The sequence below is a fragment of the Myzus persicae genome, unplaced genomic scaffold (assembly GCF_001856785.1).
Source record: "Myzus persicae strain clone G006 unplaced genomic scaffold, MPER_G0061.0, whole genome shotgun sequence".
Classification (NCBI taxonomy): Eukaryota; Metazoa; Arthropoda; class Insecta; order Hemiptera; family Aphididae; genus Myzus; species Myzus persicae.
In genome coordinates, this window is record NW_019102621.1 from 188,523 (window position 1) to 317,590 (window position 129,068).

The 129,068-nt window shown below is 30.0% G+C and overlaps 7 protein-coding genes across 7 annotated transcripts in view; 5 read left to right on the forward strand and 2 right to left on the reverse strand.

Annotated features, from left to right (window-relative positions):
- Nucleotides 1-277, forward strand: part of LOC111032809 (tRNA (guanine-N(7)-)-methyltransferase non-catalytic subunit WDR4) — a 1,854-nt gene extending 1,577 nt beyond the window's left edge. The window contains exon 1 of the mRNA XM_022313267.1: nt 1-277. This exon is cut by the window's left edge and continues 1,577 nt beyond it. The gene's annotated coding sequence lies outside the window, so the exon portion shown is untranslated.
- A 46,195-nt stretch (nt 278-46,472) lies between these two features.
- On the reverse strand, nt 46,473-78,682 carry LOC111032803 (protein vestigial). The gene is made up of 6 exons (XM_022313261.1): nt 78,035-78,682; nt 69,252-69,486; nt 67,290-67,508; nt 58,786-58,978; nt 57,116-57,348; nt 46,473-47,101 (listed from the first exon to the last, which is right to left on the reverse strand). Exons 1-6 carry the CDS (start codon nt 78,161-78,163, stop codon nt 47,052-47,054), a joined length of 1,059 nt encoding a protein of 352 aa, XP_022168953.1. The 5' UTR covers nt 78,164-78,682; the 3' UTR covers nt 46,473-47,051.
- A 4,559-nt stretch (nt 78,683-83,241) lies between these two features.
- Nucleotides 83,242-84,333, forward strand: LOC111032806 (ATP synthase subunit delta, mitochondrial). The gene is made up of 4 exons (XM_022313264.1): nt 83,242-83,373; nt 83,440-83,561; nt 83,714-83,881; nt 83,958-84,333. The coding sequence occupies exons 2-4, from the start codon at nt 83,445-83,447 to the stop codon at nt 84,156-84,158; spliced, it is 486 nt and encodes a 161-aa protein (XP_022168956.1). The 5' UTR covers nt 83,242-83,373; nt 83,440-83,444; the 3' UTR covers nt 84,159-84,333.
- Nucleotides 84,334-96,724: 12,391 nt separating this feature from the next.
- Nucleotides 96,725-100,861, forward strand: LOC111032807 (general odorant-binding protein 70). Its single transcript, XM_022313265.1, has 7 exons — nt 96,725-97,027; nt 97,111-97,207; nt 97,268-97,383; nt 98,851-98,886; nt 99,020-99,176; nt 100,037-100,101; nt 100,168-100,861. Exons 1-7 carry the CDS (start codon nt 96,950-96,952, stop codon nt 100,216-100,218), a joined length of 600 nt encoding a protein of 199 aa, XP_022168957.1. The 5' UTR covers nt 96,725-96,949; the 3' UTR covers nt 100,219-100,861.
- A 1,901-nt stretch (nt 100,862-102,762) lies between these two features.
- LOC111032804 lies at nt 102,763-113,750 on the forward strand. Its single transcript, XM_022313262.1, has 4 exons — nt 102,763-102,916; nt 107,486-107,722; nt 108,076-108,380; nt 112,166-113,750. Exons 2-4 carry the CDS (start codon nt 107,496-107,498, stop codon nt 113,311-113,313), a joined length of 1,680 nt encoding a protein of 559 aa, XP_022168954.1. The 5' UTR covers nt 102,763-102,916; nt 107,486-107,495; the 3' UTR covers nt 113,314-113,750.
- LOC111032805 (homeobox protein H2.0-like) lies at nt 113,435-115,109 on the reverse strand. Its single transcript, XM_022313263.1, has 3 exons — nt 115,019-115,109; nt 114,044-114,198; nt 113,435-113,958 (listed from the first exon to the last, which is right to left on the reverse strand). The coding sequence occupies exons 1-3, from the start codon at nt 115,107-115,109 to the stop codon at nt 113,887-113,889; spliced, it is 318 nt and encodes a 105-aa protein (XP_022168955.1). The 3' UTR covers nt 113,435-113,886.
- Nucleotides 115,110-116,799: 1,690 nt separating this feature from the next.
- On the forward strand, nt 116,800-118,680 carry LOC111032808. The gene is made up of 2 exons (XM_022313266.1): nt 116,800-117,222; nt 118,283-118,680. The coding sequence occupies exons 1-2, from the start codon at nt 117,066-117,068 to the stop codon at nt 118,678-118,680; spliced, it is 555 nt and encodes a 184-aa protein (XP_022168958.1). The 5' UTR covers nt 116,800-117,065.
- Nucleotides 118,681-129,068: the final 10,388 nt, after the last annotated feature.

Below are 129,068 nucleotides of genomic sequence, written 5' to 3' on the forward strand. Positions count from 1 at the left end.
ATTCTTAAAATAATACTTAATGATTACTTTATGCTATACACATTAATTAAACCATTTAACTTCAACATTCTAGGAAGCATGCTGTTATGACTTGTGTGTTTTGCTAATTGACTGCCGAGTACTAATTTATTTTATTCCGGAAATTCATATAGTTTGTAATTATGTGCTAGAGATACATATTTACTTCATAACTTACACATTTAATTAGTATTATCAGTTGAAGAACAATAATAATAATAATAAAAATGTAATATGTATTTACCTAAATTAATATTAGTCTATATACATAATGCATTAAAAAATAATACAATACATTTACAAAAAAGTTGTTTTTAATTATTTTGCCTTAGGTTCTTGTTTATGCTTGTCATGAGGACGTCTCATCTCAGGTGGCGGTGTAGTGGTGGTCCTATGTTGAGATGGCACAGTCCTTTGACTTTGAATAGACGTGAAGATACGTTCAGTCAATTTTCTAATCTGGTCATGAAGTTTTGAAATTTCTATATCTTGGTGTATGTTTAGGTTCCTTTATGGAACATTTGTTATTAATCTATTATTCTTTAAGTTTTATTTGTAGTATATTTTTTTTTAAATATACTATGAGTGTACTTTCGTTTTACATTACTGAATACTAGCTATTTTCTGGTATTCTTTAATCTTTATATTTAGTTTTGAAGCAGAGCTGTAGCCAGACTACATTGTCAGTGGGGACAATAATTGTCATGTAGTTGTATACGGTAACCCATACCATTCCCTCTCACCAGAGCAATGATTGTGTCTAGGGGGTAGATACCAAATTTCCCCTCTCCCTTGACTAAGGTCATGACTATGGTTATTCGGTGTTTGGTAATAACTAATAACTAATAATAATAAATTGCATTAATACAATGTTCGTAAGTGCTATATGAAATTTTTATCGATACACCACCAAATTATATATTATTCTTAACAAAAGTTATTATAGTTCATTCCCTGAAATCAACAAAAATCTTAATGCCATTAGATTTGGTTATAGCGCATTGTTATAAATACCTATTAAACATTTCTAGACAAAATTGAATAACTCCTACAAATACAAAAATTTTGCATAATATTTTTTAAGGTTGATTTCACTTTTTGCCTCCTCCAGTTAACACATTATATGAATTAATTAGTGGTTATTACTAACTATCGGTAAATTATTAATTTATAATCGTTTCCTAAAATCTAAGTTGTAAAAAGAAATATCTTTGTAGTGGTAAACCTCGTTGGTTAGCTGCTGCCTGCTAGGCTCGGAAATTTGAAAATAAAAAAACTGTATTCGGGCAGTGCTATCAAGCGATAGAAAACGAGTGGCCGTCGAGTGTGGTTCTTTTTGATAATAATTCAGAAAATCTGGAATGGATAAAACTCGGTGTTATTTGTGGTGTTATTGTAAAAAACTATCCCTTCATTCATGAACTTAATTTCATGATACAATGAAGGTGGATTCACTCCTCGTCGTGTAGTGATCCGTATAGTTAATACATAGGTATCAAAATATTGGTCACACCTCACACATTACCTACAAGGTTGAATGTATTCAACTTTACACGACACGACGAGGTATGAATCTTACCTTGAATATTGTCATTTTATAAGCTCAAAATTAATAACTAATCAGTTTCAACTTTCAACCCTTCAAAAAGCCGCTCTCTTAGTCCGTGATGTGTGATGAAAACTAAGACTCTCGGGTTATACATTTTACAGATTCCCAGACATTAAAAAAAAATACGTTATTGGTTACCTAGTTTTGTTTCTACATTTATATTTTTCACATTTAACATTTTTATGACATTTAAATTGGACTTAAAATTTAACTCTTGGAATTTTTTATTAGGTATTCCTTGGTGGAAACTCGGACATGGTATTTAAAATAATCTGCAATAATCAAGGTCACGAATGTGATTAGGAAATAGATATTATCTTTTTAATCTATTTTGCTTCGGCAGCCACCACAGATATATAATATAATAACTGTATATATATATCTGTGGGCTGTGGCCGCCACACAAACATGTTTAGTGGGGCGCATCAACTCCTTGAAAAAAAAAAGAACACTTAAAATACTTTATAGTTTATAATAACAAATGTTAATTATTTGTTAATTGTTACACAACAGTTCTAACTTATAAGTTAGGTATAGATAATTGATAAATGTTATATACAAATAAATAATAACAGAGAATACTGATTGCTTAATTTTTTTAAAATTTTAAAGGTATAGGTCCTAGCGTATTTGTGCTATTTCTACAGCACACATGGTATACGCTAATTCTCCTAATGGTAAATTGGTGTAAAGTATACACCGTATGCCGCTAGTCTCAAAAATACTACTGCTTTTAACCAATTTTTATGACAATTTTATTATAATCCATCCATAGATCATTATAACATAAACCATAAACTTAATGAATGTGTAGATAGTAAAAAATAGGAAGGCAATGCATACTTGAAATATTTGAATTTAGAATTGAAGAAAGTATAAAACTCAAAAATAGTGAGTTGATATGGGCAAGAATAACAAAAAGTAATATCATAAATTATTAACACTCAACGAAAACCTAGAATAACATTCATATGTCATAAAATTCAATGCAAAAACAGAAAAACATAATAATATTTTATAGTAATAGGTAATTAATAAAACCTTAATAGGGACCTGCATTAATTGCAAAAGCTGGTGTGTTAGGCTTTGTTAAACGTCATTCGTCTGGTTTTAAGAATTTGGTGTCACTTAAGTTGCTTTATTGCACTTTAGTTAGATCCATCCTAGAGTATTTGGAGTCCTTATACTAATTCCAACGTTGAGATTATTGAAGGGGTTCAGAACCGATTTTTAAGGTTCGCAGCAAATAAATTCATCAAAAGATCTATCTCTACAAATCAGGAAAGAGTTTTGACATTCCACTCGAGACATTAATATTGTGTACAATAACCCAAGCAGTAACTAGATATGTCCTATAGATTCCATCGACATATCTACCTAATCCGAGGCTCCGCCTCTAATCACTATACTAGCAGTATAACTGGAAAATTAGTAAAAAAGCAACTAACATCAGACGACTTAGCTAATTTGATGAATGCTCTCACTTCCAGCCAACCAAAAGGCTTTGGGACCATTATCAGTCGTTATGATGATATCATAAGTTTATAGCGCACCTTGCGAAATTAGACTACGATTTGGACAAGTACCAAAAACAAATTTACGGCCTAGAAGAAAGAATTTTGCTTTAGAAACTCATATTATAGATACCATTGTCGAGTCCAAAGATCTATCTCTGCAAATCATGAACGAGGTCATTGAAATCCAAAAGCATTCATTAAATATAATTACTCATGGTGTTGAGGTATCTCCGAGTATGGATATAAGCGAGTGAACAAGATTTGATACTGAGGGTGTAACCAAGCTCTTCTCGTTATGCTCCGCATGTCCCGATAACATTGTTAATGTTACTCGTCTAGGACGTCTAATTGCTAATAAGTCTAGACCGATTAAACTGACGTTGAGCAATCATTGCGACGTCGACAGTTTTATTTCGTCTTTTTTGACTACTAAGCGAAATTCCCCTTCATATGAAATAAACATTCCGTTGTCAAAGACCGCACCCAAACAAAACGCCGCCACATTAAGGATGTCTACACGGATAACCATATTCGAGTAAACGCTGGAGAATATAATATTTAAGTCCACTACTTCAACGGTCCGCCAAAAATTATAACAACTGGATCAAAAAACTAATTTAGATGACAGAGGCCAATATTAATTTTAAATATATAGATAAATTAAATACTTTCTCTATTAGTTCAAACAAAAAATTACAATAAAACTAGTTTTAATTTCACCGGTTATTATCAAAAAGTTTGTGGTTTACGTACCAAAATTAATCAAAAAAAATGTTCAATTCTATCTTTCACTTGATTTTCTAGTATTCACGGAGACATGTTTCAATGATAGTTTTCTTGATAACGAATTAGGTTTCACTCGATACAGTGTTTTTCGTTGTAATAGATATGAGATAACTAGGTAGCAAACTAAGTCGTGGCAGGAGAGTTCTCATTGCTATCAAAAAAGCCTTTAATTCTAATCTACCAAGCATCGATTCTTTGAATGTCAGTTAATGAGTCCACTTATCCCAACAATACATTTATTATCTATGGTGATTATAATACATCTTATTTAACTTAGGTTGGTTGTAAGAATGGTTTCAAGTGTTTCAATTTTATTTCAACCTCCTCAGGACAGGCTGTTATTGATGGTTTCTCACTTTTAAACTTAATTTAGTTCAATAACATTGTTAATTTGTCTGAATATGTCTTAGACTCAATATTTTCAAATTTCCAAGATTAGTTATTAAATTACTATTGGCCTCTGTCATCTAAATTAGTTTTTTGATCCAGTTGTTATAATTTTTGGCGGACCGTTGAAGTAGTGGACTTAAATATTATATTCTCCAGCGTTTACTCGAATATGGTTATCCGTGTAGACATCCTTAATGTGGCGGCGTTTTGTTTGGGTGCGGTCTTTGACAACGGAATGTTTATTTCATATGAAGGGGAATTTCGCTTAGTAGTCAAAAAAGACGAAATAAAACTGTCGACGTCGCAATGATTGCTCAACGTCAGTTTAATCGGTCTAGACTTATTAGCAATTAGACGTCCTAGACGAGTAACATTAACAATGTTATCGGGACATGCGGAGCATAACGAGAAGAGCTTGGTTACACCCTCAGTATCAAATCTTGTTCACTCGCTTATATCCATACTCGGAGATACCTCAACACCATGAGTAATTATATTTAATGAATGCTTTTGGATTTCAATGACCTCGTTCATGATTTGCAGAGATAGATCTTTGGACTCGACAATGGTATCTATAATATGAGTTTCTAAAGCAAAATTCTTTCTTCTAGGCCGTAAATTTGTTTTTGGTACTTGTCCAAATCGTAGTCTAATTTCGCAAGGTGCGCTATAAACTTATGATATCATCATAACGACTGATAATGGTCCCAAAGCCTTTTGGTTGGCTGGAAGTGAGAGCATTCATCAAATTAGCTAAGTCGTCTGATGTTAGTTGCTTTTTTACTAATTTTCCAGTTATACTGCTAGTATAGTGATTAGAGGCGGAGCCTCGGATTAGGTAGATATGTCGATGGAATCTATAGGACATATCTAGTTACTGCTTGGGTTATTGTACACAATAAATGTCTCGAGTGGAATATCAAAACAAGTTTGATGATAGCACGAAAAGAAGATCGAAGAGCTGAAAAATGTAGATAAACGTAAAATGCCTGCAAGATTACAGATCTTACGGCAAGTCGATGACATGAGGTTATTGTAAATGTAAATTAATATAATTAAAAATATAATATACGTTAGTTTAGTTTACGTTTTAACCATGTACGAAATACCTCAATCCATAAAAATATATAATTATTAAATAAAGACCATCAATTCTCAACCAAATAATTACTGCTCTATACAAGAATCCTGCAGGCTATAGGGAGGTACACGGTACGCAATTATGACGACTACCTACTTATGTGCGATTAAAATTTATAATTTTGAATAGTAGTTATATTTATTCTCAATAGACAATAATTTATGTTTTTAAATAACAATTAAATTATATTTTGACAAGCTGTTATGTAGTGTCATAATAATATTAATTACACTAATATAATTAGGGCCGTTCTTACAATGTCCGGTTTAAGTTAACGGGCACTTAACCGGACTTTGTAAAAGATAAGAACCAGACTTAATAATATTGTTTAATTGTATAATATTATCTTATAAGTTATTTTGACTTATTTATACATAAGTTATAAAAATCAATTACACAGTTGTGCGAAATAATAATAAAAACCTGTTGAAAATAGATCCAGAGACCACCGTTCTAGTGGTAAAATGTAGAGAGGAGTTGACGATAGAATGTTTTCAATTGATGTGTCGGCCTCAATTCGTGCTTATAGCGCATATTTATATATTTGAAGTGGGTGCTATTATTCCGTGTGTATAATAATAATTTATCATACAATAATAATTAATAATGCGTATTATTATTTATTAATAATAATTAATGTTATTATTATTATGCTGTGTCCGGCGACGGCGGCTGTGAGTGTGCGCGCGTGTTGTGGAAAAAAGCAGGTGAAGGGTCCCTATTTTAGTGCCTGAACGAGAAGGGGAAAAAGAGTTTTCCGCGGTACTGGGCACACGAGTGCACGCCAATATTGGACGCTGGCGTGTATGCAATATATATACGTGTAAAACGTCCTCTTCGAGTGGGGAGGACTAACTTTTTTTATTACAAAAATGGAGAGGGTGCCCTTTGATGTGATGTGATGCTGCACAGTATAAAAGGCTACGGCTCTCTCCGTTATATATTGAAGTTAATAGATTACACGCCACCGACCCAGCGACGGTGTTTAAAAGTCGTAATAAAAATTCTTCGAGTAGGGCGGCCGCCGTTCGTGCCGCCGCCACCCTATCTTCAATATCGTCGTCGTGTGACCCTCTTGTATTCTCGTCATTCGCGACTATATAATAATATGTATTATACGTGTTGTTTTTGCACGACCCTTTGAGGGCAGACACCGCGTATAGCCGTATTTATTTGAAATATTTATCGTTTTGTCATATAATACGTAGCTAAACCACGCGTAACTCATAATAATAATATTATAAAATAAGAAAAGAATTTAATATTTATGCCAATATATTCCAATATATTCCAACTAAAAAACTCGTCTCCTCCGGGATTCCAATACTTAATGTAGGTGCCTATTACGATTTACGATATCCTCGCAGACATAAATTAAGGGATGTGATAGGAGGGCTTGGCACATCCTCAAGGGCGCCCGCAGAAATATAAACTAGGGAGTTTGGCAAAGTAAAAAATCTCTTATAATACAACACATATTATTTTTTTAGTTTTACAAGTGATAAAATCAATTAATATTAACTAAAATATCGGGGGAGGCATACCCCCAGCACCCCACTGCGGAAGCCCATATGCACTTTCTGGCCCATTTTAAATTATATAGTCTTTAATATTTATTCAGGTAAGTATCATCAAACTGAGTGACATTAATCAGATGGTGCAGCCTATAATACACACTACAGGGAGGAGCAAATAATATTTTAACTTTATTGTTTTACATTTTACTGGTCTTATATTTGTTGGACCTACATATGTGTACGTATGTTTAAAAATAATATAATATAGATTATTCGTGGTTTATAAACGCACTACAAACATCATATAATAAAATTGTGTCTATTTATATATAAATATAATTTTATATTACAAAAAGGTGAAGAAAATAATACCTAAATAACAAGATAACTAATTATAATTTATGAGTGCCATTTTGACTTTACTGTTGTGTGCTAATTTTGTAACTATAAAAACCCTTAGTTTTCTTTTAATGATAAAAACTTTAATTAGTTTCCACCCAGTTATCCTCCGCCAATTGAATTATTGCTTTTAAAAGTTGTAAAAAAATGCTCTGAAATTAAAATACACATTAATCAACACCATATCGTGATGGTGTATAGGGTTTAGAACTTATAAATAAATTGTTAAATCTATCGAACATGATTTATAAGTATTAGTAAGTATAGTGTAATTATGAAAATATATCCTAAACCTATATATCCTCTTTTTTAATAAATAAATACTTGTGTACTTAATATGGTATAGAAACAACAATATCTCAAAATGAAATATATTTAGTTTATATTTTAGTATGCAATGAAAATAAAAATATCATTCCTACGGCGTAGACACCTATTACTTATAATGATAGTCTCTAAAATTATTTGATTAATTAAAAAAAAAGTTACTGCCAAAGTTTGAAAGTACAGCGCATGAACACATAATTGTAGTTATTTGTTTAGATTTGCACTTAACTATCTATATTTAACCATTTAACTCTATAAGATATATATTTTTGGTTTGTATGAATTTAAGCGTTGACCTACCATAGTCCCGTGTACCTATATGATATCGAAAATTTGTTCTTATATGTTTATTACATATGTTAAGTACAATAAATTTAATATGTCTATATAATTGGTAAATGGTAGGTCGTGTAAATTTGTATGCGAAAGAAGGCATAGATTATATAATAACATAATAAGTACCATCTATATTATCCAGCATTCTCATGAATTAATTAATTTTTTAAATAATCCTTGTAGTGAAACTCATTAATTAGGTACACCTGCTAGTTCTGTTTATTATTTTTACCGTGATTTAAGAATACAGTTAAATTGTACGTGTACAAACAATTTAGTAAAGAATCTAATGTATTTAACTATGTTCAGAACTTTTTTTATTATGTTGAAATATCTTTAGAATTTTAGAAAGCTTCCTTACAATATACAATATACTGACACATAAGTATAGTATCAAATGCAATATTTAGATAAAAACGTCTTATGTATTTTTATCACGTTTTGCAATGATCATAATGTACCACCATGTTTCAACTTTCAACACATATACAAAATATATACATTTATAACAACAAAATAAAATAATGTATAATTTATTAAGATAAACAAAAATTTTATATTTATAACATGAGTAATCATTAATCAATAATATAACATAATAATTAATAATATTATATTATAATCAGACGACATCAGTTATAAATGAATCAAATTTTAACAAGTTGCATTAAAATGGGAAATTTAAAATTGTATGAATAAAACAAGCACACAATATCACTACACTCCTCAAATATAATATTAATTATTATAATGATACTATGATAGTGAAAACTAATTCTGTTCACAAACAGTTTATAATTCTAATTTTTTACAAAAATTGACTTATCTGTGTATGAACTACATGGTTTCACTAAATTTAATCACCGAAGCATAAAAAATATGCGTGTAATGACTTCGTATTTATGCAAATTGTTTTTTGCGCAATATGTTATTATTATACGGTGTAGGAACAAGTCGAACGATGAAACACCCCACACATTCGATCTTGACACGTGTTTCTTTCTACTCTTATTTGCTTATTGAATTAACAAATCGTTATTATTTTACATGAACTTAAAAAAAAAATTAAACAATGTCGCTAACAACGTGTTAAATTGGCATCAATAATTGTCATATTATGCGTGTCCGTTACGCGAGTATAACATGTTACTACGCACATATTATTATTATGTCGATCATTTTTTTTTCATCTTTTTTCGTCTGCTGTAGACGAACCGGCGCGGCGGCTGTGGCTAGTCGTTGTTTATAATATTATAAGGGTCCGGGATTTTAGTCGAACCGATTGCAATGTGATGAGAGTATCAGAAAATGATAATATACAAGAATTTGGTCGGTAGCATATTTTTTACTCGTACTTGCATTGATAATCGTTACCGACATGTAATATTATTATATTAATACCAACCAGACCTGGAGTGTTTTAATGTATAATAAATAATATAATTGTTTACTTTTTTTAGAGAAATTTTTTACATATTTTATAAGGGGATTTTAGAGGTGTTTTAGAGTTTTAAAACACAATCCTACGTATTTTGAAGAAAAAAAAAACATTATGACCGAAATATTTCTTGTATATGACAACTATTTTTCTGAAACTTTGAAATATCGTACTTATAGGTATTACAATTTTATTTATTCAGGTACTGTAAATAGATGTCTTATGGTTTTTCTGTAAATTTTTTTCTCCCTCCGCGATCGTCTATGTCGCTGTTTTCCTTATCTATACAGTGTTGCACATACAACAATTTACAACTTATAGATAAATAAAACTAGATTAAATTTGAATATTTTGAAAACATTTTTAGAAATATTAATACCTTCGGCCTTCGTTGTATTTGTTATCAAATATCTACGGGCTACGAAGTACCTATTATGTCTTTATTGGTTTATATAGTATAATATTGTCTAGACATTTGGTAAACTTCCTATTGATGTTCGGCATGAAATGGTCAGAATAAAATAATAAAATCGATGCAACTATAATTTGGAGCGATGATATTCAATTGAGAGGATTGCAAAATAGTAGTGAAAACTGAAAACCAGCATTAAGTCTCTTTTGCAGGTCGAAAAAAATATGTAAAACAACCAAAATACCAGACAAAAGTGATTGATAGATTTTAAGATAGAAAACAGATTTAAATGATTTTTGATATATTGATATTTGAAAAATTGAACACATACTTAATTCTTCAACTAAATCAAATTCATCGGTTTTTAGTTATTATTATTTTATTATATTGTATGTATCATACTAATTTTTATTAATTTTTTTATGACTCGACATTTCTACATTTTAATTTTTATAACAAACGTAATGACCAGGCTGCAATTTTTCGGGCTATAAGTATTATAGGCGATAGCGTATTTTGTTTCCCCTTTAATCTGATCAACGAAAATATAGCGACGTCGTACGATTTGTTATATTAAAAAACAAATAACCCATCGAAATCGCGTCTATTGAAATACTATAATAATGAATGCAACGTTTTAACAATACATGTAATACCGAGTACCGTGTCGTGCTTTTTTCTTTCCTCTTTTTTTTTTTTATTAATAATAATTCAAATTATAAAAAGGGGACGGGCGAATTGTTGCGGCGCGTTTGACAAACGATGCGCGTGCGACAAATGGCCCGGGTCAAGTGGAAACACATCATATCGCATGCACATATATATAGTTGTCCACGAGCAGCTGTTTTTCCGCACCCTATTTTCATCTTGCACCACTCGCCACCTTCACATAAACGTCCGTGAAGACGACTGCAGCGACGACTGAAACGTCGAGTTTTTGCGGTTTTTATTATTATTTTGATTTTTTTACCCCCCCCCCCCTCCCCCCCAAGGCAGTTTGCCCTTTGGACCACCAATATTTTCATACTATGGCATTATTTAATATAATTTATATAGAAACGTAACGTTTTCTAATTAAATCTTACCGAACTACCGTATTATTCCGGCTTATAAGCGTTAGGTACACCCCGTCTCGTTTTTTTTTTTGTTTGAATTTATTTATGAGTAGGTACGCTAAGGTATAGGTATCTAATTAATGAGTTCTAGACGTTTTTTATGCCATCATAGTCTTACCGGGAAATCGGCTTAATTTTAGAATTTGTCGACTTAATCATCTCGAATATTTATAGCACTTATACGTGACTAAAGAATGAATTTGTGCAATTATAATTTTGCACAATATGAAAAATCATATTCTGTATTTAATTCAAAGATTGTATATTGCATTATTTATTCCGCCTCCCTTCGACATTATTCGTTCCACCTCACTCGTTCGGTGTTTTCTGCGCAGTCCATATAATATATATTATGTATATAAAACAAAGAAGAATTTTAATTAAGACGGGTGCCCCAAGACTTACGTGGAATCTTGCTCTGTCGGCTGCGAGAGAAAGCTCACAAAGAACGGTTGATGTGCACAATCAACGACCGCAAAGGCGCCTTTCAAGATTCCTCTTAATTACACAACTTGAAAATGTATGTATACATTTTCATCGTGACCGCAAACTATAAGCTCCCACCGAGAACGTGTATATTATTATAATATTATATTGTACAAAACACATTATAAATATTAATACAATGTATATTGAGCTGCTGCAAATGGCAAACAAGTATAATTTACTCCTATTATTATTTTATATCAGGATTTATTTCACGAGTAAGGAGTTGCCCTTTTCAGCTACTAAAGTAAGGATACCTGTAGTAGGGTGCAGTATATAATATTATATTAATAATGTTAAAAGTAATTTATTCGCATTGTTTTGGTTATATTTTTTTCGGTGAATTTTTTTTCTAGGCTTTTTTTTCCGCGATTAATTTATATTATTATGTCTGACTTAGGTATTCGTCTTAAAATATATACTATTAACAAATATTGAATTTTGAAAAATAGATTATTGTATTCACTATATTATGATTGTAAATTATTTTGTCCAAAATTGATAGTCGGGACTCGAAGGGCTGTACGTTGTTACGTATCTTATATACAATATAAACTATGTTTGGTGAAATTATTTGGTAATGCATTTAATTAATTTCATATAAATGGTCATATTATACTTTAGTAACCATCAATAGTTAAACAGTCAGTAGCCTTAACACTCTGGATATCTTTTGTTATTTAGATATGTTTAAACAGTTTTATTTAAGATTTATGGATGGGTTTAGAATATGCATATGGGTTATTTCTCATACATCGATTTGTAATGAATATTGATAATATTATAATATATAGTATAGTAGGTAGGTATAATAAAGTATAGTTTTATAATAAATGTACATTAAAATATTATCATAATTCATTACACAATGATTTAATTTAAAATATTTAATTCGCAAATAAAGTAACACGTCAAATAATATTAAAATGAATTGATTATCACTGTCCGTTTTTGAACATTATTCCTCCTACCAAATTTAATAAATAGTTTCAAATCGTATAAATTTCATAAATCATGACGTACACAGTTGTTGGGACAAACATTCAGACACTTGTTGAACCATAATTAATTATTAACATCGATTTAATATGTACACAAATTTATGAGCATCCGGTGACACATCACCACAGCCGCACAAGTTACCCAGCAGGCAGCAACACGAAGTCAAATTAACTATAAAAAACTCAGCTAGACTACCAAAAACTATATATAATTATATCGATAGACTGCTTGACTCGTATATATACAGTGTGATTCACGAAGCATTCTGACCCCCATTTTTTCCTCTAATAATGAATTTATTCAAATTCTGATTTTGGGAATTTTTAAATATACTCAAAGACCATATTTTTAAATTATTAATTTTGTCGTGCTATTTAAGGAGTGTCCTATGATGATACAATCTTCTGTTTTTCAAATGAGAATCACCCCCCCCCCCCTTCTTTCATTGTAAATTAATTAATGGATAATGTTTTTGAAAATGTTGATGTGCCACATTCAAAATTTGAAAGAGTATTTTCTGACTCATTAAAATGCTTGTATTAAGGATACTATAGTTCTTATTATAACTAGTTTTACATAAATATAAAATATAGACATAAAATTGAATCTAGTATTTATAATACTTGGTCTATTTTCCAAAATTATTAATATTAAATATTATTATATTAATGAAGATACAATCTTTAAATCGCGTTGCCCTACACTTGAAAGGCTAATTACTGTGGACCTTTTATCCTTAAAACACAATGTTAAATAGGAAATTACCGATTTGCTCTAAAAACTTGATTTGTTGTGGGTCAACAAACAATTCTATAAAAACGAGCCACATATCGCTTCCGGTCTTCGTTGCCCTTTTCTTGGGTTACAGCAACTGTATTTTAAGTCTACAGCAGTAATGCGCATTATTCTATCAAGAATATACTGACATAAGTTCAAATAATATGAAATTATGGCCACTGCAGTCAGGGGCGGCCTGGGAAAAAATTTAAGAGACTATAGTCTGAGGGCGGCGCTTCAAGGTAAGACTCACATCGGTCACCCATAAGGGCGTCGTTCAAAACCGCTCATTTACCTTTCATATAACCTCACATTTTACACTGTTCATTACCTCACACATTTTGTCTATTGTTAAAAATGGAAATTTCAAAGGTCGACAGTTCAAAACCCCACACATTTTACTGACATTTAAAAACTAAACAATTATTGATATTCAATAAATCGTCGTACAATTTATAATTTTATAATTTTAATATTAACTAAAAATAATTTTATTTAAAATTAATTCAATATAATATTTATAATAAGAAAAAATTAAGATCGAGCACACTTGAAATTTCAAAAAACTAGAATTTGAATGAATATGCATAACATAAAATGTAAACATTTATGTTGTATATATAATATATATATATATATATAGCGCAGTAAAAGGTCACTGTGTATTCAAATTATACATATTACAATTACATTATACATATTATATCAAGACATATTTAGGCGGTGCTATTGGTGAGAGGGAGAGGTATAATCGGTTGTAAGTGAAAATATCTTCAAAACAATTTTATTTTTCTCTTCTTTATAAATAAAATTACTAGCTGTATAACTCGACTGGGCTCAGGGAAAAATGTTAATCTTTTATGTCAAATTGTCAAATAGGACTAAACTAAAAATAATACTAATCACGCACAAGTAACGAAATGTACAGCAAAACTGTACATGGAATGTTCTAACAAGCCAACGTACGAAATATTATTATGTGATTGAGCCGCCGTCTATACAACAATACTATACATATAATATTGCTGATAAATACCCATCTAATAATCAGTCTGAGCGTCGTTTTATCTCGCTGATATGTCGTACTGCAAAATAATTTACCAACCTATGTAAACCTAGAAAATCATGTTGTATGGTTTCATATACAATGCAATAATTTTCTTTACAAAAAAATCGACATTTACAATCGGTGATATTATATTGTTTTAGAAATATTTTTGCAGGAGATAAAAATATAATATTATTAGACGTACATAATATTTGGACTATTGATATTCTTTAGAAGATATTTTGACGGTTGTTTTCGCCCGCGGTTGATCAACTCAGGCGGAACATTTTAAATGTATACACATATTTGTGTTGACAATTGTTCGTAACCAATGCTGCTACATTTTTTTTATTATTTATACAATTTATTAGGCACCGATATAAATAGCATGTAATGACGAATGGAAAAACAGTGTGCTGTGATCATTATGATTTATGTTTCTCGATAAAACAATTTGAATACGCCTTAGACAACTTGAAATTCAAGTTAAATACATTCGACTACCTAAACTTTTTTTTATTGACCACACAAAAAAAAATGATTGTACATTCATTATTCCATTCAAAGAGTTTTTTGTTTCTAGAACTTCTAAAATATCTATTATCGAGTGCACTTCACCGAAAACAATTAGGTATAATTGTCCACAGTGTTTATTTTATTAATGTTTGTAATTTATCCACTCAGTCGTAGATCATATTGAACAAATTACAAGAGTAGTTTACGAAATTTACATTTTATAAATAATGTTTTTTCTTTTTCTGATAGGGATGGTGTTCACCTTGCCCGGATAACGTATACGTCATCACCATTCTTAAGTTTACCCGTAAATGTATTTTATTATATTATATTAAAAATTAATACAATGTTTTTATATTACACTAACGGTGAGTACGACCGCTCACGGCAACACAGACGAATTGTTTGAAATGTTCTGTTTTTCGTGCATATTTTAAATGCCTGTAATAATACCTACTTAATTCTGTCTACATAGATATGTCAAAATGAATTTTGTATATACATATAGATAAGAGAGATTTTGAACTGAAATATTTGAATTAAAAATGTATATGAATCGAGGGGAGACTGCAAACACCCGTAATTTAGCATAAAATAACTTATAATATATAATTGAGCTTTTTTGTTTTTAGTAATTGCAGGTATTTTTTAAAAATAAAATCACAGAGTAAGCAGCCATATTAAATATAATTTAAGTATGCCGTATACTCCTAAAAAGTTTACTACTATGGTATAATATCCACTGTACCACACTACCGCCCTAATAAACCTATATATTGGAATATAATGGAATCGCGTGGAGCTGGAAGTTATTTGAGTTTTTTGGACGGACCTATATACCTATACCATGTGCACAAACAGTCGGCGATTTATGGTTTGGACCATAAATCTTACAATTTTCATTGAATCGAAGCGAGGGTATTTATTATTTTATCGTGTGCGCGACAGAGCAGCGGACGTGACGATATAATATAATATACACTATACAGGACTCTAAAATTGGATCGAATGCTCTTTGTCGCCGAGAATAGTATTCAAGATGAGACGAGAGAGAGAGACGTTGTGTAACATATATTGTATTATATACAGACAACTATAATATAACATACCTATACATATTATATATACACGCGTACCTACTCTATTATATTATTAAATAATAGTTTACGGCGTCAGATTAACATAGGTATTATAGAATACGTGTGGATAGAAACGAAAACAATATCTATATAATGTCGCTTTTTCCGGTTGATTTAGTTGACGCAAGACACTATCATTATTATTATTTATGATTTCTAAAAATATGAACGTTTTTGAAAAAGTTTGTTTCACTTTTCATTTTAAGCCTAGTTAAAAAACAACATTTAACAAATCAGAATTTTTTATCTTCATGGTTTTCTTTTCTCATTTTTTTTTTTTTTAATAAGAACACGCTTTTTTTATTTCTTATTCCAAACCGGAATGTTTTTCGGATTAGGAACTTCGATGTATATAAACCGAATTTTACTAAAGTAGTTTGTAAGTAATAACACTAATAACTATTATTACTTAAGTTTTATTATTTATTAAGGTTTCGATAAGCGGAGCGGAGTGGTACGGGGGTACACTGACTACTTTGCTCGTCTAAACTTGAAACACTTAGGCTTAAGCATGTGACTATATCTAACCACTTGTCCAAAATTTGTTTTTTTTGGTGTATTCAAAAAACTAATAAGTATCAATATGTACGTTGCAGTCATTTAAAAGAGTAAAAAACTTAAGTAAATGATAACTAAAAAATAAAAAAATAAAATTTTTTTGTAAGGACTTACAACTATGCAGGAGAAATATTTTCAAAAACGTTATTGTTTTCTGAAATCAGAGTGAATGCGCAATTCAATGAATCGTATTATATAATAAAATATTTTTATTCTATTATATTATATATAATATGAAACATATAAAATGTATATATATATATATATATATGTTTGCCCCCACAATCGTATGTGTATATAATATAATATATTATGCGAGCGCGTTTTTAGAGGTTTGTACTGTTAATTTACGACCACACGTCACCGGTTTCCGGCCGTAATACATCATTAGTCGAGTATATAATTCGAGTCATATATAACAATATATATACATATGTATATATATATAGTTCATGCCGTGTGAAATCGCTGTAGTTGCAGTATAATATAATATCGCCGATGCTGATGCTACTTCTGGCTGTATAGTCGCCGCTCATCGTCGTCGTCATGATATGACGGGTAGTATTATGATATATTATGTCTTTTTTAATATTGAATTGTGTGATATTGTCAGTGTTGAATAAAATTATAATTTTAGTATAGCGTGTGCGCGTGCGCTCAGCTCACATTAGGTAAATAGTTTATTATTATTTATTATGTGGCCAAATGCAGGGATAACACGTTCCGTAACTACGCATAATATCATACCTATACTCGAATTCGGTGGCAGATTTAAGATCGAAATGGTACATTATAGTCGATAAAAACTCGAGTGCAATACTTACCTACGAGTGGTGACATACGATGTACTTACCTACCTTTTCACTGCTGTAATGGTCCGAGAACAGTGTATAGGAGCGATGAGCCTTCTCTCGAATTTTCCGACTAAACAGCCGTTAAATTCATGGCAAAGTATATTTTATAGTACTCATTAAAAAGTACCTTTAATATGGCGTCGTTAAGTAATATCCTCCGTCGTAAATCCGTAGGGGATGGAGTGCTTGTAATTTGTGGGTGGAAACTGTTCCATGTCCTCATAGCCCATAGGTTAAATAATTAAGCGGTGTTCGAAATTCGAATGCTGGTATCTAACGTTTAGGCCTTAAAGTCAATCTAAAGTCATCGTCTTGCTAGCGAATTGTGTGATACTGTAAATTTTGTGCAATATAATAATATATTTATAGCTGACATTATAGTATATATTAATATGTGGTTAAATGCAGGCATAAAAAGTTCCGCATACAAATATTATACTGCACCTACCTACCTATATTTATTTATTTCATTGTTTATATTAAATACAAGACGAGCCTAATTACATTGTTTTGTATTAAATAATAATGAACAAGATTCAAATAAAGCTTGCAGGTTGAAGAGGATGTCAGCGCATTTTTTTTCTCTTTGAAACACGCTCAACATAGCACATTTTAAGTTCACAATAACGATTTCAATCATAATACATTTTTATAATAATATCAACTTATGTGTCATATTTTCATCAGTGAGTTATGTAAGAGTATAAAAATGTTCATTGCGTGCACTAAAATAATACCGAAATGTGAATTCGCAAATAATATCATATATATGAGTGTTTATTTTTAAATCAGTCATAATATTATATAGTGTCATTATATTGCCATTATATTGTCTTCATCTGAGCATCCCGATTGTTCAGTGTCAGTTTAAAGATCGGAATTCTCCAAACTAGATCGTTCTCTTCTTGATTACTATAAAACCACCGCCCTACATATTTCCTTCGTCATTAATGTCTTCTAATAACTAATGTCCAATGCAAACAAGTTCGAGTTCATCCATGTTTGAATGTTAAATAAAAAAATATCAAAAGCAATAACGTCAATAACTTTATTTGGTCTGGTTGAGCAAGGAGAACATTTTTAGAATAGGTACTTCAAAAATAACAATCAACTAACAAACAGCTTTTGCAGTTGACAAAATCACACCGTATTCAATATTACCAAACTGGTCACAACTTACAATGATTAATGAATAATGACTAATGAAGTAAGATAAGCATATTATGATATTATGTAACAACTTTAGTGAAAAAAATAAGATAAGATTGTTATTTCGAGATACCTAGTTTTTAATTATAATAACGTTAGTATTAAAAGTGGGGTATTATATACTCCACGCGTCCGTTTTTTTTAGATTGAATCAAGCTTTATTAATTATTTCGCAATTGCAAGGGCGCACATCTCGTATATGCAGCAGTTATAATTGTATAAACCATATTTTTATATAAAAATAACAATTATCCTCTCTCCGCCAGGATTGTTTTTAATATGAATTTTATGTCCATTAACAAATTAATAAAATATAATGCACAAGGTAACTAAACATAAAATAACAAAACAAATTGTAAAAATATAGTTCACGTGGCTAAGTAGTAATATCACATTTTGGTACCTATACTAAAAGATGATATGACCAAATATTTATATTTCAATTATAATATAATTTACAAATATTAAGGATTAATTTTATCCTATAGCAACTTACCCCCTCCTAAGTTCATAAGTTAGAAGTAGTATCGATGGACTTCCCTTCCATCAAGCTGCCGCGTCTATTACACAAATGTCAACTTATTTATTCATTGTATTATTATTGTGTGTACTGATTATAAATATCTTTTAAAAATAAATAAAGCTTAAAAAAAACTATATAGGATATAATTTAAATTTAACAATGTTTTTTTTTTAATTTACGATCTTTCTTATCATTTAAATTATTAGTATTATTATAATTATAATTTATTATTATTATTTTATCCAATTTATATACATTTCTCATTATATTGTTATTTTATTGTAAAAACCCTATTCTGCAATAAAAAATAATAGTTCTAATATTTAGGAACAATCTATAAATATATGATTATGATGATTATTGGATCTCCAGAAAAAAAATATATGCCAGCATATCAACTTCGGTACCCATGTCACTAGGCTAGTAGCATATTATAGTTAGTTAAACCATCCACCTTGTATTATTTTGATTGATAGTTGAAATAAAAAAAATTATAATAATACATTGATTTTCTTTCAGATGTTCGCCATCATTGAATGTTTAAAATAAAGGCAATAATATAAGAAAATAACAATAAGCATTGATTTTACAAGAAAACGAATTGATTGCAAAACTTTTAATTCGATGTCATCGAATACTTACAAACGTACCTACAAAGTTTTAATTGCATTATAATGAATTAATGACGTAATAGTTCCTATTGTTTGTAGCTATAGAAAGTACTACAAACAAATAAAAAAAAAATCATTAATCAAAAGATAAAAGTAGAAAGAATGTGTATATTATACAGAGTGATTCACCTACCACGTTCGGCCACATTTTATCATTGGCTTATATACGGTTCTTTAAATTCATATGTTTGGAATTTTTTAATATCTGTTTGTAAAGACCATATTTTCAGATACTTAGATTTTCATATCATTTGTGAAGCCTATTGTGGCAGTACAAATAAATTTTTTTCTTAAATGAGAGTTTTTAGTTTTTACTTTACATTTTTTGGCAGATGATTTTTTTGAAAATGTTTATACACATCCAAATCAAAATTTAAACGACAAGCTTCTGAATCAAATTATGTCAAATATATTGTATTTATATTATATTAATTACTAAAATATTTTAAAATAGCCGTAATCTCGATTCCTCTTATTTAAACATATTAGAATTGACAGTATTATTTTAAATAGTTTCGATTCATAAACATCAACATTTAAAACGAATATCGTCTGGTCAACAATATTTACAGTAAAAAAAGATTGTTTTCAATTGAAAAAAGAAGTTTATATCGGCACATAATCACACGCCAATCCTTAAATTCTATAAGTGAGTAGATAAAAATATGGTCTTTATAATATAGGTACTATTAAAAATTCCAAAAATCGGTATTTGAATCAATTCATTATTAAATGAAAAATGGGGATAAACAAGCCTAGTGAATCACGCTGTATAATACTAATACATACTTAATAAATAATTCATCAGTAAGCTTTATCATTATAAACGAAATCTTTGTTGAAATAAAATTAATGACTTGTTTTGGACTCCAAATTGGTGTAAGTATTATTATTCGATACATATTTCAAATGTATATATTATTATTTTCATGATATACGACTTTTTTTTAACTCTATTGAGAACGGGTACAACAAATATTATACAGTTGTGTAACACTGTGATTTCGTCAAGTCACTCATTTTAATTTTTTTTATTATTGTTATTGATCTCAGAAAACACAACTAGCAAATTAATAACGTTTTATCGTATCAATAATCTATAATACTTATTTTACTATTAGACATAATATATATTATTGTGTAAGCGACGGCAAATGTATTATATATTATTATAACAAATCTGTTTGTATAAAAATTGTATGTTAAATAGGGGACTAATATAATAGATTTAATATGTATATCATATTATGTAGGTGTAATATATATTCGTAATAATAACTACAAGACTTATCTAATACGACTCGTTCGAATTTTTAACTACAAAGTATATCAAAATGTACAAAATAATTATTTAAATAATTTACAGTAAAAAGGTTGGGGGACGAGGGTTATCGTTTGAAAAATGTCAGAAGTTTGTCCCTCCACAGGTCACTTTTTAAGTATAATTATGTACGAAAAACAAAAACATCAGAATTTGATCAAATTCATTATTTAATGGAAATTATGGTGGTGAGCATGCTTTGTCAATCACCTTGTACTGCAGTCAAATATAAATTCGACAGTAAAATTGTGGACGACTTTCTACGTATTTAACGGTATATTATGGCTAAGGGCGGATCCAGAATCTCTGTGCGGAGGAGTCACTTAAATTAAAAATATTTTTACGATACTGACTAAATAATAAATGAAAAGTTGTATTATATTTTTTTTTTGTGAACGGAAGAGGCAATTTCCCCCCAGTGTCTCCCTCTTTGGATTCACCCTTGATTATGACGCTCGTGATAATCGAACGCACAAGTGGGTAGAACACTTATGTGGCTTATCTATATAAAACAATTACAAATATACATAGGTACTGCACAATACTATACATAAAAGCTGGAATAGCCAACATTCTGCCAGAAGCCTTCACCTGGACAACCTAAAATGCATGAGACAACCTTTATTTATTAAGTCTAATTTAATTCATCGAATGTAATTTGTAAAAGAAAGTAGGTACTCAATGTAATTTAAGATAAAGGTTAAAGGTATATTAATTCAATTCAGCCCATGGACACATTATAGTCACTGAGGATTTTTAATTATAAGAAAGTACTATATATAGTCATTTTTGCATGTCATAATCTTATATACACGGTAGTTTTTTTAAACGTGTTCATCCTATATGTATGCTTAAATTATGCATATATTAAAATTCAGATTTTTGGAATTTTTAAAAACACTTGAAGACCACTTTTTGAATTATTAAAATTTTTTATACAACTTAAGGATGATCCTCTGACTATACAAACTTCAGTTTTTTTTTAAATAGGAACTTCCCTTTTTAATTTTTAATTATTAAGCGGATATTTTTTGAGAATTTTTATATATCTAAATCAAAATTCAAGCTAGTAGTTTTTGAATTATGTAACTTTGTGTAATAGGGATAATATGTCTTTGATATTGGGTAAAGAAGAGCTTTAGACTATTTGAAAAAGTTATCAATTACTATTGATTCATCAATGTAAATAGTTTGTAAAAATGATCCAAGTATAGTAAATACTACATCTAACATTACAAAAAGTTTTTATTTTTATAAAACCATTTTTAAGGATTATTGTCCTTAATATAAACAATTTAACAACTCAGAAACTGTTCATTAGAATTTTGATTTAGATACATCAATATTTAAAAAAAAAAAAAATCATCCACTAAATAATTTTCAGTAAAAGGAGGGGGGGGGGTTCATTTGAAAAATAGATATTTGTATCACCACAGAATAATCTTTAAGTAGTGCAAAAATATCAGAAATTTGAAAATATGGTCTTTAGGTCTACATGAAAATACAAAAAATCAGAATTTTAATAAATGTACTGTTAGAGGGAAAAATTGGGTTGAGCAAGCTTAAAAAACCACACTCACTGTATATAATGTGTTATATACCATATTGATTACACTACTCAGAATTTATTTTCTTCTGGGAAAATAATATTATGTTCTTATATAGTATGTACCGACATATTTTGCATGATCCAGGCTCGCTGTTTTCCACCTTGTATGCGCGCATATTATATTGTATTTTATACATTTAATAATTAATAAATTATGACACGTGTATTATGTACTGCTGCAAATTGAATAGCACGCAGCACCCTCTCCCGCCACTGCACCTATATATATATACTATATCATATAATAATACTTGTCCTCCATAATATATTATAACCACGGGTACTCGGGTATATAATATAACGTGTAGATAATATAATAATATATTGTAATATCGCACCACTCGTCCGGAGAGGGGCTCGATAAATCAAACGGGCGAATTATTAAATGTACATATTATACGACGACCCAAAGCACCTGTTTGGCGTATGCGTCGTATATTAATAAAACAAATAATAAATTAGTTTCGGATCAATGGGCGCTCGCGCACTTTACGATTACGACGAGGGGTGGACTGCTGCGATATACACACACGCGCCTGACGTATTATCATTATCATTATTATTATTATTATTATTATTCGGACATATTATTATATTACACGCGTGTATACTCGCTCATGCATAATAATAGCATAGAACGATAATAATATAGTATGATATGTAATATTACACAGGGCGTGTCGTAAACGCGATCACGCATTATACAGTGGATGAACCGGTAGAACTGATTAAAATATATACAGGCGCATGTAATATATATTATTAATATTATTTAGGCATTTGAATACTGTACTACTGCGGGACGAACAATCTACGCTCGTCGCTCATTTTTCAAGTCAATTTTGTGTTTTCGATAGGCGTGTATGTTTTCATTCGGTCGGAAGTATTTATGTATAAATCCACACTTTTATGAACAAATATGACTTTAACCATGTGTATCCTTAGTGAAGTACCTTGCAGTTTTTTGTCTAGACGAAAAACATACCTGTAAAATCAATATCATCCCATGCAAGGCCATATAATAGGGCTATGTTAATATAATATATCTACATATTTTACATTTATACACCAGCAATACTATTAAAATTATATTATCTCATAACATAACATTATAATGATGATAATATGTGCGCTTTCTCGTCATCGTATATAAAATGTAAAATGAAAAAAAAACAATTTAGTTTAGAACGAGTATTCGTATAAAAAAGTATGAAGTGAAATATTATATATATATATATATATATATATATATGTGTGTGTATAAAAAGATCTCCTAAATGTTAAGAGTGTACCTACCAACTGAAGAAGAATACAAATCAAAATACCCGAAACCCTCGTTAAGATATTATAATATATCAATAACAATTATTAAATTAATACAATTGTGTTTGGAACCCAACCTAAAGTTTACGTTTTCTCTCGAAAACCCGAAAACCTAGCTAATGCTGCTCGCTAAGAGCTGCAAGGTTGAAAAAACGACGAAGGTAGCTAGTGGCTACTAATAATGACACCGCATCCGTTGGGGCGATTTTTGAATTTATCGGTCTTTGTGCCGGAAGGTTCTCGAATTTCATCAACAAACGTTCCCAAATGTCAATGTCTAATAACATTTTTTGGTATTTTGTTAAAACTAGTGTCTTCTAGTCTTGTAAATATTATAACATCACCGTATAAGACGTATTATATATTTTATAGACTATTAAAAAAAAGAATTTAGTTAATAACTCATAACTCATTATAAGTATCTACTGTCTATTGATGATTTTAAATAATATATGATCGGAGTATAATTGCAGTGGGCACTGCTCAAAATGTGTGGTCCACTATAATATACCCCACTCAATTAAACCTTAAATAATGAGTATTAATTAAAAATACCATTTATTCAATGTATTCAATATTTTTACAAAAACATTTTTTGAAAGTACTCAGCTGTGCCTCATTGTATATACTTTATTAAAAAATAATATGGACGTGGATGTATTAATGTAAATAATTCAAACTAATATAAAAACATTTTATCTTTCAGACACACAAGAATTGACATTAAAAATTAGTGTAGTCAGTTCATCGTTCTGTCCATGGTTGACATTGCGATCGTCAGTCCTCTCACCCAAACTCTCTCCTCTCTCTCCGTCTCTATCGCTGTTCATCGACTCCTCGGCATACTCAAATCATATTTATATATATAGTAGAGGGTGAGCACGTCGAGGGTATAGTTTGCGGCTTTTGGGTTCACGTCGTATCGTCGTCAAATAATAATAATAAAATTATATTATATTATATCCGTGCGGATGAGGAAGGAAGATTCTCGGGCTATTATATAATAGCTGCTACGTAAAGGGTCGTCCGGTTATTTCGATCGTCAAGTTATTATTATTATTATTATTATTATTATTATTACCATTATGTGCGCGTGCAGATATTATATTAAATTGCAGGGCCTTACATCATATTATACCGGTCCCTAGATAGGACGACAACAACGAGCGATTATTAATTTCGTCGAGCAATAAATATTCGACAACGATCGTGTTGTGTATATGTAAAAGCGCAAAAAACGATATATATAAACACTAAACGCATACCGCTTATAATATAGATTTTATTATGCTCATATTGTATGTGTGTATGTATATAATATACGATGCGGTTCTTGCACATTAAGTATTTATATATATATATAATAGGTACTAAGTGTACGTCATGTGCAGTCTTGTAAAGTATATTTGAGTAAAAGCATTTTAGCGAATATATTTAAATATTTCTGTAGTCTTCGAAGTCTTCGTAGATGTATTTTCAACTAAAATACTTTTCAAAATCTAAAAGAATTATTCGTCACGTTTCAGCTAATTGTATTTTGATAATAATCATTATTTTATTTATGTTTAAAATTAAATTATAAAACATTTATTCAACATATATTATGTTATTGAAAACCGCTTTATTTTAGTTAATTTTAGACAGTTAAAGTATTTCAGAATTAAAATAAAACAAATTCTTTTTTTCCAGTATAAAATTAATGACTTACTAAAAAGTTAATTTGTCCATGTTCTTATAGACAATTAAATAAGTATTAAAAAAAGTACATAAAATGAATTTAAATATTTGTTAACTCAAATGCCAAGTATTTCTATTTGTTCTTAAATATTTTTTTTTCTCAGAAGTATATTTAAAGTACTTTCCGAATGTATTAGTAATTAGTATCTGTATTTAAATACAATTTAAAAATTATTTTTATAAGACTGACATTGAGTATACCTATATACATCATGTGCACACAATACACATCGCAGTTCCTATATTTATCCTATATATTCCTATATTTTCCCTGGCTTACAAATCCATCATTTTATCAATGTGATAATGAATTAATATTATTGATGTAATCGATTGTTGTAATTTGCTGTAAAAATAATGCCGAAAAAATAAGGGGAAATTGTTTCCGATCAAATACAAATATCTGCAAACGACATTTTTAATTTACAAAATACTTGTTGGCACTGTTTTTGCTGTATAACGTTAACAGTTAAACAGCGTTGTAAATTAATTTGGTCTCAATGATTACACAATCCAACTTCCACGTATGTATAGGAGGTACCCAATTACTACCATGTTGTATGATAAAATTTTTTATTTTATTTGAAAATATTATGCACAAATTAATTTCTGTTCATTATACTAACGAAAATAGTCCAAAAGGCGTATAAACAGCATTTCCAAATGCCAGAGGAGCTGCGTTACATTTTAATTTCGCAACACGCCACGAGTCATATACATTCTATACTCTGTCCAGCGAGAGAACGCGACGGTTTTGATCATCCCTCTGCATTACAACGCCCATAAAACCGGTTCCACCTATGGTAGGGTGTCACGTGGAGAACCAGATTTGATCACTGGACAGAGTATTATGGATAATATTATGTATTGCGAAATAGTGAGTAGCAAAAAGTCACCCAAGGTTATTCCGCACTAAAATTACTCACAAAGTCTTAAACACTCCTGATTTTATTGCAAGCCCGTCCCTTAATTAAATAATTGAACCAGGTTCTATAATGTAATATTGTATACTATATTTAAGAATTAATTCAAATTCAAATTTTTGGAATTTTTGAGAACATTCAATTAAAGATCCTGTTTTGAAATACGTAGCCAGGTACTAGGTACATTTTTTAGGGCGTATAAGGAGTGTCCATTGGCCGAAAAAAATCCTTTTTTTGTAATGCACCCATTTTGTATTGAACATTATGTTTGGCAGATGATTTCTTGTTTGCTTAAACGAGTATTTTCTGTGGTTATTGCATTTTGTATAGCAGGGGTGGAATTAGGAACCATAAAAAGGGGATAGACACAAAATACGCACTTTCATAAGTTAAACACAACACTTATATTTTCAAAAAGTGCAGTTATACTATGAGCATATTATGAATTATTATAAGTACCTGTCCTATATATATACTTTTAGAAATTATAAAATATTGAATATTTTTTAAAATTAATTTTATAAACGAGAAAGGGAAACTTTGAAATGCTATCAAGGCTCTACTTATTTTCTTCCTTAGATACCTATCCGCTCCAGCGAGTTTGTATCACTTAGTACGAATCTATATGATACATAGTCCATGATGACTGCAAATGATTGGTGCAGATATCGTCGGGGCTCGAAAATGTCAAAACTCATAATTTGAATAGTTGCGAATCATTTCAAAGGATACAAAATATACAATGAGCTGAATGAGCCGCATGGTTTGATCAGTCGCTATCTATACGGTCATTCAAAACAAATGTGTGCGAAATCTTTGACTTGTATCATAAGAGTATCGGAGTATACATGTGCAGCGTGTATTATTATTATATATATATATATATAATATATATATTATAATACACTAGACATGCGTTGCTTATAACCATAGTTCGTCTCCAAGTGCGTTTGCTGGTCACAGCGTGTGTACCCAAACACACATAAATGTGCTACGATAGATATAAGGTATACTCAGAAGACGGATGATTAACGCTCTTATTATATACACCATACATGTACTTAATAATATGATCTTGTCTTGGAAAGCATTTCCGGCGAGTATATACACGTGTGTGTGTGTGTGTGTGTGTGTTAACTTTGGTCGGACGAATATCAAATTCTCGCGATGAGCTCGTGTTCTCATTACATTATTATAATATAGGTATATAGCGTTTTTCCTCGCGTTTATTTTGGATAATACAACGCACCACCAATTACACGGCCATTTGGCGCCGTGTCCAATATAATAATATAATATAAGTCGTTTTTCATCGTCGCCGCCGCCCTCTTCAATTAATCGGCCCATTAACGGTGGGTGTGTGTGTGTCTGTGTGTCTGTGTCTGTGTAGCGTGCAAGATAAAATAGTCACCCTCTCTGAGCGTATGTGTGTACTCTGTGTAGTGTATATATATATATATGTATAGGCATCGTTGGCCCTGCTCGGCGACGGTCCATTTATCACGTGGACTGTACGGAATTAACGAAATTTACAAGCGCGAGAAACGAAAAACCAATATATGTATGTATAAATGTATAAACGAGGACGAGAGAATTATTTACAAAGAACAACCGTCGACGGGAACGATGTGCTGCATTTTTGACATTGCTCCGTGTAATAGCGTCTTGGTAGACTACGCCCCGGATCGGTGCATCATAATAATATAATGCTTTATATTATATCGCAGTCATTATTGTATATATAAATAGGTAGAACAATAAAATAATTATTTACAAAAACGTTAAATTGTGAACTTTTGGCATTCCTGGATCAACGTGAGTGTAGGCGAGGAAGTGACTTTTGTTCTACATAAGAAATAGGAATGAGAAACAGCTGCAGGTACCACAAATATTTAAAAAAAAAAATGAATATTAGTTGTCAAGCTGAAACATAATATCAATGATAGATAATATTATCTAACTTAGTTTGTTTTATATCGATGTTTGTATATAGGTTAGGTCATGATTGTGACGTACGTACTTACTGTTAAATAGTGATACAGGCATTAAATGCACGGTTTAAATGGAGAACTAAGGGTATATTTATGTCATCGAATATTAGATATAACTTGAAAACAAAAATTTTAATATAATTTATAAGCCATTATCCATAAAGCCAATACTGTAATAAATGCGTATACAAGCTATTCATAATGTCAATGAATGATAAATAAAATAATGAACTCCTTTACATTACATTATATTTTACAGTTCAAAATGATTTACTAAATACACCACTTGTTTAGTTGAAATGTTAATTAATGACTTGAGTTTACTTGGGATGCCACCCATCACAGTATGTTTTTATACCAGTGCGACGTCTTCACACTTTTTATACTTCAACAATAAATTAATGGGCCTAATCCAAAACATGGATTTTTATACATAATTTTTTTTACAGCTTTATAATTAGTAATTCAAACAGAGTTACATTGATTACATATGGTGCTACCATATGCACATAAGTATAGGTTCAACATATTGTTATTTTGTAAACTAGCTGACCCGGCAATGTTTCGCTATTGGAAGATTTCTCAGAAATTAATTTGCTATTTATTTTCTCTATGTTAAATAATTATTTTTATTTTAGACCACTTTTAGTCACGTCTCCGCGGTAATGTAGCCATATAAATTTAGCGTCGCCGCCGAGGATTCTTCATAATGTTGAAAAAAAATTATATCAATTGTGTCAATAGAAAAATTGATGCTTATTGCAACTTTTTTTATTTTATAGATTTTATGTACGAAGCGCTAAAATTAGAATTCGTTTATGTAAATGTTGTAGGTACCTATAACTATGGACGGAACAAAAGATATAAATTATGCCAGTATTTTGGATGTCACAAATATGACAGGGACGACGTATAGTTGACCTTGCGAAAAACATTGGTAGGATATTATTATGTTATGTTATATTATATTATATTATTTTATATTTATATTATATTATATTATTTTATACTATTATTATCGTACCCCACTCTCCGTAAATACTCTATATGAATAATATTTATATTTATATTTTATTTTTTATTTTGACTGAGGATATAAATGCAACTCAACCATCTTAGCAAGCAATTTGTGAAAATTTAATTAGTTATTAGTTATTTTTTACCAAAAACTAAAACTAATGTAACAAAATTGATTATAAATACTAATAATAGATATTGAGATAAAATTAATGGTTTTTTTTTACTAAACTAAGTACTTATAATAATTGTTTATTATTCCAAGTCGATACCGACCAGCCTAGAAGCATCTGTGATTGTCGAGTTCGATTGCTATTTATTTTCAGCTAGCGACTGTTTCTAACTAAAAAAGGTATAGGTATACAATTTACACGTTTATTTTAATTAATAATAACTAATTATTTATTAATTTTAACGGACTAAATTTATGCCTTCTCTTTGATATCCTCTTTAATTTAAAAAAAACTGCAAGACGATCCAATGAGCAGTTTCGGAGTTTACCCCGAGCATACAAACAAACGCTATCATTTTATATACTAGTATAGATTATATTACATGTAATTTTGTTTTTTCAACATTTATTTCAAAACTTTATAAAACATTAATTGCTATGATATTTAATATTTAGAGTGATATAGACATAGTGTATAACAGTATGCTCAGTGCCTACCTGCGTGTTAATCAATTCAGTAACCCTATAGTTCATGACGTTCTACGAATATTTACGTACAACTTTTTAACGTAATTTAGGTAGGTATATATGACTTATACATATATCAGGCCAAAGGGCAGACCATTAGTTATGTACAAAAAATTACATTAAAAAAAAACTGTACTAATATAATATATTCCCATTACGGAACGGTCGTTTAAACTATGCGGTAATCGTAATACAGACTTTCCAATTAGTTAGCAACACATAGTGGGTACTGTTTCCGACATTTCGAGTTAGGTACATAAATAAAATAGAGCCCTATTAAAAATAAATGATTCACACTAACTAACTGAGTAATAAAAATAAAAATACTTCGATCCGTGATGATGACACTATACTGATATATTATAGTTGATACGATATTCGATCCCGATTCCCAGCAGCAGTTTATGACCTTTATTGCGAGTTTCACTCGTAATTTACAAAAAAATGCACGCCGCAAATAACGTTTCGCGAATTGCCGGTTGTGTTTTTTCATGGCATATTTTATATTATATTCATCGATAGGACTTTCCCGTACATGAGTTTTCCACGAAACGTTTTGTGTGGCACTGTGGCTGATAAGCGTTGGTATGGAGCAAAATATCAGGCTGTACCGGTCTGGTCGACGATATACCGTGTCCGTCACAGAACACTTTGTATTATATAATATGACCTAAAGTTGGAAATAACTTTTATAAGCCATTTGGTAGGGCCTTTCAAAACACGGAGGATGGCCATCTAGAAAGGGGCTCGTCGAAATCTTCTAGTGCGACGTGCATTGTGCATAGGTATAATAAATAATAATAGAAGGTTATGATATCTAATACAGGGAACTAAGTATTTATATTATCTGTATAATACGTTAATACCTATCTACTTTTACAGCAGATGTTTGTTTAATATTTATTGTTTTTAGGAATTTACGTATTTAAGATTGTCGTAGTAAAACCTGAAGAATGCATATTATACTATTATTGTTAAATACAGAGGGGTTAAATAGTAATTATACAGTATAAGACCTGGTGGAATCCGGAAATCAATAACTTTTATATTTTGTTGGAATGTTTCGTGTATAATTATACTATTCTGATTTTAGCTTTAAGAGATCATTATTATAATATAGGTGTACTACATGCACAATAATGTAGAATAATATAACGTTTTGTGTTTGGCGGTGGAATTTATATCCATATTTTGGATCTAGTTGAGGGCTATGTGAAAGTATGTTATATTAGGTAATAGGTGTATCATATTAAACTGTCTACATATAATGTAACATTTTCTGGAGCATTCGATACGAAAAAGAGGGGTAGGCTTATATAGACCCAGCCCATTTGTGCTCAGTGCCTACACGAAGAAAGGGGTTGTCAAAACGAGTGCGATGTTGAAGAAAATTCTTGGAAAGACCCCTGTTGTATGTAAGCGTGTGTATGGCCACTTTTATTAATATCATTATTTAATGCACGCATACGAATAACGGCAAAACACAAAACACTGTATCGCGTCATTACTCGTATGCGACATGAAAATAATAATAAACATAAAAATCATATCTGCATCCGAGAAACGTAAAAGGAAAAAAATGTATGACGGCGTCAACAGCAGCTGCTGTTACCGGTCGTATAAGACACCGACTGCAACCGCGACCGGTAAAATACCACTGCAGTGTACCCGGTAGCCGAGTAGAAATTAAAATAATGTACAGGTATAGTTTTAAATAATTAAAAAAAAAACATGTTTGACATTTTAATGTGGACCGCTACCTTTTTGTCGGTTTGATTAATCGTCGAGCCTGTACAGAGACGTTATATCTTTTTTGAGATCTCCAGACGTAATAACGAACCGTCGCTTTACAAAATACATTATATTATATATATTATATCGACCCGTCGTCACCCTCGGGCGTATGAAAATTAGAAGCGCATTATTGTCTGAGACTATAAAAATAATAGGATATAATATCGTAAAAAATGCACAATTGTTAAATCGCGGGAAACACGATTTCTATAAGAATATAGAATATCGCGCAGTAGTTCTAGATACTTAATAATATAATATATAAGTTTCAGACGCTTAGCTGGGAATTTCAAAAGGAGGGTGTTATTCAAAATTAATTGACAAAATTATACACATCAAATTAATAATTTTACGTATAGTTGTATTTGTCACCACAGAACCACGGTTATCTACTGTTATAATCGTGGACAGAACTGACATGTGCGATAACATTCTTACGTACGTTCATAGACATAATGTTTATATAAACTATACATATTTTGTAATGATAAATATTATGTGTGCATCACGGTTTATGATGAACCTTTACCTTTATAATTATAACACGCTCAAGGGGGGGGGGGTGTTAATGCACTTGTAACACCCTTCTTGGCTAACCCACCTGTACAGTTTTAAATCACGAACCTATGCTTACGATCGTAAATACCTGCCAGATGCGTATCCAAAATTGTATTTCACTATTTCATTGAGGGGCTGAATGAAAATATACGCTTCCACTACCTGCAGTATTCATAGGGAGATGATAAACTGTGGCAAAACTATACGCGTTTCGTAAAAGTCGATAATACGTAAACTGCGGCAATTTAAAATTGAACGTATAATACAATCTGTGATAAAACCGAAAACGTACATTATAGAAACTGCGACAATTTATTTCAGTAAGTAGTATTATCACAAGTAAATAAGGAACTGATATTTAGTATGTTGAGTTAAGACTTAAAAATACATTTGAATTTTCCTCACCAATTTATAAGCAATACAACATAATAATTAATTACAATTTTTATTTCCGCAACTTACATACGTCGACTTTAAAACGAGATTAATTTTGTAGCAGTTTACATATGGCCCTTTTCACGTATTTACCGTTGTACAAATTTACTATTTATATGATAATTGAAACATATAATACTACATATTAAATATTACTTTTATATTTTGTTACTTAAATTTTTCTTTAGTTATATTTTTAGAATATATATTGTGTACCAGAGTCAATATAGGCTACAGCTCTTTTGCCCAAGATATTCGGAAGAAGTTTAGCTAGCATCGTCGATACCTACCACAAGGAAAAAAAAGGAAATTTATTCGATTCCCCTCATGTAAATTCATCACACCTACAAATTTGATTAGAGTACCTAATGGCCTAGTGTATTATATTGCTACACACACACACACACACACACACACACGCACATCCTATATATTATTATATGCAAAACTAAGTTAAGAAATCGATTTTATTAGGCGTACCTAACATAATAATAGGCTTGTAACCAAATTTAAAATGAAGTCCTTTGTCAGTAATTAATATTAATAGGTCAACCACACTTATATAATGGGTTATAAAAACTAGGTCAAACTATATATGATATCTATATAACAATATATATGAAATTCAAAGAGAGAAAGACGGAAAGTGGATCTCCAGCGGTGCTCGCCATTATTGATGCGGTCACTGTTGCAAGTACAGTACACTACGCAGTGTCAATGAAGTGAATTGCCAAATTATATTGATTTTAATAATGTGTGTTTTATAAATAATTATTTTTTTTATATGTGTATTAGTAGGTCGAAGGTGTACGTCGGAAGTGATAATCGGCGTACACGAAACTATACACACGTCATTACAAAAAATGTATGTTTGATTGTACGTCGTAGGTTAGGAATTTCGAGCAAAGCGATAACATTTCTTTCGTGTGGGTGGTAGATATAACTATAATAAATAACATGTTAGTCTTGACATAAAACGTTTGAGTCGCCACTATAATATGTGTGTTAATGACTATTATATACGTAAATAGCGTTATTACGATTCAAGCTGCCTGGACGTGACACCTGCGGCACTTCATAATAGTATAAAATAAGACATATGTGCGATATAAGGAATAATTGCAATAAGGCTTAAGTGCATATAATAATAATTGATCGGAAATATATGAACTGAAATATAATACTGTATTATAGATGCTAATTTAATAATATAATATTGATTTGTTGTTCGCATATGCCATAATATAGCTATATGGACCCGTGGAAACAAATTTACTATTTTATCACGCATTTATCTATAAAAAGAGCACAAAAAAACGTTTTTTATTGCTCATAATTTTTTTGTATACTAAATTATTTTGAAATTTGAAATTCAAAATTCTGATGAATATTATAATATCACAATAAAATGGTCTCGAAATCAACATAAATCTAAAAGGGACTGCACGTACAATATGCTCGGCAATCTACCCCGCTACTATCGAAAATTATGTTTTATTAAAACCATTTTATTATCATATAATACATTCCCATATTATGCATTATTATGAAGAATGTATGTATAAACTCGTACACATATTTTTCAGTACTGATGCATGTATATATGTAGCTACGATATTGCAGTTTTATGTTGAAACTCTAATAATATTTCCCACGAAATGGCGTGCTCGGGACTCCAGACATACCGTAGTCGAGTGGCATAACTCGAAACGTGAACAAATATAATATTATTATAATGTCGACAGATATAATATTTCAATTTCAACTGTTAAACCTACGAAAAAATATGAATTGTATCAACGAATAACGCGTATACCTACATATTGTTTTATTGTTGGTGCGCGTTTACCTACACATATTTTATACAAATCGTTAGGTGTAGCTGTAACATGTACCTACATTGTTACTAAACACCAATGGCGGACAAACTGCATCGTGTACGGTCGGTCGGTGAATAATAATATTATAATAATATGCCAATAACTGCAGTTTTTAAAAAAACGATTATATACTTCTGTGCGCATAAGATGTGAGTATATCTACTCGCTGCATAGTAAAAACAAAGTAATCACTAATTATTATTGTTGAGTATTGTAAAAATGTGTATTGAAGACTGGTGTAATTATAATATAGTAGGTGTATTAATATCATTGGCGTATTCTGAGTGGCAAGGGGAGGGAGACCTATCTTTCCTGGGGGGGGGGGCAATAGTGTCTTTTTACCAAAATATAGAGTTTTAGTTTTACCACTGACTGCCCCCCCCCCCCAAGAATTTACCCCAGATTACGCCTATATGCCTATACAAAGGACCTATATAATCTATACTGCAGTATGATGTGTACCTATATCCTACAATGTATCCATTATATTATATAATAGTTCTTTTTATACTATTATCCTTATAGTACATAGCCGCATAGGCCTCATATAATATTTGAGGCCAAATATCATATTTATTATTATTAGTTATTACTTTATTAGGATTAGGATAAGAAAAAATACCAACTGACCAATACGATGAATTCAATTAAATCAGCTACCTAGCGTAAGACAAACATTGCGCTATAACTTTAACATAAAAAATGTTATGCTGAAATAGGACAAACCGATATTATTTATAGTAATTTATGAATAAAATATTCAGCATACACTGTATGTAGTATGTCTATATAATATTATATAGATTATAGGCTATAATATAGTTGTAAGTGTTTAACCTATAATACCTATATGTTGTCTTGATCAGGATACTGGGGCCGGCCCAAAGACAGTCCGATTTTCAAGGCTATTATTGGGCTGTCGGAAAATACTGTCAAGTCTGCATTTGTTTAAAATGACAGACCTTTGAAAAATTATTAATATGAACGGGTTAAACTTACTCGGTTCGTATTAAATACATACAGTTATTGGTAAAGTTACGGTAAGCTAGCAATTAAGGCAGGAATTAGATATTTATTTGCTATTTTCATTTATTTACTATGATAATTTATATATACTTAGAACACTACAACAAACATAGAAGAATTAGAAGAGCACGATTATCATGTATTTACGAATGAACTAAATTTCGCTTACAATTAATCACAACAGCATAATATTCCATACAAATAAATATTCCAGATATAATTCTAATATAATGTCATTGCTGAATGAGTGATATAAAATATGATTGTCGATTGCAATACGCTTTCTAACCTGAAAATAAAATATTATATTATTCTATGGAAAAACAAACATTTTTCGTTCATCCCAGTGATGTATAATACCTATTGGTACCTAATAATAATAACTTATAAGGTATTTGGTAATGCCGTACAATTTTACTAGATTAAAACAAACCTTCCGCCCCGGGACATGTAGCTCTTTTGAGTTTTGACACCCAGAGCTGTAAGTTTGATCACTCACTCTGTATAGACTTCGATAGTTAAAGTTTACATATATATATATATATATATTTCACTATATAATATAATATAATGTAAGTATATTGGTGTATTTTGTATTTAATATGTTAGACGTGAAATGTAATAAACTAATAAATATACCTTGGACACTGAATATTACATATATTATATTATATATACCATATTACATATAGTGCGTAAAATGGCGGTGTCCTCTGCTGCATCGGTAGGGTATTATTATTTTTTTCGTATTGAAAAAATCGTCACACGGCCAGTAATAATACGCGGCGTATACAATTAACGAGTTTTAAATTGGTCGGACGGAGCGGCTGGACATGAAAGGGAACTTTTTATCGGAAGAATTTGCGGAATATCCTTTTGATGTGACCGCTTATATTCTCCTCCGTCCGTTTCTCTCCTGCGTGTGTTTTTATTTTATTATTATTATTACTACGTTTTTTTTTCATTCTCCTCTCGCTTATACACACACACACACACACACACACACACACAGAGTTCTACATATATATACTACGTACCCTCTCTATATACCTTTCCTTCGCGGCGGCTGTGTACACTTTTTACCCGCGACCTCAAAACTGGAATACATATTATATTTTACACACACACACACACACACACACACACACACACACACACACACGCGAGACGCTCGCTTACATTATATATTATTTCGTCTCCGACAGATAGACAGATCGTTCGGTTCTCATCACCATCAAGCTATTCGCGACTAAATAATAATATACACGCCTTTCTGAAATGTAGCTGGCATAACCTGCACACCTGCAGGATACTGTAGAAGTCGATACTGCGTGTACTGTCCACAATACAGTGGTCGCCACCCTAAAGTTTTTATATACCTGTATATAATTGGTTTGGAATTGGCAAACACAGTGATGAGTGATGACACTATATTGGTATAAATATAGTAATATTATTAAATTTGGAAAAAATTATCAAAGGCGCATGTTTATGTGCCTATACATAAACAAAAAATAATATACTAGCATAGTTGGGTCGGGTACTAAGAGTAAATAGTGAAGGTTTTTTTTTAAAATATGTACATTTGTAAACATTTGTTATGCTATATTTCTCAGGGCTTGGTACCGATTTTGAATACCGGTCAAAACCGTTAAAATCCAAAATAAGAAATGAATCCAGAACCCAAATCGAAATTTTAAAAAATGTTTTCGGTTTCAAGCCCTGAATTATTTCTTCTAATTATAATTTATAACGGGTATAAAATATGTAATCAATGAACAATATTTAAATAATTTAACAAATATTCGATTTTTGCGAACCAAAACTAAATTCATGTGCAAGCCACCCCATATCAATATATATAGCCTTAAACATCTTTATTTTTGGTCTCGATTGGTCACACAATATGTAAAAATTAATAACTATTCCAAATATATATAGTAAGCCTATACGAGTATAATATACAAACAAAAAATATATTCAATTTTCCAACACGAAATTCAGATGACGTGACTATAATATGTGAGCCTTCCTATGTCAACATAAAAGGATTGTAAAATGAAATTACGCGAGAATTCTCTTCGAGTCTCCAAGAATATATTGCATGCAAAATGTGGTGCCCATCAGTTCAGGAGTTTCTATAAGTTTAATTACAACAAATTATAAAATACATGTACATATTAAAAATGTTATGTATTATGTTTGTATAATTTATATAGATGGGTACGTTAATATAAACGTAATGATTTTACACTTCAAAAGTTCAAACTTATTTGTGTGCGTCGACACTGCAACAGAGAAGACGATTGTAACTGATACAATTTAGGTAGGTATGTGTAGATATTCATCTAGCGGATGTACACTTACTAATTTATTATAAATATTAGAGCTTTTTAATCGTTTAAAACAAAATGCGTTATATGAACCAATTACTGAATTACCTAGGTATTCGCATTGACAACGAACATATTATATTATGTTACGATGTAACAATAATGTCATATGATATGTGCATGCTTCGAGTGATGTATGTATAATTATGAAGGGATAAATCTCAAAAAGTTATTTTTTTCCAGTCCTATACCGGCTGTGCGGTCGATTTATACATTTCATACGGCATGTATATATGTACGACACGTTTAATCATAATATTATATACGTATGTTCTATACTTGCATATAATATTGTCTTTTTTATAGATCTTAATTACTTTAAAATATCTCTTCGGCCGCCGCCATTGACGGAAACGTATATACATCTATATTATAGTTTATTGTACACGCTCTTTTCTGGCACCAGACTATTTTTCCCGAAATTTATCGTCGGCAAGGTCCGTAAATCACGGGCGCGCGCTCGCGTTTCATAAGCTGCACTACATTACCAAGAGATTTTGTTAATGGCGAGGACATGCAAACACGACTTCTATATAATACGCGGTGTTTAGAGAAATGTGTTTAGCGTCTGCGAGCGAGTATTATATTCCCCGTAGACACACTAATCATCGCGTGGTGTGTATAATATAATAATAATAATGAGCCGACTAAACTCATCCGGCCGCCTGCAGCAGCAGCAGTCTACGCTGCAGCCCTTTCGCAGTCCTCGTGAGGTCGCCGATCGACGACGACGATGACGAGGAGGAGCCGACGATCGAGGGGGTATAGGCGAGAAAGAAAGGGTGGGATAGAGATAGAGAGAAGTTGATGGGACGAGACAGAGGATGACAGACAGAGAGAGTATAGAGGGAGAGAGAGAGAGAGAGAGAGAGAGAGAGAGAAAGAGTGGTAGTTATTTGTTTTTATTTTTGCCATATTATCGAAATAGAATTCGGATCCGCACCACGGTCCGACGTATCGTCTCCAATAATATATATATTCAATCGTTCGTCGCGCCGGTTCAAGGGTTTGTCAATGAGACCGTGCCGTATCGATGCCAAACTATTCGATTTATTTTTACACCGTTTCTCCGTTTCTCGCCGCGCGACGACAGAATCCGAAGCACGCGGAGCGCGCGTTGATCTTTCGAATATAATTACACGACGTCACGTATATAGAGAAGCGCGCGACAGAGCAGTTCGAGCCGAGCACGTGGACGGATTCCAGCGCCAGACTACGGAACCGACGATCTACCGTACGGTTTAACCGCGATATTATGTTATGAATTAGTCTGTCGACCATAATATTATGATATTGCATTTATTTATGGGCAGGTGCATATAGCATATACAGCTGCAGAGTGCAGTTACAGGCCATGCGAACCCGACTAGTGCGGAGGCAGTAAGGCGCTATAGGTACGTGCTGCAGCAGGTCGAATTCGAATGGCACACGAATACCGAATAGAATTCGATTAGATCCTAGACAATCAAACTTAATGAGCGTCCATTTTTCTTATATTATATTATTCTGTGAAGACCGAGGGACATCGATGGGATGCTCATCAACCCCCTACTCTCCAAATCAAGGACAATGTACACATATACAATATACATAATATAGGTATTTAGGACTAATCTCAGAAAGTACCAGTCCGATAACAATATAAGCTATACCAATACATCCCCTGAGACTTGAATGGTTTTTAGAGCTTCTTTTTTCAACCCTCGTAGGTAACTAATTTACGATACGGTGGCTGACGTGTAAATTTTCTTTGGCTCACAAAAAACGAATATTTTGGTCATGAAATATTATATATAGTGCCATTGGTTACAAAAATAAAGTTTAAAAACAAAATTGTATAGACTAGAACCAATGCGTTGATTTGGATTTTTTTTTTAATAAACGAAAATAATATTAAATTTATTATGTTATTAAAATGTACAATAAAAGGCAATATCCTCATTATTGTAGCTTATAGACTCAAAACCACTCTTTCGATTTTAACGAAAGTTTCGAAGATTGTTCTCAAAGATATCAGAAAAAGATAAGAGAGCACGTTTCGAACTACGTTTGAAAATATACAAATAATTCTATATAAATATAATCTATATCCAATCTACCTGTTTTCTGTCTCTGTCGAATCAATTCAAAAACCGAGATACACCGATACCCATTTGTCGGTGAATTGAAGTAAAATTATTAATTTGTAATTGAGGTTTTACACTAAAATACTAAATCCTAGATACACCGATATACAGTGCCGTATTTCATGTTAGTTTATTTTTTTCAAAACAAAATCGGGTATAAAGCCAGTATATACATAATATATATAGTTATAAAGTTATTTATATGTAGAGTTTATCCTACCGCGGTTCGGGTTTATATACCTACCGCTGTGCACCGCGTCCTATCTCGGGATGACGATCCCCGTACCTACATATATATTTTTAATTGGTTGACGCGGGGTAGTGGATGCATTTTATATCGGACCCATCTATCCGCATCTCTCGTAAACATAAATTTATAAATTTATGTATATTCATTATATTATCACGATTCGTTTGAATTATTATTACAGGTCGTGTTTTACAGCTCCGGGGAATGTTGTCGAATAGAGAGATTAACAGGGCGATTGAGAACGAAAAAAAAAACAATTCGATTTAAATAACCGCAGTTCTTTTTTCGATACCTAATATACACATTATAATACTGCGTGTTGTAGACGCTTAGATGTCATACACCGTCGGGCTAACCTTATCGTTGTCGTTTATATCGACAGGGAGCTGATATAGGACTATTGTGGGCTTATTTTTAATACGAACACCATCACTGCTGCGGAAACGACCCTCGTGATGTGCGGACTAAGAGTAAAAAAAAAAATCCCACCGCCCTTGTAAACATTTTTCGGAACGCTGCTTCGATGAACGGGTTCTGGCTCCTTGTCATTATAGGCAGTGGATACTAGTGTTTCTGAGTGTGTTTGTTTAGTGCTTTAAGTTTTTGCCTTTTTAAATATTTTGTCCCCCCCCCCTCCCTCGAGACTGATTAAACAGGCGAGCATTGATATTGTATTTGACTATTTTTGTATTATCTACTTCATTAATACACAAAATTCAGTATTATTGTCGATCGACGGTACTCGGTAAGGATATTTAACAACAATAACAATTATTATAAAATAAATTAAATACATGCTTGCATTTAAGGATAGTTATTAATTGTTTTAGAATTAATAGATAGTCTAATTAATTCTGTACTGCAGACTGCAGTCCTGTGAAAAGGGTAGAAAATCCTATATTTTTTTGAACTCAACTACCTAAGTTTTATTCTCCAGACCGAATTAGTCATAAATTCAGATCTACACAGAGACTCAACTGTATAATACGTTCTTTATAAATATACATAACAATTACACTTTAAACCTATAATCGTATAAATATTTTGTACCTATAATAATATAAATATATATGAGACATTATATCTTATTTTGGGCCTGCATAAGGTACCTTCGACCACCTGTGCTCGTACATGATATTACTGCATCTTGAGTTTAGGAGTATAAAAAAACACGATAGAATTCTTCGCTTTTTTTCAAATACGGGGCCTTGTTGCAGATTTAAAGCTGACATATTAGTAACATTATTATACATATATTATAGTCTCGTGTGCTGCGCCCTGCCAAGTTCGTATCAATCGTATATTTCTGTAGGTATCTATAATCTATATAGCAAATTATAAATGTCACACGACGTGTGTCACACTTATATCTGATAGTATACCATTGTTATAATAGTATTATGTTATTGTTATATTATGCGATTTATATGTACAAATGTACAATATAAGATGACTCAAACTTCTCGTCAGTTTGAAATATTATAAAGAAAATATTATTGCTACAACAACGTTCGTGAGTCGTTTTCGTCGTGGTTTGTAGGTATACTTAATTTTTTTCGTGTTTTATGCACGCGAAATTCAAATACCTTATACGTTGCTAAAAAAAAAAAATACCACTTTTTGGTGGTGTATTTCCTCTGACACACGTTCATTTGTAATTGTAGTTGGAAAACGTGGGTAAGTGGATGTCGCTCATATGTACATTAGGTGCCTAAGGGGTCGCTGTAATGGATGGTATTAAATTTGAATTCAATGATCAAATCATTGACCATTGTATACGAAAAACGATTCTGACGGAGACGGTATGTCAGCTTAGGATATTTTATATTGTTATTACTTATTAGTTATTACTAATATGGTAGCCGGTAAGTTGAATAAATATTATTATTACATCATCAGCGATACTGGAAAAATATTAAATATACTGATGTAAAATTAGGCTATTTTAGAACCGAATTACAACAAAACGATAACCGTTATTCTTTGTGTTAATATGCAATTTTGTCCAAATTTTAACTTAAAATGTCTGTAAAAAATATATGTATTCATACATTTTTTAGATTTCCTAGTTACGGAAAAAACTGTGCAAGTGGAACCTCGTTTTAAATTTTCAATCCTTAGCTATAAAAATTGAAAATTGTATACATTTTTAACAACAAAATCATTTTCAATTTTCAACTTAATAAATATTGTCAACATTTGAACTTTAAATGCTTATGAAAAAAAACGTGCCTGTGTATTTAATATATTTCAACTGCTATTGTAACAAGTTATCAGGAGTCTTGTATTAAATTTTTATGCTTTTTGACCCAACCAATACTATTTTATTGACATTTATAGAAAAAAATAAGAAAAAAAAGGAATATGGAAATGTCCGTCAACAGCCTAAAACGAGTCAGAATATTCCGAAAATGTTATCAAGTATATAAATTGACGAAATAAACATTTAGTGTGAATTTCAAGTGTCTACAGTAATTCGTTTTTGAACTACAACAAAATAAGAAAATCGCTACAAGAGAAATCGAGTGAATATTCAATGTTGTAAAAATTTCAACTTCAAACGCTCATAAAAAATTTTTTTTTACTTTCCGGTAGACATTTTTTTTTTGATAACTTAAGACAAACTTGCGAGGAATCTTGTATTCAATTTTTAAATCTTAGATATAAATAGAAAATTTTTTATACATTTCTAGCTAAATATAATTTGATAATTTTCATAATTTATATGAATTTTGTCAAAATTCTAAGTTTAAACGCTCATAAAAGATTATTGTGGATATACACTAAACTTTTTTTTTAATTTCCATCAACAACAGCTTACAAGGACCAAGGAACCTCGTATTATATTTTCAAGCTTTTGACCGAGCGAACATTTTTTTATCGACTTGAGCTTAAAAAAACAAATAATAATCGAAAATTTCAGTTGCCTAGAAATAGTTCAACACAAATCAAAATATTTGTATGGTGTATAAAAAATGCTTACAAAAATATTCAGTAAACATTTCATGTTTCTACGATCATTTCCGTTAGGGTACACTAAAAACCAAAATCGATTTTTTCGAAAAATGGTTTTGCGTAAAAATTCTCGTTTTTCTGTAATTTTTTGTTTATTTTTCCTGTTGCTTTTGAAAACTATTGGGAATTTTAAATTTTGACCTTCCGAATGCACCAACTAGATTCACTTACCTATCAGAGAAGCTGCTATTGAAGAAAATTGAAGCACTTTTACTGCAAGAAACCGTGATGACAGACACAAAAAAAAAATTAATAAATATAAAAACACACATCACTGTAAAATCAATATATTCATAGTTCCGTTCAATATCTAAAATATGTATGGAATATATTCGTATACGCATTATAAATATTTCTGAACAAATACGTTTCCGAAAAATATAGCTCACATAATCTCATATAGAATGTAGGTCTGAAAATAATTTTTTATTCTTAACAATTAGTCGTCTTAGGAACCCTTTATGTATACTAAGTTTGAAAATATATGGTTAATCAAATATTATAGTTATTAATATTCCATTCATTAAAATTTTTTAATTTATAAGAGTTGACTGAGTATAATATGACTATGTAATGGACTATACATTACCTATCGGTATATTTCGTATTTGATGTCAAATATAGAAAATTTAAAACCTTCAACCTTTGTTAAGGACTATTATCATTAAGCATTAATACATAATGACATAATAATAATTGTTAAATAACTCTGAAACTACTCGTTTGAATTTCGCTTATTTAGATGAGACACAATTATATTCAATAAAATCATCCGATTAACAATTTACGATGAAAAAATGGGAATCTCAATTGAAAATAAATAGATGTAGGATCGTCACAGAATACACCTTAAATGGTGTGAAAAATCTAAGTACTTATTTGAAAATATAGTCTTTAAGAGTATAGGTACTTAATAATCAGAATTTGAATAAATGCATTATTAGAGGATGAAAAGGGGGTTGAACAAAACTGAGCGCGTTTGGTGAGTCACTCTGTAGAAGTACGGTATTCTCGATTAATTTTTGTCTGCACTCCTCTTCTTCTTTGAGTTGTGGTTCGCCTCTCTCTCTCTCACACACACAAACACTTGAGATATGTTTAACCCACCAAATTGTCCAACCATCTAGAATCTTCTCCATATTAAATAATATCATCGCTACATCATTTGCAGTATCTTCCAATGCATCCACTGCAGCCTTATTGGCTTACTATACATAAGTGTTCACTGTCACCTGCAAGACACCACTAAATTCTTGATATATTCATAATATAGTAGCACTTGATACACCAATCTTTTTACTACCCTTCTCTGTGTACAATAACCTTATAGTACCTATAATATATTTATATTGTATACTATATTGACCATTCAATGTTAATTTGTTCGTACATGTATATCTAATCGATTCATCCTCGACACTTATACTCTTTACATTTAGTAAATTATTAATATTGCCAATTAATTCTGATCGGTTAACTATAGTTTTAACAACATAATATCGAACGGAATAAGATTGGATATATAGGTAAAAGAGGGATATAACATTATATCACAATCATATAAAATAATCTGTGATTATATTAAACAATATGCAAAATAGGACATAGGTTTTGCTGTATTGCTTAAAGTAAATAAAATAATAACATAGTCATGACGTATTTTTCAGGTATTTCATACTGTTCAGTATTTTATTGATCTCGTATCTACGTTTGGGATACATATTATATATTTGTTCAACATTAATATTATAAGTACAAGTCTTAATTATTATATTTATACAATTACGATAGTATACCTTTGGTAGGTTATCAATTATTATATATTAATATATATGATAATAATAATAATAATAATATCCGAGTAAATATCATATAATATTTTCTATGATACTATATAGGAACCTACTCTAACATTGCACATCAACACACGATTCTAACAGTTTACAAAGTATAATAAATATAATAATAATATAATAATATAAAATGAAATATCTTATATAAATTATGAAATACATTTAAACAGATTCGTTAAAAAGTGTAGGTATACAAATAAAAAATAACACTACTAAATTATTATATATATTATATATAGTGAGTAATGTGAGTTCAACTATTAGAATTATTATAATAATATAATTTAACATAATATTATTGAAATATTATGACTTATGAGAATAGATTATTAGGACACGAATATAAATATATTTTAATCTATACTTGTTCGCCTCTATATAGCAGAGTGTCTCCAGTGAAAACTTGTGATCGTCCTACTTTTGTAATATTAAATTCTGTAAAATTATAAATTTTATAGGTCTGTAATTTGTACTTATTTATTTTTTATTGATCCATTTTTTTTTCATCAAATTTATTCAAATTTATATCAAATTCATCAAATATTGAAAAAAATCGGGCATTTCAAGAATTGTCGAGTTTTTGATTGAAATTGCAGAAGTGGCGAAACACCCAGTTATGTATAATACATTATTATTTATTACATAGGTGAGCGTTTGAAAAAAAATTATAGATTTTATAAAATTTAGATATCTATATTTTTAAATATCATTTTTGATAATTTAGTCAATTTTTTTAATTGTTGATATACCAACAGTAAAATATGTATTTTGTGTAATACTCAGTTGCTAGTAATAAAGTAAAAATGTAAAATAATTTAATTTAAATATGTTTAGTTGGAAAATATGACTGCCAATCACCCAGATTTTGGGATATCTGCTAAATTAGAATCTGGTGATCATATAAATTTCTAGCACTATATAGTTTATCTATACCTTATAATATTAGTATATACCTTACAATAAAGCTACGTCAAACAACACGGCTTATATAGTTATAATACACACGTTTTTTCAAAACAAAATTATTCAATTTTGCGTTTATCGCCATGATCTTAATTTCATATTAATGATAACTATTATCGTAATACATCATATCGTCTTTAAATTGTTCTTTGTATAGAAGCATACCGCCGAAGACTAATTATTGTTGGTGTTCAAGAACATAGGAAGGGTGCTTGCCACCTAACCTTGAGGTGTCGACTGTTGAGTATAACTATTACTATTTACTTCACACGTAAAAACCACTTATTCAATATTAACAACGGAAGAATGATATTTTACCGAAATTTAACAAACATTCTCATCAAAACATTTAAAACCAATATAGATCTTTGGACGTCTCTTGTACTTGAGCTTCTAGACCTGCAATCACAAAAAAAACAAAATTAAAAAAAGCTGCTATTCATGAGTCACAAAAATGTCAGCTATAATAACATTGTGGTGAATTGAATATTATTTTATAGTTAAAAAAACCAAAACATTTAATCAACACACACTTGACACGAAGTACATAAATTAGAAATATAATTAATACATATTATATAATATAAACAATACATTTCTACAAGTAAAGTAAAATGTAACAGTATTTTCCCATAAAGCATTTATAGATTTAATTTTTTTATGAAGTATTTTTCGAATGTTTTTTAAATTTATGTTCTACTTCTGTCATCGGAAAAAAAATGTTATTTCTTATGGAGGAAAAATGTCTAAGTGCATATGTGTTTATTTTTTTTCTTGCATTTTTACTAACAAGGTGGGGGGAGGTCGAGTCGTACAGTATATAAGTAACAATAATAATATATGCCTTCATCATTGGCCTCTATAAATATTATAAGATGATACAAGATGAAATGAAAATACAAAAACGAATATTTAGAAAAAATTGTATTTTATTAAATGTGTATTATTTTTTTGAAATAACTAACATTCGCTTCGACACATTTCTGCTTACGTGAAATATCAGTTTTCTACTTCAACCATATATTATATACGAAGAATTTTGTCGATTGATTTTTTTTTTCATCCAAACAGCTCACAGTTGTATTATTTGTATTTATATTTAAAAAAAAAAAACTATGAGTAATATATGGAGGGCTGTCGAACTGTCATATAATCTGATATATATATATATTTTTTTTTTATTTCTCAAAGTTATTAATTTATATTTGCAGCTAATATTTCAGTGTTTTCATTTGAATTACATTATATTTTGTATTTCGTTTGCATTTTTCGACTGTGATTTATAGTCTCGTATTGTGTTTATATATATTTCAATGTGTGGAATAATTATAGATACACCTGTTATATAGCAAGCAGCGTTGGTATTGAAATTTGGCTGTAGACACGGAATTTGATTACTATATAAACGAATGCGTGAAAAGTGCCAAAAGAATATAAAGATAAATAGCAATTCGCACATTATGCAGCGGTTCTGCCAACCAAATTTGTAAACTTATTGATTGGAACAATACAATTGAGCCGTGGAATTTTAATAAGACTATGTCGATATGTTAAACCGATAATTGGCTAGAATATAGTGATAATATACCAGCTTATATGGACACATAATATACTATAACCTAAAATAGGTATCATAAATTGGCTATTTTGTATACAATACAAATCACTGAATAATTGTTATTTAAGTATAATATTTTTTCTTTTTGCTAGTCATATTTCATGTTTTAATTTAATTTGTTTTTCATATAATATGTACCAATAACTCGATTTAGTAATTTATGATTCTTATTAGGGATCGTCGTGAATATTTTTTTATGGCGTTTTTGGTATTATATACTATGAAATAATGTCTCAGCGGGCCATTGCATAACTAACGTACCCACGAATGTTATAAGTTGACGTTTAAAAGTTGTATTTTAATATGACGTATGATTTCTACACACGGGTAAAATAATAAGATGCTGTATATTTTGTTGTTAATTTTTTTTTATAAAAACCTAAAACCTTGGTACAGTAAACAAAATAAAATCGACGATGGTGATAAAATATAGGTTTAACATAATATTGTTGAATATGATATTACATAATTAAGATATTAATTATTATTATATTAGTATAGGTATAGGTACATCGTATATATACGTACGTGTAGTGTACCTACAAAAATATTTTAGCTCGTTTGTGGTACGATGTGATGGGCTGTATAGTGATGACTATATTATATTGCATACAATATTAAAATTCATTAAATTATTAGGAGGGTAACATGTGCATTCATATAGTATATTATATAATAATAAATTATATAATATACATACACACACATATTATATAGTATATACCAGTCCAAACACGGTGATGTTTTGTTTTTTATTTGCAAATTTTGCGCGTTAATATAATACACATTTACGTGCCGAATACAAGCGCGTAGGGTGATGGTATGGTGAGGGGGGTGGACGAGGAGTCGAGGGAAGTGTATATACAAATATACAGAGATATAGTCGTGACGTGGGGTGGGGAGGTATACCCGTATATAATAATATACGTTTCTGAGCGGAGTCTGCGACGACGACGACTGTTATATGTATATACTGACAGGAAAGTGTATGATATATATATGTACATGTATAGTAAGAAAGCGCGCATATAATATAGAGATGTAGGCGAGTCGAAGGGTTTTATTAAAACGGGGGAAACAGAGGGAAAAGAGAGACACAGAGACAGAGACGGAATGAGAGAGCGTCGAGAGGGAGAGGTTGAGTTATGGGAAGAATTTAAAGCCGCGTCGTTTCGTTCCACGCTCGACGAGGGTTACTATATATACCTATAGTAATATGTGCGTGCGAGCTGAAACGTCCGGGAGGGTTCGGCGAATGCGCGAGCGCAAGTTTATATGATGGTGTGGCGGGGGAGGGACTCTCCAAACCAGCGAGAGACAGTGGACGAATGAGGAAAAACTTTGGGATATACCAAACGTTCGGTTTCCCTTTTTTCGCGTGTTCGTAGCTGGCGGCGTAATGGAGTAATCTGCATTTTTGCGCTTTTCAGAGTGAGAGACAGAGAAAAACATAACAACAATATTATATAAAATATAATCCAGAGATAAATAATAATGGTATAAAAAGTAGTAGAAGCATAACGCGAGTATCCTTATTAAGCGTACCTATAATATACCTATATACTCAATATACAGTTATCTATTAATTGTTATAGTAACTTTAAAGCAAGTAAGTGTTTTAAGTTTAAACATAAGCCGTGACATATAATAGGAGATAATAATATTATATATATTTACACAACTGACTAAATATGATAATATATTAATATACGACGACGAACTTACGGTAGGTATATTATAAATTATAATTTATAATGTACAAATGTATAACGCGTATCTATATTATGTTGTTGGTTATTTTTTTTTTTAAGTTTTACTCAATTCAAATTTGCCGTGGTATTTTTGTACATCTATACCTCATAACGGTGTGAAAATTAAAAACGGAACTTTATTTTGTACGAATGATTGAGATTAAAAATTTAGAAACAGGTAAGCACGTTAAGGTCATAGGTTACATATAGTTATAATTAGAATGTCGTGCGATCGCAATGGAAAACGATTGATTGGTATTTAAACTGTGCTCGCGAAGTGAATGCAATTATTTAGGTACATTGTTGTTTTTTATATATTCTTATACATACAGCGTCCTAGTGTACTTTGGTGCTGGCATTATATTTTAATAATCTATATAGCTGTTAGCTAGGCGGTATACACACACTCTCACGTCCGCTGCACTCAGAGCTACAAATGGGTACCGGGTATAGCATAATATATATTATATCATTAACATGTGCGTGTGTGCGTGCACATTTTGGCATTTATATATGACCGCGGTTGCCTTGGTAACGTTGCCCGACCGTGTAGGTGTGGTCATTCCGAACCAATGACACGGCTCGCTCGTGTACCGCATATACCCCTCGTGAGATCGATATAATAATAATATACATACATATATATATACGCTATTCGCTTTTTGATGTGCGTGTGTACACGTATAGGTAACTGCGGTTGTTGCAGCCGATGGACGGTCACGCGACTCGCTTTCGAGTCATGTTTTTGCGTTTCCCCTATACACATAATATGGGTACCTATATCATAATATATATGTTATATATAGGTACTATCATAGTATCACTATAATATAATACAATATAGGGACTTTTCCCATTGCACTCCAACCCCCTCAGATGTTCGGTCTAAAATGCTTGTATAATAATTTATTACGAGTTATAAAATAGGTACTTGCAGCAGTTATTTTATTAATATTATCAGTACATTTTTTTTACCATGCGGCAATAAATTATGTTCCCTGAAATAAAAATAGTAAATATAGATAGTACTTAAACCTTTAAACATCGGACACTCTAGGTCGCAGAAACTTCGCTGTATATAACTCTGTGGAGGTTTATCTATTCACAGTTTCATGTCTATATATAAGTTTGTAGTTTGCCCCCCCCCCCCCCAAAAAAAAGAACTATTAGGAGGTGTCTGTAAGGAGAGGTTTTGCTGTAATAGTTAGGCTCGTAATTAAAAATTATGTAAGGTTATTTTTCCATTAATAATTTTTTTTAAATCAATAGATTACTAGAGTTGTAAAGATGGTTAAGATACGAGGTGTTATTTACTGTTAGCTATCTCGCTATATTATATCTACAAAGTTTTAAAAAAAATCCCGAAAATATTTAAGTTTTAGCACATAGTAAAGTGTTTTTACTTTTATTGATATTTAAGTAATAACTTTAATTATTAATTAGATATTATTGAATCATTCAATAATAAATAATGTTATTTGTTTATATAGCTTTTTTATTATTTTAATATACTATAGCCTTAAGGTATAAATATATAGGTAATGAAAGTTCAAATAAATAGTTTTGCATAATATAAGTTTTATATTTGTTGATGTTATATAGATAAGTACTGACAACTCTCCTCAAGATTAGGTACATATCAAAATATGAACTATACAAAGTAATATATGTTACTGTTATTCTGTATATATCTTCGAGTATATACCTATACATACAAATATTATGCGTTTGTTAGTAAGTACTTGGTAATCTCGGAAACCACAAAAATTATCGAAGCTTGTACTCATACACTAGGTTTGATAAGTGTTCTAATTGGTATTGGTTTTATCTTTAATTAGAAGCTGCCAAAAAAAATTCTTTGGGTACACGTGATTGCCAGTAAAAAGGCATAAAAAGGTTTGCCGGATTAGCTAGTCAATATACAATTAACATTCTTGATTTTTTTTTTAATTTAACAAATATATTCATGATTATTTGATAAGCATGATGTATTTACAAAGGATTTGGAAGGACGTGATTCTTACCCAGGATTTAGTATTTATTTGAGGATTTAAAGATCATACACAATTTTGAGAAAATATCTTCATTGCAGTTTAAGTGTTTTGAAACATTTATTCACCTAATAATATAATATATTAATACAAAAGGAATTTTTTTTAAATTTGTTCTTCAATTATTTACAAACAAATTCTTACTTATTAAGTCTCTATAATGACGTCGAATTAAATTGATTCAATCAATTTGGTAAAACTGTACAAGCACATTAATTACCTAATGTTCTATATTATACTATATAAAATATTATGTCCTCAGATGAGTTTCTTTAGTAATTCTCGAAAGGCTATATTAAAGACTGTGGTTCGTTTTCCACCCCTATTTATCTGACATTTCAGACAACCGAGTTGTTAATTAATTACCCAGAGAATTACCTGCGTTTTCGCATGCATTACATTTATATCGTACATTTGTACAGCGATGAACGTGATAAATATATAGATGTTGTTCAGCTTAAAAGAGAAATTAAATAAGTATATCCGCTTTACGTGCTTAACACAGAAAAGAAAGTGTAAAATTAAAAATAATTTTTATGTAGCTATATATGTATTGTTACTGTTATTTTTCTAATCAAAAATAATTCCTAAAAGTTACAAAGTATATGTTTATTATATTGTGTAAACCGAATAAAATATTTTATTCGTTTCTAGAATTAGGTAATAATTAGTAGTAACTGTATATTCCCTTGATCTGCAGATATTTTATTTTGTACCCAGTGGCCACTATCCTCTGTAATACATGCTGTTTAAACGTATGTCTATATTAAATATTAATAAAATACCAAATGCATTACTGCTGTAGATTTAAAATGCAACTCGAGGTATACAAAAATAATAGCAAGATCAATTTATTAATTTGTGAAAATAAAAACAAAACGGTGGTGGGTGGACTAGAGTGGAAAAATGGTTCAAAATGTGAATAAGATTGAGAGATAATAATACCATCGATTATAATAAAAATAATTCTCTAGTAGCTGATGAATGCAAAAATAATCGTAGTACCCAAAATAAATGATAATAATTACGAACAATGTGAAACGTTTTTTTCGTTGTACCTACTTAACTTTAAAAATACACTAAGATAGTATTATAATATATTTAGAAATTCTTATATCCCCACCCCTTTACAGTCCCTAGTTTAATCCCTATTTATTGATGACATGTGCTGAGACGCGATAATACCTATACTATAATGTATAATTTATGCTATATGTATAATAGTTTATAGTTACAATAGTAAGTAGGTAAGTAAATAGTAAGTTCATTAGTTACTGATTAACGCTCCGAGAGTACATCATTATTGTACATTTAAACATAATAATACAGGTAGCGAACATCGCGCAGCAGTTTCTACATTTCTACGTGCATTTCGCTCCGCTGCGGATCAAGACGACTGCAGTTGCAGTAATGCGCGGTGAGCGCGCGGGCTCGTATTCATGTTTATCAAAATGAGATTATTATACGTCTAGAGATGGCGGCCGCGATGTAGGTCTTTAGTTCAATTAACTTTATATGGACGATATGATGACGTGCCTGGCAGTTTCAAATCGGTCGTCAGCAATGCAGTTGGTCACGTGACCTGAAGTCCGTGAGCCGACTCGTTTTTTCACATATGTATTATTATCTATATATATTATACGCGGGCACGCTTTATCATTATTCTTTTCGCATCGGTTCTCCGGTTTAACTGAAACCAAGGCAATTGCTAAATTATCGTCCATTGTGTCTGTATATACCTATATAATATATATTATAACCGCGGCCTTCTGTCCTACCGCGCTGCAGTGGCGACGATACATACGCGTCGGCTATATGGTTATAATAATATAACTTATACGATATAATATTATATACATATACATTATACATATAGGTATACACGTTATAGGTATATACCTACATAAAATACTTTAACAATTTTTTTTTCATTTATTGTGTCCCTATACACTTACACGATTATATATTTATTCGGTTTATTGTTTGTATTATATTTTATGAAGCTGTTTTCTTAAATTTCATAACATATTTATAAAACTCATTCGCCGACTAGATGTATATATAATGTATAGGCGAATGTTTCTATTTTCTACATATAATGGCTGGGAAGCACACTACAAATACATACTCGTCTATATACACGCGCAAGTAACAATGCCGACAATCTCCTTTGTTGCCACTTATTGTATATATAAATATATATACTATATGCAATGCTGCGCATTGTACACATTTATATATTTTGGTCTTGACACCTGCGAAGTTTTTCAGACACACAGGAAAAAAATATTATATTGTTTCTGGTCATCAATGCTCGGGTATATATAATATGTATAATGTGTATATAGCATGAAGGATGTGATAATTTTTTCAAACATTAATTATGGTAGTTGATTATGTTTCCTTTTTTTGCAGAGACGTCAAACCTGCTGCCGGATGAAGTTCAACTCATGAATTATTATTGTGGATGTTGTTTTATTTTTTTAATAAATGGCTGTTAAATAATTGTTATTTCGCTGGCAATGGTTACCTACATCCTATATAATATTACACGGGACCGTATCATTCAATTATATATGTATGTTGTATGTAACATGTAAATATAAATAAAAGGTGATTTTTCTTAACATGGTTAACCCCATTTTTCCCATGAATAATACTTTTATTCGAACTCTAATTTTTAGAATTTTGAATTATACCTAAAAACAATATTTTAGAATTCCTGATATTTTTTGCTTTACTTAAGGAGTGTCATGTACTCTCTATTTTTCAAATCAGAACCCCTTTTTTCACTGTACATATTTATGTAGAGGTTTTTTTAAACATTTTTAGGTATCTAAATCAAAATTCTAATAAGTAGTTTCTGAGTTATTAAAATATTTATACTAAGAATGATGATCTTCAAATATGGTTATACAAAAATATGAACTATATGTAATATTAGATGTATTATCGATATAGTATTTACTTGATCATTTTTACAAATTATTTAAATCAAGCGATCAATACTGAATGGTAATTACAAACATTTTCAAATCATCTAAGCTTCCATATCTACTTAATCTATTACCATCATGGAAATATAAAATAACTAGATAGCCGACTACAGGATAATATCGAAGTCGGCAGTCATGTACCAACAGGGCGAAATTGCGTAGTTGATAACATACATGTATTTGTAATAAATATATCATATAAACATGTATAGGTATCTTATCTATTGAGTTATTTTGTAAATACTGCCCTGTTAACATATGGTCGCAGGACTTCAACGTTCCTGTAGGAATGTCATATGCAGTCCGCTATCTAGTTGTTTTATATGTTTAGTATACAAAGTTAAATAACTCAAAAACTACTCATTAGAATTTTGATTTAGATACATAAAAATTCTCAAAAGAATATCTGCTGAAAAATTAAAAGTAAAATGGAGGGGGGGGGAAGGGAGATCAAATTTTAAAAACAGAAGTTGGTATTGTCACAAGATCATTCTTAAGTGGTACAAACAATTTCAAGTATTCGAAAATATGGTCTTCGAGTGTATTTAAAGATTCCAAAAATCAGATTTTGAAAAACTTCACTATTAAAGAAAAAAGGGGGGTGAGCATACTTGTTGGATCACCCTATATAACAGAGGTATTCAAACTGTGCATCGCGGCTCCCAGGGGCGTCGCGGAGTTGTCGAAGGGAGCCGAGTAGTATAATTGAAAACCAATAAATATTTTTACGAAAAATGTTTACTATTATCATTGAGGCACACCGGTTGGGAAACGTCTACAATAATCATTTGCTAAATATAGCTTTAATTTTTTTATATATGTAATATGGCAAATAAATAATAAAAAAAAAATTATAAAATATAAATTACATTTATATAAACATTTATTTTTTTGTCATTTATAATTTGGGAGCCGTCAACATTTTGTGAAGACTTAAAGGAGCTGTGAGATGAAAAAGTTTGAATACCTCTGCTATATAATATATAATTAGATAATCATATTACGTTTAACTTTTTGTAGGGTTAGGTTGGAGTATCAGAGTTCTTCAATGCATTATTTTTCTAAAGCCTTCAATGTTTTCGTATTTAAATATTCACCACAAACTATAATATGCATGGTCTATTTACCGATAATCTTTTTGTATACCTACTTGTAAGTCCTTATAAACTCATTCCCACATGCACATATGAGTATATGACAAATTCATAGAGAACTAAATCATAGTAGATGCACCGGAGGAGCACCGATAAAATATAAATACTTTTTACAAATATTATGATCTCATATCTATTATATTAGTTTACTACTACTGACTAAATTATAATAATTATTATTTATTTATAACCAATGCTATACGAGTATTTAGTAAATTACAATACTTTTATTCTATATTGTTATTTATTTCCAGTATATACCTTTCATGGTGTCTATTATATTGAATTTGCTTATAATTTTCTGGGAGAATTGCATATACGATATACTTACAGCAAAAAGCCAAGTTCACTATAGCTACGTCGTCCATCGTATTATGATTGGCTGCTCTAATCGTGGTATAATTCACTAACCACGATCTACCGAGAAACTTATTAAGTTCAACTTTTACTAGACACTACACGACACGACATACGACATAGCTATGAACCAGGATTAACACTTTTTATCTTCATATATATCTACCGCGTGTCCGCGAAAACTGGGTTCACTTTATAACTCATGTTACCTACATTACTCAGTACCCTATATACATATATTAGTATTCTGTCTACGGAATATTAATGATCGAATAGTCTAGTTTCATGTTCTTCAGAAGTAAACAAAATTCAAAAACATGTATAGAGTACTGAGTAATATGGCTAACTTAATTATACAGTGTACCCTGTTTTCACAGACACATACCAATTAGTATACATAGGTATCGTGGTATAAAAGCACATAAATTATTAAAGCTAAATATTATAATATCATAGATATATCACTTTATTTGTAATTATTTTTACCTGGAACAGTGGGATATGACGAGTAAGACGTGCCAGTATCCAAGGCCGGATGATGGGCGCTGTTGGGCCACGGTTCCATGCCAGCTTTGCCGTGATACTGGTGTGGATGTGGGTGACTAGATGGAGGAGGTGGCGGTGGCGGCGGTGGCGCCAGTCTCGAAGTCGGTGGCGGTAGTAGTAGGCTGCCGTATTGGGCAGCCATATTATGATGGTGATGGTATTCGTGCACGGCCCTGCGGGGAAAAAAAAGCATGCGATTAAGTACTAGGTTTACTAATTTAATTTTAATATTATTATCAATTATAGGTACCTATGATGTAAGTACAAGCAGTGGCGTGGCCAGGGGGGTTTAGGTGTTCACTTCCCCCCATTTCCTTTCCACCCACTAATAAATGTATAATTTATATTATTTATATACGAACATTTTAAAATCTTAGTTTAATTTATACTTAACCACCCCCCCCCCCCCCATCGCATAATCTTGGCTACGCCACGAGTAGTAAATACCTATACTGCGCAGTCGACATTTTAAGATACTGTTGGTATATTCGAAATGAAAACAAAAACATCCAGATTGACGATGGAAATAAACACTATAACTTCTGCTATAGGTACTATGATAATATAAATACCTATACTAATACATTTAGTTTCGTTTCAAAATAATTTTAACAAATTAATAATGTTAATAGTATATCTTCTATGGTACTTCGTTTTATCATCTCGTGAATCGTGATGTTATTTTTTTATTGCTTAATACCTTGTACATCCTCGAACAATATACTATAAAATACTCATAGGATAATGAATGTTCTATCTTAAAATATAATTACCCTGTATGACATGTATACAAACGTGTCATTCGTAAAATATGTTACAGTTCTAAGTGAACTTCACCATTTAGGTACATATACATATTATATAAGCCATAATATAAATACATATCAAGATGAAAGAAAATATATGTAATAATGTCATACAGGAGGGTTTATATTAAATATTTCGCAAACACTTTTTAATCATTCACCGATTTTTTCATAACGTTATTTATATATTCATTTTTTACACTAGTATTAAAATGTATACTACCATAACTATGGCAAATTAGGTGTATCTAGTCGGTACACCAAAATTTAAGCCTGTATTTTATAGGTAATATTTAAAAGTAAAATGTATGCATCAGATTTATTTGTACAAAGTAAACACTATAAGGCAATCGATTATTGAGTAGACTGATTATTAAATTAACAAGTTTCAACCGATTGATACAACATCGTTTGAGCCGCTATGCATTATAAAATTCTAAGCTGTAATCTATAAAATGTTTTTCAACAAATAATTACACTCAATACATGTTTATCTATATATCTATATATACATAGAGTTTTAAATTTATCAAGATATTAATATGTTTACCTATATCTAGATTCTTTAGGTATTATTATTTATTACAGTACTCGCTGTAGATAATTGTAACTCGTGATAGGGTAGGGCAAATTGCATAACTTTGCTGCACCTTGCCTTATAGTGTAGTCGACTACACAGCTCCTTTCGTTTAACTTTCGGCACATTATAGTAAATATTTACTTTAATGTTGCAAATACTACAACTATGCACTTGAGTTTAAAAAAATATGTCCTACATATGTTAGTAAAATTTAAAAAGAATACCTGTGATGGTGATGAGCAGCCGCAGCTGTATATTGTTGGTAATGTGTTTGCCATGGATCTGCGGGGTTACCAGCAGTACCATGATGATGGTACATTGTGTCGGGATGATACACTTGACTAGTGGAGTGATGTGAGTGATAATTACTATTCCAAAACGACGCTGGGAAGTTTCTGGAAGACATTGGGGAAGTATCTAAAATTATAAAATATAACATAGTTAAAGTTAAACAAGAAAAACAAATAACACGATTAATTTGTGGGTAGTATTATGCTAATTTATAATACGTCATCCAAGATTGAGCAACTTAATGATAAAAAATAAACTTAAGTTCAAACTAGTTAATTATTTTAAGGTGAATTAAAAGTGACTTTTTACCTTTTAATTATTTTTATCTTACATATTAATTTTATCAAGTCGAAACTTAAATAATTGCATTATTTTAAACTATAAGTTAACATTTTTACAATATATAAAACCAATATAACAGAGACACATAATGATTAAATTGATTATTACATGCGTGGAGTATATAAACATATAAATATATAATATAGGTACCAAAATAATTATTTTGTTTTTTTCAAATTATACAAAAATATTATAGTAGGCACCTACATCATGCTATACATACATTTTATAGATATCAATGTTTCTTTGTTAACAAAATACAATCCCAACATTTAATGAATTTATAAAAAAAAATGTTTATTGAACTTTCTTAATAATAATAAGTTTATAATTTATAAAGTATAAAATAATAAAATAAAATAATTAAGCATCTTTTGAATTTACCGCAGACAAACTTTGTATTTCTATTGATAATAACACTCAGAAACATAATTCTATCAGAACATATTTGCGATTGTGCGTTTTCTAAGTGCAAACGGTAAAAGAGTTAAGAGATAAATTGAAATAGTTACCTATATTTTATAATTCTGCATTTAATCGTATTTATCGTTCATACAGCAATAAAGAATTGGAAAACGCAAATTGTAAATCGCTTTCTATCTGCACGTACTTCAAAATCGAACGTGCTGTTCCGTGTCAATATTTAATCGTAGAAAAAAGATTTGTGAACCTTACAGGTACGTCCTACAGATAGAAAACGATTTGCAAGTGATATAATCGAATAATCGCAGAAAACCCAACTATTTTTATTAGTCGGACGGTAAAACAATTTGATGCTTTAATCGTTAAAAAATGCAATTATTACTCTAAGTGTGTGTTCTATTCACATTGTACACTGTTGCATACGTTACGGGTTTATTGAACTCCTGTAAGTGATTATAATATAAAAAACGTAATTTATCATACAAAATATGATCAGCGAACGGAGACATTTTTCGGTGTCAACTGCAGCAGCAGGTATGATGAAATAGGTGACCTAACAGAAGTTAATATACCTATAAGTCATCGTATATGATGAGATATTATAAATATTATAATTTATACATCATTTAGAACTATTCGTTTGATGATTCTTTAATGGCACATTAATGATGTTAAAATGTTGTAAAATAATCATCATACCTATATATAGTATGCGAATTGCAAGGCCTCTCGTATTATAGGTGCACAAAGTATTCATTGAAAAAATGTCATTATCTAATCAATACGTGCGTATAAAAATGCGACGGTTTTTGACGCGTGTCAAATTTTTATTATATATACGAATATTATATGTAGGTTCAAAGAGTTCGTTTTTGTGTAAATATTTCTGCAAGAACAATAATCCCGTAAACATTACAGGTATACGATCAAGCCACTGCTGTAGAATATCATACCTACCGACGTTCTTCATATATAATATTATAATATGCTGTCGTATAGGTACTTGTACTTATTGGGTAACATAATATTATAATTTTGTACACTCATATGATATTATAATATTATATTATTGTCGGAAGATAAGGTCATATATTTTTAACGAATATAAATCTTGTATTACCTATCTCAATACAAATTTGAAAATGATTAGTCGAAGCATGATTATATTGTGTTATTAATACTTATTAACCGCTGAAAATCGACCGAGTTACACGGCCGGGTCTTGTGTATTATACAGTATTACATTATAACTTATAAGTCGTTTATATGCTTGAGTGTGTGTGTTTGTGTTTATACCGCCGATGCCGCCAATCCGATCTATTGTTTCCCAATCGAATTTGGAGTAGGTATATGTATATATGTATATATTTACTGCGGTGGTGGAAAATAAAAAGAGATACGGATCGAAGTCGGCGTTTGGACAAAAGACGTTCGGAGAAGTGCAAACGAATATATATAATACAACTATATATATATATATATATACGCGTGTGTGTACGTAAAAAAATATACACAATAATAAAATAAAAAAAAACAATGAGGAATTAAGAAGCGAATAAAACGTGTGTGTATGTGTCTGTGTGTGTATAACAGGTTTGGTTGGGTCCAATATAATTTACAAATCTACTCGATCACACACACACACTCACCACAAAACACAACGAGCGCGTGCATATGCGTCCTTCTACACCTGTAAAAATACAACAATAGCTCTTCCAAAGCGCAGCCGAAGAGAAAAATAAATAACTGAAACAGTGGACCCGTGGGAAAGCCCGAATACGACACATTTGTTACAGCCCGAACAATCCTACTTACATTATAAATCTTCTTTTCGGACCAAACAGTCCACGCCGCTCTGCTCCACACAAATTGTAAGGGCACGTGACAAACCGCATAATAATAATTAAGCTCCCAAAATGAGTTGTGCTCAGTAAAGCAACAAATGGCAGGTGTTGGAGGGTTACAAAATATGTTATAAGATTTAAATTATTGAGTTTTTGAGATGACGAATATAATATACAATATGATAATATTCGACGACCGTAGAGTTTTTATCTCTATACATTTATTATATTATACGGGTAGGTAATCCATTACTTTAACAGTTCGCTTGCATAATTTTTAGTCGTTACAAAACAACATTTTTCGAAAAAAAAATGATCATTTTCAATATTTTTTATCGTTATCTACAAAGTTCTTCTTCTCATTTGAATGACTGAAACATACATTTTTAATTTTATAATCCGATGCAAAATATTATTCGAAGTATTTTGATGTATAACAATCAAATTTTGAACAAGCAGTTTATTGCAGTTTTAACATAACTTATTTAGTATCTAATGTTTAAATGATCGGAGTGGTGGACCAACATTTTAATGGGTTAGGTACCACTTCACTCGGCACATCAAAACATACAATACTTACAATAGGTACCAACTCATTTGATAACTACTCATCCGGAATTCAATTTTTACATTGGTATCGAAGTAGAAACTTGTGTTTGATCTTTTTGGGTGTTGAATAATTTTTCTTCTTACTTTTCTTAGCACCACCTCTTAAACGAAGTACTAAGTGAAGAGTTGACTCCTGTATATTGTAATCAGATAATGTACGACCATCTTCCAATTGCTTGCCAGCAAAAATTAGAGGTTGTTGATCCGGGGGAATGCCTTCTTTATCTTAGATTTTCGATTTTAAATTTTCAATAGAATCTGATGACTCAATCTCGAGAATACTTGTCTTACCCGTAAGGGTTTTAACAAAAATTTGCATCTTGCTGAATCAACTTCGCACAAAATGAAACGCCAGCCAAAACTCAAAATCGACTTCAAATCTGAACCATTATAAGTGAAAGGAAAGTAGAAACTACAAAATATATTCTGCTTTGAAATAAGGAATTTAAAATGTATATAGTCTTTTAAAATAATAATGATAAAAATAATAATTAAATAAAGTTGACTTTTAACGACTTAAGATTATATAAAAAAATATTTTCAAAAACGTTGATAGGTTTTGAAATAATGTATGTGTTACCCGTTAAATGGATAACTCGGTATATTATATTTTGCTATCAATTTAACAATTTGAATGTAGAGATATTATAATGATTGTACTGTTTTCTCCTAAGTATAATCCATATTTAAATCACCCCACACCCACCACTTAAAAAAATCCTAAAAGTTGCGTGACTGGTTTTATGTAATAATAATGTAATAATGTGCTCGCCTCACGTACACATCTTCGTTTAAGTTTAAACGACTTTAAACTTATGCAGGCACCCGACAAATGCTATTCGAAAGCGCGTTCTAATAATAATAATATACACAGCGTATGTGTGCGCGATTTCCGTTTATTAAACTTTCGTTAACGCCAAGTTTCGAGAACCCTCGTCGTTGTTCGGGGGCACTAGTCTATATACGCGGTGGATTTCTCGCAAATATTTCCTCGAGAATATTATTATTAGACTTCTCCGAACTGTTAAATCGCGGCAAACTTCATTATATACTTGAAGATTGTATATGTTTAATAGTAAATAGTTTGTGCGTGGCTTTATATGTACAGTATATATTATATATAAACTATATTAGAATTGTCCGTACACAGTACATAAAATATTATGTATTCCTACAATCCTACTGTTTATATTTTATGCTCCAGCTACTCAAAAATGAATTTTTTTATTCACAATTTGAAATATTGATTCAATAATGTCTATTTGTGTTATTATAATACTATTATAATATTATGAGTTCACAATTAAATTATGATTTATACTGTCTTTTCACTCCAATCAGTAGAATGCTGACAACAGCAAACTCTTTAAGCAATTTTGACTTTTTCTATGAAGATTCAATCATTTTAAAGCGTCTAGTTTAATTTAATTTAAATTGACATATAATACACTATTTAATTTATCATTACCAATTATGATTAATAAGTATTCGTATCATTATTTTTACTGTACTGAGCCCGACAGGGCGTTTTATATATATTATTATTAATTATTATAATAACAATTAATAATTTACTTAATTGTTTTTTATCTAGGGCATTGACAAGCATAGCACCCCCTCCCTAGTATCATATATTATTGTTACTCTCATAAGTAAATACCACGCAGGTAAAATGTAATTGGTTCGTAGTATAGAATAAATACTATAGCCATAATTAAGATGGCTTATATTGCCGTTAGGCGTTTATCATATTTTTATTTTTGGTTTTTCACAATAATTTAGAAAAATACTGTAATTTACCACCAAAATACCAACTAGATCCAATTTGTTTACTTTAAACCACCATTAGAGTCGAAGATTTGGAACTTTTTAACTGTTCTAAAAGGCGATGACAGGCACAAAAAAAACATTTTTAATAGAACAGTATAACACAAATCATAACTCTCAAGTATAATATATACAATATATATATTCATATAATATGTATAATAATACTAAATGCATGCATAAATATGGCTCCGCTCAGAATCTAAAAATCGAACTAATTTTCCTTTGAAAACAAACACCTAATTAATTTAACATCGATTTAAAAATTATAAAATTACGTTGTTTAAATATTGTTCATACATTAAAATGTTGTTACGATAATCTTCCAATTTATTCAGTAGTATATGTTTTTAATAATAGAACTTTTTAAAGTGTAGTGTAAATATTTTTAATTAATAATAGTATAAATGCCGAGATATTTTTAAACTATATGTTACACTTACACACTCATAATAGCGGAAAATAAACCGCACGTGACTTCACGTTCTACTGATAAGGTTTACAGAAAAATTAATTGACTGATATAATATTCAAACATTTTAAATGTTTTTATACTTCATAGCTAAAAATGAGTAGCAGGTACAAAAATGATTATGAAAATAGCTTAAAGTCAGAGATTTCTTATTGGAGAAGTATCAACAGATATTGAGGTACACCATAGCCTATATATATACATATAAGTAGATTACACATTAAGTCATAATATGAAATCTCAGAGTCAGTGTTGTTCTATAATTATAAGTATAGGTAGATCCTGAAATCTTTTAATACTTATGAACAGGGATTTATTATTTGTATATTAGGTGCAATGATTAGTTAATTGTTTAAGAAATTGTATTTTATTATTTTATGAGTATAGTTATAATAGGTAGTATCATATCGACACAAAGGACAATGTTTTCAGTAAATATTCATTAAATAAATAGAGTAATTAACGTTTAATTTACACATAATAATTATAGTTATTCCGAATAATAAAATGTCTACTTGCTTTTCCGTTTCACACAAAATATTTAATACGAAATGAGTGGATATACACAATATACTACAATCTAAACGTTGTATCTGTAGGTATAAAGTGTTGTTTCCAATATTTTTTTTTTTTAATGGATTTACGACATATATTTTCATCTTACGACAGAGCGTGATTGTATCTCTAACAGGATTTTGTAAGGTGACCCTAGGTTAAGTTAATCACATTAATTCTTGTATTTTTTTTTGTGTGTTTTTGTGGATAAACAATGTATATAATAGCCTATAGGTACACAAGGAAAAATTATACAGTGAACAATTTTAGCGGTGTCTTGCCAGTGATTTCTGTTTAAAATATATACTTTAATATACGAGTACAATAACATGAATACAATATTTAAGTGATGATAATTGTAACATATTATACGTTAAGGGGACATTTAAACGATCATTTGTTGTCAGTGAAGTATAATCAGTTTGTGTGCATGGTACACTATATAGCGTTTTTAATTATTTAAAGTACCAGCTATACCTTAATAACATTAAATAATCAAATTATATAACGTACCTATTATTATTACAAAATATAGTTTATTTAAAAATACACCAATTCCCATCGTTTTATATTGTAGAATGTAGATATATGTATGTTATAACTTATTATTATTTTATTAAGTTTTATTGATTCGAGCGGTTTTCAAAGAATTTAAATGTAAAATTTTTACATGTAAATCATCGAACTTTGTTAGCAGTAACTGCTGTTATATTATACCTATACTCTATAGCAGCGGTTCCCAAACTTTTACGACCACGGCACCCTTAAAAAATTGTTTGTGTTTCGCGGAACCCAAATGTAAAATCCAACAAAACTACAATTTTTGTAAATTAAAAAAGGAAAATCAATTCCTTAAACTCTCCAGTCTAAATAATATTTTAATGATAATGTTAATGACTTTTCATTATTAAACTTAGTTTAAAAAAAAATTTTCAATCAAACATTTTTTAAACAACAAACACTAAATAAACATAATTTTCTCAATAATCTCATACATCTAACGGAACCCTTGACATTGTACCACGGAACCCTAAGGTTCAGCGGAACACACTTTGGGAAACGCTGCTCTATAGTAAACATTTTAGCCAATACAAATATTTACTGAATGTTAACATTTGTTTTACAGTGTTTTTATATTAAAATAGTAATGCCGAGTTGCATCAAAATTGATTGATTAATGATCCGCCAAAAATTTAAAGGATAAATCATGAGCATTCTAATATTATAGGTATTTTCTAAAACCATGTCCAGATGAAATGTACTGAGTGAAGTTTTATAATAAATTGATCTAAAACAAATAATAGTTAACAATCTCATATTTATATTTTGATGTTTGTTTAAGTAAGAGATTTAGTCATAAAATAATATTCTTTTATCTAAAAAGTTATTAAGAATAGGTACTTCAAATTAAGGATGGGATCTATCCGAATGCATTCAGTTTTCCTTAAAATTTAACTGTGGAAAATACTAGATACATCTTTATATTTGGCTGCTATAAACAGTACTCGCGATTAGTGTCCCCGGAGTTTGACGATATTTTGTAATGATATCATAAAAAAAATAAGTAATGTATCGTTGACGCGAGTTTGGCGTGTGTTATTCCATATACGCTCACGCGTGCATTTGCTTGCTCATGTGTGTATGAGCGAGTGTGAGTGTGTGTGTGTGTGTGTGTGTGCGTAGGTATATGATTGTTGTGCGGAGAACCAGTTTATTCGCGACGGAAGACGCATTCCTGTAGGAGGTGTTTTACAAGTGAAAGAGTTTTCTTGTACTAATTAAAAACCTATTAAAATAATGCTCAATTCTCACGCGGTCAGTATATATAACAATAAATAATGTGTCGCCATGACTCGCGGGATGGAACAGAAGAACAATTTTTCGAGAGAAGTATAGAAAAAAAAGAAAAAACAGCTATAGTCTGAGATGTTAAGTTTTTTCAGTCCAAAGCGAAAACGCATTCTCAGTCATAAGGTCATTCCCGACGTCGCCGGCGGTTTATGTGTTTAAGCGCGGCAGACTTAAAGAAAATAATATTATACTATATAGACTCTATGTTATATATTGAGGTGAGCGAGGAAAAGAAATTCCAACAATATATCGCTATTATACTTCTCCTATACGTAAGTTTTCTCAATACTGCAGTTAAAGGTCTCTAATCTATCTGAATATATTGGTGCAACTTTGTATACACTGTTGGTCTGCGCACTTATCGAACGCCCCCCCTCCCTTGAAATTACATATAAACTGCCGAAAAGTTCCAAAATATAGTAACCTGACATGTAAGTTGTATACACTTTTTTACTATGTGTTCGTATTTTATTGATAGCGTTAAAATTTAAGTCAAAACTTTTTATCGACTCACCTTTGGTCGACGTTTGATGGGCATTGTTGAGTTTTTGATCGCTGTTTAACGCCCTGGAAAAATGTTCATCTACCACGTTAGCGACGTCGCCAGTATAGTGGGTGAACACCACGCAATTTACAGACACGTATTGCGCGTGTGCGGCAGTACGCCTGTCCCCTCGCGTTCTTGAGTCGTCCTGCACGTTATCCTCGTCCTCATCCATTTCAGTGCGAACATCTACAAAAAAAAAACCAAAAACTAAAAAAACATAAATAAAAACTGTCTTTGAGAGCAGAAAAAAATAAAACTTTTTAAATCCATCATCATAATCTGTTCATTACGTCTCATTTTCCGTTTTCGTCTTAATTCCGTTAACAACACGAACAACAAGAAAAAAACAGTTTAAAACTATCCCTCTTTTGAATACATTACCTCCTCGTTAAATCACCGTGGACTGAATTACAATTCGGTATAAAACTTCTGAAAAAGGACGATTTATGTACCACAATTATGCATTGTATATTATAAAATAATGTTTATTAAGAGGCCTCTGTGTTTTGCAAGACGACAAAGCAGATTAATCTCAATATTACGAGGATAAAGCATCCTTGGGAACGTTAATTGAAGAGGATGCTGTAGGGAGACGAATATTGTCTTTTGTGAACGCTTCTAAGTGTTTTAAGGATATTTATACATCATGCTTTGTTTAAGAGCTAAATTATACCCTAGTAAATATTTTTAAAAAACTACGAGACATACTGAAACCTTAAACTATTTTCAAAAATATAGGTACACTTAAATTATTTTTAGGTGTGATTATATAAATTATAAAATAAAAATTTTAATACTTTTTTCATGTTTTTTTTAATGGTTTAGGAAGTTTAGTTTGATCGTATAGTACTTATTGATGACTGGTCATAAAAAATTGTATGTGAATGAAATTTTAGATTAACAAACGCATACCTACTAAATAACCTACCTATAATATAATAAATATTATATTGATAGTATCATATGTTGTAATGTAAGCTATAATAACGAATGTCTAAAATTCAAAATAATATAAAGCACCAAAGTTCTCTCCAGACTTCAGGTATATGCGTGGGTAAATATATAATAAAGTTACATTATATTTCATATAAACCTTAAGGGTACGCGTTCTATGAAAATATAAATTGCATACAATTGACACCTATAATACTTGAAGCTTCATATTATCTTTTATGTTATATATGGAATAGGGCTGCAGGTGTTATGTATAGTTACTAAAGCAATGGCCAATGTATATATAGCGACTGTTAAAACACTTGATATGCATGACTTGTTGAGATATCGAAGTAGTGCACAAGGTGTGTTTGATCGCAAACGCATACATCATTCTGTTTATGTCTGCATGAATTTCATGATGAGATAATAGTTTTTTATTATTTTAACAGTTATGAAAAATACAAACAGCTTGTACACTGTAATAAAGTGATTGAGTTCTCAAGATATAATAACTTAGTATATACATATATACACAACTTAAATTTATTTATTGAGCGTTATAAATCGATTAACGTTTTATAATCAAGCTAGTCTATAAAAAAATGATTTTAAAAGTGAACATATTGTTATTACAGTCCACTCATTTTTTTTGATGAATAACTTTTAACTTAAACAAGGCATTGTTTTTTGGAAACCTTAAGATACCTCTACAAACATCTGAAACATATTATAACAAGTGCATAAAAGCAATTATTTTTCACTGTTATTGGCCTTATAAGTTTGTTGGTGAGCTGACAATCAAGTTTTGATCAAGTTTATCGCAGCTTAAATATTTTATTTTTATGAATCTTTTTATACATTTATTATTGTAACATTATACAACAATCTTTACTTTGCAGTTTTATCCACTGCAAAGCACCCATTTCCGTGAATTTCGGAACTGCTAACTTAGTACAAAAGTTAATTATTAATGTGGTTATAATATAATATTACCGTCTCTGGATGTGTCTTCTTCTTTGTGTACTACCGAAACACTATTGGCAGTGGCCGGTGAGGATGCTGGGCTGGCGATGCCACCAACAGGGCCCACACTGGATGCTCCGGATCCGACGCTGCTGTGGTGTGAGTCAGTATGATCTGTAATGGTTGTCCATCTGTTCGCCGGTGAGTCTCCGCCGCCAATCGGTGAAGAAGTGGACGCTTGTTGGTGCGTTTCCAACGCTCTCAACTGTACACAAATGCGTAATTTCAATAATACAATATTATATATTATATTAATTATTAAACAGATAGGTACTATATAAATTCTACATCATATTAAAATATACAGTGTGTTTTCGCCAATTATAGGTACCGCTAAATATTACAGCTGGATGACCTTGGTCGTCCTAGGATTTACATGTGTTTTTTTTAAGGTGAAAGGTACGAGTAGTATTGAAAATACACGTTTGAGAATATTTCAAATTTAAAACGAAACGATCCATGCATACGAAATACAAGTTAGGTACTTACTTTTTATTTAAATATAGCAATGGCAATATTTTACTACAGATTTAGGTAATCATTTTTTATATATTTATATATAAATAATTGTTTTTGTATAGTGTATTCTAATTAATAAATTTACTAGGTAAGTTCAAAATAAACTGTATAATATTATGTGCACAATGTCTTGGTATTATTATCATATATTATCAACTATCACATTAAAGTTGTTATATTTCATGAATAATATTTTTTTTCACATGGATATTGCTAAACGGTAATACACCTGCTGGGCACGCGTATTTATGGATAAATACTAAAATATTGTTCATTTGGATCACCAAGTATAATATACCTCCTCAAAAGTAAGATCATTTTTTAACTTAATCACATTTTCCTATAACAATTATTAGTAAGTAAAAAAAAGTTTTTTTAGATTTTTATTCACAAAATATGTTATACTTACAATAAAATGTATTCTTGGGTTTTAATCAATATTAGGTTAAAATATAATCTTTTTTATTATTATACTATATTTATTATATTACTATATAGTAACTATATATATACCTAGTAATAGGTAATAATTATTGTTCATTGTCATAAAATCAATAGGTTCTATATAGACGACGTCGTGTAGACGTGTTGATTGGATAAAATACGATTATCTGTCTCTGCGGCTAAGCCTTTTAGACTAATGAAGTCAATTAATATTAGCTATTATTATTACACAACTAAAGTCGAACGAGTGCTGAGAAACCGGTTGAGTGCAAAGAACACGCGGGCAAAAAAAAAGTGGTAGCCCAAACTTTTTTCTTCCGAAAAACATCAATTGTCTTATCATCATATATTGCCTTTCGTATAATATAACAGTCCATTGTAAAAAAATAAATAAAGAAAAAAGAAAAAATAATAATAAAAGAATGAAAAAAACCAAAACAAGAATAAATTGTAAGATGGACCAGATACAGTGTAGGAATGCGGAGTCGGGCTGGACTTAAAAGAGCATTCCTCGTGTCCCGGCACACACCGGCTGCCTCTGATGACCATAAATCAACATGGATACATACCCGTATATACCTATAACACAGTATTTGTACGTACACTAAACTTTACAGCGCGCGGTAATTTTTTATATTTTTTTTTTGTACAAATAGTATTTTTTTTTCATCTCTCCCATACACCGGGTACCGTTACGCGATAACGCAACAATATTATAATGTACACGATTTAAAATACGATTTTCCCCGTCTTATAAGTCAACAAGCGAGAATTTCCACGAACATGGTATTATTATTTATTATAATGATAATGACAATAATCTCAGTTCGGTTTTTTTTTAAATAGGGGCGCCGCCGCCGCCACGACACGGTAGCACGAAGTTATGGAATCCCACTCATCTCAGCCATTCCAATGTGTTCATTAAAGCTTGGACCATATAAAAATATTTCAAATGTTTCTTTCGTGTAGATCGCATTATATGCACTCGAATATTTATTTCAAGTTCACCCGTTGCGCTCTCATTGCAGTTTGAGCCAGAGAAATATGTTCACACGGACTTCAGAAATATATCAAACTCCCAAGAAAGAACCAAGTTCTATAATCTATTAGAATTAATATTCAGACAACGTGTCAAAAAAAAAATATATCAACAAATATATCATGTGCATATCTAATAAATAAATAGTATTATTACATATTTAGATAATATACATATATTACATAACAATATGATAGTATATTGAACTAAATTGTCTATATAATTGTATCACACATATTTAGAGCCCTCATCAATGAGTATAATACCCTGGGTGCGAAACAAACCAAAACATACCATATTTTCGTTAACACTTTTTGTTTATAATCTTAAGTTAAAATCATTACATTATCATTACTGATAACACCTTATAAATCTTCTAATTATTTTTTTAGCAATAAAATGTCTGTTAAATTTATCTACCTATCTGCTTAAAATTGATAAACATTCTTTGCAATCAACAATCGGGATTAATCTTTATTAGGTACCTACAAAACTAATATTTTCCATACAATTTTTAAGCACTTACTAAAACTTTAAAAATATTTAGTATACACAATGTTAAACCTAAATAAAATGTTACAAAATATTATATTGTGTCTATTCTTAGTATAGCTACCTACGTATATTCCAAACCATGGTTGCAGAACATACTATATAATTTCAAATTTAAACTTTAATACTCTATAGGAAGAAAATGTGTATTAGCCTTTAGGTATACGGATAACTAAGATATATAAATATTTACAACTTGAGAATAGAATAATATTATATGCACTTACTTACCAAAATTCCATTTGAAAATTAAATGACTTATGAACATAACTTAAAATGTATCAACATTCAATTTCTTATAATATTGTAATAGTGATGAGAACTGTATTTGAAAATTTAAACTAATTAATTAATATCCAAATACGTAAGAGTAAATACAATACACATCATATTAGTCATGGACAAACCAGAATAAATTATTTGTTTTTATGAGATGAACCATTTTTTTTATGTCAAGTAACAATACATTATTTTTCAAAACAATCACGTATCGAGAAGGTTGTCAATGACAAGTATACGGCAATACTGGCGCGTGTCGTATAAAATTTCCCTCAGCAATAATATTGTCCTGTTTCTCCAACATTCTACAAATAATTCATAACCATTACGGTCACCGACACATTTTAGCAAAAATAATTGTATTGTATAAACTTGTTTTTTTGTTTTTATTTCCATCCTAAATGTATTTTCATCATCACATTAAGATATTGTAAATTACTTAATTAAGTAAATAAACTCGTTTTAACATTTATTTGAAAATGTGCTGTGTAGGAACGTGTAACTAACTTATGCGAACGCGCATTTATTGTCTCTGCCTAGTGTCTTACAAGTGCATAACATGAGATTTGCAGTTTTAATATTAGAGTGAATAACTTATTCGTTGTTATCAAACTTCAATAAAAAAACATAATTGGTTATGCCAATATTTTATAATTAGTAACCGTTCTAAATATTAAGATTACAATGTAAATACATATGTATTTGAAAATAGTTACATATATTTTAAGTTATTATCACAATTATTAATATACTTCAATAACTACCTACACCTATAAAATACCTAATAATAGTTGTACTTTCCAGACCTTTAAATTACAATATCTATGTTCAATTTTCAATCTATACACAGAAAGGAGAAATTATGAAAACTTTTCTATCACTCCTAAATTTTGGTATCTTCTATAAATAAGTCCAGCTATATAATACACGAAATGTATCTGCGTGTTTATCACTCGTTCGTGAGCAGAATCTTAAGTAAAAAAAAAACTATATATTTTTGAATTTGTGAATTTATGAATTTAATTATGAAGTAGGTATTAATGATATAAATAGGTACATACCTCATTATTCTATGTTATATAAATTGAAATTACTAATTAGTAATTATACATAAAGAAGTGTATAGAAGCTGTTACTTGTATAATATATAGGTAATACAATACATTAATATACAAGCCTTACTGTTAACAAACCCAAATTGATATGTAGTATAATAAAACAGTTAGGTTCCCATCTCTAATTAACAACTTATTTTAAGCAGATTTTATAAAGCATTTAAAAGGTTCAAACATGCATTGCATGTAACATATTTTTTTTTTTTAGTTATGCAGAAAGTTTTACAAAAAAAATACTGCTACTTATTTGAATATAATATTGATTTGCCTTCAAGATATAATACTACAAAGTATTTGTTTAAATATATGAACATATACTGCAGAATATGTGTTTAAATATATGAACATTGAATAATAAACATGTATGAATTGATAAATTCGGTTTGTAAATATTAAACTAATAATTATAATAATATATTAGCCATCTTAAATAACATTATTATTTAATTTTAAAACTAATAAAAATATTACTAAGAAAATATAAGGTCTCATAAATATTGTATTTACCTATAGGTACCTATTTATTGTACCTACAATAATATTTGGCTTTTGTTAGTTAGTGAATGTCACTATCACGTATTTTTGTTGGAAGATAATACCACTTGTTAACAGATATCAAATTTAATCGATTGACATTAACTAACATCTTTTTCATTCTATCTGTGTTGGATTTGAAAAGACAAGTTTTCCAAAACAACCGGTTTCCAGATAATATGCGACAGTATATGAGTACCCACATCGAAAATAGGTAATGATTAACCAAGAAAACGATTTTATAAAGCGTGCTCAACTAAACCCATAAAGAAGTAGAAATCATGTGCTTACGATATATATATATATATATGTATATTTATAATTACTATTGTACCGCAGTTGATTAGATCTGTGTGTTTACTGTCAGGACGTGTTTGAAATATAATAATAATGTACCTATATCACTTCATATTAAACTGATCAACTAGTAACTATACAGTGAGGACACGTGCTACAATGCTCCACGTTATTATTGAGGGGAATTTTAAAAGTTCAACAATATTAATTACTTCTTAGGTAGTCAAAGTCTTGTATAATAAAATATTTTTCAAGCATTACGAGGCCATTAGTTAATGAATATAAAAACCATCACGTTTTATTAGATTTTTAAACCTGTAGGGGCAAATACCAATAAATGTATATGGGTACTATAACTAAATAGTATGTCGTCCTTGTGTCAATTGATATTAATAATTTCGAATAGTCAAAATATAAATATATATTGTGTAACATACCCTAAATAGATTTTTTATATTTATAAAATTTATGAAAAATTATATTAAATCTTATATTTTTATTAATATTAAATTTTCAAAAGAAATAATTTAAGTAGAAGTCATATTATAGGTAAACAAATTGTTAAAGGAGTAGAAAATTAAAATGTATTCAGAAATAAAAATTATAAAACATTAGAAGTCCTAGACAAAATGAAACAGAATATAACGAAATGCACAAGTCTAAATAGTATCATGATCTAATTGGGACTCTTTATGAAGTTGACTATAGAACATATTTTTGAACATATAATAATTAATAACTAATAGTCATAACTTATAAGATATCAACACATTACACAATATTGTATATTTTTTTTTATAATATTTCACTTTGTTGTATAATTTAACTTATATTATGAATTATGATAGTGTAACAATTACCTATTAATCATGCTAGATACGTATCTGTTTATTTGTGATAATATTGCCAACTTACAAAAATATTGTAAATTCGAAATCCATGAATGAATTTATCCAAAAATAACCAAAATATTTAATACCTAAGCATCATATGAACAATCAATTCTCTTTGTTAACTTACAAACATTTTCTAAAATGATTACACCAGAGAAACCTAATAAACAACAACTATCGTTTTGGCGATAAAAAAAAATACTTGATACCTTCCAGAACGTCATTAATGTCTATCAAAACATACTGGACGAATTCAAAATATTCCCATGTTGACAACGATAAATTTTTACTGGGATACGGTGATAAATAATATATACTGACTATGAGTCCTTAAGACTCAATTTTACAAAGAATATCGACTAATCTCAAAATTTAAATATTGTATTGTTGATTATGGTATAAATTAATATTTTGTCAATTAATATGTTATTCCTGACAAGTTACAAGTAATGATCGTTTTCACATTATTTGATATTGTAGGAAACAATATTTATTTTATTTATTTCTAAGAATTAATAAAGCAAATATCAGAGTAAATATTGTATTTAATTGTACTGCAATATTAAACTTTATTAAGGAAGAACCTACTTCGAAATACGAATTCGGAATTCATAAAAATTATAAAATTCAATAAACTTAAGTTAAATTTTCATACATTATAAGTTTTTTTTTAACTTAAACTTTTTACATTTACATCAATCAAAATAACTATATTACTGTTCGGTGAAAAAAATTTTTTTTTAAGGTAAAGGTATGCCATACCATAAGGATAAGGATTAGGTAGAAAATAGTGACTATATAGTGATAGATCGGACTGTTCTATTTTTGAGCTAGACCGCACGACGGATTCGATATTAATTCAGTTTCAAACAAACCGAAAATATAGAGAAAATATTCAAGCCGAACAAAAGGTCTATATTATATAATAGTTTACATTAGTTTATTTGTAGCTACATTTATTTTTCATTTTGATAACTAAATATTAAGTTAACTTAATAAGATGCAACAAATGAAAACAATAAAAATAAATTACATACGTTAAAAGGATGCCACCCGTGTGTTGTCTCCGTCTTACAAACACTTTATGTTGTTATTTTTGATATACGAGTGATTTTATCTATTATCAAACTTAAAGGTAAGAACTTAAAATATTATCTGTTTAATATTGTTACTTTTTTTCGATATTTTAATTTTAAAGCGGGATATAAGTATGAGAAGTATAACGATTTAAAAATGCTCATATCTCACTTTAAAATTGAAATTTAGAAAAAAAATCTGACGTACAACAACAGATAATGTTCTTGCTTCTAAGTTTGATAATAGGTCAATTCACCTTAATATTAAAACCAACAACACACAATTGGTACTACTTAACGTTAATTCGCTACCTATACGGCATGTATGTTTTTTTTTAAGATGGTGGCAAGACATAAGCAACATTAACAGTTTTAATTTTTCAGGTTTGATGTAGGATTTAAGTACCCATATATATGAATAGTTCAATTCAGTTCTGGTTAAAATTTGCAAGTTCTAACTATCATTTTAGGCCTCAACAAGAGCTAGTTGGTTGTAAGGGGGGGGAGGTCATGAGGTCATGAGTGCAGTATATGTGTGTGATAAGAGGAGAGTCCCTTGGACTTATGCTATGGTTTTTTTTAAATATAATAATCATGTTATAACCACAAATTAAAATTCCAATACTGGATTGTCGTCCACAAATATAAACAATTTAAATATGGATTTTAGAGCTATTTTTTGGGAATATTACTTTAGTTTATATTTATACATATGCCTGTGTGTAATAGAGAACGAAAGAAATTATTGAATTATTTATTTAATTATAGTTGCTATGACGTGACAAGTACATGAGACATAATTTGTTATTGAAAATGAAGTGTTGGATAATACGATTTTTAAATGGGCATCTATGAAAAATAATTTATTAATGAATGACTGAAAAAACATTGTCCTTCCTTAGGTCTAAACACCTAACTATAATTACCTATATAATAACTCATTAGTCAGAGCTACCTATACATACAATATAATATAAGATTATTAAACTCTCGCAGTACCTACCTACTCAAATACAAAAAAAGTGTTAGTGTTGAATGAACATAATAATAACATTATAGGTAGATGATCTGATTAGTAGGTACAATTAAAATCTAAAAAGCACTATATCTAGATCTGCTATGGCGGTGTTATAGAAATATATGACGATAAAAATGTAATACTTAAATATTATTCCGTTAACTTTATAAATTAGGCAAGGTTCCAGGGATATTTAGTTCCATGCACGATACTATAAAGACTTTTGACTAATTTACAAATTTTATTTTTTGTTTCTATTTTCTCCTGTACATTTACAAAATAGCACTCTAACAATTACGAATCTTAATCTGTATTCTTTTATACATCAAAAATAGGTAATGACGCACCGTTTATTAAATTGGGTTATAGTTTAGGTAAGAAGGCTTGTTTTTTTTTTAAATTAGGAAAATTATCATAGCCATGATGATTTTATCAACGACCAATGTGCATAACAAATAGGAATGGGATACCCACATATGCAATGAGTCACGGATATGATAGAACCGCGTACCTAACCTACTTCTCCCGATATCTATTCTAAAAATACCTAATTTTTTTCACATTGATTTTATTGTTCAATGGTAGGTATAGGCGGCAAGAATGTTGGATAGTATTGAATAATTAATTCTGTTAGTAACCATAATATATTAATTTTCATTTCAAAAATAAATTATTGATAAGCAATTAAAAAGATATGTACCTATATGAATGAGCAATGTGGTAAATGGTAAGCAAACTATTTAATGAAGAAATTGAGTAGGTAATGAGTAGGTATTGCCGTATTAGTATGGAATGCTTGACCCCAGGCACAAAATTGTCTTAATTCAGGTATTGGGACATTTTCTATAGGTAATTTCCGTGAAAATGATAACCCCTACGTATGGTATTGAACTGGCCTGTAGATATAATCTTACTATATGTTACCCAGAAATACGGATGTATATAGGTAGGTTAGACTCGTTAGAGACAATATGAGATTTGACTTACCCGATCATATTGGTGGGTAAACGGCGCGAAGTGATGATGCGGCGCCCTAGTAGGCGGAGCGGCCGTGCCCGAAGACCTCTGGTACAGATACGGATAATACGCCTGATACATAACCTCTGTGCAGCTCATAGTCCGCACTCGACGCGAGACCGACACATTTAATTAAAATATCGCAGACGGATCGAAAACAATTCCAATAATCATGCACAACGACCACTGAGTATAATACAGTAATATGACGATAAACACTCGAATCAAAAATTAAAACGAAAAAACCCGAGAGAACGTTGTACCCTACGAAGCGTAAATATAATATATTTTATGTAGGTATATTTATGCGGAGCACAATATTATCCTTCACCTACGTCTGCAGGTTATTGTGGTTTGACGGCAGAGACGACAGCGTGAAATCCGCGAAAATCACAATACAGCAAATCAGTCAAAATCGCTCACTTTAATTATTCGGAAAAAACAGAACAAACAATTAATACGGCGATTAAAACGATTTCGCACAACACAAAAAATGTAACAATATCAATAGGTACTTAAAAAATCACAACGACGACACGATACGCGATATACGCGGTGCGCAGATACGTAAGTCTGAACGTGAGCGCGGGGACTGCGGTCTGCGGCGACGGTCGACGTCGAGGAGAGTTTCAGTCTCCTCGTGCAGCGCCCGCGTACCGTCGCCGCTACCGTCGGAAAGGCTTGGTTTACCGGCGCCCCCCGACACGCCCACCACGCCGACCAATCGCTGTCGGAGGTCCGTCCGTCGGTTCGTCAGCTTGTCGTTGAGTCCGGTCGGCCGGACGCGTAGGGTACAGGCAAGGTCGCCGCGCAACCCTCCGCCATGCACCCGCGCCGCACCACCACAACGATCGCCAAGGATTTTAATAATATTGCATTAAAATTTAAAATATTAAAGCACTCTTAGAATTTATCAGGAATATCCAAAATAATATATCACATATTTTTTTTTAAATTTTAAATTATAAAAAGGCATTTATTAACATTAGTTAATTACTTATTTAATACGTACCTTATTTTGTTGACGATTTTCATAAACAATATTCATAAAATTATCAATGGCTCCAGCCGTCCGAAGATTTTCTTTTGAAAACCTAAACTTTAAATTATTCATAACTGGAAAATAAATAGTTCACCTATTATAGTTCTTTCATAATAAAATGTCTTCTTCATATTGTGAACCTTTTCTGTGGTATAATTGCTAAATTGTTTAGTTGTATCATTGATTATAAATACAACTAACTATAATAAACTGAACTCTACTGTCCCAATACAAGCTATGCTTACAGGGAGTTTTGCTTATCTGTCTATTTTATTAAGTGTATTGTGACCTATATTTGCAAAGAATAAGTATTATTATTATAATTATTATTTATTATTATCTTATACCATGCTAATATTTTATGAATTTAAATAATGATATTTTAAGGACTAACAAAAATCTTGTAAATTAAATACATAGGTAGGAGACGGCGTGTGTCATCCTAGCATAATTGAAAAAATAATGAAATTTAATAATTAAGAAAAATTAATAGACATTTAAAATCTCTCGTGGCTATAAATAATAGCTCAAAAGGAGTCTAAATATTTTGAAAATTTTATCATGTTTAGAAAATAGTCGTATTGACATTTTATGAACATTCAAAGTATCTATAGAGTTATTTTAGTTTCTGAGTTGGATCAAAAAGTTAAATCAATTTTTGTTAAAAATTGGTCAGTTATTTTGTTGTCTTAATATCTAATTTAAACTTAAAATATCTATTAAAAACCATATTTAATGTATTATACTTAGTTTTTTTTACTTTCCACCAAACTTTTTTGTTAGAAACCTTATGGGGAATATTCTATTAAATTTCCATATGTTAACTGTGAAAAGAAAAAGTTTTATGAAGTTCAAACTAAAAAATAATTCACAAATGTTAGCAATTGCGATGATTTTCGTCAAAATTCTAACTTCAGACAATCATAAAAAATTACCTTGGATTTAAGTTCAATTTTTTTTAATTACACGCTATTAATACACTACCTATATGGAATCTTGTATTACATTTTCAAGTTATTTAATGGAGCAAAATACCTATTATATAATAATTATAATTATAAGTTTATTTCCATCAAAAAAGTGTATGTAACAAGTAATAATAATATTACCCTTAATAGCTAATGTTAAAAAATGATGGATCACCTCAAAAGCCAATGGATGTGCTAGAGGAGAGAGTTCACAAGGTAATAATAAGTTAGACACAAATTTTAACTATAAAATAAAAAAATCAGATAACAAGATCGTCTTAATAAAACTAAACAAAGCAAAATTACAAAAACAAGCGAAGCTACGAAATCAAAGTATTAATATAATTTTATAAATTGAGACAATTTTGAAGTTATTTACATTTAAATCGTGATCACAGCAACATTTTATAGACTTGTTTTGAGGACATTATATTATATTTACAATAATTGAAAAAATACTAAAAAAAAAATCAAAAATGACTATAAAATGCTCAAAAATATAAGCATTTGGTAAAAGTTGCAAGTATAGGTATCTACAGAAGTATTTACATTTATTATTTTTTGAATTACACTAATCAAAAAAATACAATATCGTCAAAAACTACAGGTTTTATGTATAAATGGCCGTTTTTCCTGATTATTTTGAAAATACTGTGAATTTTCAATTATAACCTATCAAAGGTACCAATTATAGTCTATAGATCCAAATTTCTATTAGAAACCATTCTCAAAGTGGAAATTTAAAGCATTTTTTCGACTACTCATTATTATTCAAACATAAAAAAACACACATTTTAAAATCACATTCCTCGCTCAACTCAAAATCCAAAAATCCTGTTAAGGCAAGTTAACAAAATATGTTATATTTTATGTATTATTATATTAAATTATATATTTGTGTGCAAACACTGCAAACAAACTCAAAAAATTTGCGAACTTTTAAAATACATCTAATTCTTCGGACCGGCCAGCCAATGAAAAGAAACTATAACCTACTAATACATTTAAATAATAATAATAATAGTTCAAAATAGTTTATCTCTAAATATAAACAAATGTAATGTTATTACCTTTTCACGCATTGATAATCCTATTAGCTTTGATTACAAAATTGATAATTGTTTCGTTACAAGAGCGACTTCTATTAGAGATTTAGGGATTATTATTGATTGCAATTTGCTTTTCACCACTCACATTAATACTATTACTAAGAAATCTTTTAAGATGCTTGGCTTTATCAACCAAAACACAGTTAATTTTAAAAATATAAATGCCTTGAAACTATTATTTTTTGCGCTTGTTAGATCTCATCTTGAGTTTGGATCAATAGTCTGGTCACCTAGTTACATCACTTTTATTAATACAATTGAAAATGTACAACTTAAATTCTTAAAGTTATTGTGTTACAAATTAAATATTCCACTTATTTCAAAGAACTCATACAATATGCGAATGAGTGAGTTGAGCTTTATATCTTGTGAAGTAAGAAGAAAGGTTGCTGATATTATGTTTATATATGATTTGCTAAATGGTCACATTTTTTCCCCAGATTTGCTCTCGATGATATCATTTAATACAGCGAATCACTGTTTAAGAAAATCAAACTTATTTCATGTTCCATTTTACAATAATAATTACAGCTCCACTTTTTACTTTCCAAGAGCATTGAAACTAGCAAATCTTATTGTTGATCATGTAGATTTTTTCTTTATGTCACGTAATGTTTTCAAAAGAAATGTATATTTAGTCTTAAATTTTTAAATTAATTAATATTCTATCATTATACTATTATTGATTTAGTGTTGTCTCCTATTGTATTATTATTGTTTCATTATTTAAACTTGTCTAATTATTATTATTTTATACTGTCAGCTCATTATTATTAATATTGTTTTAAATCGAGTCATTTATTATTAATTGTAAAATACTTAAATGTTAAACCTGTACTGTATTGTTTACACAAAAGGGTCTTTACCCGTTTATTATACAAATAAAAATAAAATAAAATAAAATAAAATAAAATAAAATAAAATAAAATAAATGTTCCTTCCCCGATGAAAATGTACCTATAGTAATATAAGCCTGTATAGGTAATAACAATATTAACAGCAGACGTTCGGGTCCGGGTATTCAACGCAATCTAGTGGTAATTTTTCTTGTGTAATACTTTCAATTGACCAATAGCTATGTATTACAAGTTGTTATATTCTGTGTTACAACCACAGTCCACAGAATAGATTAAATTAATATATTCTGTGTTACAACTAATAAATTAATAAGCCACCTTGAAAAATAAATTGGTTTTATAATTTTTTTTATTTTATGGTATCTTTTGTCTTTCTTCTCTACTATTCACAGATATCTATGTATAATATAGATATCTGTGTCACTATTTTACTATTTTTTTATCATCAATATTCTTATTACTCATCATCAAAATCTTTGTATTCACCTATTTCTCCCATCAACTCCAAAAAAATCGCAATAAAAGTGCTACTATTTATTCACTTAACTATATTCGAGCTGCTTGGTAGGCTCAAAGTAAATTCTACAGGTTTTTAATTAGGTTCCTGATTAAATTATGATAGTATTTATAGAAAATTATCAGTTCCATAGGCTGAAGCGTCAAAACTTACCATGTTGGTATGATTGGGTATATTGGGTAAAAATATTTATGAATTTTTTAATACAATTAATGCCCATAGTTTACCAAGAGACAGGTTACATAATAAACTTAATTGTAAAACCTTCAGCTCCAGCCCAGAATCTAATGATTGATACGACACTGATCAAAAATGTCTAATTAGAACATTATATTTTAAAATTATGACAATAACAAGTTCAAATCCAAAAACTTATCAGTATTAAATAAATTCAAAATTGTAGAGTGAAATATTGTAAATTTAAACAGTAAATATAATATGAAATAAAATACATTGCGCAATGTTCATAGTGGCATAGAAGCACAGGCCACAGAACACTGTATAGAATAGATTCAATTTACTTCAATTTCAAATGTAATCTTTTCTTTGGTAAAAGTAGCAACCAAAATAAATAGCAACAACTCTATTCTCTAGGTTAAAATTTTACCTTGGTAAGCATTTAGAACGTCTTTGACATTTAACAGCCGATTATACACTATCATTATTTGTTATCTTTTTATTCGTAAATCACTTGAGTACTCTAGACGTCTATACACTAAACGACAGAGGTCATTTTCTGGTGTTCGTAAGGCAACCGTGCATTTACCTCATTATTTTTGATTTCTTCTTTTATAGAACACGTAATTTACCATAGCGGTAAATAATATTATTTTAGCTGGTAACATTAATCTGATAAATAACATTATTGTGTTTAAATTCTAGATATAATGGCTTCATTCTTGCGATCCACCAAATTAGCCGCTAGGCTCACACAAGGACCGACTAAATGCTTTTCAAGAAGTTATGCTGATCAAATGAACTTTACATTTGCTGCCGCCAACCAAGTATGTTCTATAGTAATCTAGTAAATGTTACTTTTTTAATATCTTTTCGATATTGAAATATATGTATGTTTGATCATCATAATTTATTGCTGGATAAGAGTTCATCATTAAATTATAAGTATATAACAGTTTAATTGCATTTTTTTTTTTAGATTTTTTATGCCAACAAAAATATCAAACAAGTTGATGTACCATCTTTTAGTGGTTCATTTGGTATCTTACCAAATCATGTACCCACATTGGCTGTTCTCCGCCCTGGAGTCGTAACAGTATATGAAGATGAAGCAACATCAAAAAAAATATTTGTTTCTAGTGGAACGGTAATAAAATTTCTTTGTGGCTTTGTTTAGTAACCAATCTAATATTTATATAATGATTTAATATGTTGATTTTTAGATTACTGTAAATGAGGATTCTAGTGTTCAAGTCTTGGCTGAAGAAGCTCATCCGATTGAAGATATTGATGGAACAGCTGCACGTCAAGTACTACAAGAGGCTCAAAGTCAACTATCAACTGCATCAAGTGATGTTGCGAAAGCAGAAGCCGCAATTGCTGTTGAAGTAGCCGAAGCACTTGTTCTAGCAGCAGGAAACTAATACTGAACGTAAACTATGTATTATATTAGTGTGGAAATTTGTTTAAGAATTTTCTCATATACAATTAGGTTTATCAAACTAAATTGAATGTCTACATGTTCTGTTTTTTTTGCTGGTTTTTGAAATTTAAAATTATAATTCTCATCAGTATCCAATAAAAAAAATTCCACAAATATCTGAGTTTTAGTTTTTAGTTTTGGCTAACAATATTTTAATAAAGTGATATTCCATTAAGTATTATTAAACATACAATAATCTATTTACATAATAAAATATTGAAATATATTATTGTTTAAACAATCATTTTTATATTTTAATTAAATTTTAAAAATCTTTGATTAATATTAATTATTCATTCTAGGCCTCTAGGGTTATAGTTAAAATAATAATATATGTATAGCAACATATTATTGATGTATATAAACTATTACAGTAATCCAAATCATAGGCCAACTATTGAAATTAAAATAACATATATTTATAATTTATATTAATTCACATTTGATACTTGAATATTTCTATAGATATTTAAATAGTATCACTGCAATAAGTTTAAACATACAGTATTTGACTAACTAAATAATATTGTACGATATGGATTATGATTGATTGTTCAATTATGCCAAATTACAAATTCTATTAGTTGTTACTTTTTGATCAGTGTAGGCTTGTGGTATGGTCGTTATGGGGCACACAGGCACGTGCCGCCCTAAATAAAATATTGAAATAAATACATTTATTTAAAAATTGATATTAAACTAAAATGTAATTTTGTATTGTCAGAGTATTATCAAAATATTTAGTTAGTATATTTGACAATATTATCAAAATAAACAATTATGTTCTAGTGGAAGGCAAGTTAGAACATATCCGTTGTGCTCCGATAACAGCAGTAGATTCTGCACCACTTTTCGTTAGGAATTATTATGACGTTGTAGGCAGAAGTAAATTGTGCCCGGATTCTATTTATATTAAGATTTACTAGTCTTATCAACTTAATTCATAAAAAATATTTTTTTTATACTATAAACCTTCCGCATAGGTGCGTATCTGAAGTTTACTTTTGCATAAAACAAAACTTGAGTTAAATATGAAACCAACAAGAATTAGAGGGGATAATTTATGATTATACACAAGAAGGAAATATTTGAATTTATAAACCCCATATTCTAATTTCTATAAATCCCATGAGTCTCCACTGTTGTTAATTATTAAAATATATTGTAATTTATAATAATTACCAAGACTTAATAGGGCTAGATTACTAGGCATATTTTATTAATACATGATAAAATCACTGAATCTACTGTTGTAGCTTAACATGTCTAAATTTAACATTATTTAATACTTTAATAGGCTAAATATTTTTCAAGAATTAAAATAAAATATAAATAACTATCAATATTTTATTAATGTTAAACATCGATCAATTTTATTTTATTTTAGACCACTTGCACAATTACACCTGCATTAAATCTTCTGTTAAAGACTTGTATAATAAAGAGTGGTATTTTGTTATGTTGTACACGAGAGTGAGTGATGAAAATGACAAATATTGCAAAAATATTTGCTTTGAATCAGAAAATTTAATTTTTCATTAAGATAAACAAAAATCTGTGTGTTAGCTTTAATGATTAAGTCGTTGGTTTATTACAAAATATGTTACATTTGAAAGTTAAAAAATTATATATACTTTTTTTAGTTCTCTTTTTTCAACAACTGTATGCAACATGAGTTTCAACCTGTTTGGGTTCTCGAATCTTCCGATTTTGAAAACAATTTAAACGTCTCCCATGGAAATAATAATAAAATAAACAAATGTTCTACTGCAGATGCGACGTAACCTGCGAGAATGCCTGAATGTACATATGCATGTTGTTTCTACGATTTTCAAGAATATTGAAAGTAGTTACAGTAAGATCAACTTATAAGTTATGGTGAATTTTGTACTACAATTTCAAGCCTTATAGGTATGAAGAATTTAAGTTGAAACAACTTATGCATTTTGATAATAAACCAATTTGAAAATTTAATATTATGTTTACCTACTGTACATTCTACAAACAACTTATTCTATTTATTTATCTGAAAAAGCACGATGAGCTTAATTTACAAAAATGTATATTTACAATTTTCATTTTGTAGGTCAAATTTTGATAGCTTATGTCCAAATTTGTTTAAAAGTTATTAGTAAGATCTAAATAAGACAAGACAAGGAATCTAAACTTGTTTTCAAAATCTAAGTAATAAGAACAATCAGTATGTTAGAATGAAAATTGGTACGTTTTGAATGAATAACAATCTTTCAAATCCCTTGTGGCTTTTAGTGTTACTTTACTAAATTTTAGTACAGAATAGCAAATATCCTATTCGTGGGGTGGTAAATTGACCAAATACTGGAGATTTCCAACAATTTGGAATGACATTATTTTAATATTCGATATGTTTATTGAAATAAATCACTGTGGAACATAATCATGAATTTCATCTTTAGGTGTTATTATTCTGAATCTTAAAATACTTTAATAAATAATTCCAATACATAATGATAATTCCAGATTTAAAACCATAGTAAAAGATTCGCATGCACACAATTTCAAAATTGCCTATTTTGAACTCCTTAAAAATTGACCATTTGTAATATTCAAGCTGGGTCTATCAGGGGAGGTGTTGGCAGGTTTGTCAGTTTAATAAAATTATTACAACATTTTATATCTCCACCAGAGCGCACTGTCACTTATTTCAGCTGCAATGGTAAATGGGGTACAATTAAACGGATTGTTGCAAACAAAATTATTTCAAATTATTTCAACCAAAATGTACCAATCTCTTGTCAATCATACATACAGTAAGTCATATGGTAGACGTAACAGTATAATACTATAATCAGCTTATTTCACATTTAAATGATGTACTTTTTGTCATTCTTACCGATGGACCTGAAATCTGAATACCTGATAACCCCATATTAAGACTTTTGAAATTACTTCTCTACGAAGTACGAATTTTGATACGTTGGTTATTCAAAAATAAAATTTAAAATGTGTACTGATCGATCTCAAGTAGACATGTGACACATTAGAGAACTCATAATATGAGTTTTCAGAAGGCCCGATGGGTCCATCTGCAGAATTGACAAACAGTACATAATATAAATGTGAAATAAGTATATTATACATGGTTTACTGTTCATACGCGCAACTGCTAATCATACTGCTTAATATATTTTCTATGAACTGCTACCAGTGCGGCAGTGCTACCTACTTACTTGTGTGTGGTTCGCTGTTTTATTTCCATACAGTCACACACACTAATGATCACTTTCTAAGAACACATTTATCAGGCCGGCGTACATAAAATTTGATAATTGTCTATTTTTAACTCCTTAATAACTTCCCATTTGCTTTCCCCTTAATTAAAACAACTACAACTGTATAAATAAACCAACAAAAACTTTACTGTGTAAAAAGGAAAAGTCCCAGGAAAGTCTTCCTATCGAAGTATTGAGAATTTTCACTTATATTTCTCAAAAGTATCAACTAAATCCACTTGTTACCAGAATCCCTTTCAAAGGTGTTGATCGAAACAATTTTTATACACAAATAAAAAATTAAACACATATCATTGGGAAAAACAACACATACAGTTTTCTGCTCAGAATCTAAAATTATATAGTTTTGATATGAATGACTTTAATGGTTCATAATAAGTATAAACTGTATAACCACATAAAAAAGTTTAAATATTATAATTATAAGTATTTTACTTTAGCGGAAGTTGGCAATGAAAAACCTCAAATGGGTGCTAGAAAAATGATAGTTTGTTCATTTTGGTTGTTAGAGGACGTCACACCCGCATGTGTTGTCTCCGTCTTACAACCGTACAGCATAGCAAAAACTGTTTTGCTAGGGACAACTTTTATCTACCCTGTGTTTGTGGTAGTGGCTCCAACATTCTGAACATATACAGTAGAAAATTATCTATACAACAGCCTATATTTTAGATAATATAAATACAAAAAAAGTTTTTTGCTTCTAAACATTTTGTTTTTTTGTTTTTTTCATTTGCTTATAAAAAACGATTGGATAGTGTAATTAAAAAAAAAAACACTGTTGCACAGATAAAGTTCTTCTTTACGTGTTGTGAAAATTTGTTAGTTCTACAACAAAATATCTGGTGCGAGAAAAGTTATCCCGTTTTTGCTATGTTGTACAAATGTAAGACGGAGACAACACATGCGGTGGTTATTTTTTATTTCCATAGCCTAAGTTAATTTTTCTTCACTCTGATAGTCAAATACAACTTAAAAATAATAAACGTACGAAACAAATGATGGTGTCCGCATTATTAATATCGCAACAGTCGAAGGTCGATTATTACACGTCATTTTCATTTTTAATAGCAAGGTTTTTCGACGGAAATAAGCCACTAGTAATTATTAAAATACTAATAGGCTGTTTTGGGAAATATTTTCATCAGTGTTCGCTTGACCAAATCTATTTTTTTAAAAAACCTAGTATAAATTCAATGAAAACGTGGCTTAATCGAGAGTGCCAATATCATATTCACATTACTGCAACACTAAATAAATGTCATCATTGCAAATAATATAACGCACAATTAAAGCTATAGAAAGACTAATCGGACCTGCAGCTAGGTCCATCGCAGCAGTCAACGAACCGATTATGCTAGGTCTTATTTGATATTTCATTACTCCCGTTTGAACGTTGTATTCATTATTATTTATTACTGAAAGTCTATAAAAACCCTTAAGCTAGATCAGATTATTAGTTAAAATTGTGTATAAATGTAACTGGGATATGTAGAATTTATAACTAGAGGTCGTGAGATTAAATTACAATCCTATAATTAACATTTAAGTACGGAAATTAATGTTCGTGCGTTATTATCGTTTTAAATGTACATACGATTTTTCTGATGTTATTATTCCTTCAATAATCATCAAACTAATACGTATAAAATAAAATTAGTTTAGGAATAGTTTGGTCATAGTTTATACTTCATAGTTTAAAGTGTACTTCCATAGCCGTAATCTGGAGAGGGGAACTGCCTCCTCAAATATTAAACTGAGAGGGGAATAAGGTTTTTCTTCCCCCCTCCCCTGGTCAGAATTTAAAATTAAATATACTACTATTTTATCTACGTTTTTTTTCTTAGTACGTACCTGAAAGTTTTTTATCTTTGTATTTTTATACTTTTTGTTTTAATATTTGAATCTTGTCTATTACTAACTAATAACTTTAATAGGTACCTTCTAATTTCTTTATTGGGAGGGAGGTAAAACTCACTCTTTCAAACCTACCTTATGGATTTTTAGTTTTTCCACATACTTCCCCTCACCCCAAGAATTTACTACAGATAACGCCTATGTATACCTGAATACTTCTATGAAATTCAAAACCTATTTGTATTAAATCCAATTGTATAAGCAACAATAAATTCGTGATTTACTTTACAGCACCAGAAACAAGTGCAGCAGAAACACACTGGTGGTCTCGAATGAACAACCTATCTCAATGACAGAGTAAGTTTTCTCCGTACATCTTGCAGGAAATATATAAATACAATTTTTCGAAATAATAATAAAAGTACCTCCCTATAAAATGTAACTTATCACTTACTTATTACTATTATAGTATTATTGAATGCTAAAAATAAGTAGGTATCTATACGTTACCAGCCTAACAGCTATCATAATATGAATAGCATAGGCGTGCTCACGGGGGGGGGGGGGGATCCTCCCCTGCGGCTTCTAGCTTTTTCTTTAATAAATGCATAGAATATAGATAATAGATATCTGTACAGTAAAGGTAGCTATGTCTATAATATACTAGATGGTGAACATTTTTACGTTTCACATGAAAAAAGTAATGCCAGTTTTAATCTCATAGTATAGATATCTATCTGTGCATAAATGTAATTAAGTTATTAATTACCTAATCAGTTATCATCGACCAAATGATTTATTATTAGGTATCACAGAGTACTCTTATATCCACTAGTGGATATACAGAAAGAACACTACATGATGTCCACAAAGGTCTTTTTCCTGCTATTTTCGGTCATCTTAGAAAATATGATTCATTATTTAATGAACATTTCATATCTGGGCCAAAAAATTGTTTGTACACAAGTATAACCGCATTAAAAATGATTTGATATCATAAATTAATTTAGTAATTATAAAACAGCTGCAAGACATAATAACTGATAGAAAAGTTTCTTTAATAGCTGATGAGTGATGAGACAAGTGACATAGGTCATCATGAGCAACTCTATTGTTTTACGCTACTTTGATGAAACCAAAAATGGTTCTATTTTGTATGAAATTATGTATTGTTTTCATGTTTAAAACGAATGCCATCAATTGATGCTCAAAGTATGTTTCTCAAAACGAGTGATGTTCAAGAATATGGAATTAAATGGGAAAATGTGGTGTCAATTTGTTTTGATGGAGCATCAACTATGTCAGGAAGTACTGGAGGAGTGCTAGCAAAATTTAAAGAAAATAATAACAATTCATTTTATGTTCCTTGTTACGATCGTTGTCTAAATCTTGTTCTGGTAGTTATACAGTCATCCGACATAAACTTATTTACTGCTGTAGAAATCATTGAGTCATTAAAAAAATTCCTTGTTTCTATCAGAAATACTGCAGAACATTTCACAGATATTTACCATAAAACAATTCAAATGTGTCAAAATTATGATACTGAAATTCCACAATTGAAAAAAGAAAAGTGTCCACCGAAATTGACTGTTCGAGTGGCACACAGCATTATTATGATGTTTCAAATTATTATTATTATTAATTTTTATTATAATTATGTATTATTATTACGTACCTATTTTAATACATTTAAATTATATTTATTTTATATTTATATATATTGAATTAAATAAATACTTTATAAAATTATCAATTGAATATTTAATTATACTACTAATCATGAGTACAAGAATATTTGGTCCTATCTTTTTTAAAAGCCCCTCTCCCCCTGCGGGCAAAGTCTGCGCACGCCTATGATGAGTAGGTAGGTACTACTGGTACAGTGGGATCTAGGACAATCGGTCCCCGCGAAAAAATGCGGCATGCGGACTATTGATCCCCGTCATAATTTCATACACAGACAATTGGTCCCCGGCTTAAAAGTTAAACACAATATAATTTTTTAACATAAAACATTCTCATATAATATAATTCAAATTCTCGAGACACTGAACAAAGTAAAAATAATTAAAAAGTTAAATAAAATTAATAATACAATTAATTTTATAATTAAATATAATATTTATTTTATAATTAAATATAATATTTATTTTATAATTAAATATAATATTTATTTTATAATTAAATATAATATTTATTTTAGTAAAATTTTTTAAAACTGATTTTCAAATAAAAAAATAAAAATGTATATAATACCTTGTGAGAATAAAGCCTTGATAGCGTTCATCGATGTTTTACAGCAAGACTTAAGGAATACAAATAATTCAAAAGTTCATCTTTAGAAAAGTTGATGTTAAAACTGTTACAAATAGATATAATTTTTTTTCCCCTATCACTTAATGGATTTAAAAAAATATTCAAAAATACATATTCATCGTTTTTTGTATAGGCAACAGGTGTAATAATAATAAAAATAAAATATTAAATAACATAAAATATTACCGGGGACCAATATTGTCCGCGTATAAAATAATGACGGGGACCAATTGTCCGGGGACCGATTTTCCGTTTACCGGTATAGTGATACTATAGGTAGATATTATATTTTATAGACCTCTGCTTACCTATGTATTTACGTATTAATTGTGAAAGCTCCAATTTAATACCTATGATAGTATTTGATAAGTGATGACTCATCAATGTTTGATGGTCGGTTTTATAAAATATAAATCAAGTTATTTATTTAATTCAGTAAGACTTTCTTAATTGTTGGAATAAGTTCTGATACTGAAAATCATTAATACATTTTTATTTAATTATCATTTCTACGCGAGATTCCAATATTTCATAACAGTAATTACTAATTACCTAACATTTTTTAACAAAAATTATCTAATAAAATAAAATCTGGCTTGATTGAATCTGTTTCTCATTCCTTAGCCGGGCCCATGTAAATTCCTCCCGAAAATGGTAAATTCCGCCCAAAATGAACTACAGATAAAATAAGGTACATGTAAATTCCGCCCTAAAAAAATACAGGCAAAGAAACATACCTGTAAATTCCGCCCGAAAAAATGTATTACTGTTAATAAACAAATTTCTGAATGTGTCTTATTAATCATATTATTACTGACATAACATAGATTAAACATTATAATTTAGAAGTGGGTATTTAAATAAATATATATTTCACATATTAAATCAATAATTACAACATAAACATGTATAATCGTAAGAATAGTAATAATTATAAAAGTAAATATAACAATCATAATATTATAGTAAAATTAAATCATAATCAATAATTAGCACAATATATATAAAAGTATTAAAAATCGTAAAATAGTAAAAATTATAATAATAAATACGAGTCAAAATAAAATCATCATCAATAATTAGCACATATTATTATAAGTCATGTATATAGTATAGCATATAAAATTGTTAAAAATTGTTAAAATAGTAATAATTATAATAATAAATACGAGTCAAAATATCACTTCCATACTATTTATTTTTTGTTCATGTTCGAACATTTTGTGACTTCCCAATACTATATAAGTTATAACACGCGCCGCTTGGCGATAAGTACGGTCGCGTCGTACAGTCACGGAACGCATAGTTTAAAAATATTTATTTTTCCGGGTGGAACTATTTTTGTACCTGTATATTTTTTAGGGCGGAATTTACATGTACCTTTTTTACTTGGATATTTTTCCGGGCGGAATTTACCAAAGACCTTGTCTTTACCTGTTAATTTCGGGCGGAATTTACAATCTCCCCCTTAGCCAAGTATAATTTGTAATGGCTTATTCAACAACAATAACGATTCTAAAAAATTTTTCATGTATATAAATACATGTTTTATTCATTGAAAATAATGTATCATTTTCATTGCCTTTTTTAGAATATCTACGGTAGTGTCAGTAATTCTTCGGGAAAAAACACGAATGTAGTATTATACTCGTAATTTTACATTTTTAAATAACACTGTCTATTACAATTAGCAAATAGCAATCATATTTTTAGTATATGTAATGCAATAAAAGTAATTGGAAACTATCAAAACACTAAACAGCCGAGTCAATGGTTAGCAATAAATGTCGCAATGACTTAACAGTTCAAATCTATGAAGAAGGTAGTTTTTATATTCTTCCTCAAGATATTTTTATTATTATTAATCTTTCAACAGCTAAACCACAAGAAGTGCAAAAAAAATAATTATCGTGATAAAATATAATTAATTAAAATATTTTATCACTAATAGTGTCTGTATTTGTATACATAAATAAATAATAAATATAGGTATATTATGGTTAATAAATAAAAATTGCAATAAATGTTATGATACTATTTACACAATGTTGTTAATCTAGCATAAAATTAGAAATTATCTTCATACATTTGATTATATACAAGCGTTGTATTTTATTAATAACGCATTTTTTTAAAAGACTGCTAAATATTTGTAGGCATAGGTACATGTGACGTTAAAATGTCCAATTATCATTGGTATGACTAAACATGAATGACTTAATATTTAATCGAAATTTCTAAGTTGTCATCAATTAATATTAATATTAAATTTTGTTACAGGACAATAAATTATCAGTTATCTTTTGGATAGGTATTTTTTTATACCTACTAACTATTTAAACGATAAGGCGGATTTTAAATTAATCCATCTAAATTGTTAATATAATGTTAAGTAAAAAATATACATTTAAAAAAAAAAAAATTCGAATAATAATGCTGGAAACTCAAAGAGTTTGATGTATTTCAATGTTTTAATTGTAGGTACATTATAAATATATACGATTTTGTAATCTAGAAGATTTTAATTTTCTAGCTATCAACCAATGAAATGTTCTCTTGAATATATTTAGTATTATTAGCAACTCAGGCAACAAATTAGGGGAAATAGTTAAGATATAGAAAAAATAAAGAAATTGGGAACTAACAAAATATAAGTTTGTGTTAAAAAAATGCGTTTTATTGCGTTACTTAGATTTTAGTTCTTTTACTTTCGTTATTTTGATATTATTCAGTTTATTTTATTTTTATTTAACGTAATATGATATCAATAGGTTAATTTCGGAATAAATCAAGAATGCAAGCAATTTAAATATTTGATTTACCTACATGAAAAGTAATGTTTTTTATTCAAGTACATTTGTCGGTTTTGAATTTTATTATACCTATGTGAATACTTAATACAAATATACCTAATAAAATATATTTAATATATTGCAACTACCAATTATTTCCACTTCAATAATTACGTTTTACAAAATCTTGTACCGTATGGTATCGTCGTATCGATGAGTTTTAGATTTCGCATTTATGTAGGTACGGAATTCTTTTGATTGATACCACGATACCTGGTAATTCAAATTCCTGCATCCAAATACGTAACTATTCAATTCTATAAGTCATCAACATGATAATTTCACTTAATAATCCCAATTATTTAAAAATTTCTTGTATATTATATTATACATAATACTATTATTAGATTGAATAGTGTTACATTATATTATTTTTGTAATTTTACTAAGTAAATATTATATTAACGTCTAACTTTAAATAGATTTTTTACAACAAAATAATTGGTTTGCTTACAGAAATGGAAGTAAAGGATTAACTCATATTATAATTATTTATAGCTCATATTATTTTTCAGAATGCTTTCTTTCTCTAAATTTGGCATAGGTGCCTCCTTTGTGTGCTGAATATATGTATTTCCCTTTTAAAATAATATAATGGTTTATACCTTTTAAAAATGTATCAAAATCAAAATTCGAACGAGTTATTTTTGAGTTATTTATATTTGTGTAGGTACTGAGGATTATTTTGGGTTTGTTATATATGGTGGCTATTGTGAATTATATTAATCTATAAACATTAATAATTTGTAATAATGGCCAGAGTATAATAGTTACTGTATCCAACAGTATACATATATTTTATATTTATGTAAAACTATTTTTAAGAACTATTATCTTTAATAACTAAAAAAACTACTCGTTTGAATTTTAAATTATTTACACCAAAAATTTCGAAAAAAATGATCCGCTAAATAATTTACAGTAAAGAAGTTGGGGGAGAAGGATTCTCACTTGAAAAACAGAAGTTTGTATCTCCACCTCCTTAAGTAATACAAAAAATGCAATAATTTGAAGAAATTGTCTTTGAAGTTTGAGTAGGTAGGTATATCTATAATTAAAAATTCCGAAATCAGAATTTTTGTAAATTCATTATAAAATGGAAATTGAGGGGAACATGATTGGTGAATTAACCTGTATTATACCTGTACATAAATATTATGAGTATGAGCAATGATTTTCTGAAATCCATGTATAAGTGATGAGTAGGGCTCGGATTTATATGTAAATACATATTTTTACTGTGACTTGATAAATTAATTTAGGTAAGTGATAAATTCGTTTCAAGGGATTTCCAATAAAATGAACTATATTTTATTTTACATATTTTTACATATTTTGCCATAAGTATATGTTTTTACATATTTCTCAATAATTCCATTTTTCCTACATATTTCGATAATTTGTTCATTTACGATTTATTATTTATTAATACAGACTTGCCCATGTTTAAAAAAGTACAAAATAATACTGTAGAACTTTCTCCTTCAGACATAGTCAACATGCAATATTGTCCTATAACATCAGTCGAAGTTGAGAGATATTTCAGTCGATATAAATCAATTTTACGACATAATCGGCGATCTTTCGAATTCGAAAATTTAAAAATGCATGTCATTATTAATTGTAACCATAATAATTAGATAGTTAGATGAATATTTTTTTTTATTACATTTCATTTTAATTAATAATAATATTTTTTTTTTTTGATAATACGCATATTATAAATTTTTTAGCACAATTTATTTATGTACATAATTTTGTTTTTTGATAATACATATTATACATTTTTTAGCACATATTTATGTACATATTTTTGTTGCATAAATACATACTTTGGTTAAATAAATACATATAAATCCGAGCCCTAGTGATGAGTATTTTGTGAAAATCTTAGCATGTTTGATGAGTTTTAAGTTTTTAGTCATCATACATTTTATTAAATTTTAAATAATTAAAAACATAACAGGCCTTTCTTTTATGTTTTACCCATTAATGGTCACTAATAATTAACTAATAAATATGCATATAATCACGTGTGGATAGATGGTATAATATGATGACCCAATAAAAATAACCTGAATTTGTGGTTAGCACACATACACAGTTAGTATATCTATACACTATGATCTCGTTATGGATTGTGGTTAGCTTGAATTTTCTGGTACCGGTTTTTCATAATGATGAACGCACTTACATACGTACACTCAGACCAGTGACATAATTAATATAAAACCACTCACGCTTGCACTCGCTACAAAGAAAGTAGTCGTGTGCGCGTACCAGAAGTCTTATTTGAATTTCGTATTTGATAACAACAACAACTCGAAAAACGTCGCTCATTTTTTTCCGAGAGGAAATTATAAAAGCAATAATTTTAAATACACATAATATATACTATTATACATAAGTAGTGTCTCTATTATAAATTAAATATGCGTGGAAATTATTCTTTGACGGTTTTCCTTCTTTTTGTTATTGGATTACAAGATATTTATTGTCAAAAACAAGAAGTGAGTATTTTCATAATTATTTATTATACTTTATGTCACTATTAATTTCGTTCATTAATTAAAAAATATTTATTTCTCCAAAGCCATCAGGAAAATGTAGAGCTCCCGATAAGGCGCCTTTAAATCTTGAAATAATAATTAATATTTGCCAAGAAGAAATCAAATCCGCATTACTTCAAGGTAAAGTTACACAATAATGTTCGTTAGTTAAACTGTTTTTGAATTTAAATGAATTTACAGAAGCCTTAGATATCCTCAATGATGGCAATTTGGAACAAAATACGCCAAGCTATAGCAGTAGATCAAAAAGAGAGGCCGATGAAGATTTGACAAACGAGGAACGTAGAGTTGCAGGGGTAAGAGATAATTACATTGTTTTATTTTTAATTAAACCATACTATCAACTATATAACCCTCGAATAAATTACTGTTAGTAAATGTTTTTAATTCTCACTGATGAAAGTACATTATTGGTCAATTAATTTATATCATAAGATACATTTAAAGTGTAATGATTAATTTATCTCTAACTTTATTTTACAATAACCAATTTATTCTTAGTACTTCAAAGAGATTATAATTTATAATTTAAATATTTGTAAATAAATATCTATAAGAATATACCTGTTATTATAGTCTTAAGTTTTAACTTTTAGATTTAATAAATCATTAATGGTTCTTTATGCCTTCAATTTAAAACTATTACTTACCTACATTTTATTATATTAAGCCAAACATTATTAACTCAATTGTGATACCTATTAAAAATGTCATACACGTTATAACATAAAGATTCCTTTAACTGTGAACATTCACTGTCTCAAAAAGTATTAACGTTTTTAAAAATATTTATTTTTTTTTATACAATTTTAAGTTGTTACCAAACAACAATTCTCAAAAAACTTAGCTAAGTACTAAATAGGTATTTCAAGTTTAGATGAGCGGAGTGGTATGGCACTGGGGTATCCTAAAGATGTTGGATTACTTCTCCTATCATTCTTTAAAAATTAAAACAAATTAACTATACTACCTAGTTCAAAATTTGATTTTCATAGAATTTCTCTAAAAACCAAGTATCCGCTTAAGAATATGAAATTTAAAACGTATGTCGTCATACGTTCATTCGAAAAAGTAAGACACTAATTATAAATTATTATAACGACAAAAAGTGGTAAAGAAAATAGCTTTTATTAAATTTTAAGTTTTAAATTTTAAATTTAACCATAGTTATTATTTAAAAAAAATTGTTTTGTAGTATTAACTTCAAATGAAGTAAAAAAATACATAAATATAATTTTATAATAGGAAAGATATTTTATTTTCGATTTGTGTAGATATGCTAAATTCAATAAGTAATACATTTAAAAATTATTCTTATAATTCTAGATAGTTTTATCATTATAAGTACTACCAAATAATTTTTTCAACTAACAGTGCACCACAGTCGTATACCTAAATATTAAATATATATTTATAAAAAATAAAAATAAATTTAGAAATTCATTACATTACCCAATAGTAAAGAACCGGAAGCAAATTGCAACCGTTAAATGTTGTATACGTACTTGTTTATACTTTTATAAGTAATACTATAAAAGCCGCTTTACACTAGTGCACAGTACATGCAATATAGTATACTTAATGTGATAAGTGAGCAAGTGAGCTATTAAAAAAAAAACATTCACTTGTTGCATAACTGAAACCTGTTCCGAATGGTCTGGTCATTCAATAATAAAACAAATATCCCGTTGCATATATTTTCTGCATATAAACATATAAATAATATTACGACTCTTCTATAATATAGTAATTATTGTTTTCAGTGTTTGCTCCAGTGCGTCTACAAGAAAGTGAAAGCAGTTGAGTAGAATATTTTTGTACAGTAACTATACATACATATCTGTTGTGTCCATCTTAAACTGAAACAGGATGAATCATCTGATAATTGATCTACATAATATTATACAATTTATTATGATGTAATTAATTTAGGTTGATGAAACTGGTTTTCCGGTAGTCGATGGGTTGATGAAACTGTACAATGAAGGTGTCCAGGACAGAAACTACTACATGGCTACATTATCTGCAGTTAGGCATTGTATTTCTATCGCACAACAGCTAAAGCAGCTACAGCCCTCCAAAAGTTTCGGTAAAAATATTCATGAAATATACCTATATAGTGCACGAATATAAGTATTAGTTATTACATCATTATACATATATATATTACAATTAAATGTATAAATAATACACGCGACACGGATTAAATACAATTTAATTAATTTATAAAACAAGGTAAACCATGAATAATGATTAAAATCTTATTCAGTTTCCAAACTATAGTAATATTAACTTATCCTATAGAATTTTACAAATGCAATAAAAAAACAGTAAAGAATTCTAAAATACAATAAAAATCTACGTACCTAGCTGTTATAAGAATATTAAAAATAATATACATTCGGTAAATACTATACCATAATATTATAAAAAATCATAAAAATCAAATTAATCTAAAAACATCATAAAAATATTACATGCACGAATCAGTATAACCACAGTTAGAACATAATTATACATAATAATTAATATGTTATTCGGTATATAAATTATATAAAAAGTGTTATACATGTTTTATGAATGTCAAAACTAGAGAAAGTAACAGAATCACATTGAAACGTCATATTCTTTAGTCACAAAATAACTTTTATTTGTTATATTTTTTTTTATGTTTTTGAATTTAAAACTACATTTTGGTCAAACATAAACAGTGGATAACGTATTTAGGTACAACAATACGTCATGATGTTTTTGATTATAATTTATGAAATTTTTAAAATTAAAAATAATGTAATCAAATATTTAAATAATTAGGTAACTGGAATGGCAGCCCTCAAATAATCCAGATTGATTTAAAATAAATTAAATAATACATTTTTTAAGAAATTGATGAAACTTTAACACTTGCACGGTGTGTAACTTGAGTATTATTTATTTTTGAAATTTTAGATGATGGACAAACATGTGATCTTGCATATGAAATGTTTGAATGCGTCAGTGAAAAAATCGAAGAAGTGCGTAGTAACAACATTTTTTAAACTATATTGATACTTATACCTTTTTTAATTTTTTAATTTTAGAACTGTGGAGTCGAAAATAAGTCAAATAACTTAAGCCAACGTCAAGTTTAAAAAGTTTTCTTTGACTTTATAATATTTCCACCACTGTACATAACCAACTATTTTAAAATAATTGTAATTAATTAATATATAGTCTTATTTAATTTAATTTCAAACTAATTGTCATTGCTGTGTTAATTACCAAAAAAATAAATCTTAGTGAAATTGTTAGTAAAACTTGTTTTGGTAAAATAGAATACAAAGTTTGTTGTTACTTAATCTTATAAAATTACATAAAATAACGGGAACTTAGATATAAGTTAAAATATTAATTTTATTTTATGTTACCTTTTTATTATTATTATCTCTAAGGTCGTTTATCTTATTTAGTGGTTAGAAGACATCCTGGAAATATACGATCATAAACCACACGATTTACATCTCATAATCATTCAATCAAATCGTTGACCACCGCACTGTTACCGACAAAACCCCTCCTATTAAAACCGCTTTTAAATAAAACCATCAGGAAATCGACATTAGATCATTATAGTTAAGTGTATATTATGTTATCCAATACTTATATATTGAGTACGCGACACATTAAAATTTGTCATATCGTAAGTTTGTATAGTTGGTGTATACTTATATTTTAATGTACACTAGAGAAGTACTAGATTAACCGGTTCTGAAAATCTTTCTGACTGACTTGAATCAATTAAAATTCTAGAAATTTAATTGGTTACATCAGCTAAACAATGAATTTTTGAAAAAATGTGATTATTCGGTTATTGTATGATAGTTAGATGTAATGGTAATGAGCGGTTAACTGTTATTCAAACCCATAGTTATTGTATACAAGGTGATTTAATAAGCATGATAACTATTTAATTGTTTTATTCAATAAAAACATCTTAGTGCATTATTCAGTTATGAAATAATATATACGCTTAATAAATTATGTTGTCTACGTATACCTATTAAATGTAAATTGAGTAAGACCAAAACAATTCAATACACTATACTATAACTATAGTATATAGTAAAAGATAAGCAATTCAAAACGAAGATAAATCATTAAATGCTTTAATTTAATGCAATTAAATGTGTGAAGTTCATGAGTTATAACTATTAACTAACTGGGCATTGAATTCATTATTTGAACAATAGAACTACTAAATACTAACTGCAACTATAATACTCATAATACATAAGCGTGTGCATGGGTACCTCCAGTAAATAAATCTTAGAACCTCGGTTTATCGGCATTCCGTAATTATGCTTTTTTCTACAAGAAAATCGTGACTTTCATTATTATCTTAAAAAATAATACAATGATGAAAATATAGTTCACTTACACCGTTTACACGAGTTACTATCGTAGAAATATAGAATAGATGATCAATTATAATTAAAACTATTATCCTAAATCGTGTTCCTAGTAAATTCATACACTCGCACGAAAAAAAACTCCCTATTACAACGCTTCCTTAACAGTGATAATATAACATAATATAGTGCCTTAAATATAATATTATTATGCCTCACCTATTTAAAAACACAGCGCATGCTTATGATAATACTACATGTATTTGTGTATATAAAAACAAATTAGTGTTGCTCAAATATAATGCCATTAGTAGATCACCCCTTATAATATTGTTATACTGATAAATAATGTTTAATTGTATATTATTTAGTGCATTTTATTTAGTAGATTAGGTTTTCGCCCTAGTGTTCTACAAAACTACTAAGAATAGATGTTCATTAATTGTTTCGCATTATTGGCCACGACCCAACTTTAGATGTTGCCTGATAGTAACTACGTTACTAAGCTTACTAACTATGTACCCCTATGTTACATGCCACTGACTAGTATTAATTTGTAAATTATAATACTAAAGGTTTAATAAATACCTGTATAAAATATGTATGAATTATATACTTTCAAGACAGTGATGATACAACTGACTCAACTTAAAATATCTAATTCCCAATTACAACTAATTTAAATTGTGGCGGTGTTTCAGTTTTGAATGGGCAACACATAAAAAAAAGAAACTGCTAGCGACTCTTATTACTAAAATGTATTATAGTTTTATACTATTACCTCATCGATCTTAATATTTTCTAAACATATTATAAGGTATATATAACAAATCCACACCAAAATTATTTTTACTACGAAATGTATTGCATTTATTACATTGCATTTGAGATTTGTACATACAATTATTAAACAACACTATAATATTATGTTCCTACAAATATGTAAATTGTATGCTGCATTCATTTTAATCATTATTCTTTATATATATATACTCATAAGTCATAATTCAACAAACAATTAACTATTTAAACGATTTCGCAATGTTAATTCAGGTCAAAAATTAAAGCACTCTATTTATATAATATATTATAGTACCTATATTTATGTATACAATGGGATAAATTAGAATTCCGTGAGTTTAACAATGGATAACAAAGTGATTTTTGTTTGCAAATATTTCGAATATAAAAACTGAAATTAACAATATACCAATGGCACCTGTTGACCGTGACGTCAGTGGAATCTTTTTAGCATCTTCACGGTGTAATGGGCAAGACCTTAAACATATACGTCGATTCTGCATAGAACGAAAAGACCGCCGACCACTTGTTTTGGCGGCATTCGAAATAAGTCAGCGTACCAGGCAAAACCTCCGAATCGTCTAGAAATACTTTGAAAGTAATACGTAGACACATTTTTCTTCGGGATTTCAGTATTTCTGTGAGTATCTAACCTTATGTATTTTATCACCTATAATAATTAATAAAGGCACAACATTAATACACAAATCATAATTATTTATAGCACGTGAACTATTATAATCACAGTTAAATTTTAAATTGTATAACTTGTGAGAAGGTGTTTATAAAGTTATTATATAAAAAATAAAAATAATAAATACGTTTTAACAACATTTAAGATTTTAAAAATTAAGTCAGGTAAGTTTTTTTTTCAATGACAATTTGTATACATTTTTGATGCAGAATAATTTTCTGAGATTTCTATATTATTCATGCATGTATTAACTTTAGAGTTTAGAGCGATTATCTAATAGGAAGTTTGTATTAATTGCTTCATGTGGTGATTTATTATTGCTTTCCTCTACAATATTGTTGCAAGATAATTTGGATCCCCAATAATATACATTATTTTTTGATGACAGTTAAAATTTTAAATACAGAAATATCTCCTGTAATCAAACAAATAAATAATAATTCTAGTATATTTTCCAATCCATCAGTAGAAACGATGAATCAATAATTATTATAATATTATTATGTCTTTGGTATGATTTTATCATAACTAAATTATTCAAATAATTTAATGTAGGCGTATTACTTTATTTTATTATTCATAATACAAACCAATGTGCAACTCAATGATACATCAAAGAGAACAGAATATAAACTATCCAAAAAGCCATCATTTTAGAAAATGTTCAAAACTTACATTTTATATTTATAACTGTCCCACTTAACTTGATATTATAAAAGACTAATATTAATTTTTGTCATTTTAAAACTAAGAAATTAGTTAGAAAAAAAATATGGCTTTATTAATATTCGTCATTTTGTTCTTTGTACGCATATTTTGTAGTTTATAGGTATACACAAATATAAATAAATTTATTTTTATATTTGGTTTTCATGGGAAGGCGTGAAGAATTAAAAAAACTTTTTTTTCTCATTAATATTATTATAATATTTTAGTTAAAGAATAAAAAATTATTTTCACAGAAAATGATGCAAGTCACATAATATGTATTATTTTATAATAATTAGAATAATTCCCAAATAAAATATATCCTTGTACATATCATATTCTCTTAAATTTTCTCATAGGTATAATTATTGCTGGATTAAATAATATAATAACATGCAATTATCAATGTCAACAACACTTTGATGCTGCTATATTGCATGCACAATGCGCCGTCTCAAACGATTACATTTTTATTAAAAATTATTAATATTTATATTTTATGCAGCGTTGGAAACTAGAAGGTGATGTTTTTGACATAGAGAGTTATCAGTCATTTTTTATCTTAAAACAAACGGTACAAATTTTAATTCTTATCTTCAAAATGTATATGCTTTCTTATTCAAATTTAAATACATTATTGTTTTACATTGTCGTATACAATATAATAGTATATAGTATGATATTATATTATTTATTAATCGCAGATTTGTCTAGGTCAGATTCGTTTCAGATGGCTGTCCAAATCATGTAAAGCATATATAATTGTCTAGGTGTTAATATTTTATTATAATATACTGATTACGGATCAATTACATATAAATATATGCATAACTTATTTAACCCGGGGCCACCTGGGCCTAGGCCCTGGGCCCTCAAGGTATGTCCAAGTTGGGGGGCACAAGTCCTTTATCATTACAATAAAAAAATACTGAACATTTTTTTTAACATTTAAATGATATCAATGTTGAAAATAATTTGATTTGAAATACAAAAAAAAAATGTGGTGTTTATTATCTTATATATTATCTAATTATATAAGAAATTGACTTCTTTATAGCTATACAAATAAATTATCATAATTGTTCTGAGTAATTCAGCACAAATTATCATAACTTGTGCTGAGTAATTTATCACAGCTATTCTAAGAATATTATTTCTTAGACTTTGCAGCTTTATAACCTATTGATGAAAATATTGTAATTTGTACTTTATACGTCGTCGTCGTCTCCTTGCAATCCTTATAATAACTAGTATTAGTTCCTAGAATAACTATTTAGGGTTCTAAATAGACGATCTGGGTTTTCCGGCCGGTTACCATGTTTCTCTTGACGCTGTAAATACGCCGGGGCCTGCGAACTGGGCGAACTGACCGGCCGTCAAAAACTTCAACCTGTTTACCATAATCTATAACTCTATTTAACTCCGACAAATAATCGGACTGTTTGGATTATTAATTAATTTTTTTATTATAATTGAATTTCTATGTTAAAGAGGGGGACTCTGTCTCTTATGGCCCTAGGACCACTAAGTTTCTCGCTACGCCACTGTGCATAAGCCTTACATACATACATACATACATACATACATACATACATACATACATTTATAATAGGTACATACTTAGAGGTTAAAGTGGGGGGTAAGCAGGAAGACTCAGTCCCCCTACCTCTAACGGCAGTTAAAAAGCGTCCCCTTTAACAAATTAAGATTTTATGCATTAGACATTATACATAAAATTATATATGGTACGCTTGAAACTATATGGAGGCATATTAGTCCCTTCTAAAATGTTTACCCACTTTAAACCCCGTAGGGCCGTACGTAGTACATATATTGTATAATATAATAATTTATTAATATGTACGAGTGAATAGTCAATGACCGTCATCATTGCGGCGATCCATGTGATACGTTTTTCGTACTCTGTCTGGAATATAATATAATAATAAGTTGTTGTTACTATTATTGTTGTATTATACTCATTGAAACTGCATAATATCATTATCATATACACCCAGGTTTTATCACTGCGTTTGTCCCCGTACAAACACCGCACTGTTTATTTGTAACGACTTAAAAGTTTGTAAGAAGTAAGAGTAATATTTGATTGAGCAATTAGTGTTTTATGCTGGATGATAAGTGTCGGTGAGGTTGAATCACCTCTAGTATAGACGATAAAATATAAAAACGGGATTCTGGTGTATATTTTAATATTTTATTATCTGTTTCATTAGAATTTAGGCTATAGATGTATACAAAATTTGCTGTGTTCAAAATTCGATGTCATCCGTAATATAATTATTGTTACGATGCGAATCTAACCGGAAAATAACCGTGTACATACTTAATTATACATTATTTTCTGGACGAAAACCACGTATATCATCAATAGTATACTACTACGTATAATGTATAGATAAATATTATATACGTTCATTGGGGTAATACATGATAATATTATAATATGATAATGATACGTCACCTCCGTCTGCGGACGACCGTTACGCGAGGTGAGCAATTGCGCAGAGTAGCGACGACACACGCACGACGAGACGTATATAATAGGTGCATGTAGTCGATCGCATTATGTGAGCATTAAAGAGTTGACCGCGATTTTATCGTCAGATTTATAACTTTGGAAACATTTTTAAGAGGACATGGTCCTCTTCTCACGTGTCTTGCTCCGTCTTACGACGCTCAGTCCACAGCAAATTCTGCGTCAAGAAGAACCCATTTTAATCTGTTATTTTTGATATTATTCGACTTTTTGAGTGAATTGATCAAATTGACTGTCAAACGGTAATAATATCGTCCACTGTCCAGGACTACTTGGATAGGTTTCATTTGATATTATTTAATTTTGAAGTCGGTATTTATGGGTATTTTAAAACTGTAAACACACAATTAGATATTTAGTATTTAGTATTTACACTTGTGGGTACGACGTCCGACCTCTCGAATTGATTATAAAGTGTCTATTGTAGTTTTTATCATACAATGTTCAGGGCATATTTATCAATTAATGATTTGCCTAGATCTGGTCTGTTTCTGGCGAGTGTATTTATTTAAACTTAAATAATACGGCCAGTCTGATGTACGGGGAATCGGACATTTAAAATTTACAAAAAACTCACCGTTCACCCCAAAAAGGAATACGATTGAAAAGTCATAGAGACATTGACCACAGTCATAAATTATAATGATTACATAATATTATAAAAAATATGACTTAAGTGAATAATAATATAGTTGTATTATGTTACATATTATACATAAATTCCTGCTTAGCATTAGCCAATATGTCCTTTATATTAATTTTATACTGTGACTTGATTTTCTTCACTGACAAAGTTTACATGAACTTAATTATACTTGATTTTTTTTCACTGGTGGAGTTTACATGAACCCAATTTTACCTATTTTTTTATTGGCGGAGTTTACACTAAAAACAGGTACTTGTGATGGAGTTTACATCCGCCCCTTTAGACATTTTCATGACTTAAGAACTGAAGTCCAAAAACTACTTAATAGTTGATCCAGTTAATGACCACTTTCCTAGATCATTTTATATGTATTTCAAAGTAGCTTTTCTTTATTTATCTGGACGAGTACCAAATATCGTGCTTAACAGTTTAATAACAATACTATTAAATATGGCAACGCCGGAAAAAAAATATAAATATTGAGCCTTCATGAAATATTATTACGTCTAAGAAATTCGTTTTCAGACATTAACGATTAATACGCATAATATTGACACATCTTAGAAATACGCTGTAATGATGACACTATTTTTTAATTTTTCAGTTCAGTTGTTATGGCACTATGGATCCGGTGGACGTTGGCGGTGATGTCGGTGACGGTGATGTCGATGATGGAGTCGGCGGACAGCATGGTGCGTCGGGGGGCAGTGGATAAACGGCAGGCGCCCACAGAAGGTGACTTCACGGACAGGTCGTTGGACGGATCATACGCGTTCCGGTACGCGGACAGGAACCAGTTCCACTCGGCTGCCGCCAATAAGGACAACGTCGTGTCCGGAAGGTACTTAGTACTCACCTCTACAATATGTGTGTGTATTCTGACACATTTGAATTTTAAATTATAAATATGAATTATTATAAATTAAAATTATGTACACCTTTGTCTAATGGGTCGATACACGAAACCGTGCCGACTCTTGTAATTAAAATGCAAAAATTACATATAGCAGTATTATAGTTTTTATGGTTTTGTAAGGTTGAGGTGCATATTATATTATATAATCACAGACGATCGCCACTCACTGTTGCTTAAAATACATACTTACTTAATGTAGTATAATTTAATATCCAAAAATAACACAGCTATGCATTTGTGAGCGTACTCATGTCATGATTATTTGATTACACTCGCAGGTTTGGCTCCAGGAGTCCCGAAACCGGTCGAATCGTGCAGACATCGTATTCGTCCGGGCCCCGCGGTTTCCGTGCCCGTGGACCGGACATTGCCAGACAGACAGACCTGTCGCAAGTCCGCCTGCCCTACAACCCACCCGTGCCCACCGACTCGTCCAAATACGACCCGGCCTACGACCGATACTACGACCCAAACGAAGACCCGAGCTACAAGTTCACAGTCCGGACGCCCACACAATCGAAATCCGAAACCGCCGATTCCAGGGGCCACGTCGAAGGCGTATACTCTTACTTGGACGATGTCGGTAAGCATATGCCTTAAATAATTAGCGTAGGTATAATATCTACCATAGGTAAGTACTTGTATAAAAATAATAACGTTTTATAATATTATTAAAATACATTGTTAAGCACGCCTTCAACCTAGTTGAAATAAAGTGTAAAAATAGGGTTTACCAACCGTTTTTAAGAAGTTTGAATTAGGAAATTTTTTGAGTGATTTCGTAAATGTGTGTGTAATAACTTATAAGTTCAGACTGTTATTATAAGTGTGTGTGACTGTGTGTAAAAAAAAAATAGCAGAGCGCTCTCGTAAGACCACGCACATGTTAATGAAAATAGAAAATAGAAAATGTGTTTAATTTCTTTAATTAAGTAGCACAGTAGCACACTAATAGGTATTTTTCTTCTGCAATGAAAATTTAGGAATCATAATATATGTTGTATTATAATATGTTTTTGGGTATAGTGCAGTGGAAAAATATCTAGTAGTATAGGTACTAGGTATGTTAAATTTTATTAGGAATTTAATTACACTATTTTTTATTTGTTGTTTTGTGTTTCTATGGCAATAAATAAAGCTTTACAAAAGTCGGTTAAAAATAAAAGTACTAACAGAACTCAAAAATATAGATATCTGTGTAAAAATAACAAAATACATTTTATCCTTGCACCTCAGACTTCGAAACCGTGATTTCATTAATATTCAGTGGTCGTATAGAGTATATTTTATAGTATAGGTATATACTTTTATGCAATGGATCGATTTTAAACAGGAAAAAAGGTCCTATAATATATAATAGTAAAAATTTCGGCATGCCATTTCGGGCTTGCGTGCCACGGATTTGCCATCCCTGATATATACCTATAGTTATGACTACAATATCAAACGCTTATAAATTAACACTCTTATCAAAACTAATACTATAATGGTTCATGTCAAAAATATCAACAAAATATGAGCACATTATTAAATTTTGTTTACATTCTACATTTTTTTTAAATTTACTACAATTCTGCTATCGTATTTTAATGAAATATTTTAGGTATTAAATAATAGATTATTAGAATCGTCGTATTTTAATTGTTTTATATAATACATACACCAGTCAATTGAAAAAACAAGTGTTCTGTAAATAACAAATTTTTATTTTTCAAATTAACAGTAAGAAACATATTTTTACACTAAGAAAAACTGAATACATGGTAATAAATGTATGTTATATAATATACAAAAAAATATTTAAAAAAAATAATAGTATTATAATATAAAATATATATACATATATATATGTATATATATGTTTAATTTAATATACATAGGTACCCGCAGAAATGGTTAGAGGGAAAACAAAAAAAAACAAAAATCGCGAGGGCCAATTAAAAGGTTGCCGGCGGAAAATGACGGGTGTCGGTACAAAACTAAAAGAAAAAAGTAAAAAAAAAATGTGACGAGGCACAAGGGTGCTTGAAAAACCGGATGACCGGATGTGACTTAAGGCGGCTATCGAGGGTCACACTGGTTTGTAGAGGGCTGGAGTGGACTGGGTCGAAGTTCACGACTGTTCGATGCCCGCAGCGACGTGTGCGAATGGCGGCAAGACGGTGCCCAAAAACATCCTGGATCAATGCATCTCTCAATCGTTTAACGGCGTCACGCCACATCGCGGTATCAGAGTATAATACCATTCTAATCATTATTATTCGGACGACAACAACAGCATACCAACAATCTGCCGACCTTGTGGAGTCGGCTCCCTAGTGCTGACATAATGGACGGCCTACGGAGGCGACCTTGCAGCGGTTGTTTTGCTGCTGCTGCTGACTTTACCGTGGCCGTGGTCACTGAAGGTTTGAGCACGTCACCGTTACTTTTTGCTTCGTCTATATCCGTGCTTTGAACTGCCTCCTCAATTTCTTCTGACTGACTCAGGCTCTTGACCTCTAGGATGTCTGACGGCAGCTGGTTGTTCGCCGTTGTTGTTCGTCGCACGTTATTGGCCAGAAGACTAGGTGCCACACAATCACCGTCTTCAGAATGCCGTGCTATCGGTGCCAAGTGTTCAACTTCTGGGCTGAAACACCGTGGTAACGGCGGAAGGTGATTAGCGTACTTTGTGTTAACCTTTCGGATTTCTGACGCTACTTCGTCAAACTTGTCCAGCAACTTGTCCAAGACGCTCGGTACAAAAATCCTCGGTGCCTTCGTTTGTGGTGATGCAATACTGCTATCACCGAGTGAAACAGACGACGACCGCTCGTCACTCGGACCCAGGGAGAAGGGTGGTAAATTCAATGACCTCTGAACGGCGGCCTTCAGTAAGTCCTCGGTCACCTCGTCCAACACTTTGAAATCTGCCGAAGTCAACGTCGTTGTTGGTTGTTGACCACTGAGCTCACTGATAGCACACTGCACGATTGTAGACCTCGTGGCCAGTGTAGGGTCGTCCACCCTGACACCCTGTGTTCGTTGTCTTCCGACAAATAACGGCATCCGCTATGGCGGGTGCTATGGTCGCATTGCCGCAAACTCCCAACAGCCGGAACATCCAGTTGTTCTGGCGTTGTAATATGGTCTGCTTCTGTAAAACTTTCCATTGTTTTGTTTAAAAATTCAGAAATTGAATTTCAAGATATTATAATTGAGTTAAATTATTTAAATAATTTATGAGACAAAAAATAGTTTGAGTAATGCCTCGAAGTAGACTGAAACAAAATTTGTCATAAGACGTATGAATAAACATTCAGACGAATGTACATATCCATAACAACCAAGTATAAATGTATAATATTATAAATTATAATATTGTTGAACATTGAAAATAAAATAGGTACATGGCTAATTAATTTCCAAACACATTACATATGTGCATTTAAAATGACGATTGTAATATTCTTACATCTCAATATATGGTTCAATAATTATTCGTTTGTATGTACGGTTAGCCAAAAGTGGCATTTTGAGTTGACAACTCTACAACATCAAATATAATAATATGGTCTCCGCTATTGTCCACGATATTCGTGTACTGTGTAGATGTGTTATACGCGGTCCGAGTTGTGCAAAGCGCGCCCGCTCGTTCGACTTAGCGGACCCATTGACTTCGCCCAATTTTTTTTTTTTTGGTTTTGTATTTATGTCCGTCGCTTTCCGTCAGCAACGTTAATTGGTTCTCCTCACGATTTTTGTTTTGTTTAACCGCCAACCGTCCTTTCCAGTACATATTATGCAAATTATGATGTATCAAGTTATTGTATGTATTCAGTATTTCATTGTGTAAAAATGTGTTTCATATTGTTATTAAAAAAAATTAAAAATTAGTTATTAACAGAACACATATTTATTCAATCCACTGTTGAATATATTATGTAATACAATTAAAATGCGAAGATTCTAATAATCTATACTATAATACTTAATATATTTAAATTAAAATGCAGATCAGCTGTTTAAAATGCGGTAGTAGTATTTCAGTAAATTTAAAAAAGTTTAGAATGAAAACCAGATTTAATGTGTTCGTATTTTGTAAATATTTTGTCGAGATTCTTGACATGAACCATAGTTGGTCTTGGTGTTTGATATTATAGTCATAATATATAGGCATGTATTAAAATAATATATTGTGATCACCGTCAGTAAGTGCAGCCGTATTTGTAAAGCCGTACAGGTACTTCATAGTATATTGATATTTTTGGACCTGATTTATAACAGTATGCTCAATTTTGTTTACATTGTGTACTTAGACTTTTTACTATAACCTTTGGGAATCGTGTGATCCAATTATTATTTAATTAGAGACTTTTTTTTTAGGCAAGAGACACGACGTTCAGTACGAGGCAGGCGCCGGTACCGGTTTCCACGTCAAGTCGCCCCACCCAGACTCGGACACCTACGGTGGTGTGTTCTACAATGGCCCACCCGGCAAGCCCGGCGGCCGGCCGCGTGGCCACTCGTCTGTCGTGCTAGGCAAGGATGGCTCGTACGGGTTCACTGCGTCCGGGCCGGACCAGCGGCGGTCCGAGGTGAGCGATTCGAGTGGCCGCGTGCAGGGCTCGTACACTTATGTGGACGACAAGGGCGTGCAGCGGACGGTGCAGTACGTGGCAGGGCCCAACATCGGGTATCGAATTGTCAACAACGCTGCGGCCGGTGGCGCGGCCGCTGCGCCGTCGCTCCCGGGCAGCAGTGTGGTGGTAGGTGGCGTCGGTGGCGTCGGTGGTGGTGGCCTGGTGGTACCTGTGCCGTCGTCTGTGTTGCCCCCGTTGCAGTTGATATCGTCGCCGTCGTCCACGCCGCTGTCACCGATCGCGTTCGAGCCGCAGGACCTGTTCGGGCCTTCGGCCAGCACGTCTGCACCGCTCCCGGACCGCCGGCGCCCCGAGCCACCTGTCAAAGGCTTCGGTGGCAATGGCGGAGGTGGTGGCCTGTCCGACGAATTCCTGTCACCAGACAGCACGCTGCCTCTTGGTTCGGCGTTCCCGGAAGACGACCCCTCTCTGCCACCCAAAAAGTGGCCCACCACGTACAAGAACAAGGACGAAGAATCGTTCTTCCAGTCGTTCGACAAGTTCGACAAACGAAACCCACCGAAGAAGGGCTACCACGCGGGGCCAGTGGACACGACGTCGTCTTACGGCCAGTCGACAACCGGAGGGTACAACCTGCTGCAGCAGCAGTCGTCCACCGGCAGGCCGATTGGACCGCCGGATACGTCGTATGGCCAACCGTCTCGGCCGATAGTGGTGGACGACAAGTACGGACAGTACGGTGGCACTGACTACCAGAAGCCCAAAGACGAAGGCGTTTCGAACACTTTCGGTGGGTTCCCGACCGGTGCCGTGGTCAAGGCCCATGTCCAGAGTCTCGACATTCTACCGTTCGGGTACAGGGTGCCATCGCCGTCGTACGTTCTCGAAAAACAGTTTGGCAACGACTTTCAGAATTCGATAAAGAAATAAAACGTCATCCACGATGATAATTATTATATACACTTAGTTGGTAATATTACAATATTTATTAATGTATAAGTTCCTGGCCATGATAAGGTTTGTTGTTTTTTTTCAAACACATGTACCTATACGTTATTCTTAATTTCCGTCAGTATATTATATTTACCATCATCGGCATAATATTATATTATTGACACGTGTCATAATACGTACACTTAACGCTAGCGTATTGTTATGAAAGTATAATATACAACATATATTTTGGTAAATATTTGTATAATATTTTTGAATACGATTGCAGTATAATGTCATCATTTCATTTTTGATCAAAATTAGATAATAAGGACGAATTATAATTGGTAGTATATTTTTAGAAGGCCACTCGCAGTGATTAGTAATTAAGTACCAGTATAATATTATATCTTGCACTAAATTATAAAAAAAAATATTGTGTATAAAATGTATTATTATTTATTAATGAATAATGACTTAGGTATAGTACATACTATCATACATGCCACATGGTATATATACTTGTAATTTTTTACTATTAAATGAAAATTAATACAAATTGTTTGAATTCTATTTATTTAAAGACGTTGCAGCTGTGGTATGCCGCCATTTCATCCTTCTATTCTGAAACCATACTTTTACCTATAAATAACGACAGTATTAAATATATGATTACAACTTGCTAATGCTAATGGTGCGAGATATCATTATAATAATATCAACTGACCTGCAAGTCCGTAAGTCCAAGACTGGAAGCCAATATTTTTCTGTTTTGTTTGGTAATGTATTTTTCCATTTGGAAATAATATTCTAACCAATTCTTTTGAGTGACCGTGAACACAGCTCTACCGGTACACTTTTCTTTTTTATTCATCGATCGATCTAGTATACAATATTAATACGTGAGTATATGTTATAGGTACCAATTCCTATAATGCCTGCGAATGCTCAATCACAGATTATATTATATGTATGGTTAATTTAAGTTATGTTATGCTTTTAAGTATACATAATATTATACAAAATATAAACACATGTCATACTAGTAGTTTAAAGATTTCAAAAATGTTTAATAGTTGAGTGCATTTGAAACTAAATTCTGAACCCTGCGTTTTAACTTAATTTGTATTAATTAATATTGTACATACATGATACATATAATATCAGGCGCGGATCCAAGGGGGGGGGGCCAAGGGGCCATGCCCCCCCCCCGTAGACTCACGCTTAAATGGACTTGCATTACTTGCATTTTTATCAGACTTATAGGCTGAAATTTTATTTAAGATCCCCCCCCCCCCGTAAATACGTTCTAGATCCGCGCCTGTATAATATAACACACAATAAAATAATAATTAATATGTATTTATAAAGTACACATTAATACATATATTAGGTAAGGAAAGGTTGTAACTTATTATTATTTTGAACGAATATGTACATTGTTTACACTTTAATTCACAATTAATATTTATTTATTTTATCCGCTGTTTATTTATTTTTGTCATTATTTCGTTACAATTCCAACACAAATTTCGAATTTCGATTATTTCACTTTTAGATCTGGAGTACCTAATCTAATGTATAAATGATGGGCGATAACACAGACACTCAATTTAACGAATCAAGTCTATGAATATATATTTAGAATTTAAACCTTTCTTGTAATATCAATAAAAGTATATTAAGTACATTTAATATTTACCCGAGTCAGTGTTAGTATTCAGTATCCTATCGATACCGAAATTCAATGTGTCCGTCACTTTCAGACATGCTTGTGACTGACGGCGATCCATTTTGTGTACTGAATGTTTAAATTCACAATTCACAATTTACATTTTTTATTTTTGTCTTACAAAGGGGTGATTGTAGAAGGGGAAGATAATTAATAACGTAACAGTTCAATATTGTTCACTGGTGTCTTAAAAACCTAATTTACGACCGTTGTGGTTTAATTGTTTTAACAATGTTTACGCCACGTAAACGTAAAATACAAAGTGTCAGTTTTCATGCTATGAGATTCGTGTTTGACGCCAGAACATTTGGATGCAGCTGTTAAAATAAAAATCAATTTCATTTTATACCAGACTATATATAATCTTGGGCATTTATACATAATATTTTGTTGTTTATAGTCTGCAGACTTTATTTCTGAAGTGCATTGGTTGTGATATAATTTATAATAGACAATACTACAATAGTTGTTATAGTGATACAGTAGTTACTTATTATAGTGATTATATAGTCGTGGATTACCCACTATTCATGTATGGGCTATTTGGAATTGCCCCATAATATAAAATTTAAAATACCGAATAAATATTGACCAATTGATGGTGGCCCACAGTATGTGCTGTGTAAATTATTAGGGTAAGATGTATAGACAGTAGACACTTTTAAATATTTTCTTAGAGCCTATTTAAGTTTAATATGAGTGAATACACCTTTATGTACTAAAATACTAATTACTATGTTTCTAGTCGTGAATGAAACAACTACCTACAATTAAACTTGAACTTTCGTATTGCAATTATTATATGCATAAAATTGGAATAGAAATATATTTTTTTAAATAAACCACTGGCAGACTTAAATTAAATACAATTATAATCTCGACATAAATGGGTGTCTGATCAAGAGTCATTTAAAATGTTTATTATACACTTTTGCCTATACTCTATATAGGTACATGTAAATTTGTAAATGTATTTACTCTATTATTTTATTTTAACTACTTGAAGAACGTGTTCGGGGCCAATGGTTTATAGAGTAATATAAAATATTTCTACTACCTTCTGACATTGAAAATATTAATTTTTCCTCTCCACCAATATTAAGACTAATACGTGATATCGTTGTATTTCTTTGATAATCTGTATGATTTATTTGTTTTTCCCGGTGAGGTTCAAGTTTTAAATATTTGATAATAATATGTCATTGTATTTTAATTCCTTTAAATACACTGAATTCTCATTCTTTTTATTAATTTATTTATTGCAATTCGTAAAATGTCTCTTAGTGAAAACATATTTTAATAAATAAAATAATAGAACTTTAATATACGTTGAACAAGTTAACAAGAAAACTGCACTGAAGCTTAAAATTATAGAATATAGTATACACGTTTTATCATAACGTATACTTTAACATTATATTACTGTATCGTATTTTGCTGAATCGTGACACTATCCACCCAAAGGTATAAATAATGTAAAAATTAAACGGTTAATGTTCAAAATAAACTTTATGCAAATGATATTTGTACTTTATCCAATAGGCAATAGCCATCATATAGGTACATAACTCGATTTTTGTACTCTATCCGTAACATATTATATACTACAGGCTATTATATGCTCGATATGATAATTATAAAATTATAAACTTACGCTATTTTGTGAATGAGTGTAAAAAGAAAGATTTAAATACTTATTATGCTATTACACTTGTCTATATAATTATCTAAATCTTCCTATTATATTTGTATGTAGATGTATTCATTAATAATACAATTAGACCATTAGGTCACACCATACTCGCATGCGCCGCATTGCACTGTCACTTTAGGTGACACAAATGTGTTCGCCATTTGGTGCGAAACGATGCAATTAAAATACTAGACCCTGATTATGTAGGTACATCAAGTAAACGATAAAGTATAACTATAATAGTAAGGCATCATTCCTTAACAGTGAGGACTTGAAGCAACATATTATAAATACATCATTAGTGTATGTATATACAAGTTAACAATGAATACTTTATTGATAGGATTAAGTTTTTCGCTGATATGTTATTTAAACGGGCACGAAGAAAAAAAACCACATTATTGGAGCAAAGCAAGTATGGATTTAGAAGCATTGCCGTTAGAAAAACTGCTAGAAATGAAAAAAGAACTTCGGATAAAAGGTAAGAAATATGTTAAGTACTTAAATTATAAATAATTAATATACCTATTAATTGATTGACTAATAAAATCGAAACAAATGTTTAGATCAACGCTGAATCGTATTTAAAAAATTTCAATTTTTGTATAAATATTAAATAGGAGACAATACTACTTATTTTATGATTGTTTATTTTAGATTCTGATTATGAGCGCTCCGATGAAAAATCTATTGATTTTAGAATGATGCGTATGTTTTTATTTTTTATTTTTGTGTTAAAGAGACTATTTTATATTTTAGACCACCATTTTGCTACTCATTTATCAATATAAAAATGATAAAATAAACTCAGGGAATTTTATATGCACAGTGATAAATGAGTCGTAAAATGGCGGCGTAGCATACCTATTAGCTACATACCCTAGTAGAAGATAAGTATTTTTTTTGTAAAATATATTATATTTTTAATTTTTATGCATGGTTGCTATTGGTTACTCGGGTGGATGAGGTAAAACCATGCATCAACTGACAATGTATAGGTATGCTCATAATATGTTTAACTAACAAGTAGTATAAGGAAATGCATACAAATAATTAAGTAATGGCCCAGACTCAGTTACCGGATGCGCATTTTATAAATTAAAATTCTTTCCTAGCTGAATATTTGGGGAAGCTTGTTACAATACGTTTATGGGTAGCCGTAGCACATACTAGCACCTATACCTACTACGTAACCTATTTTTTTCGCTTAACATATAATATGGCCAAAATGGTTTAGGGGAGGGGGAAACTTCACTCAAGTAAATTTTTTATGTCAAAACAATATGTGATCCGGAGAGAACTAAAAAAAACTAAAGGGTGTTGAATTAGAAATTCCTAATTTTCGCTAAATAACGAACAAATTTACAGAGTACCAGCGACCAGCAGCCGACCAAAACTTCAAAGTCTAATATTATTGTTGCAGAGTGGTGGGGTGTCACCCCTCCCACTCCCGAAACCTAATTCGGTTTACTCTCTGAGTGTATTTAAATATAAGTTATAACAGTAGCATGACATACAATTTATGTAATTTTGTCTATCAGATGAACATTCTATTCGACGGACAGACGATGAGGAGGCGGCGGCGGCTACGGCGGAAGAGGACGCACCGAACGCTATGGCCTTGCGGAGGACCGCGGATGTTCTGCACTCGTCGGCGGCGGGCAGTTCGATGCAGACAGCCTTTCAGATGTCCCTTACCGTCCTGTCGTTCCTGGCGTTCGGTGGCTACTTGATCAGTCTGGTCGCGCAGAACATGCGCAGAACGTCGCAGTCGCTCGACGGCGCCACGGCGCCGCACCCGCTCAAGGCAGTGGTGGTCAACCGGAACAAACGGCCCGGCCTCTTACTCCGACCGTCAGGCCCTACTACCACGGTCAGCTTCGGCCGGCGCAAGCGGAGCCGGAGGTTCCCGCGAACCACGTTGGTCTGTTCTGAGTAGAGTTTTTTTCATATTGATTGTTTAAAAAAAAAAATAACGACTGACTTAAATATATTATTATTATTTTAAATACCATACTATTATAATATAAAAAATTATAAACTGTACTATCCAATATCAATATTAAATTATTTAAAACCTGTTAAATTGTTCGAAATACTTAACAATTTTTGTAAATCGTAAAGAACATATATTTATAGTCATTATTTTAGTCTTAAAAACAATGAGATCTTCAACAAGTGGCTAATTTTGATTTTTATATTCGTCTCTTCAATTGTTTAATCGTTGAGTCTTGTGTGACCCTTATAGTTATTTGTATGACTGCCAACTGGTTCAATGTTATTTATTGTTCCGTGTTGTTTTTTTGGAACTTTGAGTTGCATATAAAATATATTAGATCCCGAGTTGTTTTGATAGTCAAAATTAAATAAGTTATAGACTTGTTAGTTGCTTATATCTTTTATTACCTACTACTTACTATTAAGCTTTAGGTAGTTAGGTATAGCCGTTTACCCACCTAACGCAGTACACTAGTACACACTGAGCCATATTCTCATATAGGTACTACCATACCATTAAGTATGTATACTTTAATATTGTGTAGGTATATAGACTCAATGGTACTAATGTACTATATATGGGTAGGATGTTAGAATGTAGGTACCTATGAGCCATGATCGCGAGGTAGGCAACTATATAGGACATTGGTAATATCATGCTAGATGCCTATTGCCTATATATCTATATTCTATATACTATACAGTAGTTATATATATTATATAGGTATAGGTGCATTTAGTCATGAGCAGTACCTATATGTATATAAATATTTATAGTAAATTGCATAGTTGATTAACTTAATGCTTTATTCAAATTTCAAATTTACACATATTATGTTTGTTATAATATTGCACTTTTTTATGTGTATGTACCATGCACAGAAACCCGAGGTAATTTACAAAGTTTTTATTTTTTTATTTTAAATATATTCAATCTGTTTACAATAACAAACAATAAGTAATAAGGATAACAAAATATTTACAAAGACATGAATAACATGAAGAGGAGACCATTCATTAACAGAACCTCAGAAGACTTCTTATTTTTTTTTTATTGTTTAATTTTTAACTTTTTTTTCTCTATTTTAGGAGTCTTTAGACCAGCTAGTATCTTTTTAATCGACGGGGAATTTGTGGTAATGTGAGAGTGGACATGTTTTTAATAAGAGGGTTTGAGTGGTTAGTTAATTTGGAGTGGAAATTTGAATATTGGCTTTTAGCAAGTTTGTTAACAGTTTGAATTTTTAGGTCGTTGTGGAGAGCTGCAATTTACAAAGTTATTGATATGAATATAGTCGATAATAATAATAAATAATAACATTAGTATAAGTAGGTATCTACCTAATATAATTTAGCTACAATTAATACCTACTAATAGTATGTATTTTATAGTATGCGGTTGTAGTTATAATTGAAATAAATATACGTTATCCTATGTATTCTCATCTAATTTAAACATCAAATTCCTATTAATAAAATAAAAATAATGAATCTAAGAAAAAAGAGCCCCCTCAAAAAAAGACCTACCATTAAAATACGGTAAAAAAAGTCCTGTATCAACTAAATACATTATTCTTGTTTATTTTGATTTCCATAATTAAATATAATCATAATATCCTCAAACGAATCACTTTGCATTCTTTTCGAATATTGTACAAATATCCACCGTATGCAATTTGAGGTTTTTTTTATTATTATTTTAAATCACTTCTATTCGCACTATTAATTCAAAATAATCAAAACGTTACACGAAAATAACCTGGTAAACGAAAAATGAGTACTAAAGAGAATATCATACTATCTAACATATAGGTACGCCGTATAGGTACAAACTTTTAATTCAAAATAATCACAACCATTAAGGCAATAACTATATGAACGAAAAAAACACATTTTTAATAATAAAATGTTGTAGATACTAAGATAAAGTCTACAATAAAATATAATATCTTAACAATTTTTAAGATAAAGTTAAATGCTTAAATGCCAATTACTTGTATTACTACATAGTATATACCAGGGGTCACCAATTAATATTTTCCGCGGGCCACATTAAGAATTCGGAAAATTCTCGCGGGCCATAAAAATTCAAAGTTCATAATAATTATTATAATATGCCCGTTGGTCAAAAATTCTTTATTTCTAAAAAAAAAATATGTACACTTATTAATTATTATGTAACTAAAACTAATGAAAATAAAATAAAATTTAATAAATATATGAAACAATTATAAATTAATATTTTTAATGAGAAAAATGGCAGATCTTGCTTTCAACTAGCTGCTTTAAGTCGGGGTTATGGTTTGTGGTAGCTATCTTCATCATCATTTCAAGGTGTTCGTTGGTGAGTCGGGATCGGAATTTGTTTTTGATATATTTCATTTTTGAAAAAGCAGACTCACAGACGTATGTGGAGCCAAACATTGTACACATTTTCGCTGTCAATAATTTCAACGTCGGGTATTTCTTTTCAGATACATATTTTAACCAAAATTCATCATATGTAGAATCGATTTCAGTTTTTGAATACTTTTCATTACACACATTTTTTAGGAAATCATCTGATTAAAATTCGTATTAAATTATTGGATTTTCTTCTCAGTCTGCGGGTCGGTTAAAATGCATTCGCGGGCCGGATGCAGCCCGCGGGCCGTCACTTGGTGACCCCTGGTATATACTTTAATCTCTTATATTTCAAATGTATGCTTATATACTTAAATAGTTTAAAATATTGGATTTATCATTTTATTAAATATTATTGTGATATAAAAGTATATACAAATTATACATTACAAATATGGTTATTGATCCCTACATAAAAAACGTAAAGATAAATAATGATATATTATTTTAAAATTAAAAATGATAATATAATACACTACAATAAAAGAGTGTTAGGAATTTAGTTGGTACGAGGCTTTCTTTTCCATAGGTGGGGCTTTTTATACCGTATTTTGATATTGCGCCTTTTTTTTCCAAATACAAAAAATAATATCTAAGTTACCACTATAAATTTTTTTTTAAATATAGTACCGACATATCGACGCCATCAGAAAGTAGAAACAAATAACAAATTTCAAAATGATCCTTCAAAAAATCCTAAAAAAAAACCGCGTTCACACATTATTTATTAATATCATGTCATGATATTATTATGAAGTATTGAGTATGAACGTTTTTTTCACAGACCGTGGCTTACTATTCCACTTCCACCGCCTTGATGGTTTGTATAGGTACAGTATTTTTACCTCGTCCCCGACTTTCGGTTCTTTGCAATTTGGCGTGACATATTGCAACCATCACTTAGACACGTCTCATTTGTCTTAATTTTATTTTATTTAAGCTTAACCTCCAATAGTTAATACCTCATTATCTATCGGCTTATCAAATAACAAGTGTTTGTCAACGCCAACCGATATCAATAACTTTTTTTATACATTTTTTAACATCGATTATTGCATTTGAGTCACCACAATATAATTGTAATAACTAATAAATGTACTTAAGTCTTAAGTTTGTTTTCTAGTTTGCTAAAGATCAGTCTAGATTGATGATTATTAAGGCATTTTAAGCAAATATTTTTATTTTTTTATCTTAAATTGTTAGTTGCTATTAAGTACCTTCATGGTTGTACAGTGTGGATGTGTTACATGTGGTCACATATTTAAGGAAAAATCAATTTCTAGGCGGGGTTGAGTCGTAACTATTTTAACACGCCATAGGGATAGCCGATTGGGGGTACAATGGTTGAATGGTACATAGCCACATATAGGTACATAGGTAAACGGTGGTCGGTAAACAAGTAAAAAGTGACAACATTGTAAAGGTACTTAAAATAACAACAGTTGAACATTTGTAATTAATTTCAGCATATATCATATTATATACAGTTAAATATTTTTTTTAAATTAAGTTTATAGTCAATAATAGCAGATGTCAGGATTATTTTATTTTAGTGAAAAACTGATATTCGTGATTTTTTAAGTAAAAGAACCTGTTTTAATAGGGATAAACATACCTACCACATTTTTTAACAACTTTAGTATATTCTACACGTTATTTGTGATTTATCACTTTTATTTACCTATTTATTTTTTTAAACATTTTATTTAAGAACTTGATAATTGACTTAAAACTGTTATTTGTGAATTTTAAGTGCAATAGATTTGACGTTTTTTTCTAGATTCAACACATTTATAAGAATAACATCACAATTTTCAGTTGCTTACATAATAGGTACATTTCAGGGCCGCTGGGCCTTCCATACAATTTGCGGGGCCCGGGCCATAATTCCCGGATCATAACCGTAACCTCTCCCACAAAAATGTGTACATAAATTAAGTATTTTTACTTATCTATTAACTTTAGTGAAGGTTCCTTACCAATACTTCACATAACCATTTCGCATCAATGCATCATACATTCATATTATATATTTTATATTTTTATTAATTGCTGTATATTTTTAAAATATATTATGTTATATTATTGTTGTAGGGATCAGGATGTGTGTCAATGATATTAAAGTTCATTTTGTCTACTATATAAAGTTTAATTGATATAGCTGATTAATGTATTCTTCATTCCTGATTGAATGTAGTTCTTATACTTATTAGGTTTTTTTTTTTTTAATAGCTTTTAGTCAGAGACTATTACAGCTCAACAATAAAACATATCATACCTACATATTATTATAGAATTTACATTAAGCATTATACATTAATAAAGTATGGTGAGTACAAAATATGGGTACAAATTTAAAATATACAATTCAGTTCCACTTAGGTAGGTATGTAGTTATGTCTATGTTTTTACTTATCTTATATCCGTAAAGAATCTGTAGATCATGGCAACTTTATATCCATGTATCTGAATCAACGGTACCTAGATCAATTATTTTCGGTGATCGGAATAAAAATCCTAGGAAAAAAAATCTACAATTTTTCTCACAGACACACACAAATTATTATTTTTTTTTTAATGCCCTGAGGCTTTATTATTTAAACGACCCAAAGGTCTTTATAAATATGTTTAACAATTATATATATTTTACATACTAGATATAAATTATGTATATTTTACACGTTGACGGAGTCACTTCCAATGAAGTGGCTTCTGCCTTAATTTAAAATCTTAGACTAAGTCGTATTGTTTCAGACGCTTAAGAGTCTGATGTCCTTGGAGTTATCTAATAAATGGATGGCCAATGGATTGACATGGTGATCTAGCCTCGTCTCGTGTTTGCGATCAAACCTTTGGATTTCGGCTGCTACCGTAGGCAGCATCATATCACGGTGAATTGCGTTGTTTCTTTCGAACCGGTAGGCAGTAGGCTGCAGTGATGGTTCGAAGAGCGATGTTTTAACAGCGTTGTATCTTGTATTACATCGATATTAAATTTACTGGCACGACCCCACAGTTAAATCCATATCGGTTTTATAATTGCTACATACAGTTTACGTTTGTTTTCGATGGTTAACTCGAAGCGGGGTCCGACTAACCAATAAAGTTTTCGCATTTTTTTTTTAATCTGAATTTTTTTCTGACGGATATATGGTGTTTCCAGTTTAGACAAGCGTCAAGGTGAATTCCAAGATATTTTGATGAATCTTTTTGTGGGATTGGTGATTGATTCAGTACTATTTGGATGTTTTCAATTTTGAGTAACATATAGCCATATAGACGTATAGTTAACGTGCACCGTTCTTCTTCTTTTGTGCTTTGGTTTTCGGCTGGCTATTTTCAAGCCTGTCCAATCTCTCATATAATTTTGTTAATGCTGCCATCACGTCAGATAGCGATAGTACATTTTTATATTGTTGTGTGTAAGTTTGAGTCAGTGGACCCTTTTGATTTTCGTTCGAAGAACTAGCCATCTGTGCAAAAGAAACTTCTCGAGTGACTGGTTTCGCAGGCTTTTGTAGTATTCTTTGTGCTGCTGTAGTTTTTTTGGGTGAGCTTTTTCTATTACATTTTTATATGTGATGCATCCTTTCCAATTTACGGTGTGTCCTTCACCACAGTTTCAAGGTCGCACCCAAGGGGGTGGGCTAACGGGCTTTAGCCCCCCCCCCCCCAAATGGCTAGCCCCAAAACATATTTTATTAGGTTTATTGACAATTGACATTTGACTTTAAATTATTATAAAAAAAAATATCAACTATCGAAATTTAAACATTAGGTAGGTATAATATAATATAATATTATATTTATACCTGTCATTCCGGGCCCCGGGAGAGACCTCTGTTGTTTATTATTATCGTCGCGACGTCGTTAGTTGAAACTGTGTACTGTATAGGATACCGGAAACGTCTAGATTATACATTTTTATCGATACAATTTAATTTATCTCAAACCGCAGGTATCTTTACGACAAATTCCACTTTCATAACTTATTCAGTAGATTAACTAGCATTGTCGTTCAACTGTTCAAGTCGACATCGTTGGTTTTTCGCGAGCTTATTTATTTATTTATTCGTTTTTAATTGTTAATTAACAAGCTTTAAGATTTCTGTACATATTTCAAAATAAATACTACCTATTAATATAACAATTTTTTGAATTTAGCTCCCCCCCCAAAAAAAAAATTCTGGGTTTATTTTACTTGCTATTTACCTAGGTGTTTGACTAAATAAATATAAAATTACGTAGTATTTTATATTATGTGTATAGACCATAGATAACAACGTATACTGTATAAGCATATCCTTATTTCCTATTATAAACTAAATTATCCTTAGCACAAAATGTGTAGGTAATAACAAGAAAACTACTCGTTAAAATTTTGATTTCAATACATCAAAATTCTCAAAAAAATAATCCGCCAAATATTTTACAGAGGTGCATTTCCCTGGCACCCCCACTTCCGAATTTTGGATTCAAACCAAGGGCTTTCGTTTGTGCTACGTTTGTGCTGGATTGTGCTCGAATTTCATCGTTTATGCTGCAAACCCTAATGAGATAGAACGGATCTTTAGTGGGGGTGCCACTTTAGTGCAGTGGGGTTGCAGCACAAACGATGAAATTCGAGCACAATCCAGCATAAACGTAGCACAAACAAAAGCCCTTGGTTTGAATTCAGAATTCGGAAATGGGGGTGCCAGCAGGGAAACGCACCTGTCTTTGAGTATATTTAAAGATCCAAAAATCAGATTTTGAAAAACTTTATTATTAAAGAAAAAAAGGGGGTGAGCATACTTGTTGGATAACTCTGTTTACTAATAACATTTTGTTTTATACTGCGATTAACCTATGTATAATTCTGTAAAATTATTTTTTTTTACTTCTCTCTTAACATTTTGACGATGATAATATTATACTCGATATAAAAAGCAAGAAATTCAAATGTCACCTGTGTATGGTTTAGCCCTGCGTAGTATGAACCTTTTATAATCTATAATATAACGTAATGATTTGCTTGACGTATATCGATCATTCGAAATATTTGTAAATTATTATGTTATGTTTCTAACTGCGAGTACCGAAATTTATATAATTTTAAATAATTTTATTATTTTGTTTGACCGTACCTACTTGTTCCAAATATTTTTTTATGCTATATAAAATAACTTTGAGTACATTTGACTTCATCCATTAGGTAACTGTTGTTCGATTATTATTTTTATTTTTATTTTATTGTCTTTTAAGTAGATAGGCATCTAGAATCTATAAACAGTAAAACTTGAAAAAAACACCTTCTAATAATATTATATTTATATTATCGGCAAAATATTATAGGAAACGTAGTATTTTCAATTTTCAATCCTTAGTTATACAAATTTAACATTTTCTACATTTTAAGTATATACTACTACACAATAAGAATAAATTGTTATAATTTGCATGTGTTTGTGAGAAAAAATGTAATCTGGGGATTTATTTTTCTGGGGTCGTGGATTTTTATTCAGCATTTCTAAATGTCGATTATTTTCAAAAGAAATCCAAAATAATTGTGAAACCGATCTAATTGTGTGAATTATTAATAAATGCATTTCTTTATAGAGGTTTGTATTAAAATATATTATATTTTTTCTTGTTCAATTTTGTCGGTTTTTTGCTCTTTTTTCATTTCCAGATAAACATTTCTAATACTTATCACTATCTCTTAATATATTATATTGTTGCCTTAAACTCTGTAAGTCTAATTTATAAAATACAAATTAATTATGAACCAGTTACTTATGGTAAAAAAAAACCAAAATCTGCTTGTTAAATACAGAGCTATCATATAAATAGGGATGTATTGTAGTTGCAGTAAAAATATTAAATTTATTACGATAAGGTACTTTATTTTATAAATAATTAGACATATCTTTTTGATTTTTGTGGTCATACAAATTTGATCTTGATAATTTGTCACTTGCAACTAGGTACTTATTGAAAAAATGTACGAATTGAAGATGTCTTGTTGTTGCTTCCAGGTATTCATTTGTTATTTGTTAATTGTTATGTACGCTATATCAAATACTATTCAGTTGTATTACCATAGTGTATTGCACATTGTTCAAGTATTTCGTACTTTGTATTTTATTACTTTGTAATTTGATTCAATCAATAATATAGTATGTAAATCATAGTATTTAAAGAAAACTCAGGATTTTTCAAGTACGAGGAGTTCTCGCCCCGGCCTTAAGATGGCCCAGGTACATTTATATATTGTTTTAAATCCCTAGTAACAAATTTTATAACGCCCATTTTTAATACCATATTTGTGTAAGGCTATACTATTCAAGTAGTTTTAACTTAAAAACTATGATTTTAAAATAAAAATTGACTAAAAAAGAATAATTTCAATTTAATTATAAATACATTAAATTATTTTTATTTATATTTTATTACCTAATAAATAAATAAATAAATAAATAAATAATAATTTCCTTGGAGTAAACATATTAATACATTAAGACAATAATCAATAATTCATATAATATGGTATAAATGACTGTCAATTTTCTAGTAACAAATATATGAAAACCATTAATGAAGCTATACAGTTGATAAAATAAAAATGAATAAAATATAGTAAAATAATACATTAAAATATAAAATACAAAACTAGGTATACAAATATTTCTAGTGGTAAACTATAAAAAAATTAGTAAATATATAAATAATGTTTATTTTAAACTTTAAATATGTTATACGTATATGCGTTATAGTATAATAAATTATGCCATGGCATTATTATCTTTAACAATATTTTTTTAATTCAGATAAATTAAACTTATCAACATTAAAATGTACAAATCAACTAAAAATGTCAAAATAATATTGTTTAATAAACACAAGCAATTGAATGTATAAAAAAATATGATTAGGTAACTATATAATATAAAATGTCATGGCATTTCAATACTTAAAATATCACAATGTTTTCATAATTTAAATTGAACATAAACATTTAAGGACGGTTGAATGATAATACAATGAATTATTACGATATAAAACAATTTTTAACTTTAATTATTCATATACTTTAACTGGAATAAGGTTGATCATGATATATAATGCAAAATATTAATATGCTAAAATATTATTTTTTGTTGTTAAAAATAGTTTAAAAAAAAATAAATGATTTACAAAAAATTAAACTAAATTTTTGTTTTAATGTAATATGATGTGCTACTTATTATTCATTTAAAATATGAATCTGATTAAAACTAATAGGATAATAAAATATTTTCTAATCAATACATTATCATTGTGTGTTTTAATAAAGATTTGTCAAGCTTCTTGCAGTTAATATAAATAATTTATTTATTGCAACTTTAAGTATTATTAAAGACTAATTAAAAAAATTAAAACATAGTTATTACATTTATCAATCTATGTAAGTATATTACATTTTTCAGAAAAATATTTTTTGTACATATAAATAATTTATACCTACTTTGTATAGTTTGTTATTAAAAATATAATCTTGCGTATATTATTGAGCACAATGTATTACAACATAATGACATATTTCAGGAAGGAGATTAAATTTGGTAAAATATACCTAACAGAAAACGATTACTTTTACATAACTAAAAAGAATGTTGCATATGTAAAAAAAAGTAGGAACACAACAATTGCTTAATCATATTAAAGTCCAATTTTATAAATATAAAAGAAAAATTCTAACAAATTGTGAAAAATTCAAAAACATCTTAATTTATTTTTTATTTTTAATGATGAACAGAAATTAATGTGTGTTCCAGGACTGAAGACACACAAAAAAACTTTTACAAACAGTTCTATCAGAAAATAGCTAATTAATTTGAGGTTATTTAAAGAGAAATAAAAAAAATAAAAATATTTATAGCATGACAGTACTTTTTTAATTTTTAT

Bases quoted from the DNA above. Each gene is read 5' to 3' on its own strand.
- LOC111032803 (XM_022313261.1), bottom strand. From the start codon at position 78,163: ATGAGCTGCACAGAGGTTATGTATCAGGCGTATTATCCGTATCTGTAC. The intron at 69,487-78,034 runs GTAAGTCAAATC...ATTTGTGTACAG, and splicing joins TTACCCACCAATATGATCGG to TTGAGAGCGTTGGAAACGCA. The intron at 58,979-67,289 runs GTGAGTCGATAA...TTATAATTTTAG, and splicing joins CCATCAAACGTCGACCAAAG to ATACTTCCCCAATGTCTTCC.
- LOC111032806 (XM_022313264.1), top strand. From the start codon at position 83,445: ATGGCTTCATTCTTGCGATCCACCAAATTAGCCGCTAGGCTCACACAA. The intron at 83,562-83,713 runs GTATGTTCTATA...TTTTTTTTTTAG, and splicing joins CATTTGCTGCCGCCAACCAA to ATTTTTTATGCCAACAAAAA. The intron at 83,882-83,957 runs GTAATAAAATTT...GTTGATTTTTAG, and splicing joins TATTTGTTTCTAGTGGAACG to ATTACTGTAAATGAGGATTC.
- LOC111032807 (XM_022313265.1), top strand. From the start codon at position 96,950: ATGCGTGGAAATTATTCTTTGACGGTTTTCCTTCTTTTTGTTATTGGA. The intron at 97,384-98,850 runs GTAAGAGATAAT...TATTGTTTTCAG, and splicing joins AGGAACGTAGAGTTGCAGGG to TGTTTGCTCCAGTGCGTCTA. The intron at 100,102-100,167 runs GTGCGTAGTAAC...TTTTAATTTTAG, and splicing joins TCAGTGAAAAAATCGAAGAA to AACTGTGGAGTCGAAAATAA.
- LOC111032804 (XM_022313262.1), top strand. From the start codon at position 107,496: ATGGCACTATGGATCCGGTGGACGTTGGCGGTGATGTCGGTGACGGTG. The intron at 107,723-108,075 runs GTACTTAGTACT...TTACACTCGCAG, and splicing joins GACAACGTCGTGTCCGGAAG to GTTTGGCTCCAGGAGTCCCG. The intron at 108,381-112,165 runs GTAAGCATATGC...CTTTTTTTTTAG, and splicing joins CTCTTACTTGGACGATGTCG to GCAAGAGACACGACGTTCAG.
- LOC111032805 (XM_022313263.1), bottom strand. From the start codon at position 115,109: ATGGATCGCCGTCAGTCACAAGCATGTCTGAAAGTGACGGACACATTG. The intron at 114,199-115,018 runs GTAAATATTAAA...ATTGTATACTAG, and splicing joins GAATACTAACACTGACTCGG to ATCGATCGATGAATAAAAAA. The intron at 113,959-114,043 runs GTCAGTTGATAT...CGTTATTTATAG, and splicing joins TTGGACTTACGGACTTGCAG to GTAAAAGTATGGTTTCAGAA.
- LOC111032808 (XM_022313266.1), top strand. From the start codon at position 117,066: ATGAATACTTTATTGATAGGATTAAGTTTTTCGCTGATATGTTATTTA. The intron at 117,223-118,282 runs GTAAGAAATATG...TTTGTCTATCAG, and splicing joins AAAAGAACTTCGGATAAAAG to ATGAACATTCTATTCGACGG.